General features: G+C 39.3%; 1 protein-coding gene and 1 pseudogene across 2 annotated transcripts; both read left to right on the top strand.

Moving 5' to 3' along the window:
• The first annotated feature begins 243 nt into the window (after positions 1–243).
• Positions 244–35,015, top strand: LOC126059555 (cytochrome P450 2C19-like). 2 transcript variants are annotated; one of them, XM_049855316.1, is made up of 9 exons: positions 244–411; positions 3,057–3,219; positions 3,392–3,541; positions 15,785–15,945; positions 17,066–17,242; positions 19,709–19,850; positions 22,234–22,421; positions 26,663–26,804; positions 34,649–35,015. In XM_049855316.1, the coding sequence occupies exons 1-9, from the start codon at positions 244–246 to the stop codon at positions 34,828–34,830; spliced, it is 1,473 nt and encodes a 490-aa protein (XP_049711273.1). In that variant the 3' UTR covers positions 34,831–35,015. The 2 variants fall into 2 exon arrangements, with proteins under 2 accessions (XP_049711273.1, XP_049711274.1); XM_049855317.1 differs by lacking the exon at positions 17,066–17,242.
• Positions 35,016–43,636: 8,621 nt separating this feature from the next.
• LOC126060001 (cytochrome P450 2C42-like) lies at positions 43,637–68,309 on the top strand (annotated as a pseudogene).
• Positions 68,310–121,896: the final 53,587 nt, after the last annotated feature.

Raw genomic sequence — 121,896 nt, 5'->3', positions numbered from 1 at the left:
ACCCTATGCCTGTTGAATCCAAACCTCCAGGGTGGGGCCTTGTCTTTGGAAAGAAAGACAGCAACGCTAAATGACACTTTATTTTTGTCTCTATCAGTGAGCCAAAGTCTACTCAGAAAGAATTACAGCAAATCTATCTGATTGGTCACTTTATTTGTAAGAATCACAAGTTATGCAATAGGGAGCATATAAAATCTTTGGGTGGGAAGCCCATAGTTGCCTGAGTAAGAAGAGAAGGCTCCAATGGATCCGTTTGTGATTCTGGTGCTCTGTCTGTCCAGTTTGCTTCTCTTTTCACTCTGGAAACAGAGCTATGGGAAAGGGAAGCTCCCGCCTGGCCCCACTCCTCTCCCGATTATTGGAAATATCCTACAGTTAGATATGAGGAACATCAAGAAATCCATGCAAAATGTAAGTATGTTTTATGCTCTTCAGTGGCTCGCAGGGGGTAAAGAAATTAACACCTACTTTAAAGTATAACGTATTCTAGGGTTGCTATGTGTCAGAAACCACTCAATGGCAATGGTTGTGTTTTTTTTTTTTTCTTTTTTAGAAGCAAAGTATTAAAGTAGATCATCTTAAAGCAAAAGAGCCCCCTGTGGATTTTCTTGTTTTTGTTGCTCTTTTTTTTTTTTTTTTTGGTCTGTCATCCTCAGAAATAAAGGAATGAAGTAATGCATTACAGGAGAAGAGAAAAACTTGATTCAGTCCTGGTAGCACAGAATCAAAATAATGAAGGGGCGAAGTGACAAAAGAAAGCAGCAATGCTGCCCTTCATTGTTTCACAGTTGACTGCTGTGATTTTTTGGCTGAAGGTAAATGGTGTTGGAAGTGCTTTGTGATTCGAATGTCCGTTCAGGAGTCATCTACTGTATAAGCTGTGTGTTTTGTTCAGATTAGCCGTGAAAATTAAACTTCTCCTAGGAAGGTGATTATGCCTGGTGTCAAGGGAACAGGGATGGGCTGAGGAGCAGCCTGGGTGAATGAAAGAAAGCGGTGATCAGGGAGGCCCTGGTAGTGACAGCATCCTTTTGGACTCTGCACGGAGTTGCTGTCTGTGACCTGGAAACGCCACAGGATGGAAGAAATGATTCTTCCAGGAGATGCAGCCTGTACTGGCACTACCTCTGTGGTGCCCATTCTCTTTCTGTGTGAACAATACCCACAGGTGTCAGACTGGGTTGGCCTTGGAATCACATGGACTGGTTTTCAAAAATATACATTTCTAGTATTCATCACAGTGCAACTGAATAGAATCCCCATGGGAAGAGGTGTATAAATCAGTCAGCTGGGTAATGGGCCCAAGTTAGGCATTATGGATAAAGTGTTTCCATGGACCAGAAATCAACCAGCAACATTTCAAATTTGGGTCTTCCAACTGGCTGAAAGTGGACAATGCCAGAAAGATGTTTACTTGTGTTTTATTGACCATGCATAGGCATTCGACTCTGTGGATCATAACAAATTACGGATAACATTGTGAAGAAAGGAAATTCCAGAACAATTCATGCTCGTGAGGAACCCGTACGTAGATAAACAGGCTGTCATGTGAACAGAACAAGGGAATAAGACGTGGTTTAAAGTCAAGAAAGGTGTGCGTCAGGGTTATATTTCTTCACTATACTTAGTCAATCTGTATGCTGAGCAAATATTTTGAGAAGCTGGACTGTATGAAGAAGAATGGGACATCAGGATTGGAGTAAGGCTCATTAACAACCTGTGTTATGCAGATGACACAACCTTGCTTGCTGAAAGTGAAGAGGACTTAAAGTACTTACCGATGAAGATCAAAGACCACAGCCTTCGGTATGCATTACACCTCAACAAAAAGAAGATGAAAATCCTGACAAGTGGACCATTAAGCAACATCATGATAAGTGGAGAAAAGATTGAAGTTGTGAAGAATTTCATTCCACTTGGATTCACAATCAACACCCATTGAAGCAGCAGTGAAGAAATCAAAAGTTGCATTGCATTGGGCAAATCTGCTGCAAAAAACCTCTTCAAAATGTTCAAAAGCAAAGATATCACCTTGAAGACTCTGGTGTGCCTGATCCAAGCCATGCTGTTTTCAGTCACCCTATATGCATGCTAAAGCTGGACAATGAATAAGGAAATAGAAGAATTGACACCTTTGAATCGTGGTGTTGGTGAAGAATATCGAATATACCATGGAATGCCAAAAGAATGAGCAAACCTGTCCTGGAAGAAGTGCAACCAGAATGCTTCTTAGAAGCAAGGATGGAGAGGCTATGTCTTGCACACTTAGAACATGTTATGAGGAGGGATCAGCCCCCGGAAAAGGACATTATGCTGGTGAAGCAGAGGGTGGAAAAAAAAGAAAAATTGTCAAGGAGATGGGCTGACACAGTGGCTGCAACAATGGGCTCAAGCGTAACAAGCATCTGCGGATGGCAGGGGACGGGACAGTGTTTCGTTCTGTTGTACACAGGGTAGCTATGAGTTGGAACTGACTCAGTGGCACCTAACCACAACAACAAGTTACGAGCTGAAGTAGCCCTGGTAGCGAAGTTGTTAAGCATTCCTGTGCTAAGCAAAGGTCAGTAGATGGAACCCACCAGCCCCTCCTTAGGAGAAAGACGTGGCAGTCTGCTTTGTAAAAAAATTACAGCCTTGGGAACCTTAAGGGAAAGTTCTGCTCTGTCCTACAGTGTCACTATGAGTCAGAATCTACTTGACTATACCCGGTTTTAATTATTAGCTGGGAGACACTAGAAACAAAATCGAACTTCTCTGAATCTCACTTTTCTTTTCTGTAAAATAGGGGTAAGTAAACCTGCTCATGGTATTCATGTGAGGGTAGCTATAACAATGTGTGGAACAAGTGTTTGTCCCCTCGCCTGGCACATGAGAGATTCCTCAAAAGGCAGCTATAAATTCACCATCATGTCTGTACAAAATTAAAAATATTTGAAATGGATGTGATTCAATAAAATGTCAAGAACATGATGACAATATCCGCCTGAATGATGCACAGCTTATAGATCAAGTAGTGACTTCTTTGCTAATATTTGTTTCCACTTTCCATTTCCCAGCTCTCAAAAGCCTATGGCCCAGTGTTCACTCTGTATATTGGCATGAAGCCCGCAGTGGTGTTGCATGGGTATGAAGCAATTAAGGAAGCCCTGATTGATATGGGAGAAGAGTTTTCGGGAAGAGGTCATTTTCCACTGTCTGAAAGATCTAAGAAAGGATTTGGTAGGTCTTTGTGTCTGTTTGTTGGGCAGAGGTAATGGCGAGTGTGGAAGACTGGAAAACAGAGATTGAAGAGGCGCTCAGGCAGAACTTGGCCCATCGGCGTGGCTGCCTAGGTCAGCATCGTGCTTCTTGCCAAGGATCTCCAAACTAATTTCCGTTCTCCCCCCTGTAGGGGTCGCTTTCAGCAATGGAAAGATGTGGAAGGAGACCAGGCGCTTCTCACTCATGACCCTGCGGAATTTGGGGATGGGGAAGAGGCGCCTTGAGGACCGAGTTCAGGAGGAAGCCAGCTGCCTAGTGGAGGAGTTGAGAAAAACGAAGGGTGGGTGATTTTTTTCGCTCTAACACTGACCTTAACAGAAGACGCTCTTCTTTATGGGGTCTTTGGAAACATTTCAGGGGAGGCCGAATCTTTCCTTGTGGATAGGCACTACCAGCCCATAAGTGGAGGAGGGAGGGTTTGAAGCAGAGAACAAGGGGGCATTTGTACATGCTGTGTGTGTGCATGATTGTGCACACAGAGTGCGTATAAAAGGCTTTGAATCTTTTTGTTCCCTTCTTGTCTTTATGTGAGAAAGTTATCAAGACAGAAGGTTTTAAGTCTCATTTTTTTTAGAGTTAAAAAGCAGTATTTTATGCTGCCGGGATTGTGGGTTACCTATGGCAGATCATTTCACAGGGGAATACTTGTCAGTCATGTGGACACTGTGGCTGTGACCTCATCACACTCTTATGGATCATGAGGCAAGGGTTTTTTGCTTTCATTTCATTGGAGTTTATGTTATGGTCACCCTCACTGACATGCATGAAGGTTTCTGTCAAGGTCACGGCTACAGTTGTGACCAGGTGTGGTGCTGGTCTGTGGTTTTCATCGTGTAAAATAAATAAATAAATAAATAAGAACCAAATCAGCAGCCGTGGAGTAGATTCTGACTCACAACAACCCCACAGGACAGAGCAGAGCTGACCCATTGGGTTTCCCAGGATCAGCGGGTAGTCTTAAACTGCCTGCCTTTGGTCAGCAGCCCAGCTCTTTCCCACTGCGCCACCAGGGCTCCTTTGATTTCCTAGGCGTCTCTTAGTGCCACTCTCATCAACTGTGGTTCCTGTAAACACAGGACTATTTTAAAACTATCAGCATGAATTATTTAATGTTACTCTCTGCTAACTGTATTGATATTCATATTTTAAGAAAATGTATGGTATGGCACATTTCTGTAAAATATAGAAATACCAGTTTGTAAAATTACTTACTAAGTAGATGTCAACTGCTATTAATAACTCTGCTCTAACTTCTCTAATGATGAGTTGGTTCTGTTTGTCTTTACTTATCTCTTTCTACTCCATAACTGGATTTTGGTAAGAAAGTTATTATTTAGCTCCCACTGCCAGCTCTTCTGACCTATAAAATACATATCACTATAAGAGTGGTTTTCAGCTTTGATTCCAAATTACCCTGGATTTTAATACCTTCTTTCAAAAGAACAAAAAGGAAAGACTAAAAATTGTATTTTAGCTTTGAACCCCACACACAATATATACCAAAAGATTCCCAAATATCCCCAGCACCAAGGGAAAATACAACTTTTCTGAAAGCTTAGATCCCTGCAAAGCTTTGGGTTTCAGATGGTACAGTAGAAGCTAGTCGCACAGGCTTCCTGTTATCTGATGTTTTATTTTCCCTTCACAACACTTTTGGTTCAATTTACGCTTAATTACATCTACAGATAGGAGTCTGGGGACTTTTTACGTACAAAATTTACCGTTCATTTGATTAGAATCGCTTCATTTAAAAATCTTCAACCAAAAACTAAAAAAAAATTTCCTTTGCTTGAAATTCTTTTTCTGTAAAATGATGGAATTGACCTAAATGATGGTCAAATTTTAAAATGGACTGTAACAGTTATTCCGTAGATGGTTATGTAGAGCAATATCCCACAAGTCCACAAGAGGGTGAGCCTGGCAAAAAATTCAGTTATGAAGGTGATTGGAGATGAACCCAAAAAACTCATTGAGTAGAGTCAATTTAGATTGACAGAGACACATAGGGTTTCCAAGATTCTCTCTCTCTCTCTCTTTATATGTATATAAATGCCTTTGAATTGTGATGTTGGTGAAGAATATTGACTAGAACATGGGCTGTCAAAAGAACGAACAAATCTGTCTTGGAAGAAATACAACCAGAATGCTCCTTGGAAGCAAGGATGACGAGACTATGTCTCACATACTATCAGGAGGAATCTGTCCCTAGAGATGGAGATCATCCTTGGCAAAGTTGAGGGTCAGAGAAAAAGAAGAAGACCCGCAAGGAAATGGATTAACACAGTGGCTGCAGCAATGGGCTCGTGTATAGCAACAATTGTGAAGATGGTGCAGGACCAGGCAATGTTTCGTTCTGTGGTGCATAGGGTCGCTATAGTCAGAACGAAATGGACGGCAACTAACAACAACATATATATTTAACGTGTTTCTCAAGCAATTCCTTTTTAAAAAAAAATTTTTATTGTGCTTTAAATGAAAGTTTACAAATCAAGTCAGTCTCACACAAAAACTTATATACACCTTTCTACATACTACTAATTGCTCTCCCCCTAATGAGACAGCCCACTCCCTCCTTCCACTCTCTATTTTCGTGTCCATTCCACCAGCTTCTAACCCCCTCTACCGTCTCTTCTCCCCTCCAGGCAGGAGATGCCAACATAGTCCCAAGTGTCCACCTGATCCAAAAAGCTCACTCCTCACCAGCATCCCTCTCCATGACGTTGTCCAGTCCAATCCCTGACTGAAGAGTTGGCTTTGGGAATGGATCCTGTCCTGGGCCAAAGGAAGGACTGGGGGCCATGACCACCAGGGTCCTTCCAGTCTCACTCAGTCAGACCATTGAGTCTGGTCTTTTTACGAGAATTTGGGGTCTGCATCCCACTGCAGTCCTGCTCCCTCAGGGGTTCTCTGTCGTGTTCTCTGTCAGGGCAGTCATTGGTTCTTCTAGCTGGGCACCATCTAGTTCTTCTGGTCTCAGGCTGATGTAGTCTCTGGTTTATGTGGCCCTTTCTGTCTCTTGGGCTCGTAATTACCTTGTGTCCTTGGTGTTCTTCATTCTCCTTTGGTCCAGGTGGGTTGAGACCAATTGATGCACCTTAGATGGCCGCTTGCTAGCATTGAAGACCCCAGAAGCCACTCTCTAAAGTGGGATGCAGAATGTTTTCTTAATAGATTTTATTATGCCAATTGACTTAGATGTCCCCTGAAACCATGGTCCCCAAACCCTGGCCTTTGAATCCTTCAGTTTATTCAGGAAACTTCTTTGCTTTTAATTTAGTCCAGTTGTGCTGACCTTGCACGTACTGTGTGTTGTCTTTCCCTTCACCTAAAGTAGTTCTTATCTCCTATCTAATTAGTGAATACGCCTCCGCCAGCCTCCCTCCCTCCCCACTCTCATAGCCATCAAAGAATATTTTCTTCTCTCTTTAAACTATTTCTCGAGTTCTTATAATAGTGGTCTTATACAATATTTGTCCTTTTGCATCTGACTAATTTCACTCAGCATAATGCCTTCCAGATTCCTCCATGTTATGAAATGTTTCACAGATTCATCACTGTTCTTTATCGATGCATAGTATTCCATTGTGTGAATATACCATAATTTATTTATCCATTCATCTGTCAATGGGCACCTTGGTTGCTTCCATTTTTTGCTATTGTAAACAGTGCTGCAATAAACATGGGTGTGCATATATTTGTTCATGTAAAGGGCTCTTATTTCTCTAGGATATATTCCAAGGAGTGGGATTTCTGAATTATATGGTAGTTCTATTTCTAGCTTTTCAAGGAAGTGCCAAATGGATTTCCAAACTGGTTGTACCATTGTACATTCCCACCAGCAGTGTATAAGTGTTTCAATGTCTCCACAGCCTCTCAAACATCTATTATTTTGTGTTTTTTGGGTTAATGCCAGCCTTGTTGGAGTGAGATGGAATCTCATTGTCGTTTTGGTTTGCATTTCTCTAATGGCTAATGATCGTGAGCATTTCCTCATGTATCTGCTAGTTACCTGAATGTCTTCTTTAGTGAAGTGTCTGTTCATATCTTTTGCCCATTTTTTCATCACGTTATTTGTCTGTTTGTAGTTGAGTTTCTGCAGTATCATGTAGATTTTCGAGATCAGGTGCTGACCGGAAATGTCATAGCTAAAAACTTTTTCCCAGTCTGTAGGTAGTCTATTGGTGAAGTCTTTGAATGAGCACAAGTGTTTGATTTTTAGGAGCTCCCAGTTATCTAGTTTTTCTTCTGCGTTGTTAGTAATGTTTTCTATATTGTTTATGCCATTCCTAAAGTTGTCCCTATTTTTTCTTCCATGGTCTTTATCGTTTCAGATTTTATCTTTAGGTCTTTGATCCATTTTGAGTTAGTTTTAGCGCATGGAGTGAGGTATGGGTCTTGTTTCATTTTTTTATAGGTGGATATCCAGTTATGCCAGCACCATTTGTTAAAAAGACTGTCCTTTCCCCATTTAAATGTTTTGGGGCCTTTGTCAAATATCAACTGCTCTTATGGGGATGGATTTATGTCTGGATTCTCAATTCTGTTCCAATGGTCTATGTATCTGTTTTCATAGCAATACCAGGCTGTTTTGAGTACTGTGGTGGTATAATAGGCTCTAAAATCAGGTAGAGCAAAAGGCCTCCCACTTTATTCCTCTTTTTCACTTCACTTCTCTGGGGTCTCTTTTCCTTCCATATGAGGTTGGTGATTTGTTTCTCCATCTCATTGAAAAATGTCGTTGGAGTTTGGATTGGTATTTCATTTAATGTATAGATCGCTTTTGGTAGGATAGTCATTTTTATAATGTTAAGTCTTCCTATCCATGAGTAAGGTATGTTTTTCCACTTATGTAGGCCTCTTTCGGTTTCTTGCAGAAGCGTTTTGTAGTTTTCTTTGTATAAGTCATTTACATCTCTGGTAAGATTTATTCCGAAGTATTTTATCTTCTTGGGGGCTACTGTGAATGGTATTGATTTGTTGTTTTCCTCTTCGATGTTCTTTGTGTTGGTGTAGAGGAATCCAACTGATTTTTGTATGTTTATCTTGTATCCTGCTGCTCTGCTGAACTCTTCTATTAGTTTCAGTAGTTTTCTGGAGGATTCCTTAGAGTTTTCTGTGTATAAGATCATGTCATCTGTAAATAGAGATAATTTTACTTCTTCCTTGCCAATCTGGATTCCCTTCATTGCTTTGTCTAGCCTAATTGCTCTGGCTAGGACCTCCAGCACAATGTTGAATAAGAGTGGTGATAAAGGGCATCCTTGTCTGGTTCCCGATCTCAAGGAGAATGCTTTCAGGCTCTCTCCATTTAGGATGATGTTGACTGTTGGCTTTGTATAAATGCCCTTTATTATGTTGAGGAACTTTCATTCTATTCCTATTTTGCTGAGAATTTTAATCATGATTGGGTGTTGAACTTTGTCCAATGCCTTTTCTGCATCAATTGATAAAATCATGTGATTCTTATCTTTTGTTTTATGTCTATGATGGATTAGATTACAGTAATTGTTTTTCTAATGTTGAGCTATTCTTGCATACCTGGTATAAATCTCACATGATCATGGTGAATTATTTTTTTGATATGTTGAATTCTATTGGCTAGAATTTTATTGAGGATTTTTGCATCTCGGTTCATGAGGGATATAGGTGTGTAATTTTCTTTTTTTCTGGTGTCTTTACTTGGTTTGGGCACCAGGGATATGGTGGCTTCATTGAATGAGTTTGGGAGTATTCCAACCTTTTGTATGCTCTGAAATACCTTTAGGAATAGTGGTGTCAATTCTTCTCTGAAAGTTTGGTAGAACTCTGCAGTGAAGCCATCCAGTGCAGGGCTTTTGTTTTTGGCTGGGAGTTTTTTGATTACCTTTTCAATCTCTTCTTTTTTTATGGGTCCATTTAGTTGTTCTACCTCTGTTTGTGTTAGTTTAGGTAGGTAGTGTGGTTCTAGAAATTCATCCATTTCTTCTAGGTTTTCAAATTTGTTAGAATATAATTTCTCAGAGTAATCTGATATGATTCTTTTAATTTCAGTTGGGTCTGTTGTAATATCGCCCACCTCATTTCTTATTGGATTTATTTTCTTCCTATCCTGTTTTTCTTTTGTCAGCTTGGCCAGTGGTTTTTCAATTTTGTGAATTTTTTCAAAGAACCAACTTTTGGTCTTGTTAATACTTTCAATTATTTTTCTGTTTCATTTAGTTCTGCTCTCATTTTTATTGTTTTTCTTCTTTTGCCTGAGGGTTTCTTTTGTTGCTTTCTATTTGTTCAAGTTATAGGGATAATTCTTTGATTTCGGCCCTTTCTTCTTTTTGTATATGTGCATTTATTGTTATAAACTGTCCTCTGAGCACTGCTTCCACTGTGTCCCAAAGGTTCTGATAGGAAGTGTTCTCATTCTCATTGGATTCAATGAATTTCTTTATTCCATCCTTAATGTCTTCTATGATTCAGTCTTTTTGAGCACAGTGTTGCTCAGTTTCCAAGGTTTTAATTTCTTTTCCCTGCTTTTTCTGTTATTGATTTCTACTTTCATGGCCTTATGGTCTGAGAAGATGCTTTGTAATATTTCAATGTTTGGGATTCTGCTAAGGCTCCTTTATGACCTAATATGTGGTCTATTCTAGAGAATGTTCCATGTGCACTAGAAAAGAAAGTATAGTTGGTTGCTATTGGGTGGAGTGTTCTGTGTATGTCTATGAGGTCATATTGGTTTATTGTGGCATTTATATCTTCCATGTCTTTATTGAGCTTCTTTCTGGATGTCCTGCCCTTCACTGAAAATGGTGTGTTGAAGTCTCCTACTATTATTGTGGAGTGGTCTATCTCCCTTTTCAATGCTGTTAGAGTTTGTCTCATATATCTTGCAGCCCTGTATTTGGGTGCGTAAATATTTAATTTGGCTATATCTTCTTGGTGTATTGTCCCTTTAATCTTTACACAGTGTTCTTCCTTATCCTTTATGATGGATTTAACTTTAAAGTCTATTTTGTCAGAAATTTATATTGCTGCTCCTGCTCTTTTTTGCTTGATATATTTTTTTCCATCCTTTGAGTTTTAGTTTGTTTTTGTCTCTAATTTTAAGGTGTGTCTCTTGTAGGCAGCATATACATGGATCGTGTTTTTTAATCCATTCTGCCACTCTCTGTCCCTTTATTGGTGCATTTAGGCCATTTACATTCACCATAATTATGGATAGGTATGAATTTAGTGCTATCACTTTGATGTCTTTTTTTGTGTGTTGTTGACAGTTTCTTTTTCCTTTTTAATTGTATGTGCTAAGTAAATTATCTTTATATATTTTCCTTTCCTCCTGTTCATTGTTGTTGATTTTGTTTGTCCTGAGTCTCTATTTTTTTCTGGTATTTTATTTTGGTGAGCAGGATAGTTTGTCTCCTTTGTGGTTAGCTTATTGTTTACCTCTTTTTTCTAAATTTAAACCTAACTTTTATTTCTTTGTATAGCCTTATCTTCCTCTCCGTTTGGAAGATCTATAACTGAATTTCTCAGTCCCTCTTTATTATTTTAATGCTGTCCTCTTTTACATAATAACATCACTGTTACCCTGTTTTGAGCATTTTTTTAATCTTGATTTTTTTTTTTATTATTTCCCTGTCAAGGTTGACTTCTGATTGCTCTACCCAGTGTTGTAGAGTGTTGGGTAGATACCTGATATTATTGATTTTCTAACCAAAGAACTCCCTTTAGTATGCCTTGTGGTTTTGGTTTGGTTTTTACAAATTCCCTAAACTTCTGTTTATCTGGAAATGTCCTAATTTCACCTTCATATTTTTTTATCTGAAACACAGTTTTGCTGCATACTTGATTCTTGGGTGACAATTTTTTTCCTTCAATTTTTAATATAAATCATCCCATTGCCTTCTTGCCTGCATGGTTTCTGCTGAGTGGTCTGAACTTATTGGCTCTCCTTTTTAGATGACTTTTTGTTTATCCCTAGCTGCTCTTAAAAATTCTCTCTTTATCTTTCATTTTGTCAGGTTTGATTATAATATGTCTTGGTGACTTTCTTTTAACATCTACCTTATGTGGCGTTCAATGAGCAGCTTGGATAGATATCTTCTCATCTTTCACGGTATCAGGGAAGTTTTCTGCCAACAAACCTTCAAGAATTCTCCATGAATTTTCTGTTATCCCTCCCTGTTCTGGTACTCCAATCACTCGTAGGTTATTTCTCTTGAGAGAATCCCACATGATTCTTAAGGTTTCTCCTTTTTTTAAATTCTTTCATCTGATTTTTCTTCAAATGTATTAGCGCCAAGTGCTTTATCTTCAAGTTCAAAAGTTTTGCCTTCTGCTTGCTCAAGTCTGCTTCTCTGACTTGCTATTGATTTGTTTAGTCCGGTAATTTTATTATTCATCTTCTGAATTTCTGATTGTTTTCTGTCTAGAGATTTATCCAGCTTATTAAATTTTTCATTATGTTCCTGAATAACCTTTTTAAGATCTTCTGTTGCTTTTTCTGTGTGTTCCTTGGTTTGTTCTGCATATTGCCTGATGTCTTGAAGGGTTCTGTATATTAATCTTTTATAGCCTGCCTCTGGTAATTCCAGGAAGGCACTTTCATCTAGAAGATCCCTTGAATCTTTGTTTTGATAGCTTGTTGAGGAGACCATGGTCTGTTTCTTTATGTGACTTGATACTGACTGTTGTCTCCGAGCCATCTATAAGTTATTGTCTTAGTTTATGCTTGCTTACTGTGTGGTAGCTTGTTGCTTTCTTTTGTTTTGATATGCCCAAAGGGGTTGCTTGAGTGAGCTAGCTTGATTATTTTCACCTTTGGAGCTCTGACTTCCTGTCCCCAGATGGCTAGAGCTGTTATCAGGTATATCAGTCTATGAGTCCATTGACTTTTCTTGTATGAATTCAGCTCAGGTGTCCAGGTCGCTGATCATCAAGTGCGTGGTACAGGCTCTGTCCTACAGACTTAGTGGGGCAGGAGTGAATGGTGTAGGTAGCAGTATCTCGTTGCAGCAGGGGGCTGAGAATCATCCCCCACGTGTCTCTGAGGAAAACATGTCCCTGTTCCCTAGAGTGTACAGGTGGGTTGGTTCTGCAGATAGACCATGGGCACCTAATTTTGGGGGGTTGTAAGGACTGGGAGGTACCAGTTATCCTTGGACTCCTGTTGCTGGTGGCTGCATGACCTGAGTGGAGCCACCAGTCCATAGGTCCCTGATGTGGGTACTGAAAAAAAAAAAAAAACCCCGTTTAATAGGCAAAACAATGTCAAACATCAAACACCCTCCTCTCCACTGCACAGCTGAAATGGTTGTAGTCTGCAAACAAGGGCCTATTCTCCTGAAATAGGCCCACACATGTTCATGCAGTGGGGAAACTTACTCCAAGTCCACGGACTGTTTATGACTGGACAGGAGACGCTTCAGTCCTGAGCTCCCCGTTAGTGGAGCTGGCAAATTATCTTTTCCCCCAATCGCAATTTTATTCGTTCTCCAAGGCTGGGAGGATGGCTTTAGGCGTTTGACAGGGCCTATCTCTGGCCCAGGGAAGTTAGACGCTGAAGTTGGCTTTTGGAGCGGCGGGGGGGGGGGGGAGGGGTAGGAGGGGCACTGTAAAATATACTCAAGTACTTAGCTTTTGGCGAGAGCACCGTTCTTCTCTGGTTCTGGAGGTGTGAGTAGGCTGTGCGGCTTGCTGCTTCTCCCTGAGGAAACTGCAGCAGAATGCTAGTAGCAGCCCGCTGCCGCAGCTCCTGGGAATGGTACCTGAGGGCTCCCCGTGATTCAGATCTGGTAACTCCTCTCTGTTTCTGAACCATCTCTTTCTCCCCCTGCCCCTCAGTTTGATTTCTAAGCTTCCCTTTGATGTTCAGGTCTCTTAGCTTGTCATAAATATACTCATTTCACTTGTTTTTCCAGGTCTTTGTTGTAAATAGAGCTCTCTGGAAACGTCTATTCCACTATCTGGGCTGCTCCTTTCTAAGCATTTTTTTTTTTTTTTTTTTAGTTTTACTGTCCTTTAGGTGAAAGTTTACAGCACAAATTAGCTTTTCGTTCTAAATTTTATGCACAAATTGTTCTGTAACATTGGTTGCAATCCCTGTAATGTGTCAGCACTCTTCCCCTTTCCAACCTGGGTTCTCCTTGTCCACTCATCCAGTTTTCCTATTCCTTTCAGCTCTCCTGTTTTTGATTTTGGCAGGTGTTGCCCATTTGGTCTTATGTACATGATTGAACTAAGGAGCAGCTTCCTCAAGTGTGTTATTGTTTTATACTCTGTCTAATCTTTGGCTGAAAGGTGGACTTGAGGAATGTCTTCAGTTCTAACTTAGCAGGGTTTCCAAGATCTATAGTCTTAGGGGTTCTTCCAGGCACTTTCAGAACAGTAAGTCTCCTCTTTTGTTTTTTTGGAATTCAAATTTTGTTTGATATTTTTCTCCTGCTCTGTCCAGGACCCTCTATTATGATCCCTGTCAGGGCAGTTTGTGGAGGTAGCCTGGCACCATCTAGTTCTTTTTTGGCTGAGGCTGAGGGAGGCTGTGGTTCATGTGGTCCATTAGTCCTTTGGACTATTATATCCCTTGTGTCTTTGGATTTTTTCATTCTCCATTGCTCTGGGTGGAATGTGACCAATATATGTATCTTAGATGGCCACTCACAAGCTTTTAAGACCCCAGATGCTTCTCACCAAAGTAGGATGTAGAACATTATCTTTATGAACTCCATTGTGCCAATCGACATACATGTCCCCTGAGACTGTGATCCCCAAACCTCAGGCCCAGTAAATTGGTCCCTAGAGGTGTTTCTAGGAAGTGTCTATGATTTTACCTTGGTCAAGTTGTGATGACTTTCCCTGTATTGTATGTTGTGTTTCCCTTCACCAAAGTTATCACTTGACTATTATCTACTTTGTGATTTCCCCTCCCCATTGCTCTCCTCCCTCGTAACCATCAAAGATTCTTTTCTTCTGTGTATAAACCTTTTCTTGAGCTTTTAGAAAGTGATCTCATTCAATATTTCTTCTTTTGTGACAGATTCATGCGTATTGTGAGATGTTTTGTGGATTCATCCATGTTCTTTATGTTAGGTAGTATTCCATTGAGTATATCTATTATGATTTGTTTATTCATTTATCTGTAGATGAGTACTTAGGTTGTTTCCATCTTTTTGCTATCGTGAGTAATGCAAGGCTCTATATCTTTATGTGAGCAGGCTGCCCCATCTTTCTCTAGAGGAACAGCTGGTAGATTCAAACCACTGACTTTCTGTTAGGAGCTGAGCACTTAACCACTGTGCCACCAGGGCTCTTGATTGGAGATGATGGATACTACTTTCTAGAGCAGGAAAGAACCCTCTTTTCCCCAACAGAAAGTAAGAAAGTAAAAAAGAAAAAGACTCCATTTATCAATTTACTTTTTTCATTTTTTTTTTTGCCCTACATATCATTTAATTATGAAATGAAAATTTCTCATTTTATTTTTATTAGGGAAACTATCTACTCAGAATGTCCCTTTGTTTGTATTAACCTACCTACTCATACTGTGAGGAAGGTTTTTTTTTTACTTTTGTTCCTTTAAATACCCAAATTGACTTGTAAACACTCTCTTTACTCTTTCCTTCTGCTGGTTCTGTACCTGATTCCTTAACTATTCAGTATATATAAGAAGTGTTTAGGTCCCTATTTTCTCCTTTCCCTTATCAATGCTTAATTGTTGGCAAGCTTTGCAGACATATATGATTCTATCATCATAACTTAGATTATTGTTGTTGATGTTGGCAACCTTATGTATAATAGAATGAACGCTTTCCTAGTGTGTCAGTGCATCTCATTGAGGGTTTTCCTCATTTTTGCTGGTCCTCTACTTTACCTACTATAGGGTTGATATGAGTTAGAATCGACTTGACAGCAATGGGTGTTTTCTATTTTATCAAACATAATGTCTTTATTTAGGGATTGGCCTTTTCTGATGACATGTATAAATTAAGCCAGACAAATCCTCCTCCCTCACAGGAGCATTCTGCTTACATTGCTTCTAAGGCTGATTTGTTCATACTTCTCGCAATCCACGGTATATTCAACATTGCTTGCCAGCACCCCAATTTTAATGCATAAATTCTTCTGTCTCCTTTTTCATTGTTCAGCTTTTGCATGCATTTGAGGTGATTGAAAAGACATGGCTTGGATCAGGTCGACCTCAGTCATTAAAGTGACATCTTTGCAGTTTAGAACTCTAAAGAGGTTTATTATTATTTTTTAGAAAATTGTCTCTTAATTGTTTTTTTCTTTTACCCTCCAAAATTATAGGCATCTTGATTTAGAATGGTGTAATTAAAATGCAAGGGAAGTGAAGGCAGTTTTGGGAACATCATTATTAAGCTAGGAAGTAAGGAAAAGTCAATTCACTTTGAAGAGACTATAGGCATGCATGAATGTGTAAGTGACAAGGGAATTTCTAGGTACATGTTGCTTCAAACTTTCTAAAGTTATTTCAGTGACAGTTTTATATGTATATTTTAATGTTATTTTTTTTATGTTTCCAATTCTTTAGCCTTGCCCTGTGATCCCACTTTCATCACGGGTTGTGCTCCCTGCAATGTGATGTGCTCCGTTATTTTCCAGAATCGTTTTGATTATAATGATCAGAATTTTCTTAATTTGGTTAAAAAATCAACTGAAAACATCAAGATTCTGAGCTCCCCTTGGATTCAGGTGAGGCCAATACCCTTTCTTTGAGAAGTGCAAAATTATGTAATGGACCAAGCTGTGAAATGAAAGTTTGAACACAAAAATCCTGGCCAGAGCTTAGCAACCTGGAGTAAACATCTGGGAAATATAACCAACCTCTTTATTTTACACAGAAGAAATTGAGATCTCAGAATATAGAGCTCTTTTCAATCCCATTGGCTCCCTACACAGTGGTTTTTCTCCTAAACCTCAAAGCCCAGTTTCCATAAAGTACTATGGTTACTGCCCCAAAAGTATGCCTATAGCAGTCATTGGAGATCCAAGGCCCTTGCTGAAAGGCTTCCATTACCAGTAAGGCTTGTCCTTCATTCAATTTGTAGTGACATATTCATCAGAAAACTTGGCAGAAATATTCTAACTTAGCATGTCAAAGAGGGAGAATGTATAGGACAACCGATGTTACTAAGTTTGGTTATGCCTCATCTGGGATCCTAGATGACAAAATGATTGGGGCTTACAGGGTATGAACCATAAACAATCATCACAATTTTACCCTGTGTTTAGCTGGCATATCCTGCACCCTGCCTAGATGACACTCGTGTGCTCTTAGAGAACTCACTTAGCTGCTCTGGTGTACAGGTATCTATCCACAAAATGTTCAGTTGGGTTTCATGGTACCTTCAATCTCCTCCCAGTTCTGAAACCCCAATTCTATTTCTATTTCAGCTTGATAGTAGTCATGAGTAGCTTTGTGGTCTATATCAATCAGGTTGCTTTGACTTCTTTAACCTCCTCTGTCCTCATCAGTAAAGTGTGAATCGTAGTAATTTATGCCATTGGTAACTGAAATTTGTAGAAAAGTATTGATATAAAAAATGAGAGGATTGATATAAAGATTCCTTTTATACTATAGGAATAATATCTGAGTATCAGAAATGATGATCATCATTGATCATCTGGTCACTTTTCTGCCTGGAATCTTTCTATAAGCATAGAGAATTATGTGTAAAGTAAGAAACTCCAGCTCCAGATGGAGACATTTTCATTCATCTTTATAGCTCCAGTTTTAACCAGGTTTCCGCACATCATACCTATATATTATTTAAAAGATTTATATTTAATAAATGATGTTTTTCTCTTGTAGGTCTGTAATGCATTCCCTTTGCTCACTGATTATTTCCCAGGGAGTCATAAGACATATATTAATAATGATGCTAATGTAAAAAGTTATATTTTGGAGAAAGTGAAAGAACACCAAGAAAGCTTGGACATTAACAATCCTCGGGACTTTATTGATTGTTTCCTGATCAAAATGGAACAGGTAAGATGTCAGAGGCCATTCAGTTCTTTATTGCGTTTCCATTTTGTGGTTAATTACATAGTTCTGTACTTACTAGGGATGGTTAAATGTCAGGCAAGAAATTCTTGACAAGCACTTTTAGTACCTAGGTATGCATAGATCTGCATTAAGCATCATAAAAAAAAAAAAAGCATCATAGAAGAAATAAATTGCTAAATAATTAGAGCATATAGACCCTGTTCTTTAGGTACTAATAATCTACTTAAAGAGAAGCAGAATGCACACCTCAGTGAAATGGAATCAATTACAAACAAGATAAAATATAGGAAATACGATGGCAAAAAACAAAGATGCAAGTGATCATTGCCCACCGTGAGAAGGAAAGGCTTGACCTAGGTAAACTTTCTGCATGTCCTGAGGTTTGATGCAGATCTTACAATATTTTCAGTGAAGGACATGAAAGAGCATTACAGATGGGTTGAATGGTGTATTCAGAGGATGAGAGGTTTGTGATGTCAAAGAGATAAAGGAGTTGGAAGAGCAAAGCCTTCATGGAGTGTTCTCAAAGATGAATTTGGACAAATAGGGAATTGGCTGTTGATGTCTTTCAGGGAAATTGTAAACATAAATGCTGGCATGGAAAGATTTCATCTAATCAGGTAGGTAGTCTACGAGTCATGCCAGGATGAAATGCAAATAATTATTAAGGAAATCATTCTGGTACCTGTAAAAAAACTCTGTATGATAAGAATGGAGCTCAAGGACCATCTGGGAGATTTTCCATTTATTTAGACTTGGTCTCAATAAGAGTGTGAACCTTGGAAATGCAGAGGTGTCTGAAATAAAATGAAAGTCGTTCATTATGTCATGTTCTCAGAGATCTAGGAAGAGAATCCGTGAGGCAGTGCCCAGGAAGTCAAAGAAGAAGCAATGTCTTAGAAGAAATGGATCAAATAAAATAGGGAAGTGAAGGATGTTGTATTCGGAAAGGCCTGTGAATTTAATTGAGATTTTGTGCTGGAAGAACCCTATAGAGTGTGGTTTTAGTAGAGAGGGGAGGGTGGGAGAAAAATAACAGGGGATTGTGTGGGAAACTGTAGTCATGAGACAAGACGTCATATTTGAGAAGTTTAGCAAAGAGATAATGATACACATGCCCTTTAGCAGTCATCCTCCATTTTGCCATAACCCTCCCCCATGAATTTTAGGATAAGTTTCCCAATGTCTGCAGAAGACAGGATTTTGGATTTTGATTTTGATAGGAGATCTCCTTAAATCTGTAACTAGGTGTGGGAGTAATGCCATGTTAGCAATAAAAAATGTTAAGATTGATAAACATGAAATGTATTTCCACTTATATAGCATTCTTTAATTTCTCTCAACAAGGTTTGGTGTAATCTATCTTAATTTTGATAGGCTATGCACACATGACCACTTAATCTTTAAATTCACTCGAACAGATGACAGTAGTAATATTGGTTTATAAGTGCTCTGCTCCTTTTTTGGCTTTAGAGCAATTTTGTGTTGATGAGTTAGAAAACAATGAAATTAATGTTGCCAAGGGAGTTGACTTGGTTTGCCTAACATGTACACCCATTGATAGGAGTAAATCAGTCTTAATGGGGTTAATTGTGTGATGTTAGATATGCCACAGGTCACCAGGAGATTTTAAGGTGCCCCATTAAAAAAAATTTTTTTTTTCATTAAAATAATGCTGCTCTAGTGTACTAGTCAGGAAAAGAGTTTTTCTTTAGGTATGTTGATGACTCCTTCAAGTCAATATTTCACGCTTTCCTTTTTGTATTGACTGTTCAGTGTCCCATCATCATCCCCTAGTCCTAAAGCAACCTCACTTGTTTAGAAAAAAAAATTTTTTTTCTTTTTTTATCAATTAAGATTGTGTTTGTTCTTCAATTAAACCAAATTAACAATATGCTTAATCACATAGTGGGTTTGTCTCATATTTACCTCACAAGGAGTCTCATGTTAGGCAGTCCAAGCAAGTACAAGAGCCTAGAAGCATCAAGGAGTCAAGTGTCTTGTGCTTGCCTTCACCAAACTCAATATATAGGCCTTTATCTTCATGTTTCAATCTTCTTGTCCCGAGATAATGTCTGTCCAACATGCACTTGCACATGTGGGTTTTGAATAAGAAGTAGGAAAGAGAAGAAGTTGTATCAGGGGACTTTTGCTCATATCTCATTGGCAAGAAATATGTTGTTTCACCCATATTACTGCTAAAGAAGCTGTGAAATGAAATTATTTTTCAAGTATACGATAAAGGGTTAGAAAATAAAGATTAGGTCAATTCATCTACAACCTCTGCCATGCCATAAAAAAAAAAAAAATACACTAGTTTATTTTAGAAAACTCCACTTTCAGTTTCTAAGTTTGCTTAGCTCTAGGACAACCTGAGTTGTTTTGGATGCATTGTCATTAAATATGCTGGCAAACTAATTTGTCAACATTTTGTCAAATCATTCCTAGGAAAAGCATAATCAACAGTCTGAATACAGTGTTGAAAATTTGTTGAACACAGTACATGATCTGCTTGGAGCAGCGTCACAGACAACAAGCACCACCTTGAGATACGGACTCCTACTTCTGCTAAAGCACCCAGAGGTCACAGGTAAAACCACAGATGGTGGGCAAGATAAAATTCAGAAAGGAAGTTGGCAAGACACAGCTAATGTATTCCATCATGTTTCTCTTAGACAAGGCTCATTATTTAAAGTTCTGTGCCCCCAGGTGCAATTTGTCTAAATTTGATGAAGAGGTAAAAATGGGAGAACTTTGCTCAATAGGGGAGTTTCTTAGTTATCTAGTGCTGCTTTAGCAGAAATACCACAAGTGGATGGCTTTAGAAAACAGAAATTTATTCTCTCACAGTTTAGGAGGCTAGCAGTCTGAATTCGGGGCATCAGCTCCAGGGGAAGTTTTTCTCTCTCTGTCAGCTCTGGAAGAAGGTCCTTGTTATCAAACTTCCCCTTAGTCTAGGGGGCCCCAAGTTCAATGGACATGCTCTGCTCCTAGCTCTCCTTACTTGGTGGTAATGAAGTCCCTATTCTCTCTGTTCATTTCTGTCTTTTATATCTCAAAAGAGATTGGCTCAAAATACAGCCTAATGCTGTAGATTGAGTCCTGCTGCCTCATTAATGTAACTGCCTCTAATACTGCCTCATTAACATCATAAACCAAAACTAAACCCATTGCCATTGTTGAGTGGATTGAGACTCACAGTGACGCTGTAGGACAGAATTGAACTGCCCGGTGGATTCAAATGCCAACCTTTTGGTGAACAGCCATAGCTCTTAACCAGGGTTTCCATTAACATCATTGAGGTTTGGAACAATAACACATGGGATAATCTCATCAGATCACAAAATGGTGGACAACCAGACAATACCGCATATCATGGCCTAGCCAAGCTGACACACATTCTTTTTTTATTAACTTTTATTGAGCTTCAAGTGGACGTTTACAAATCAAGTCAAACTGTCACATATAAGTTTATATACACCTTACTCCGTACTCCCACTTGCTCTCCCCCTAATGAGTCAGCTCTTCCAGTCTCTCCTTTCGTGACAATTTTGCCAGCTTCCAACTCTCTCTATCCTCCCATCCCCCCTCCAGACAGGAGATGCCAACACAGTCTCAAGTGTCCACCTGATACAAATATCTCACTCTTCATCAGCATCTCTCTCCTACCCACTGACCAGTCCCTTTCATGTCTGATGAGTTGTCTTCGGGAATGGTTCCCGTCCTGGGCCAACAGAAGGTTTGGGGACCACGCCCGCCGGGATTCCTCTAGTCTCAGTCAGACCATTAAGTTGACACACATTTTTGAGGAACACAATTCAACCCATTACAGGGAAGGGCACTGAGAGAAGGAAAGGACAGTGTGGGCAGAACTAAACATGATAAAGCTCTGGTGCGGTGTCAGGATTCCATGGGAAGAGAGTTGCAGCAGGAAAATTTCAGGAAGGCTACTGGCCACCAGGCCTAGAAAGCAACCAGTTCCCAGTGGAGTGGGTGGATAAAGCTCATGTGAGGGAAGACCAAGAATGAAGGGGATGTGATCAATTATCTCAGGCTTCTGCACAATTAGGAGATTATTACTAGGAGTTTCAAACTTCTAGATTTTCCAGAGCATCTAGAAGTCATTCTAAATTTGCATCTAAGAAATTAGTAATAAAATAAAGACACACTTTTAAATCAAAGAGTGTACAAAAATGAAATATAAGCATAGGAAAAAAAAATTTTTTTATCACAGCAGGGAACAATATTTATGTAGTCGTAATGATATAAAAAATGAGTATTGATATAACTAAAAATGGTGATATCAATATGATATAGAATGGGGTGGGAAATGTATGTATGAGTGTATGTGCATATGTGTGCATGAGTGTTTGTGCATGTGTGTATGCGTGTACACGCATGTATATGTGTGTTTTGTATGGGGGTGAGTTGAACTTGTAAATCCTTATCTCCCATACCTGGTTGTTGTTGTTGTTAGGTGTTGTCTAGTGGGTTCCAACTCATAGTGATACAATGTACAACAAAATGACACACTACACGATTCTGTGCCATTCTCAGAATCATGGCTCTATTTAAGCCCATTATTGCAGCCACGCTGTCAATTCATCTCGTTGAGGGGTCTCCTCCTTTTCACTGACCCTCTACTTTATCAAGCATAATGTACTTCTCCAGGTCAGGTCCCTCCTCTGAACATCTCCAAAGAAGGTGAGACCATGGGTAACCTTGCTGATATTTGGAATACTGGAGGGATAGCTTCCAGCATCATAGCAACACAAAAGCCACCACAGTACAACAAACTGACAGACGGGTGGTAGTATGTATGCAATTCTCTCCGTCTAGGTGTACTTCTGGGCATATAAGTTACATTTGTAATGATATGGGGACAATTTCATAAGGCTTCATGTAATGCTGAATTTCTATAGCAATTGTGCCAGTTTTCTCCTTTTCATCAGTTCTTACTTTTGTCTTATCAGCTAAAGTCCAGGAAGAGATTGACCACGTGGTTGGCCGAAACCGGAGCCCCTGCATGCAGGACAGGAGCAGCATGCCCTACACGGATGCCGTAGTGCACGAGATCCAGAGATACACTGACCTCCTCCCCATGTCCCTGCCCCGCAGGGTGACCCGTGACATTAAATTCAGGAACTGCCTCATCCCCAAGGTAAGGTTTGTTTCTTCAAGTTCTCTTAAAGTTCCCATATTCACAGTATGATTTCAATCTTCGACAAACTCGGGTTGAGAAAAGTGCAAATATCACAAGTGTTGTATCCAGTTTGGGGCTACATGCTTTATTGCAGGCCTTGAGACCCGGCAGTGTAAGTCTTACAAATTTGTTCTGCTTCTTTAGGATTGCTTAGGTTTCTCCTTCCTGTTTACATGGCCAGATGAATTTTAGTATCAGTTATAGTCAATTTCCCAAAACATTTCACTGGGATTTTAATTAGCGTGACTTTAAATTTGTAGATCAAATTGGAAAGAATTGACATGTTGAATCTCTCAATTCATGAATATGGTATATGCTACCAATCTATTTGGGCGTTCTTTACTTTTCTCAATAATGCTTTGTTTTCAGTGCAGTGGCTTGCACATCTTTTGTTAGCAGCTTTCCAAGGCCTTCTGACACATGGTGCCTACTTGCTCAAGCTACTCCATCCCACTTGAAGCCATCACATATTGCTATTATAATAAATAAAGAGAACTAAAATTTCTGTTTGGGACGGTAGGGCTGTGAGTTTGGTAAGGTTTCAAAAATTAAATCTAGTCCCAGATGATGTGACTATATATAGGAGATTGCAAATAATTCACAAAAAAAAAAAGCTTCAAAAACTAATAAACAAATTCATCAAATTAGCAAGAGTACAAGATCAACTTGCAAAAATCAGTTGTGTTTCTATAAACCAGCAATTAGCCACTAAAACATCTGCTAAGAAGCCAGACACAAAAGGTTACATGTTATGTTATTCATTTATATGGGATTGGGAGAGGGGTAATGGGGATAAACTTAATGGTAGGAGGCTTACCTAGGAGTGAAGGTAATGTTTTGGAATTAGATAGAGGTAGTGTTTGCACAACATTGTGAACGTACTAAATGCCACTGAATTGTTCACTTTAAAATGGTTGATTTATCTTATATGAATTTCAGGCATATAATTATTAAAAACAAACAAATAAACAAATAAAAACAGACAGATAGTAGGTGGGATTTGGGCTTCCTATGGACTGTGATTTGTTGACAACTGATTTAAGACAGCCATACCCAAAAAGCTTTCTGCAATGATGGAAATGTCTTACATCTGTACTGTATAATACAGTAGCCAGTTCCTGAGTACCTGAAATAATTTTATTTATTTTTAATTGGTTTAAATTCAAATATTATTAGCAACGTATGACTAACAAAAAAACAAAAAACCAAACCTGTTGCTGTCAAGTAGATTCTGACTTATAGCGACCCTATAGGACAGAGTACAACTACCCATAGTGTTTCCAAGGAGAACCTGGCATATTCGAACTGCCCACATTTGGTTAGCAGCCACAGCACTTAACCACTATGCCACCAGGGTTTTCGTTATCAGTATTAACTACTGCTAAATAATTACTTCTAAAGATCGTTCGGCTTGTATTTCTTCCAAGACAGATTTGTTGGTTCTTTTGGCAGTCCATGATATATTCAGTATTCTTTGCCAACACCACAATTCAAAGGCACTGATACCTCATTGGTCTTCTTATTCATCATCCATCTTTGGCATGCATATGAGGCAATCAAATACACCATGGCTTGGGTCAGGAGCACCTTAGTCTTCAAGATGAAATCTTTGGGGTGAAGTGTGCCTTAGTCTTCAAGGTGACATCTTTGCTTTTCATGACTTTAAATAGGTCTTTTTGCAGCAGATTTGCCCAATGTCATTTGATTTATTGGCTGCTGTTTCCATGGAAGTTGTCTGTGGATCCAAGTAAAATGAAATCCTTGAGAACGTCAATATTTTCTCTGTTTTTCATGATGTTGCTTATTGGTCCCGTTCTTAGGAGTTCTGTTTTCTTTATGTTTGATGTAATCCATACTGAAGGCTTTGGTCTTTGATCTTCATCAGTAAGTGCTTCAAGTCCTGTTCACTTTCAGCAAGCAAGGTAGTGTCACCTGCATAACACAGGTTGTTACTGAATCTTCTTCCAATCCTGATAACTTGTTTTTCATATTGTCAAGCTTCTAACCTGTAACATACCATTTTCACCTATCAAATTGATGAAGACAAAAGCTGAAAAATGTTGTATTGGTGAGGATATGTGTAGATGAGTACTTGCATACACTGGTGGCTGAATTACTAAATAGTACATCTATTTGGAAGACAATTTGACAATATCTAGTATAATATAAAATTTAATATCTTATAATGTAAGAATTCAAATTCTTGATGTCTACTCCGTGTACAATTGGAGGAGCAGCTAAATAAGTTTCATCATTGCTTGGAATAAAGGAATACTATAAACTATCTGTATATTCATCAAAAGTGAAATGGTTCTTTCATATTGTACAACATGAATAAGGCAGATGTATCTGTGTTCATAATGATGAGAGAAGCTAGACTTTATGAAGAAGAATGCAGCATTGAGATTGGAGGAAGACTGATTAACATCCTGTGATATGCAGATGACACAATCATACTTGCCGAAAGTAATCGTGATGCACTTACTGGTGAAGATCAAAGACTATAGCCTTCAGCCTGAACCTCAGTACAAAAAAAGCAAAAATTCAACTTAAACAATAAGCAATATCATGAGAAATTAAAAAATAAAATGTCAAAGTTGTGATGGATTTCATTTTACTTGGATCTTCAATCAATGCCCACAGAAGCAACAGTCAAGTAATCAAATGATGTTTTACATTGGGCAAATGTGCTGCAAAAGACCTCTTTAAAGTATTGAAAAGCAAAGACGTCACTTTGAGGACTATGGTGTGCCAGGTTTTTGGGGAACCCAATCCATGATATTTTCAGCTGCTTCATATGCATGGAAAAGTTGGGCAATGAATTAAGAAGACTGAAGAAGAATCAACGCCTTTGAATTATGCTGTTGGCTAAGAATATTGAACTATACCATGGACTGCCAAAAGAACGAACAAATCTGTCTTGGAAGATGAACTGCCAGAGTGCTGCTCCTTGGAAGCAAGGATGGCAACACTTCATCTCATGTACTTTGAACATGTTATCAGGAGGGATCAGTCCCGGGAGAAGGATACGATACTCAGTAAGGTAGCGGGTCAGCGAAAAAGAGGAAGACCCTCCATGAGACGGATTGACACTGTGGCAGCAACAATGGGCTCAAACATAGGAAGGATTGTGAGGATGTCACAGGAAGGGGCAGTGTTTCATTCTATTGTACATAGGTTCGCTGTGAGTCAGAACCAACTTGACAGCACCTAACAACAAATAGAATGTATGTGTTTGTATGGGACAATATTCAAATCATTCAATAAATATAAAAATCAAGATGTAGTAGAGTGCTTGACATTCGGGTAAAGGAAAGAGGAAATTGAGAAGTGACATGAATGCGTATGGGTTCATCTGCCTGATTTGCATAAAATATTTTTGGAAGGGCATATTTCTGGAAGGACATATAACTAATTGTGGGAATTACTGTTTCTAGAAAGTCTAAATGGGGTTCTTTTGTTAAATGCAATGAAGTCATAGTTTTGACTACAAGTGCTCTTGTGTCTTGATGTATTCTATTTTTTAATAAAACTCACCCTTTTAAGTAAACTGTTCATTGAGTTTTCACAGTTATGTAACCACCACCACAATTGAGATATAAGACATTTCAATCACCATCCCCCAAAAAACTTCCCTCCTGCTGTTATTGCAACCAGTCCACTCCACCGCCTCCAGTTTTGTCTGTCTGTCCCTGCAGTTTTGCCTTTTCAAGAATGTTATATAATGAAATGTGACATAAATGGAATAATTTATAATCAGTCATAACTCTTTATCTCTGTTTCATTTTTTTTTCAGAATGTAGAATAAAATTCATTATAGGTGAAATACATGACAACTTCCTTATAAACTGATCAATAATATTCTGAGGATAGGAATATATAGGAGTCAGTGAATCATGGACAAATTTTATATACAATATCTAAGACATTCAGAAGGTCTGTCACCTAGATATTCATTACTTCCATTATAGTTGGAGGCTACTTTTGTAATATTATTATTACAGATATAAACCCCCCGAGATATAAACAAAACCATCCTTGTTTACTACTTTATCTATCTGGGTGGAAATGTAACTGTGTTTCTTTGGATGTGTGTTTCCTCATCTATAGATCAAAGACATTAGGCTAAGTGATGTCCAGTATTTTACCAACTCCATGATTTCTGTATAACTAAGTCCAATGATACCTATTCATTCTAGGGCACAACCATATTAACTTCACTGTCTTCTGTGCTCCATGACAACAAAGAATTCCCTAACCCAGAGATGTTTGACCCTGGTCACTTTCTGGATGAACGTGGCAACTTTAAGAAGAGTGATTACTTCATGCCTTTCTCAGCAGGTAATAGAAATTTGTATCCACCTGTAATTTGTGTCCACCAGACACTCGACTCAACGGCAATGGGTTGATGGGTTATCCACCTGTAATTTAGGGAACAGGGTACCTGTAAGAGATCAGTTGAGGCTTGCATGGTGCCTATTTGGGGCTAGTAGAATTGCTGCTTGTATGTGATCTCAAGCACCATTCCCAATGCCATATGCTTTCCTATTCATGAAAAATTCTTAATATTGGGCCAGATTTTTTTAGTGAGTTTTGGGGGATGTGACCCAGTTCTCCCATAGTGAGAAAGTTAGGGAATGAGTTGATTGAATTCTGTCTCCAGATACATCACTGAGCTACCCAATAGCATCTCCTACAGGGTGAAACTCATTTAGATTGCTAGCATCTTTGTGAGCCCCTCACACCATCTCCCCCCTGCCCCAAAGCTGACCTCTAGGGACACAAATATCCATAAACACAGAATGTGCACTCAAGGGCCTCATCTACTCCCTAGATAAGAAAGCAAATGAGTAAACAAACCATTATAATCCAATATGACTAGAGCTGTGAGAGAGGGAACTACAGGCTGCTCAGGGGACAAACTGGGAAAGCCACCAACTTCCTGCTCTCACATACCTCACAATAAGGCATAAAATGGAATAAGCAGCATTCTAGTAATAGCAATGAAATGTGAGCTGCATTACAGGGGCAGGGAACAAAGAAAGAAGAGAGGGCAAGGCATTTTTGAAAAAATTGTAGTAGTGTTTATATATATATTTGTATACATATGACAAAACATTTCCCCTTTTCAACATTTTTAGATGTACAACCAGTGACATTATTACATTTATCACGGCATACAACAGTCACCCGATATCCATTTCCAAATTGTTCTCTCACCCTTATCAGAAGCTCAGTAACCCTGAGCAATGCCTCTTTCTCCTTTGCTCCTTAGTTGTTGTTGTTAGGTGCCGTCGAGTCGGTTCCGACTCATAGCGACCCTATGTACAACAGAACGAAATACTGCCAAGTCCTGCACCATCCTTACAATCATTGCTATGCTCAAGCCCATTTTTGCAGCCACTGTGTCAATCCACCTCATAGGGGCTTTTCCTCTTTTCCACTGCCCCTGTACTTTACCAAGCATGATGTCCTTCTCCACTTCTTCACCAACACCACAGTTCAAAGGCGTCAGTTTCTTCTTGTCTTCCTTATTCATTGTCCAACTTTCACATGCACATGATACATTTGAAAATACCATGGCTTGGGTCAGGCACACCTTAGTCTTCAATGTGACATCTTTTCAACACTTCAAAGAAGTCCTTTGCAGCAGATTTGCCCAATGCAATGTGTCTTTTGATTTCTTGACTGCTGCTTCCATGGGTGTTGATTGTGGATCCAAGTAAAATGAAATCCTTAACAACTTCAATCTTTTCTCCATTTATCATGATGTTGCTTATTGGTCTAGTTGTGAGGATTTTTGTTTTCTTTATGTTGCGATGTCATCCATACTGAAGGCTGTGTGTGATCTTTGATCTTCATCAGTAGGTGATTCAAGTCCTCTTCACTTTCAGCAAGCAAGGTTGTATCACCTGCATAAAGCAGGTTGTTAATGAATCTTCCTCCACTCTTGTTGCCCTGTTGTTCTTCATATAGTCTAGCTTCTCGGATTGTTTGCTCACCATTCACATTCAGTAGGTATGGTGAAAGGATACAACCCTGACACACGCCTTTCCTGACTTTAAACCACTTAATACCCCCCTGTTCTGTCTGGACAATTGCCTCTTGATCTATGTACAGGTTCCTCATGAGTACTATTAAGTGTTCTGGAATTCCCATTCTTTGCACTGTTATTTGTAATTTGTTGTGATCCACACAGTCGAATGCATTCGTATAGTCAATAAAACACAAGTAAACATTCTTCTGGTATTCTCTGCTTTCAGCCAAGATCCACCTGACATCAGCAATGATATCCCTGATTCCATGTCCTCGTCTGAACCCAGCCTTAATTTCTAGCAGTCCCTGTCAATATACTGCTGCAGCCATTTTTGAATGATCTTCAGCAAAATTTTGCTTGCGTGTGATATTAATGATATTGTTCTATCATTTCCACATTCAGTTGGATCAACTTTCTTGGTAATAGGCATAAGTATGGATCTCTTCCAGTCGGTTGGCCAGGAAACTGTCTTCCATATTTCTTGGCATAGACAAGTGAGCACTTCAAGTGCTGCATCCGTTTGTTGAAACATCTCAATTGATATTCCATCAATTTCTGGAGTCTTGTTTTTTGCCAATGCTTTCAGAGCAGCTTGGACTTCTTCCTTCAGTAGCATTGACTCCTGATTATGTGCCACCTCTTGAAATGGTTGAAAGTCGACTAATTCTTTTTGGTAAAGAACTCTGTATTCCCTCCATCTTCTTTTGATGCTTCCTGCGTCCTTTAGTGCTTTCTCCATGGAACCCTTACTATTGCAACTTGAGGCTTGAATTTTTTCTTCACTTCTTTTAGCTTGGGAAATGCCGAGTGTGTTCTTCCCTTTTGATTTTCTATCTCCAGCTTTTTGCACATGTCATTATAAGACTTTACTTTGTCTTCTTGATTCACCGTTTGAAATCTTCTGTTCAGTTCTTTTACTTTTCCTTTCTTCCTTTTGCTTCAGCTGCTCCACCTTCAAGAGGAAGTTTCAGAGTCTCTTCTGACATCCATCCTGGCCTTTTCTTTCTTTCCTGTCTTTTCAATGACCCCTTGCTTTCTTCATGTATGGTGTCCTCGATGTCATTCTACAACTCCTCTGGTCTTTGCTCATTAGTGTTCAAGGTGTCAAATCTATTCTCGAGATGGTCTCTAAGTTCAGCTGGGATATACTGAAGGTTGTATTTTGGCTCTCATGGACTTGCTCTGATTTTCTCCAGTTTCATCTTGAACTTGCATATGAGCAATTGATGGCCTGTTCCACAGTCGGCCCCTGGCCTTGTTCTGACTGATGATATTGAGCTTCTCCTTTGTCTCTTTCCACACATGTAGTTGATTTGACTCCTGTGTGTTGCATCTGGCAAGGTACATGTGTATGGTCACCATTTATGTTGGTGAAAATGGGTATTTGCAATGAAAAAGTCATTGGTCTTGCAAAATTCTGTCATTCAATCTCCAGCATTATTTCTATCACCAAGGCCATATTTCCCAACTACCAATCCTTTTTCTTTGTTTCCAACTTTCCTGTTCCAATCACCAGTAATTATCAATGGATCCTGATTGCACGTTCGATCAATTTCAGACTGCAGAAGCTGATAAAAGTCTTCAATTTCTTCATCTTTGGCTCTAGTGGTTGGTGCGTAAACTTGAAAAATAGTCATATTAACTGGTCTTCTTCTAGGCATATGGATATTATCCTATCACTGACAGTGCTGTACTTCCAGATAGATCTTGAAATGTTCTCTTTGATGATGAACGCAACACTATTCCTCCTCAAGTTGTCGTTCTTGGCATAGTAGACTATATGATTGTCCAGTTCAAAATGGCCAATACCAGTCCATTCAGCTCACCAATGCCTAACATTTATGTGTTCCATTTCATTTTTGATGATTTTCAAATTTCCTAGATTCACACTTTGTACATTCCAGTTTCTGATTATTAATGGATGTTTGCAGCTGTTTCTTCTCAATTTGAGTCGTGCCACATCAGCAAATGAAGGTCTCAAAAGCTTTACTCCATCTATGTCATCATGGTCGACTCTACTTTGAGGAGACAGGTCTTCCCCAGCTGTCTTTTGAGTGCCTTCCAAGCTGGGGGGCTCATCTTCCAACACTGTATCAGACAATGTTCCGCTGCTATTCATAAGGTTTTAACAGGCTAATTCTTTTCAGAAGTAGACTGCCGATCCTTCTTCTTAGTCTGTCTTAGTCTGGAAGCTCAGCTTAAACCTGTCCTCCATGGGTGACCCTGTTGGTATCTGAATACTGGCGGCATAGCTTCCAGCATCACAGCAACAAGCAAGCCCCCACAGTATGACAAACTAACAGTCCCATCTCTAGTAACTACTAATAAACTTTGGTTCTTTTACATTTGCTTATTCTAGATATTTCATGTAAGTGGAATCATGCAATATCCACCCTTTTGTAACTGGTTTATTTCAGTGAGCATAAAGTTGTCAAGTTTCTTCCATGCTGGAGCATGGATGAGGACTTCATTTCTCTTTATGGCAAAGTAATATTCCATTGTCTGTATGCACATTTTGTTGTCTGTTCATCTGTTAATGGTCATTTAGTTTGTTTCTACCTTTTGGCTGTCATGATCAGTGCTGCAGTGAACATTGGTGTACATTTATCTGTTTATGTTTCTGCTTTCAATTCTTTTAGGTGTATGCCTAGGAGTGGTACTGAGTGTAGCTCAGTGAAGTATCTGGAAGCAGAAGGCAATCAACACCTTCTCTAGCTTTCTTACTTTAGAAGAACAAGTGGTAATGTTTTTAGGAACCTCAAACTATTTTTCACAGTTGCTGTACCATTTTACACTCACAATTTTTCCACATCCTTGCCAGCACCTGTTCTTTTCTTTTTCTTTTTATTATTGTAATCTTAGTGGGGGTGAAGTGATATCTTATTGAGGTTTTGATTTGTAGTTTCCTTATGACAAATGACATGAGAATCTTTTCAGGTGCTTCCTGACCATTTGTATTTCATTTTGATGAAATGTCTGTTTATGCCGTTAGTCCATTTGTCTTTTTTTTTTTTTTTTTTTTTTGCATTGTTAGTCTTTTTGTTTCAGGAGGTCTTTATATATTTTGGATATTAAACCATACCAGATACAGAGTCCCCCAAAATGTTTTCCCAGTCTGTAGGTTGTCTTTCACTATGTTGATAAAGCTCTTTGATGAATAAACATTTAAATTTTGATAAAGTCCCATTTATTTATGTTGTCTTTTGTTGTTCATGTTTTTGTTGCCATATCTAAGAACCCATTGTTAAATATTAAATTTCAGAGCATTACTGATATGTTTTCTTGTTAAGAGTTTTATAGTTTTAGTTTTTGCATTTTGGTTCTTGATATATTTTGAGTCCACTTTTTTTTCTTTTTCATTTGGAGGATAGAGTTGTCTCTGCACTGTTTATTAGAGTGACTCTTCTTTTCCTCATGGAATGGACTTAGCATCCTCATAAAAACTCATTTGATCACAGATGTGTGGGTTTCTTTCTAAACTTTTAATTCTATTCCATCAGTGAATATATCTATCATTATATCAGTACCCAACTCTTTTGACCACTGTAGCTCTATGATATGCTTTGATATAAGAAAATGTGAGTCTTCCTACTTTGTTGTGTTTTTAAGAGTGTGTTGGCTAGCAGGGGCCCTGCATAGTTACACATAAATTTGAGGAATGGCTTTCCATCTCTGCAAAGAAGAATGTTGGCATTTGTTGGGTATTGCATTGCATTTATATATTGCTTTGAGTAATATTGACATCTTAACAATAGTAAGATTTCCAGTCTATGAAAATGGAATGCCCGTATATTTATTTAGGTCATCTTTGATTTCTTTCAGTAATGATTTATAGTTTTCAGTGTACAAGTCTTTTACATCTTTGGCTATGTTCATTCCAAGATATTTTATTATTTTAGATGGTATTGCAAATGGACTTGTTTCCTTAATTTCCTTTTCTGAACATTCATTGATGATATATAGAAGCCTGATTGATTTTTGTGTGTTTACCTTTTATCTGGTCACATTGCTGAATTTGTTAGTTTTTGTAACTTTTTTGTGGATTCTTTTGGATTTTCTATATATAAGATCATGACACCAGCAAAAAGGTATAGTTTTACTTCTAATTTCTTGATCTGGTTACCTCTTATTTTCTTTATTTTGCCTAATTGCTCCAGATAGGGCTTCCAATATAAAGTTGAACATGAGCTGTGAGAGTGGGCATCCTTGTTTTGTCCCTGATCTTAAAGGGAATGTTCTCAGACTTTGTCCGTTTCGTATGAGGTTATATGTGGACTTTTCCTAAATGTTCTTTATTACTTGAGGAATAGCCCTCATATTCCTACCTTGTTGAATGTCTTTTTAATCATGAGAGCATGTAGGATTTTCATCAAATACCTTCTCTTCATCAACTGAGATGATCTTTTGTTCTATTAAGGTGCTATAAGGTATTGATAGATTTTCTAATGTAGAGCTACCCTTGCATTCCTAAGATAAAATTTACTTGAATGTGGTGCATAATCCTTTTAATACGTGTTTGGATTAAGTTTGCTAGTATTTTGTTTAAGATATTTTCATCTATAGTCATAAGGGATTTTGCAGTATAGATTTCTTTTCTTGTGTTGTCTTTCCCTGGCTTGATATCAAAGTAGTACCTAGTCTCATAGACTGAGTTCGGAAATGTTCCCTCCTCTTCTATTTTTGAGATAAGTTTAAGAAGCAGTGGAGTTAATTCTTAGAAATGTTTCCTATATTCCTCAGTCAAGCCATCTAGTCTGGGTGTTTTCTTTTTAGGGAGATTTTGATTACTGATTCAGTCTCGTCACTTGTTATGGTTTTGTTGAGGTCTTCCATTTCTTGTTGAGTCAGTATAGGAAGTTTATGTATTTCTAGGACTTTGTGCATTACATGTAGGTTATCTAATTTCTTGGTGTACAATTGAGGGGCAGGCTATTTTCACCTATGTAATTAACCAAAAGGACAGAATAGGACATTCTCTCTATATCAAATATGTTAGAACTGCCAGCCAATTACCTGAGTGGTCAGGGAAACCATGAGAATGTGTCTGCATACCTTACAATGATTCCAGAGCACCCTGATCTTCTTCCAGTCGTGAGGTTCCTTCTTGGATATTGAGATTTCAACACCTCCTGTGTGTCAGTTGAGTTTCTGGTCATGAAATAAACTTCTCTAATTATTTGGCTTTTGATGCCCGCATTGGATCTGGCATGGAAAATACCCAGATGGCAAAGGTCTGTACACTCCCATTAAGCAACTCACGTTTTAGCAGGAATGAAAAATAAATAGTGACAGAATTACAATTCAATGTGATTTTTGCTTCAATGAAAGCAAGACTATGATAAATATGATGTTGAGGAAATCATTCGAGAGCAAGATTCTACTGCCTAAGGGGATCACATTTTAATGAGAAAGTGACGTTTGACCTAGTTGTTGAAGAAAGTGTGATGGAAGTATGTCTTAGAGAAAGAAAAAAGCATGAAATAAATCTAGAAAATGCATGGTGTGGTGGAAATTGACAAAGGATGAGTATGGTGAGAGCTAAGCATGTGGGGTTGAAGACTGGAGGAAAGGTCATGGAAGTCAGACTGGGAACATAATCTGAAGGGCCAATCAACCAGTTTCACCCTTAAGCCTTAAGATAGCTTCGGGAGCCATTTGAAGATGTGAAGTGTGGGAGAAGCATGTTTAGATATGTGCTTTTGAAAGTACATGAGGGAAACATAGTCTTTGACTAAATTTATGCCAGGGGTACAGAGGAAACACAGATGTATGAGCCCCTTCCTCTTACACCTCTCCCTTTAATGTTCTTGGACAAGCAATGTAGGTGGTTTATAGGAAAAGAGTGATGGAAACTTGAAATGTCAAAACAACAAGTACAATCCAGGATACTTAAAAAAGTACTTGGTATAGAGCTCAAAATAAATATTCCTTGAATGAAGGTTTTTGTTAACATAATGTATTATTAGTTAGATAGCAAGTTTGTTCATACCTCTGTCCATCTGTCTATGCAACTATCCTTCCATCCATCCTGCTTTTCCTCCACCCGTGTATATAATTATTCATCAAATAATTACTGCATATTCTGTCAGTACCAGATAAGAAACATAGCGTCCACGGAGTATCTAACCTCTCTGCTTGTTATTTTCAGGAAAACGAATGTGTCTGGGAGAAGGCTTGGCCCGCGTGGAGCTGTTTTTATTCCTGACCACCATTTTACAGAAATTTACCTTGAAGCCTCTGGTTGATCCAAAACATATTGACACCACCCCAGTGACCAATGGCTTGGCCTCTGTGCCACCCTCGTATCAGCTCTGCTTCATTCCTGTCTGAAAAAGCCATACTGTCATACTGCTCCCCTCCTGTACTTGCAAATCCCCTGCACTGGGGCGTCGTTAACTCCTTCCCTTTAGTTTTCTTGAACTCTCCTCTCCATATCCCCTATTCCTTCAAGATCTAATGAATATCCACTGTATTAAGGGGAATTTTTGTGTTTCATGAAATAAATTTATCTCTTGTTCTCCATATTCTGTAATACTTATATTGATCACCATGGCTTAATCTTTCCCTAACTGAATTCTTTCTGTTATCACTCTCAAACATAGCAAAGAATGATTTTTTTTCTGTTGCCATCAAGCTCTTTCTGACTCCTGGTGACCCCATGTGTCAGAGTACAACTGTGCTCCATAGGTGTTTTCTATGGTTGATTTTGAGAAGTAGATCACCAGGCCTTTCTTCTGAGGCTCCTCTGGGTGGATTAGAACTGCCAAACTTTTCTTTAGTATCTGCATCACTAGTGACTCCTCAAGTTGTAAAAAGAGCACTAGTATTTCATGATCAGATGTGTCAGTCAAGATATGCAAAATATTATCCCCGAATATTCCTAATATTTATAGGAGGCAAGATTCTGGATGAACATGTATTTGATACTTTAAAAAATTTGTATGAAACTCATGGGTATAATGAGATTGGGTAGTTGCTCTTAACTGCTTTGAAGGAAATAGAGAAATAAAAGGATTATTTGTGGGCTTCAAATTCCCAGTAGCCATACCCTATAAATGACATAAAAGTTTCTATGTGTTCCCTGAAAAAAAATATGTTTTCTCCTATAGTCACAAGCATAAGGTTTCAGGAAGCAAAACCCAGAGTTTCATACTGTGAGTGGCTAAACTGTAATGCAAGTTGATTTCCCAACCTTGCAGGGTGTCTTCTGTTAAAGTGAGATTATTGATTGGAACCTCCTAGAACCACGACCCTATAGGACAATGGATTGGAAAGGAATACCAAAAACCAAAACCAAACCCAGTGCCGTCAAGTCGATTCCGGCTCATAGTGACCCTATAGGACAGAGTAGAACTGCCCCATAGAGTTTCCAGGGAGCACCTGGTGGATTTGAACTGCTGACCCTTTGGTTAGCAGCTGTAGCACTTAACCACTACGCCACCAGGGTTTCCTGGAAAGGAATAGGATCTTTGAAAATCAGAAGGGAGACATGTAGGCAGACTCTGATGAAGCTGGGGACACTGAAGCCACTAATGTGGCTGCTTTGCCAGTAGAAGTAGTCCTTACACTCCTGTCTGAGGTTTGGTAAATTAACCTTACTTTTCCAAGAGAATCTGTAATGGCCTCCCCTCAGGTATTTTCCCTGCAAGACACTGCTGATTCTTCTCAGAACCCACCCAGACACTCATCTTGTCTTCTGGATTATAACTAGACATAAGTTTCATGAGGCCCAAAAAGATAAGGTACAAAGTATGACCCATAAGTTTGCTATACTCCAAAAAGATGCATGATTATTCCAATTTATACAGACAGAAATCTAGAGAATTTGTGTGGGGATGGATGTTAAGCAGTTGGGTAATGGTAGAAGGAACATAGAGTTGAATCACTGTGAATTTATTGATATGGGTTTACTAAGCAGAGCTTCTAGATTCAATTTCATAGCTCAAAGGGTTAGACCTAGCCTTCCATCCCAAAAGAGCTCAGAGGACATATTTTTCATAGCTTGAGAAATAAATAGGAGAGGAGTCCAAGTATACTTAAAGAGCTCCATGGTTGCTCTACCGTGTAGGTTAGAATTTACAGAGGGAAGTACTGCCACTGAACTGGGAATCTTTAAGTGCAATGGGGATAATTGTATCCCAGGTGACAGGGCCCAAGGGGTGCACTTAATCACCAAAGACAAGGTGTGTGTGTGGTTACCATAATAGACAGAGGAGTGGAAACATTAATCAGAATAGTCTGACTAGTGGAGAACTATGGTTGATTATAGCCTTCATAAGAGAGAAATAGATAAGTGGTGTACTAAAAAAAAAAAAATTTTTTTTTTAAATACTAAATTTTGATGTAGGACTGCACTACACTGTTGATAATTTATACTGTTAATATTTCTCCCAGCCTTTTCCAAAAGTATCTATAGTTTTTAACAGAGTGGCTGTGTGTCAAAGTCAGGATTTTTTAGAGAAACAGACCCAGTACAATAGATAGGTGATCAACAGATATTGTCTTAGTCGTCTAGTGCTGCTCTAACAGAAGTACCACAAGTGAATGGCTTTAACAAAGAGAAATGTATTTCTTCACAGTAACATAGGGTCAAAGTCCAAATTCAGGATATCAAATCCAGGAGAAGGCTTTCTTTCTCTGTCAGCCTTCTCATCAGTCTTCCTCTGGTTGATGAGCTTCCCAGGCACAGGGCCCCCTGGTCCAAAGGACGTGCTCTGCTCCTGGTGCTACTTTCTTGGTGGTATGAAGTCCCCCACTCTCTGCTTGCTTCCCTTTCCTTTTATTTCTTGTAACATAAAAGCTGATGCAGGTCACTCCCATGGGAAACTCCATTTACATTGGATCAGTGATGTGACCTTAGTAAGGGTGTTATAAGCCCACCCTAATCCTCTTTAATATAAAATTACAATCACAAAATAGAGGACAATCACACAGTACTGGAATCATGGCCCAGCCAAACTGATACACACAACTTTTGGGGAATGTAACTCAGTCCATGACAGATATAAATATACGTGTGTAGATAGATTGAGATTCATATCTGGGGAATAAACTCATGTGATTGTGGGGCTGGCAAGTCCAAAATATGTAGGTGAGTCTGGAAAACATGGCAGTCTTGTGTCTCAAAATTGGTAGGTCAGCTGATGGAGGAGCCAGTAGAAGTGGTCTGTTTATCCTCTGGAGCAGAATACTCCCTTGAAAAACCTCCATATTTGATTTCAAGGTCTTCAGCTGATTGGATGAGACCCACAGAGATTATGGGGGCTCATCTGTTATACTTAAGGTCAGTGGGTTTAATCACATGCAAATAGTTCATTATATCTAGACCAGTGTTTGATCAAGCAATTGGACACTATTGGCTAGCCAAGTTGAAGCATAAGCAATCACATTGTGCAGTTCATTTGGGGAAAGAAAATAATAAGACTTTGGGGGATTATTCTACACTGGTTATGTACTTACAATACCAGTTTGGTTCACCAGTAAGAGTAGGGGCTTATGGAGGCCAGGTAATCAGGGAATATGGAAAGGATAGTAGAAAAAAGTTGTTATAAATATAGTTATATCAGAGACAGCACAAATCATTCCTTGTTGAGCTAAGATAAAATCTAATGCAATTCGGTAATTCAATACCACCTTTACTAAGGACTCTAAAGGTTCTTTTGGTGTAGTTATTTCATTAGCAACACAATCAGCAGTTTGGGCCATAGTGACAGATCGATTATGAATGGACATTTCCAATGGCACAATTACGAACCATGGTATACTAGCACATAAGAAAGACTACCCCTATCCTGAATAACCAGCTATGGGATTGTTTGTAAGAACAAGGTCTCTCTTCTTTCTGGATATAAATTCTGAATCACTTTTCCATAGTAAGTTATCACTGTATGAATGGGTGCTCATGGAAACTCCTAATATTCCTAGAGTACATTGGCCTAGCACACTCCAGCCAGCTAAACACATCAAAGCCCAAATATAAGATGAATTATTGTACTTTTTTGCTGCTGTCTTAGTCATCTAGTGCTGCTATAACAGAAGTACCTCAAGTGGATGGCTTTAAGAAACAGAAGTTTATTCTCTCACAGTCTAGTAGGCTAGAAGTCCAAAGTCAGGGCATCAGTTCCAGGGGAAGGCTTTCTCTGTCAGCTTTGGAGGAATGTCCTTGTCATCAATCTTCCCCTGGACTAGGAGCTTCTCCAAACAGGAAACCCAGGTCCAAAGGACGTGCTCTAATCTCGGCACTGCTTTCTTCGTAGTATGAACTCCCTCTCTCTCTGCTGGCTTCTCTCTTTTATATCCCAAAGGAAATTGTCTCAAGACACAATCCAATCTTGCAGGTTGAGTTGTGCCTCGTTAACATAACTGCCGCTTTGTGATCCTTGTCAGAGAAGACAGTGGTGGTAACTGGGCACCACCTAGTTGTGCTGGACTCAGTCTGGTGGAGGCTACGATAGTTGTGGTTCATCAGTCCTTTGAACTAATTTTTCCCTTGTGTCTTTGTTTTTCTACATTCTCCCTTGCTCTAGATGGGGTGAGACTAGTGGAGTATCTAGATGGCCACTCACAAGCTTTTGAGACCCCAGACGTTAAAGCAGATGTTTTAATCAAAGCTTTCTTTTTAGTTATCACCTCTTGACCTCTGGGGATAAGGTAGGATGGATCAGATTTAGAGGCTTTTAGATCTGTACATAACGTTTGTGTCATTAAAGAATAATTAGGAATCTAAGCTTGACAATAACTACAAAGACCTAGAAATCCCCTTAATTGTTTCCTTGCCTCAGGCAAGGGAAAAGCAGCCTTGCCTCTTTTGGGATCCATGGAAATGCCTTCTGTAGAGATTAAATGACCTAGGTATTTGACAGAAGGCTGAGCTATTTCCAGTGTTTCCTTTGAAGCTTCATGTCCACCAAGGGCTAAATGTTTTAACAATCCAATACTGTCTTAACAGAGTAGATTTACTTGGAAGTTGCAAAGGCCACAAGTCTACGTGTAAAATTTGAGAAAAATAACTGGGAGGTTCTATATTCCTCGGGCATGGCATTCCAGGTCAGTTGGTTTTCCTAGGAAAAAGGAAACAGGTATCTACTTTTGGGGTCAAGAGGAATGTTAAAAAATGCACTAATCACAAACCCATTACTATTGAGTCAATTCTGATTCATAGGGACCTTATACGACCAAGTAGAATTGCCTTATAGGGTTTCCAAGGATCAGCTGGATTTGAAATGCTGACCTTTTGGTTAGCAGTTGTAGCTCTTAACCATTGTGTCACCAGAGCTCAAAGGTCTGTAACAGTAAAGCACACTGCTTCTAAGGGAACATTAGAAAGTAACAGGTATGGACTGGAACAATGGGGTAATTAGGAATAACAAAATGGTTTATTGCATGTAGGTCTTGAACAAATCTCCGACGCTTTCTGTGAGGTTTCTTAACAGGGAGGATAAGCGTGTTGCAAGGGCTAGTGTAGGTGACAAATAATCCTTTAGAAAGAAATTCTTGAATAATAGGTGTTATTCCTCCTTTTTTTTTTTTCTGTTTGAGTGGGTATTGGGGGATCTTAATAAAGGGTTAGATACATCTACTAGGATTTTAATAGGTTTAGCAGATAAAGCTTTACTAACGTCTATTGGAAAACCTGGTGGCATAGTGGTTAAGAGTGAAGGCTGCTAGCCAAAAGGTCAGCAGTTCGAGTCCACCAGCTACTCCATGGAAGCCCTATGGGGCAGTTCTACCCTGTCCTGTAGGGTTGCTATGACTCGGAATTGACTTGACAGCAACAAGTTTGGTTTTTTTGGTTTTTATGTGATTTATGGCCCACAAAGTTTCAGAGACTTGAGAAATAAGTTCAGAGGGGAGAAAACGTATTGGAAGAGAATTTTGAAGAGGCATTGTAGGGGCTTGCATATGGCGAATAATCTCTTCCTTTCAAATGTTATTCATTCCTGAGTTTAGATTATTAGGCAAGATTAACAATATTTCCCCCTTTTCATTAAATTGTAAGTGGCAATTCCATTTAGATAAAACATCTCTTCCTAATAAATTAACAAGTGTTTCAGGGCTTAGTAAGATGGGGATGAAAACTTTCCGTTGAACCAAGACAGAATGGTGCAGGTAGAGAATGAAAGAACGTTCTTCTTTATTTGTAACTTCCACTAAAACTGAAATCTTTTTACTCTGGGATGGGCTTTTTGGGCAAGTGAAATTTATCACAGATAAAGCAGTCCCCTAATGAAATAAAAATTTACAAGGTTCTCCATTAGTATATGTAGTTGCTTGTCTTTGAGAGTTTAGAGCTACCATAGAAAAAGTCTCTGTTCTGTCCGGAGAGCCCTTTCGTTCTCAATGAGGTAAAGGAAGTGTGGCTGAGGTGGAAGCCTTCTGTTTATTCTTTAACTTAAAGCATTTGCTTTTCTAGTGAGCAGGGCTTTTATAATAGTTTCAGAAACTACTTCGAGGTCTACTGGAGGGTTTTAAACCATTTTTTTCTGAGTAGACCCATTTAGCTGTTGTAACTGGAGGGCTATTGATTTATTTAATTTGTTAGTTTGAGCAGTTTGCTTTGTTCCTAAAGTCTAAGTAAGCTCATAAACTAAAGCAGTTAATTCCTCAATGGAAGCTGCTTTCCAATCTAAACGATGCTTCTTGACTAATTCTGCATTTTCAGACTTGAGGCCAGAAATCACTGTATTGAAAGTTCCTTTCATTTTCTCATCTGATGGGTTCAGCCCAGGATGTTCTGAGAACTTCTGAAATAATCCGTATCGATAATCATGAACACTTTCATCTCTGTGTTTTGTGCAAGAATGAACTTTCATCCTGGTGATTCTGGAGGAGAAAGGCCTTAAGGATTCCATTTATGCAGCTGGTTGACTTAGTCTTTAACTTCTTTGAGAAGAACATTGGCTTATATCTGAAGCTAAACTCTCTTTTTTTCTTTTTTTCCATTCTGCACATTCTCAGCATAATTTTACTTCCCTAGGACAAATTCACAGACGAATTAATTTATATAAATTAGCCAATCTGGGCTGGTAAGCATTAATAAACCCAGAACCCAGTGCCGTCGAGTCGATTCCAACTCATAGCGACCCTATAGGACAGAGTAGAACTGCCCCATAGAGTTTCCAAGGAGCGCCTGGCGGATTTGAACTGGCGACATCTTGGTTAGCAGTGGTAGCGCTTAACCATTACGCCACCAGGGTTTCCGGTAAGCATTAATAAGGACCCTGAATTGTCTAGTAAATTTATGGGGATCTTCACATCACGAATAAGATCATCTGTCTTAGAATCATGAGTACGATCTCTCTAAAAGAAAGGAAGTGCACGTAGAGTACTTTTAGATGGACAAATAAGCAGAGGAGGATGTAGAGAAGAGGTTGCTGGCAGAAGGAGCTCCTGCGAGGAGTCTAAATACAGCAGTGCTGTGGCTTTCTAATTCTTTATTTTTTTTAGTTAATTCAGAAACCGCATTCTGCAATTCTTTATTCTGTTTAGTCAGTTTAGATAGAGAATTCTGCAACTTCATGGCTTCCAATTGCTAGGCAGAAAAAACATCCCATTACAATTTTTTTTTCTTTTATTCTGGAGTGCCTCTTTTCTAATTACTGCACAAATGATTCAGTTAAGCAAGTTCAAAATTCCATAATTTGGCTATTCATTCAAACTGGACTTAGTAGAATCATGCCAAGTAGACAAAAAGAAGCAAGAGGAAGAACCATAATGCTTATTTATATAATGAGCAGGAGTTTTCAGAGAAAACCCCATCTTGCCCTTGGCATTAGCATTCTCCATACTTCCAGAGGGTGTGTACATTAGCTCTGGAAGCTCTTCAAACAGAGGATCAGAGCTCTCAGCTTCTCAGACCCCGCTAATTTATTTAACAAAAGACTGCCACAGAGTTTGGGAATGCAGCTCTTAAAGTTCTGAGGTCTTTAAACAGTGACCCTGAGGTACCTGAAACAAAGGAACTTATGTTCTGTTCAAAAGACAGAGAGGAGAGAAAAACAAATCCTTCAATAAATGCTGGAGGGCCTGTATGAAAAGTGAGCAGGGCTGGGACCCAAGAGGTGTTTACCTGCCTTAACCCTTGTTATGGCATGAAAAGCAGACAGGCCCAAGAGGTTTTGCTCTGATTTTCTTGCTGCCCTGGATGCTGCAGAGGTAAAATCCATTGAGTTGCTTCATGGTGTTGCTAGTAAATGTCTTAGTGAAGCCCCTGGACCAACACTCCAATTTAATATTAAAAACAATTATAATTTATTGAAGGAATGAAGCATGGGAGAGCTTGTGTTTGGCTGTAATGCTATGCTCTGCTTTCTGGCAAAATGAAGAGATATGTATCAAGTAGAGTGAGTACAGATAACAGTGTCACATCAAGGCAAATGACAGGAAAGGAGGTGAGATTTTCAAGGGTGGCAATTTAACTGCAAAGCTTTCTTTACATTAGTTTCTAGTCTAACACAAATATCTCACTCCTGATACAATTTAACTAAGGCGATATTTCTAAAATGAAAAGTATAGAAAATTTTGACATGAAAGTGTAGTGATCAGAAAGTTTAGTGCTACATCTGAAACTAAAAAAAAAAAAAAAAACCCAAAATCCAAACCGTTGAGGTTGAGTGAATTCCGACTCATAGTGAATTGGAATCTTTGAACACAAAGCTGACCATTAGTTCGGAAATTGCAAATGAACTCTGCTTCCTTAGCTGAGGCGGAGCCCTGGTGGTGCAGTGGATAAGAGCATGGCTGCTAACCAAAAGTTTGGCAGTTTGAATCCACCAGCCAATCCTTGGATACTCTATGGGGCTGTTCTACTCTCTCCAATAGGGTTGCTATGAGTTGGAATCAACTCCGTGACAACAGGTTCGATTTTTTTATTTAACTGAGAGGAAAAGAGATAATGCCTAGGTGCTTGCTGAGGAACTTCTTTAAGGTACTTAAAATAATGTGTCTATCTATAGGCTCTAAGTTTTTTAACAACTCAATGAAGCCTGTTTTTAACACCAGTTGTGGGAACACTCTTGTTACTGAGATTTCGTGAGTTAGAGCCGCCCGCCTGCCGCAAACAGCCAATTCTTGAGACAGGGCTGAGGTGGGTAGCAAGAGCTTTATTGTATATACTCGTATATGGAGACAGAAGGGAATGATCTCCTCCGAAAGCTGTCTGTCTCGAGAAACTGCAGCCCCACTGGGGTTTTATAGGGAAAAGGGGACAAGGGTTTTAGGAACTTGTGAAATGTTCATTCTCTTTCTGCGTGGTTTAGGTGAGCACATCTCAAACAGGTTGATCTTTCCCTGCTATTATCTCATCAGTCCAGGGGGTGACTGGTGCCATCTTGATGAGCATAGTCCTATTTGACAGGCTTAGATTGATATCACTTGTTTTTCAAGGTCCTAGGGGAAACACTGGTTAACATTTAACTTTTAGAGGAGCTAATGCAAAATCATACTAGGAGACAGGGACAGGCTAGGGAAAGGAAAATGTGCAGGTTCTGTTCAAGATATGGCTGAGCAGCCTGTTCCACTCTTAACATAACTAGCATGACTGAGCTTTGTTTTTCAAATGGTAAACTTTAACAAAAGTCAAATGTTATCATGAGAGTAGAAGTAATTTAAGTAAGTTTAATTTGATTATAGAGCTCTTAATTTTAGTTCTGACACTCCCTCCAATTAGACCTACTGGCATCTCAAAATTTGAATGTCCTGTGACGCTAATGCCTTGCAATATGTTTTCTCCTACTCAGAATGGGTGATTGAGAGCTTGACATAACTAATGCCATAATGATGCTCTGAGTAATCTCTAAGCATCTTTTTATTGCACCGGTTGCATTGGTCTCTTCCAAAGGGGAGCAGAGCTCTCTCAGCTCCTGTGGCCTTGGTCTCTCATCTGTTCTTTGTTTTCTTGAGAAATGGCTTTCAGCCTGCAAGAGGGCACCTAGGATGGCTGCCTGGCACTTTTGGTCTGAAACTTCCTTTCTTGCTCCTTATCTCAGTCAGAGTGGACTGGGCAGATCATTTCTGCTAGCCGAGAGATCCTTATGTAAGTTTTTTTCAGCCTGTTACAGCATACAGATTAGAGTCCAGATGTCTGATATGCATATCTTTAGTTTAATAAAGAGTTTCTTCTAGTTGTTTTGTGATGTATAGGACCATCTGTGGGCTATGTGCTTAAAAACATTAGGTAACCCTTGCCAAAATGATATATAAACTCTGATGTAAAAATTGCTCTTTGAGACTCCATAGAGACAGCTTCTGTTGCTGCCGAGCTCCCAGTCATGTCTACATCTCCTGAATAAACATTCTCACTGTTTCTAACTTGGAGTACATTTCATTGGCTTGACTCCTTCGGGGCACGGGCCCCAATCAGGTAACAGTCCTCACACAGTATATACACACACCAAAATAAGTTTTCACTGGCTATTTTTTTTTTTTTTTTGAAAGTAGGTTATTTAGATATATGTTACCTGTCTGTTTTAGTCTGATTGGAGATGAACCCAAAAAAGTCATTGAGTAGGGTTGATTCAGATTCATAGAGACACATACAGTTTCCAAGATTCTCTTTCTTTATATAGATATAGATTCAGATTCATAGAGACACATATAGTTTCCAAGATTCTCTCTCTTTATATATATATAAATATATTTTTACATATATATATATAAAGGCCTTCGAATTGTGGCGTTGGTAAGGAATATTGAACAGAACATGGACTGCCAAAAGAACAAAGAAATCTGTCTTGAAATCCAACCAGAATGCTCCTTAGAAGCAAGGATGGTGAGACTATGTCTCACATACTTTGGACACATTGTCAGAAGGGATCAGTCCCTGAAGAAGGACATCATGCTTGGTAAAGTAGAGGGTCAGAGAAAAAGAGGAAGACCCTCAAGGAGATGGATTGACACAGTGGCTGCAGCAATGGGCTCAAGCATAGCAACAATTGTGAGGATAGTGCAGGACCGGGCAATATTTTCTTCTATTGTGCATAGGGTCGCTATGAGTCAGAACTGAACTGACAGCACCTAACAATAAAAAAACAATAAGAACATATATACAAATGTGTTTCTTAAGCAATTCTTTTAAAAAAAAAAATTACTGTCCTTTAGGTGAAAGCTTATAGCACAGATTAGTTTCTCGTTTAAAATTTTATACACAAATTGTTTTGTGACATTGGTTGCAATCCCTGTAATGTGTCAGCGCTCTTCCACGTTCCATCCCAGGTTCTCCTTGTCCACTCGTCCAGTTTTCCTGTTCCTTTCTACCCTCTTTGTTTTTGGGCAGGTGTTGCCCATTTTGTCTCATATGCGTGATAGAACTAAGGACCAGTTTCTTCAAGTGTGTTATTGTTTGTTTTATAGACCTGTCTAATCTTTGGCTGAAACGTGAACTTGAGAAATGGCTTCAGTTATGAGTTAGCAGGCTGTCCAGGGTCTATAGTCTTAAGGGTTCTTCCAGTCATTTTCAGACCAGTAACTCTGCTCTTTTTTTTTGGAATTCAGATTTTGTTCAATAATTTTCTCCTGCTCTGTCCAGGACCCTCTGTTGTGGTCCCTGTCAGGGCAGTTTGTGGTGGTAGCCTGGCACCATCTACTTCTTCTTTGGCTCAGTCTTGGGGAGGCTGTGGTTCATGTGGTCCATCAGTCCTTTGGACTAATATATTCCTTGTGTCTTTGGATTTTTTCATTCTCCTTTGCTCTGGATGGAATGGGACCAATGTAAGTATCTCAGATGGCCACTCACAAGCTTTTAAGATCCCAGATGCTACTTACCAAAGTAGGATGTGGAACGTTATCTTTATGAACTCTGTTATACCAATTGACATACACGTCCCCTGAGACTATGATCTCCAATGCTCAGACCCAGTAAATTGGTCCCGCAAGGTGCTTGGAATGTTTCCTGGAAGTGTCTATGATTTTAACTTGGTCAAGTTGTGATGACTTCCCCTGTATGGTATGTTGTGTTTCCCTTCACCAGAGTTAACACTTGTCTACTATCTACTTTGTAATTTCCCCTCTCCATTGCTCTCCTACCTTGTAACCATCAAAGATTCTTTTTTTCTGTGTATAAACCTTTTCTTGAGCTTTTAGAAAGTGATCTCACGCAGTGTGTGTTCTTTTGTGACAGATTCATGCATATTGTGAGATGTTTTGTGGATTCATCCATGTTCTTTATGTTAGGTAGTATTCCATTGAGTATATGTATCATGATTTGTTTTTTCATTTATCTGTTGTTGAGTACTTAGATTGTTTCCATCTTTTTGCTATCGTGAATAACGCAAGGCTCTATATCTTTATGCGAGCAGACTGCCACACCTTTTTTTCTCTAGAGGAACAACAGCTGGTGGATTGAAACCACTGACTTTTCTATTAGGAACTGAGCAGTTAACCACTGTGCTACCAAGGCTCCTGATTGGAGATGATGCATACTACTTTATAGAGCAGGAAAGAATCCTCTTTTCCCCAACAGAAAGAAAGAAAGAAAAGTATTCCATTTATTAATTAACTTTCTTCATTTTTTTGCCCTACATATCATTTTAGTATGAAATGAAAATTTCTCGTTTTACTTTTATTAGGCAAACTATCTTCTTAGGACTTCTCTTTGTTGGTATTAACCTACCTACTCATACTGCAAGGAAGGCTTTTTTATTTTTTACATTTGTTCCTTTAAATACCCAAATTTGCCTGTAAATACTCTCTTTAATCTGTCCCTCTGCCCGTTCTATACGTGGTTCCTTTAACTACTCGGTATATATAAGAAGTGTTGAGGTCTCTAACTATTTTCTCCTTTCCCTTATCAATGCTTAATTGTTCGCAGACTTTGCAGACAGATGTGATTCTACCATCATAATTTAGATTATTGTTGTTGATGTTGGCAACCTCATGTATAATAGAATGAACCCTTCTCTAGCGTGTCAGTACATCTCATTGAGGGTTTTCCTCATTTTTGCTAGTTCTGTACTTACCTACTGTAGGGTTGATACGAGTCAGAATCGACTTGACAGCAATGGGTGTTTTCTATTTTATCAAACATAATGTCTTTATTTAGGGATTGGCCTTTTCTGATGACATGTGTAAATTAAGCCAGACAAATCCTCCTCCCTCACAGGAGCATTCTGCTTACATTGCTTCTAAGGCTGATTTGTTCATACTTCTCGCAATCCACGGTATATTCAACATTGCTTGCCAGCACCCCAATTTCAATGCATAAATTCTTCTGTCTTCTTTTGTCATTGTTCAGCTTTTGCATGCATTTGAGGTGATTGAAAAGACATGGCTTGGATCAGGTCGACCTCAGTCATTAAAGTGACATCTTTGCAGTTTAGAACTCTAAAGAGGTTTATTATTATTTTTTAGAAAATGGTCTCTTAAATTTTTTTTTCTTTTACCCTCCAAAATTATAGGCATCTTGATTTAGAATGGTGTAAATAAAATGCAAGGGAAGTGAAGGCAGTTTTGGGAACATCATTATTAAACTAGAGAGTAAAAAAAAAAAAGGGTCAATTCACTCTGAAGAGATTATAGGCATGCATGAATGTGTAAGTGACAAGGGAATTTCTAGGTACATGTTGCTTCAAACTTTCCAAAGTTATTTCAGTGACAGTTTTATATGTATATTTTAATGCTATTTTTTTCACGTGTCCAATTCTTTAGCCTTGCCCTGCGATCCCACTTTCATCACGGGTTGTGCTCCCTACAATGTGATGTGCTCCATTATTTTCCAGAATCGTTTTGATTATAATGATCAGAATTTTCTTAATTTGATAAAAAATCAAATGAAAACATCAAGATTCTGTGCTCCCCATGGATTCAGGTGAGGCCAATACCCTTTCTTTGAGAAGTGCAAAATTATGTAATGGACCAAGCTGTGAAATGAAAGTTTGAACACAAAAATCCTGGCCAGAGCTTAGCAACCTGGAGTAAACATCTGGGAAATATAACCAACCTCTTTATTTTACACAGAAGAAATTGAGATCTCAGAATATAGAGCTCTTTTCAATCCCATTGGCTCCCTACACAGTGGTTTTTCTCCTAAACCTCAAAGCCCAGTTTCCATAAAGTACTATGGTTACTGCCCCAAAAGTATGCCTATAGCAGTCATTGGAGATCCAAGGCCCTTGCTGAAAGGCTTCCATTACCAGTAAGGCTTGTCCTTCATTCAATTTGTAGTGACATATTCATCAGAAAACTTGGCAGAAATATTCTAACTTAGCATGTCAAAGAGGGAGAATGTATAGGACAACTGATGTTACTAAGATAAGTTTGGTTATGCCTCATCTGGGATCCTAGATGACAAAATGATTGGGGTTTACAGGGTATGAACCATAAACAATCATCACAATTTTACCCTGTGTTTAGCTGGCATATCCTGCACCCTGCCTAGATGACACTCGTGTGCTCTTAGAGAACTCACTTAGCTGCTCTGGTGTACAGGTATCTATCCACAAAATGTTCAGTTGGGTTTCATGGTATCTTCAATCTCCTCCCAGTTCTAAAACCCCAATTCTATTTCTATTTCAGCTTGATAGTAGTCATGAGTACCTTTGTGGTCTATATCAACCAGGTTGCTTAGACTTCTTTAACCTCCTCTGTCCTCAACAGTAAAGTGTGAATCATAGTAATTTATGCCATTGGTAAATAAAATTTGTAGAAAAGTATTGATATAAAAAATGAGAGGATTGATATAAAGATTCCTTTTATACTATAGGAATAATATCTGAGTATCAGAAATGATGATCATCATTGATCATCTGGTCACTTTTCTGCCTGGAATCTTTCTATAAGCATAGAGAATTATGTGTAAAGTAAGAAACTCCAGCTCCAGATGGAGACATTTTCATTCATCTTTATAGCTCCAGTTTTAACCAGGTTTCCGCACATCATACCTATATATTATTTAAAAGATTTATATTTAATAAATGATGTTTTTCTCTTGTAGGTCTGTAATGCATTCCCTTTGCTCACTGATTATTTCCCAGGGAGTCATAAGAATTATATTAATAATGATGCTTATGTAAAAAGTTATATTTTGGAGAAAGTGAAAGAACACCAAGAAAGCTTGGACATTAACAATCCTCGGGACTTTATTGATTGTTTCCTGATCAAAATGGAACAGGTAAGATGTCAGAGGCCATTCAGTTCTTTATTGCTTTTGCATTTTGTGGTTAATTGCATAGTTCTGTACTTAAAAGAAAAAACTACTAGGGATGGTTAAATGTCAGGCAAGAAATTCTTGACAAGCACTTTTAGTACCTAGGTATGCATAGATCTGCATTAAGCATCACAGAAGAAATAAATTGTTAAATAATTAGAGCACATAGACCCTGTTCTTTAGGTACTAATAATCTACTTAAAGAGAAGCAGAATGCACACCTCAGTGAAATGGAATCAATTACAAACAAGATAAAATATAGGAAATACGATGGCAAAAAACAAAGATGCAAGTGAACATTGCCTACCGTGAGAAGGAAAGGCTTGACCTAGGTAAACTTTCTGCATGTCCTGAGGTTTGATGCAGATCTTACAATATTTTCAGTGAAGGACATGAAAGAGCATTACAGATGGGTTGAATGGTGTATTCAGAGGATGAGAGGTTTGTGATGTCAAAGAGATAAAGGAGTTGGAAGAGCAAAGCCTTCATGGAGTGTTCCCGAAGATGAATTTGGACAAATAGGGAATTGGCTGTTGATGTCTTTCAGGGAAATTGTAAACATAAATGCTGGCATGGAAAGATTTCATCTAATCAGGTAGGTAGTCTACGAGTCATGCCAGGATGAAATGCAAATAATTATTAAGGAAATCATTCTGGTACCTGTAAAAAAACTCTGTATGATAAGAATGGAGCTCAAGGACCATCTGGGAGATTTTCCATTTATTTAGACTTGGTCTCAATAAGAGTGTGAACCTTGGAAATGCAGAGGTGTCTGAAATAAAATGAAAGTCGTTCATTATGTCATGTTCTCAGAGATCTAGGAAGAGAATCCATGAGGCAGTGCCCAGGAAGTCAAAGAAGAAGCAATGTCTTAGAAGAAATGGATCAAATAAAATAGGGAAGTGAAGGATGTTGTATTCGGAAAGGCCTGTGAATTTAATTGAGATTTTGTGCTGGAAGAACCCTATAGAGTGTGGTTTTAGTAGAGAGGGGAGGGTGGGAGAAAAATAACAGGGGATTGTGTGGGAAACTGTAGTCATGAGACAAGACGTCATATTTGACAAGTTTAGCAAAGAGATAATGATTTTTTTGCTGAATTTTAATAACGATAAGGACATGCTGAAAATCTGTGTAAGAAGAGTAATATAGATTCCATAAAGATACGTGCTAAGCTACAATGTTCTCATTGAAATGGGGAGAGGTAGAATTCAGAACACTCTGAAAAGAGCTAACTCTGATAGAGAGTCCTTCCCCTGAGGCCATCATTACTCCATTCAGCCACCTTTTTTTGGCACTGGGCAGAAAAATAGTAGCCCAAAATGGGAGGGAGTGAAATACTGAAGGAAGTAATATTCAAAGAATTATCCCTGAATTTGACCCAGACCACTCAAATCATGTGTTCCAGATGAAATGCAGTGAAGGAGATGGAGGGGTTTAAAGAAACTGGTAGAGAGAAGAAGCAAATAACTTCCCCTGTCAGCCTTTGCTGCTGCTCACCACCAAACCACCACCACTGTCGTCGAGTCGATTCCGACTCATAGCGACCCTACAGGACAAAGTAGAACTGCCCCGTAGAGTTTCCAAGGAGCGCCTGGTGGATTTGAACTGCTGACTTCTTGGTTAGCAGCCATAACACTTAACCACTACGCCACCAGGGTTTCCTTTGCTGCTGCTAGGGCAATGATTTTTCTCCTTTCTTGTGGTCCAGTTATTTTGAGAATCTGATTCAAGGTGTGGACACTTTCTCAGAAGTGTGCACATGAGTTGCACCTGAATGATTTTTACCAATGCACCTACACGAGATCCAGTATTTTGCTTGCGTTTATAGGGGATCCTTAATCATCTGAAGCATCTGCAGTTATCCCAGGTTACGGAGGCTCTGAGCTCTCTGGCATTTCAATTACAAGGGAGCCATGAGTTGAAGCTGACTCTGTGGTAACTAACAACATCAATTACCTCAATGTGATATTTAAAAAGAGTATTATTTTTCTGGGCCTTACTCCTGTATTAAGAACCTGGATTAATTTTTTTGTTAAACTTAAATTGAGATCTAATTCCCAAGGCACAAAATTCACTCATATAAAGTATATAATTCAATGGTTTTTAGTTTATTCAGTGTTGTGTAGCCATAACTACCATCAATTTCAGAACATTTTCATCGACCTGAAGGATACCACATGCCCTTTAGCAGTCATCCTCCATTTTGCCATAACCCTCCCCCGTGAATTTTAGGATAAGTTTCCCAATGTCTGCAGAAGACAGGATTTTGGATTTTGATTTTGATAGGAGATCTCCTTAAATCTGTAACTAGGTGTGGGAGTAATGCCACGTTAGCAATAAAAAGTGTTAAGATTGATAAACATGAAATGTATTTCCACTTATATAGCGTTCTTTAATTTCTTTCAACAAGGTTTGGTGTAATCTATCTTAATTTTGATAGGCTATGCACACATGACCACTTAATCTTTAAATTCACTCGAACAGATGACAGTAGTAATATTGGTTTATAAGTGCTCTGCTCCTTTTTTGGCTTTAGAGCAATTTTGTGTTGATGAGTTAGAAAACAATGAAATTAATGTTGCCAAGGGAGTTGACTTGGTTTGCCTAACATGTACACCCATTGATAGGAGTAAATCAGTCTTAATGGGGTTAATTGTGTGATGTTAGATATGCCACAGGTCACCAGGAGATTTTAAGGTGCCTCATTAAAAAAAATTTTTTTTTCATTAAAATAATGCTGCTCTCGTGTACTAGTTAGGAAAAGAGTTTTTCTTTAGGTATGTTGATGACTCCTTCAAGTCAATATTTCACGCTTTCCTTTTTGTATTGACTGTTCAGTGTCCCATCATCATCTCCTAGTCCTAAAGCAACCTCACTTGTTTAGAAAAAAAAAATTTTTTTTTTTTTATCAATTAAGATTGTGTTTGTTCTTCAATTAAACCAAATTAACAATACGCTTAATCACATAGTGGGTTTGTCTCATATTTACCTCACAAGGAGTCTCATGTTAGGCAGTCCAAGCAAGTACAAGAGCCTAGAAGCATCAAGGAGTCAAGTGTCTTGTGCTTGCCTTCACCAAACTCAATATATAGGCCTTTATCTTCATGCTTCAATCTTCTTGTCCCGAGATAATGTCTGTCCAACATGCACTTGCACATGTGGGTTTTGAATAAGAAGTAGGAAAGAGAAGAAGTTGTATCAGGGGACTTTTGCTCATATCTCATTGGCAAGAAATATGTTGTTTCACCCATATTACTGCTATAGAAGCTGTGAAATGAAATTATTTTTCAAGTATATGATAAAGGGTTAGAAAATAAAGATTAGGTCAATTCATCTACAACCTCTGCCATGCCATAAAAAAAATATATATACACTAGTTTATTTTAGAAAACTCTACTTTCAGTTTCTAAGTTTGCTTAGCTCTAGAACAACCTGAGTTGTTTTGGATGCATTGTCATTAAATATGCTGGCAAACTAATTTGTCAACATTTTGTCAAATCATTCCTAGGAAAAGCATAATCAACAGTCTGAATACAGTGCTGAAAATTTGTTGAACACAGTACATGATCTGCTTGGAGCAGCGTCACAGACAACAAGCACCACCTTGAGATACAGACTCCTGCTTCTGCTAAAGCACCCAGAGGTCACAGGTAAAACCACAGATGGTGGGCAAGATAAAATTCAGAAAGGAAGTTGGCAAGACACAGCTAATGTATTCCATCATGTTTCTCTTAGACAAGGCTCATTATTTAAAGTTCTGTGCCCCCAGGTGCAATTTGTCTAAATTTGATGAAGAGGTAAAAATGGGAGAACTTTGCTCAATAGGGGAGTTTCTTAGTTATCTAGTGCTGCTTTAGCAGAAATACCACAAGTGGATGGCTTTAGAAAACAGAAATTTATTCTCTCACAGTTTAGGAGGCTAGCAGTCTGAATTCGGGGCATCAGCTCCAGGGGAAGTTTTTCTCTCTCTGTCAGCTCTGGAAGAAGGTCCTTGTTATCAAACTTCCCCTTAGTCTAGGGGGCCCCAAGTTCAATGGACACGCTCTGCTCCTAGCTCTCCTTACTTGGTGGTAATGAAGTCCCTATTCTCTCTGTTCATTTCTGTCTTTTATATCTCAAAAGAGATTGGCTCAAAATACAGCCTAATGCTGTAGATTGAGTCCTGCTGCCTCATTAATGTAACTGCCTCTAATACTGCCTCATTAACATCATAAACCAAAACTAAACCCATTGCCATTGTTGAGTGGATTGAGACTCACAGTGACGCTGTAGGACAGAATTGAACTGCCCGGTGGATTCAAATGCCAACCTTTTGGTGAACAGCCATAGCTCTTAACCAGGGTTTCCATTAACATCATTGAGGTTTGGAACAATAACACATGGGATAATCTCATCAGATCACAAAATGGTGGACAACCAGACAATACCGCATATCATGGCCTAGCCAAGCTGACACACATTCTTTTTTTATTAACTTTTATTGAGCTTCAAGTGGACGTTTACAAATCAAGTCAAACTGTCACATATAAGTTTATATACACCTTACTCCGTACTCCCACTTGCTCTCCCCCTAATGAGTCAGCTCTTCCAGTCTCTCCTTTCGTGACAATTTTGCCAGCTTCCAACTCTCTCTATCCTCCCATCCCCCCTCCAGACAGGAGATGCCAACACAGTCTCAAGTGTCCACCTGATACAAATATCTCACTCTTCATCAGCATCTCTCTCCTACCCACTGACCAGTCCCTTTCATGTCTGATGAGTTGTCTTCGGGAATGGTTCCCGTCCTGGGCCAACAGAAGGTTTGGGGACCACGCCCGCCGGGATTCCTCTAGTCTCAGTCAGACCATTAAGTTGACACACATTTTTGAGGAACACAATTCAACCCATTACAGGGAAGGGCACTGAGAGAAGGAAAGGACAGTGTGGGCAGAACTAAACATGATAAAGCTCTGGTGCGGTGTCAGGATTCCATGGGAAGAGAGTTGCAGCAGGAAAATTTCAGGAAGGCTACTGGCCACCAGGCCTAGAAAGCAACCAGTTCCCAGTGGAGTGGGTGGATAAAGCTCATGTGAGGGAAGACCAAGAATGAAGGGGATGTGATCAATTATCTCAGGCTTCTGCACAATTAGGAGATTATTACTAGGAGTTTCAAACTTCTAGATTTTCCAGAGCATCTAGAAGTCATTCTAAATTTGCATCTAAGAAATTAGTAATAAAATAAAGACACACTTTTAAATCAAAGAGTGTACAAAAATGAAATATAAGCATAGGAAAAAAAAATTTTTTTATCACAGCAGGGAACAATATTTATGTAGTCGTAATGATATAAAAAATGAGTATTGATATAACTAAAAATGGTGATATCAATATGATATAGAATGGGGTGGGAAATGTATGTATGAGTGTATGTGCATATGTGTGCATGAGTGTTTGTGCATGTGTGTATGCGTGTACACGCATGTATATGTGTGTTTTGTATGGGGGTGAGTTGAACTTGTAAATCCTTATCTCCCATACCTGGTTGTTGTTGTTGTTAGGTGTTGTCTAGTGGGTTCCAACTCATAGTGATACAATGTACAACAAAATGACACACTACACGATTCTGTGCCATTCTCAGAATCATGGCTCTATTTAAGCCCATTATTGCAGCCACGCTGTCAATTCATCTCGTTGAGGGGTCTCCTCCTTTTCACTGACCCTCTACTTTATCAAGCATAATGTACTTCTCCAGGTCAGGTCCCTCCTCTGAACATCTCCAAAGAAGGTGAGACCATGGGTAACCTTGCTGATATTTGGAATACTGGAGGGATAGCTTCCAGCATCATAGCAACACAAAAGCCACCACAGTACAACAAACTGACAGACGGGTGGTAGTATGTATGCAATTCTCTCCGTCTAGGTGTACTTCTGGGCATATAAGTTACATTTGTAATGATATGGGGACAATTTCATAAGGCTTCATGTAATGCTGAATTTCTATAGCAATTGTGCCAGTTTTCTCCTTTTCATCAGTTCTTACTTTTGTCTTATCAGCTAAAGTCCAGGAAGAGATTGACCACGTGGTTGGCCGAAACCGGAGCCCCTGCATGCAGGACAGGAGCAGCATGCCCTACACGGATGCCGTAGTGCACGAGATCCAGAGATACACTGACCTCCTCCCCATGTCCCTGCCCCGCAGGGTGACCCGTGACATTAAATTCAGGAACTGCCTCATCCCCAAGGTAAGGTTTGTTTCTTCAAGTTCTCTTAAAGTTCCCATATTCACAGTATGATTTCAATCTTCGACAAACTCGGGTTGAGAAAAGTGCAAATATCACAAGTGTTGTATCCAGTTTGGGGCTACATGCTTTATTGCAGGCCTTGAGACCCGGCAGTGTAAGTCTTACAAATTTGTTCTGCTTCTTTAGGATTGCTTAGGTTTCTCCTTCCTGTTTACATGGCCAGATGAATTTTAGTATCAGTTATAGTCAATTTCCCAAAACATTTCACTGGGATTTTAATTAGCGTGACTTTAAATTTGTAGATCAAATTGGAAAGAATTGACATGTTGAATCTCTCAATTCATGAATATGGTATATGCTACCAATCTATTTGGGCGTTCTTTACTTTTCTCAATAATGCTTTGTTTTCAGTGCAGTGGCTTGCACATCTTTTGTTAGCAGCTTTCCAAGGCCTTCTGACACATGGTGCCTACTTGCTCAAGCTACTCCATCCCACTTGAAGCCATCACATATTGCTATTATAATAAATAAAGAGAACTAAAATTTCTGTTTGGGACGGTAGGGCTGTGAGTTTGGTAAGGTTTCAAAAATTAAATCTAGTCCCAGATGATGTGACTATATATAGGAGATTGCAAATAATTCACAAAAAAAAAAGCTTCAAAAGCTAATAAACAAATTCATCAAATTAGCAAGAGTACAAGATCAACTTGCAAAAATCAGTTGTGTTTCTATAAACCAGCAATTAGCCACTAAAACATCTGCTAAGAAGCCAGACACAAAAGGTCACATGTTATGTTATTCATTTATAGGGGATTGGGAGAGGGGTAATGGGGATAAACTTAATGGTAGGAGGCTTACCTAGGAGTGAAGGTAATGTTTTGGAATTAGATAGAGGTAGTGTTTGCACAACATTGTGAACGTACTAAATGCCACTGAATTGTTCACTTTAAAATGGTTGATTTATCTTATATGAATTTCAGGCATATAATTATTAAAAACAAACAGATAGTAGGTGGGATTTGGGCTTCCTATGGACTGTGATTCGTTGACAACTGGTTTAAGACAGCCTTACCCAAAAAGCTTTCTGCAATGATGGAAATGTCTTACATCTGTACTGTATAATACAGTAGCCAGTTCCTGAGTACCTGAAATATGACTAATGCAACTAAGGAACTAAGGTTTTAATTTTATTTATTTTTAGTTGGTTTAAATTCAAACATTATTAGCAATGTATGACTAACCAAAAAACAAAAAACCAAACCTGTTGCTGTCAAGTAGATTCTGACTTATAGCGACCCTATAGGACAGAGTAGAACTACCCATAGAGTTTCCAAGGAGAGCCTGGCATATTCGAACTGCCCACATTTGGTTAGCAGCCACAGCACTTAACCGCTATGCCACTAGGGTTTTCGTTATCAGTATTAACTACTGCTAAATAATTGCTTCTAAAGATCGCTCTGCTCGTATTTCTTCCAAGACAGATTTGTTGGTTCTTTTGGCAGTCCATGATATATTCAGTATTCTTTGCCAACACCACAATTCAAAGGCATTGATAGTTCATTGGTCTTATTCATCATCCAGCTTTGGCATGCATATGAGGCAATTGAATACACCATGGCTTGGGTCAGGAGCACCTTAGTCTTCAAGACGGAATCTTTGGGGTCAGGTGTGCCTTAGTCTTCAAGGTGACATCTTTGCTTTTCATGACTTTAAATAGGTCTTTTTGCAGCAGATTTGCCCAATGTCATTTGATTTATTGGCTGCTGCTTCCATGGATGTTGACTGTGGATCCAAGTAAAATGAAATCCTTGAGAACGTCAATATTTTCTCTGTTTTTCATGATGTTGCTTATTGGTCCCATTCTTAGGAGTTCTGTTTTCTTTATGTTTGATGTAATCCATACTGAAGGCTTTGGTCTTTGATCTTCATCAGTAAGTGCTTCAAGTCCTGTTCACTTTCAGCAAGCAAGGTAGTGTCACCTGCATAACACAGGTTGTTACTGAATCTTCTTCCAATCCTGATAACTTGTTTTTCATATTGTCAAGCTTCTAACCTGTAACATACTATTTTCACCTATCAAATTGATGAAGACAAAAGCTGAAAAATGTTGTATTGGTGAGGATATGTGTAGATGAGTACTTGCATACACTGGTGGCTGAATTACTAAATAGTACATCTATTTGGAAGACAATTTGACAATATCTAGTATAATATAAAATTTAATATCTTATAATGTAAGAATTCAAATTCTTGATGTCTACTCCATGTACAATTGGAGGAGCAGCTAAATAAGTTTCATCATTGCTTGGAATAAAGGAATACTATAAACTATCTGTATATTCATCAAAAGTGAAATGGTTCTTTCATATTGTACAACATGAATAAGGCAGATGTATCTGTGTTCATAATGATCAGAGAAGCTAGACTTTATGAAGAAGAATGCAGCATTGAGATTGGAGGGAGGCTCATTAACAATCTGCGATATGCAGATGATGCAACCATACTTGCTGAAAGTGAAGAAAACTTACTGATGAAGATCAAGGACTACAGCCTTCAGTCTGAACCTCAGTATAAGGAAAACAAAAATAAACCTGACCAAAAAGCAATATCATGATAAATAAAGAAAATATCAAAGTTGTGATGGATTTCATTTTACTTGGATCTATAATCAATGTCCATGGAAGCAACAGACAAGTAATCAAATGATGTATTACATTCAGCAAATGTGCTGCAAAAGACCACTTTAAAGTGTTGAAAAGCAAAGATGTCACTTTGAGGACTAAGGTTCGCCTAAACCAAGCTGTAATATTTTCAGTTGCCTTTTTTCATATGCATGCAAAAGTTGGGCAATGAGTTAGGAATACTGAAAAAGAATCAATGCCTTTGAATTATGCTGTCGGCTAAGAATATTGAACTATACCATGGACTGCCAAAGAACGAACAAATCTGTCTTGGAGGAAGTACTGCCAGAGTGCTCCTTGGAAGCAAGGATGGTGACACTTCATCTCATGTACTTTGGACATGTTATCAGGAGGGGTCAGTCCCTGGAGAAGGACACGATACTCAGTAGGGTCAGCGAAAAAGAGGAAGGCCCTTCATGAAATGGATTGATACAGTGGCAGCAATAATGGACTCAAACATAGCAAGGATTGTATGGATGTCACAGGAAGGGGCAGCATTTCATTCTGTTGTACATAGGTTGACTGTGGGTCAGAACCGCCTTGACAGCACCTAACAACAAAGAGAACGTATGTGTTTGTATGGGACAATATTCAAATCATTTAATAAATATAAAAATCAAGAGCAGTAGAGTGCTTGACATTTGGGTAAAGAAAAGAGGAAATTGAGAAGTGACATAAATGTGTATAGGTTCATCTGCCTGATGTGCATAAAATATTTTTGGAAGCATGCATTTCTGGAAGGACATATAACTAATTGGTGGGAATTGTTTCTAGAAAGTCTAACTGGGGTTCTTTGGTTAGATGCAATGAGGTATTAGATTTGATTATATGTGTTTTTGTGTCTTGATGTATTATAATTTTTAATCAAGATATAAACTATGTAAAACAAGACTCACCCTTTTAAGTAAACTGTTCAATGGGTTTCACAGTTCAGTAACACCACCACAATCAAGATATAAACTATTTCAATCACCATCCCCCCCAAAACTTCCCTTCTGCTCCTATTGCAACCAGTCCACTCCATCGCCTCCAGTGTTGTCCATCTGTCCCTGCAGATTTGCCTTTTCAAGAATGGTATATAATGAAATGTGACATAAATGGAATAATTTATAGTCCGTCATAACTGTTTATCTCTGGGGTTTTTTTTTTTTCAGAATGTAGAATAAAATTCAATATAGGTGAAATACATGACAACTTCCTTATAAACTGATCAATAATATGCCGAGGATAAGAACATAAAGGGGTCAATGAGTCATGGACAAAATTCATATACAATATCTAAGATATTGAGATGGTCTGTCACCCAGATATTCATTACTTCCATTATTATTTGAGGCCACTTTTGTAATGTTATTACTCCTAGATATAAACAAAACCATCCCTGTTTATTACTTTATCTATCTGGGTGGAAATGTAACTGTGTTTCTTTGGATGTGTGTTTCCTCAGCTATAGATCAAAGACATTAGACTAAGTGATGCCCAACATTTCCACCAACTCCATGATTTCTATATAACTAAGTTCAATGATACCTATTCTTTCTAGGGCATGACCATATCAACATCACTGTCTTCTCTGCCGCAAGACAACAAAGAATTCCCTAACCCAGAGAAGTTTGACCCTGGTCACTTTCTGGATGAAAGTGGCAACTTTAAGAAGAGCGACCACTTCATGGCTTTCTCAGCAGGTAATAGAAATTTGTATCTACCTGTAATTTAGGGAACAGGGTACCTGTAAGAGATCAGTTGAGGCTTGCATGGCACCTACTTGGGGCTAGTAGAATTGCTGCTTGTATGTGATCTTGAGCACCATTCCCAATGCCATATGCTTTCCTACTCATGAAAAATTCTTAATATTGGGCCAGAGTAGTGAGTTTTTGGGGATGTGACCCAGTTCTCCCAAAATGAGAAAGTTAGGGAATGAGTTGATTGAATTCTGTCTCCAGATACATCACTGAGCTACCCAATAGCATCTCCTACAGGGTGAAACTCATTTAGATTGCTAGCACCTTTCTTAAGAAATGTATCTAATGCCACAACTTTATTGTTTTCTGTGTGAGCCATTCACATACCCCTCACCCCCCAAGGCTGAGGTCTAGGTATACAAATATCCATAAACACAGAGTGTGCACTTAAGGGCCTCACTCACTCCCTAGTTAAGAAAACAAATGAGTAAATAGATCATTATTATCCAATATGACTAGAGCTATGAGAGAGGAAATCACAGGCTGCTCAGGGGACAAAATGGGGACCAACTTCCTGCTCTTGCATATCTCACAATAAGGCATAAAATGGAATTAACAGCATTCTAATAATAGCAATGAAATGTGAGCTGCCTCACAGGGGCAGGGAGCAAAGAAAGAAGAGAGGGCAAGGCATTTTTTAAAAAATCATAGTACTGTATATACATATGTACATATATATGTATATGATAAAACATTTCCCATTTCAACATTTTTAGATGTACGACCAGTGACATTATTACATTTATCATGTCATACAACAGTCACCCAATATCCATTTCCAAATTGTTCTCTCACCCTTAACAGAAGCTCAGTACCCCTAATCAATGACTCTTTCACCTTAGCTCCTATCTCCGTTGTTATTGTTGTTAGGTGCCGTTGAATTGGTTCCAACTCATAGCAACCCTATGCACCATAGTACGAAACACTGCTGGGTCCTGCTCCATCCTTACAATCATTGTTATGCTTGAGCCCATTGTTGCAGCCACTGTGTCAGTCCACCTCATAGAGGGTCTTCCTCTCTCCCACTGCCCCTGTACTTTACCAAGCAAGATGTCCTTCTACATGTGCTGATCCCTCCTGACAACATGTCCAGAGTATGTAAGATGCAATCTTGCCATCCTTTCTTCTAAGGAGCATTCTGGCTGTACTTCTTCCAAGACAGACTTTTTCGTTCTTTTGGCAGTCCATGGTATATTCAATATTCTTTGCCAACACCACAGTTCAAAGGCGTCAGTTTCTTCTTCTGTCTTCCTTATTCATTGTCCAGCTTTCACACGCATATGGTACAATTGAAAATACCATGGCTTGGGTCAGGGACACCTTACTCTTCAAGGTGACATCTTTCCTTTTCAACGCATTGCCCAATGCAATGTGTCTTTTGATTTCTTGACTGCTGCTTCCATGGGTGTTGATTTTGGATCCAGGTAAAATGAAATCCGTGACAACTTCAATCTTTTCTCCGTTTCTCATGTTGTTGCTTACTGGTCCAGTTGTGAGGATTTTTATTTTCTTTATGTTATGATGTAATCCATACTGAAGGCTGTGATCTTCGATCTTTATCAGTAAGTCACTTTCAGCAAGAAAGGTTGTATCATCTCTATAACTTAGGTTGTTAATGAGTCTTCCTTCACTCCCGATGCCCGGTTCTTCTTCACATAGTCCAGTTTCTGGGATTATTTGCTCAGCATTCAGATTGAATAGCTATGGTGAAAGGATACAACCCTGACACACGCCTTTCCTGACTTTAAACCACTTAGTATCCCCTTGTTCTGTCTGGACAGCTGCCTCTCATGTTCCTCATAAGCACAATTCAGCATTCTGGAATTCCCATTCTTCGCAATGTTATTTGTAATTTGTTATGATCCACACAGTCAAATGCCTTTGTATAGTCAATAAAACACAGGTAGACATTCTTCTGGTATTCTCTGCTTTCAGCCAGGATCCATCTGACATCAGCAATGATGTCCCTGAGTCCACACCCTCTTCTGAATCCAGCCTGAGTTTCTGACAGTTCCCTGTCGATATACTGCTGCAGCCATTTTTGAATGACCTTCAGCAAAATTTTCCGTGCCTGTGATATTAATGATATTGTTCTATAATGTCCACATTCGGTTGGATCACCTCTCTTGGGAATAGGCTTAAGTATGGATCTCTTCCAGTCGGTTGACCAGGAAGCTGTCTTCCATATTTCTTGGCATAGATTAGTGAGCCCTTCCAGTGCTGCATCTGTTTGTTGAAACATCTCAATCGATATTCTGTCAATTTCTGGAGCCTTGTTTTTTGTCAATAGCATCAGTGTAGCCTGGACTTCTACCTTCAGTAGCATCGAGTCCTGATCATATGCTACCTCTTGAAATGTTTGAACAGAAACTAATTCTTTTTGTTGTAATGACTCTATATTCCTTCCATCTTCTTTTGATACTTCCTGTATCGTTTAGTGTTTTCCCTGTAGAATCCTTCACTATTGCAACTTGAGGCTTGCATTTTTTCTTCAGTTCTTCCAGCTTGGGAAATGCAGAGTGTGTTCTTCCCTTTTGATTTTCTATCTCCAGCTCTTGGCACATGTCATTATAATACTTTTTCTTCTCGAGCCAGGATTCTAAATCTTCTGTTCAGTTCTTTTACTATTCGTTTCTTCCTTTTGCTTTAGCTGCTTGATGTTCAAAGGCAGGTTTCAGAGTCTCTTCTGACACCCATCCTGGTTTTTTCTTTCTCTCCTGTCTTTTCAATGACCTCTTGCTTTCTTTACGTATGATGTCCTTGATGTCATTCTGCAAGTCGTCTGGTCTTCGGTCATAAGAGTTCAAGCCGTCAAATCTATTTTTGAGATGGTCTCTAAATTCAGGTAGGATATACTGAAGGTCGTATTTTGGCTCTCATGGACTTGCTCTGATTTTCTTCAGTTTCATCCTGAACTTGCTTATGAGCAATTGATGGTCTCTTCAACATTCACCCCTGGCCTTGTTCTGGCTAATGATATTTAGCTTTTCCATTGTCTCTTTCCACAGATGTAGTCGATTTGACTCCTGTGTGTTCCATCTGGAGAGGTACATGTGTATGGTTGCCATTTATGTTGGTGAAAAAAAGTATTTGCAATGAAAAAGTCGTTGGTCTTGCAAAATTGTATGATTCAATCTCCAGCATTGTTTCTATCACCAAGGCCGTAGTTCCCAACTATCAATCCTTCTTCTTTGTTTCCAACTTTCACATTCCAATCACCAGTAATTATCAATGCATCCTGATTGCATGTTCAATCAGTTTCAGACTGCAGAAGCTGATAAAACCTTAAATTTCTTCATCTTTGGCTTCAGTGGTTGGTGCAAACTTGAATAATAGTCATATTAACTGGTCTTCTTCTAGGCATATGGATATTATCCTATCACTGACAGTGCTGTACTTCCAGATAGATCTTGAAATGTTCTCTTTGATGATGAACGCAACACTATTCTTCTTCAAGTTGTCATTCTTGGCATAGTAGACTATATGATTGTCCAATTCAAAATGGCCAATACCAGTCCATTTCGGCTCACTAATGCCTAACATTTATGTGTTCCATTTCATTTTTGATGATTTCCAAATTTCCTAGATTCATACTTTGTACATTCCAGGTTCTGATTATTAATGGATGTTTGCAGCTGTTTCTTCTCAATTCGAGTCATGTCACATCAGCAATGAGGATGCCAAAAGCTTTACTCCATCCATGTCCTTAAGGTCGACACTTCTTTGAAGAGGCAGCTCTTCCCCAGCTGTCTTTTGAGTGCCTCCCAACCTGGGGGCCTCATCTTCCAGCACTGTTTCAGACAATGTTCTGCTGCTATTCATAAGGTTTTCACTGGCTAATCTTTTCAGAAGTAGATTGCCAGGTCCTTCTTCCTAGTCTGTCTTAGTCTGGAAGCTCAGCTGAAACCTGTCCTCCATGGGTGAGCCTGTTGCTATCTGAATACTGGCAGCGTAGCTTCCAGCATCACAGCAACACACAACCCCTGCACTACAACGAACTGACAGTCACAACTCTAGTAACTACTAATAAACTTTGGTTCTTTTACATTTGCCTATTCTAGATATTTCATTTAAGTGGAATCATGCAATATCCACCCTTTTTTGACTGGCTTCTTTCAGTGAGCAAAATGTTTTCTCTGGCTTCTTCCATGTTGGAGCATGGATCAGGACTTCATTTCTCCTTATGGCAAAGTAATATTCCATTGTCTGTATTCACATTTTGTTATCTGTTCATCTGTTGATGGTCAGTTAGTTTGTTTCTACCTTTTGGCTATCATGATCAGTGCTGCAATGAACTTTGGTGTACGTTTATTTGTTTATGTTTCTGCTTTCAATTCTTTTAGGTATATACCTAGGAGTGGTACTGATTGGAGCTCAGTGAAGTATCTGGAAGCAGAAGGCAATCAACCCCTTTTCTAGCTTTCTTACTTTAGAAGAACAAGTGGTAATGTTTTTAGGAACCTCAAACTATTTTTCACAGTTGCTGTACCATTTTACACTCACAATTTTTCCACATCTTTGCCAGCACCTGTTCTTTTCTTTTTATTTTTATTATTGTAATCTTAGTGTGGGTGAAGTGATATCTTATTGTGGTTTTGATTTGTAGTTTCCTTATAACAAATGACATGAGAATCTTTTCAGGTGCTTCCTGACCATTTGTATTTCATTTTGGTGAAATGTCTGTTCATGCTGTTAGTCCATTTTTCTTTTTTTTTGATTGTGTTGTTTGTCTTTTTGTTTCAGGAGGTCTTTATATATTTTGGATATTAAACCATACCAGATATAGAGTCCCCCAAAATGTTTTCCCAATCTGTAGGTTGTCTTTTCACTATGTTGATGAAGCTCTTTGATGAATAAACATTTAAATTTTGATAAAGTCCCATTTACTTACGTTGTCTTTTGTTGTTTATGTTTTTGTTGCCATATCTAAGAACCCATTGTTAAATATTAAATTTCAGAGCATTACTGATATGTTTTCTTGTTAAGAGTTTTATAGTTTTAGTTTTTGCATTTTGGTTCTTGATATATTTTGAGTCCACTTTTTTTTCTTTTTCATTTGGAGTGATACAGTTGTCTCTGCACTGTTTATTAGAGTGACTCTTCTTTTCCTCATGGAATGGACTTAGCATCCTCATAAAAACTCAGTTGATCACAGATGTGTGGGTTTCTTTCTAAACTTTTAATTCTATTTCATCAGTGAATATATCTATCATTATATCAGTACCCAACTCTTTTGATCACTGTAGCTTTATGATATGCTTTGATATTAGAAAATGTGAGTCTTCCTACTTTGTTGTGTTTTAAGAGTGTGTTGGCTATCAGGGGCCCTGCATAGTTACACATAAATTTGAGGACTGGCTTTCCATTTCTGCAAAAAAGAACGTTGGGATTTGGTAGGTGTTATGTTGCATTTATGTATTGCTTTGAGTAATATTGACATCTTAACAATAGTAAGATTTCCAATCTATGAAAAGGGAATGCCCATATATTTATTTAGGTCATCTTTGATTTCTTTCAGTAATGATTTATAGTTTTCAGTGTACAAGTCTTTTACATCTTTGGCTATATTCATTCCAAGATATTTTATTATTTTAGATGGTACTGCAAATGGACTTGTTTCCTTAATTTCCTTTTCTGAATATTCATTGATGATATATAGAAGCCTGATTGATTTTTGTGTGTTTACCTTTTATTCAGTCACGTTGCTGAATTTGTTAGTTCTAGTAACTTTTTTGTGGATTCTTTTGGATTTTCTATATGTAAGATCATGACACCAGCAAAAAGGTATAGTTTTACTTCTAATTTCTTGATCTGGATACCTCTTATTTTCTTTTTTTTGCCTAATTGCTCCGGATAGGGCTTCCAGGATAAAGTTGAACATGAGCTGTGAGAGTGGGCATTCTTGTTTTGTCCCTGATCTTAAAGGGAATGTTCTCAGACTTTCTCCATTTTGTATGAGGTTATATGTGGACTTTTCCTAAATGTTCTTTATTACTTGAGGAATAGCCCTCATATTCCTACCTTGTTGAATGTTTTTTTAATCATGAGAGGATGTTGGATTTTCATCTAATACCTTTTCTTCATCAACTGAGATGATCTTTTGTTCTATTAAGGTGCTATAAGGTATTGATAGATTTTCTAATGTAGAGCTACCCTTGCATTCCTAAGATAAAATCTACTTGAACGTGGTGCATAATCCTTTTAATATGTGTTTGGATTAGGTTTGCTAGTATTTTGTTTAAGATATTTTCATCTATAGTCATAAGGACTTTTGCAGTATAGATTTCTTTTCTTGTGCTGTCTTTGCCTGACTTGATATCAAAGTAGTACCTAGTCTCATAGATTGAGTTCGGAAATGTTCCCTCCTCTTCTATTTTTGAGATAAGTTTAAGAAGCAGTGGAGTTAATTCTTAGAAATGTTTCCTATATTCCTCAGTCAAGCCATCTAGTCTGGGTGTTTTCTTTTTAGGGAGATTTTGATTACTGATTCAGTCTCGTCACTTGTTATGGTTTTGTTGAGGTCTTCCATTTCTTGTTGAGTCAGTATAGGAAGTTTATGTATTTCTAGGACTTTGTGCATTACATGTAGGTTATCTAATTTCTTGGTGTACAATTGAGGGGCAGGCTATTTTCACCTATGTAATTAACCAAAAGGACAGAATAGGACATTCTCTCTATATCAAATATGTTAGAACTGCCAGCCAATTACCTGAGGGGTCAGGGAAACCATGAGAATGTGTCTGCATACCTTACAATGATTCCAGAGCACCCTGATCTTCTTCCAGTCGTGAGGTTCCTTCTTGGATATCGAGATTTCAACACCTCCTGTGTGTCAGTTGAGTTTCTGGTCATGAAATAAACTTCTCTAATTATTTGGCTTTTGATGCCCGCATTGGATCTGGCATGGAAAATACCCAGATGGCAAAGGTCTGTACACTCCCATTAAGCAACTCACGTTTTAGCAGGAATGAAGAATAAATAGTGACAGAATTACAATTCAATGTGATTTTTGCTTCAATGAAAGCAAGACTATGATAAATATGATGCTGAGGAAATCATTCGAGAGCAAGATTCTACTGCCTAAGGGGATCACATTTTAATGAGAAAGTGACATTTGACCTAGTTGTTGAAGAAAGTGTGATGGAAGTATGTCTTAGGGAAAGAAAAAGCATGAAAGAGATCTAGAAACTGCATGGTGTGGTGGAAATTGACAAAGGATGAGTATGGTGAGAGCTAAGCATGTGGGGTTGAAGACTGGAGGAAAGGTCATGGAAGTCAGACTGGGAACATAATCTGAAGGGCCAATCAACCAGTTTCACCCTTAAGCCTTAAGATAGCTTCGGGGAGCCATTTGAAGATGTGAAGTGTGGGAGAAGCATGTTTAGACATGTGCTTTTGAAAGTACATGAGGGAAACATAGTCTTTGACTAAATTTATGCCAGGGGTACAGAGGGAACACAGATATATGAGCCCCCTCCTCTTACACCCCTCCCTTTAATGTTCTTGGACAAGCAATGTAGGTGGTTTATAGGAAAAGAGTGATGGAAAGTTGAAATGTCAAAACAACAAGTGCAATCCGGGATACTTAAAAAAGTTCTCAGTACAGAGCTCAAAATAAATATTTCTTGAATGAAGGTTTTTGTTAACATAATGTATTATTAGTTGGATAGTAAGTTTGTTCATACCTCTGTCCATCTGTCTATGCAACTATCCTTCCATCCATCCTGCTTTTCCTCCACCCGTGTATATAATTATTCATCAAATAATTACTGCATATTCTGTCAGTACCAGATAAGAAACATAGTGTCCAAGGAGTATCTAACCTCTGTGCTTGTTATTTTCAGGAAAACGAATTTGTCTGGGAGAAGGCTTGGCCCGCATGGAGCTGTTTTTATTCCTGACCACCATTTTACAGAAATTTACCTTGAAGCCTCTGGTTGACCCAAAACACATTGACACCACCCCAGTGGCCAAGGGCTTTGCCTCTGTGCCACCCTCCTATCAGCTCTGCTTCATTCCTGTCTGAAAAAGCCATACTGTCATACTGCTTCTCTCCTGTACTTGCAAATCCCCTCCATTGGGGCGTCGTTAACTCCTTCCATTAGTTTTCTTGAACTTTCCTCTCCATATCCCCTATTCCTTCAAGATCTAGTGAAAATCCACTCTATTAAGGGGAGTTTTTGTGTTTCATGAAATAAATTTATCGCTTATTTCCATACTTTGTGAAACTTTTTTTGATTACCATGCCTTAATCCTTCCCTAACTGAATTATTACTGTTATCACTGTGAAATAGAGCAAAGAATGATTTTTTTTTTCGTGTTTCCATCAATTTCCAACTTATGGTGACCCCAGGTGTGTCAGAGTAAAGCTGTGCTCCATAAGGTTTCAATGGTTGATTTTCAGAAGTGGATCACCAGGCCTTTTTTCTGAGTCTCCTCTGGGTGTATTAGAACTGCCAAACTTTTCATTAGTATCTGGGTGCTTAACTGCATCACCAGGGACTCCTCAAGTTGTAGAAAGGACACTATTATTTCATGATCAAATGTGTCAGTCAAGATATGCAAAATATTATCACTGAATATCCCTAACACTTATAGAAGGCAAGATTTTCGATGAATATGTATTTGATACCTTACAAAAATTTGTGTGAAACTCAAAAGTATAATGAGATTGGGTGGTTGCTCTTAATTGCTGTGGAAGAAGTGGAGAAATAAAAGGATTATCTGTGGGCTTCAAATTCCCAGTAGCAGTATCCCATAAATGACATAAAAGTTTCTATGTGTTCCCTGACAAAAATAACTTTTCTCCTATAGTCACAAAGGTAAGGTTTCAGAAAACAAAACCCAGAGATTCATACTGTGAGTGGCTGAATTATAATTCATATTGATTTCCCAACCTTGCAGGGTGTCTTCTGTTAAAGTGAGATTACTGAAGGGAAAGGAATGGGATCTTGAAAATTGGAAGGGAGACATGTAGGCAGACCCTGATGAAGCTGGGGACATTGAAGCCACTGATGTGGCTTCTTTGCCTGTAGAAGCAGCCCTTACACTCTTGTCTGAGGTTTAATAAATTAACCCTACTTTTCCAGGAGAACCTGTAAAGGCCACCCCTCAGGTAGTTTCCCTGCAAGACACTGCTAATTCTTCTCAGAACCCACCCAGACACTCATCTTGTCTTCTGGATTGTAACTAGATTCAAGTCCCATCAGGCCCAAAAAGATGAAGTACAAAGTATGACCCATAAGTTTGCTATACTCCAAAAAGATGCATGATTATTCTAATCTATACAGACAGAAATCTAGAGAATTTGTTTGAGAATGGATATTAAGTATGTGAGATAGTGGTGGAAGGAACATAAAGTTGAATCACTGTGAATTTATTGATGTGGGTCCACTAAGCAAAGATTCTAGATTCAATTTCGTAGCTCAAGGGGTTAGACCTGCCCATTGTATCCTTGAAGATCTCTATGGTTGCTCTTCTACGTAGGTCAGAATTTACAGTGGGAAGTACTGCTACTGAACTGGAATCCTTAAGTGCAGCGGAGATAATTTTATCCCTGGTGGCAGGGCCCAAGGGCTATACTTAATCACCAAAGACAAGGTGTGTGTGGTTACCGTAATGGACAGAGGAGGGAAAACATTAATCAGAGTAGTCTGACTAGTGGAGAACTATGGTTGATTATAGTCTTCATAAAAGAGAAATAGATAAGTGGTGTACTAAATACTTAATTTTTATAAGTGGAAGACCTCCAGGTCAAGTGAAGCGAAATCTGTTTTGAATCACTAAAAGTGAAAGTCATGACCCTTCAATCATTACTTAGACTTGATCCAATTTATACAACCAGAATGCCTTGAATGAATGGAAGTCTGGGTCCTTTGAGGTAAGACTGCACTACACTGCTAATAATTTATACTGTTAATATTTCTCCCAGCCGTTTCCAAAAGTATCTACAGCTTTCAACAGAGTGGCTGTGTGTCAATGTCAGGATTTTTTAGAGAAACCGACCCAATAAAACTGATAGATTTTCAATAGATATTGTTTTAGTCATCTAGTGCTGCTATAACAGAAATAGCACAAGTGAATGGCTTTAACAAAGAGAAATGTATTACTTCACAGTAAAGTAGGCTATAAGTCCAAATTCAGGGTGTCAACTACAGGGGAAGACTCTTTCTCTGTCGGCCTTCTCATAGTCTTCCCCTGGTTGAGGAGCGTCCCAGGCACTGGGACCCCGGGTCCAAAGGATGCACTCTGCTCCTGGTGCTACTTTCCTGGTGGTATGAAGTCCCCCAATCTGCTTGCTTCCCTTTCCTTTTATCTCTTGTAATATAAAAGGCGATGCAGGTAACACCCCAGGGAAATTCCCTTTACATTGGATCAGTGATGTGACCTTAGTAAGGGTGTTACAATCTTACCCTAATCCTCTTTAACATAAAATTACAATCACAAAATAGAGGACAACCACACAATCCTGGGAATCATGGCCCAGCCAAATAAACACACACAATTTTGCGGGAACATAGTTCAGTCCATGACAGATAGAACTATACATGTGTAGATAGATAGAGATTGATCGATATTTGAGGAATAAACTCAAGTGAATGTGGGGCTGACAAGTCCAAAATATATAAGTGAGTCTGGAAAATATGGCAGTCTTGTGTCTCAAAATTGGTAGGTCAGCTGATGGATGAGACAGTGGAATTCTGGTAAGTTGTCCGTTTATCTTCTGGAGCAGAATATTCCCTTGGAAAAGCCTCCATATTTGATTTCAAGGTCTTCAACTGATTGGATGAGACCCACCAAGTTTATGGGGGCTCATCTGTTATACTTAAGGTCAACTGATTCAATCACATGTAAATAGTTTATTACAACTAGACTAGTGCTTGACCAAACAACTGGACACTATTGTCTAGCCAAGTTGAAGCATAAATCATCACATTGAGCATTTGGGAACAGAAAATAATAAGACTTTGTGGGATTACTCCACACTGGTTATGTCCTCACAATAATTACAGAGAACCCAAAAACTGCTATGGTTCACCAGTAACAGTAGGGGCTTACGGAGGCCAGGTAATCAGGGAATATAGAAGGATAGTAGAAGAAAGTTGTTATATAGTTATATCAGGGACGGTACAAATCATTCCTTGCTGAGCTAAAATAAAACCTAACACAATTTAGTAATAATTCAATACCACCTTTGCTAAGGACTCTAAAGATTCTTTTTGGGTAGTTATTTCATTAGCAACAAAATCAGTAATTTGGTCCATAGTGGCAGATCAACTATGAATGGACATTTCTAATTGCACAATTGCAAACCATGGTAAAGAAACAGGTAAGAAAGACTATCCCTATCCTGAATAACCAGGTATGGTATTGTGTGTAAGGACAAGGTCTCTCTTCTTTCTGGATATAAATTCTGAATCACTTTTCCATAGTAAATTATCACTGTATGAATGGGTGCTCATGGAAACTCCTAATATTCCTAGAGTACATTGGCCTAGCACACTCCAGCCAGCTAAACACATCAAAGCCCAAATATAAGATGAATTATTGTACTTTTTTGCTGCTGTCTTAGTCATCTAGTGCTGCTACAACAGAAATACCTCAAGTGGATGGCTTTAAGAAACAGAAGTTTATTCTCTCACAGTCTAGTAGGCTAGAAGTCCAAAAGCAGGGCATCAGTTTCAGGGGAAGGCTTTCTCTGTCAGCTTTGGAGGAATGTCCTTGTCATAGATCTTCCCCTGGACTAGGAGCTTCTCCAAGCAGGAAACCCAGGTCCAAAGGACGTGCTCTGATCCCGGTGCTGCTTTCTTCGTGGTATGACGTTCCCTTGCCTCTCTGCTGGCTTCTCTCTTTTATATCCTAAAAGAAATTGGCTCAAGTCACATTCCAATCTTGTAGATTGAGTCTTGCCTCATTAGCATAACTGCTGCCTTGTGATCCCTGTCAGAGGAGTCAGTGGTGGTAGCTGGGCACCATCTAGGTGTGTTGGACTCAGTCTGGTGGAGGCTATAGTAGTTGTGGTCCATTAGTCCTTTGAACTAATCTTTCCCTTCTGTCTTTGGTTTTCTACATTCTCCCTTGCTCCAGACAGGGTGAGACCAGCGGACTATCTTAGATGGCCACTCACAAGCTTTTGAGACCCCAGACGTTAAAGCAGATGTTTTAATCAAAGCCTCTTTTTAGTTATCACCTCTTGACCTTTGGGGATAAGATAGAATGGATCAGATTTAGAGGCTTTTAGGTGTTTTCATAACGTTTGTGTCATTAAAGAATAATTAGGAATCTAAGCTTGACAATAACTACAAAGACCTAGAAATCCCCTTAGTTGTTTCCTTGTCTTAGGCAAGGGAAAAGCAGCATTGCCTCTTTTCTTTTGGGATCAATAGAAATGCCTTCTGTGGAGATTAAATGACCTAGGTATTTGACAGAAGGCTGAGCTAATTCCAATGTTTCCTTTGAAAGTTTATGTCCACCAAGGGCTAAATCCTTTAACAATTCAATACTAACAGAGTAGATTTATTTGGAAGTTGCAAAGGCCGCAAGTCTACATGCAAAATTTGAGAAAAATAGCTGGGAGGTTCTATATTCCTCAGACATGGCGTTCCAAGTTAGTTGTGGAAACAGATATCTAATTTGGGGGTCAAGAGGAATGTTAAAAAATGCACTAATAGCAAACCCATTACTGTTGAGTCAATTCTGACTCATAGCGACTCTACAGGACCAAGTAGAATTGCCTTATAGGGTTTCCAAGGATTGGGTGGCAGATTTGAACTGCCGACCTTTTGGTTAGCAGCTGTAGCTCTTAACCATTGTGTCACCAGAGCTCAAAGTTCTGTAACAGTAAAGCACACTGCTTCTAAGGGAACATTTGAAAGTAGCAGGTATGGACTGGGAACAATGGGGTACTTAGGAATAACAAAATGGTTTATTGCATGTAGGTCTTGAATAAATCTCCAACGCCTTCTATGAGGTTTCTTTATAGGAAGGATAAGGGTGTTGCAAGGGCTAGTGTAGGTGACAAATAATCCTTTAGAAAGTAATTCTTGAATAATAAGTTTTATTCCTTCTTTTGCTTTCTGTTTCAGTGGGTATTGGGGGATCTTAAATAAACAGTTAGATATGTCCACTAGGATTTTAATAGATTCAGCAGATAAAACTTTACTAACATCTTTTGGAAAATCTGGTGGCGTAGTGGTTGAGAGTGATGGCTGCTAACCAAAATGTCAGCAGTTTGAGTCTACCAGCTACTCCTTGGAAACCCTATGGGGCAGTTCTACTCTGTACTATAGGGTCACTGTGAGTCAGAATTGACTCGATGGCAACGGTTCATTTTTTTTCTTTTTAATGCAATTATGGCCCACAAAGTTTCAGGGGGTTGAGAAATAACTTCAAGGGGGAGAGGATGTATTTGAACAGAATTTTGAAGAGGCATTGTAAGGGCTCGCATACGGCAAATAACCTCTTCCTTCTGAATGCTATTCATTCCTGAGTTTTGATTATCAGGCAAGATTAATAATATTTCCCTCTCTTCATTAAATTGTAGATGGCAATTCTATTTAGATAAAACTCCTTTTCTTAATAAATTAACAAGTGTTTCAGGGGTCAGTAGGACAGGGATGAAAATTTTCTGTAGAGCCAAGACGGAATGGTACAGGTTGAGCATGAAAGAATGTTGTTCTTTATTTGTAACTCCCACTAAAACAGAAATCTTTTTACTCTGGGGCCGGACTTTTTTGGGCCAGGAGACTTTATCACAGATAAAGCAGTCCCCAATCAAATAAAAATTTACGAGGTTCTCCATTGATATATGTAGTTGCTTGTCTTTGAGAGTTTAGAGCTACCATAGAAAAAGTTTCTGTTTTGTACTGGGAGCCTTTTCATTTTCAATCAGGTGAAGGAAGTGTGGCTAAGGTAGAAACCTTCTGTTTATTCCTTAAGGTAAAGCATTTGCTTTTCTAGTGACCAGGGCCTTTATAATAGTTTCAGAAACTAGTTTTAGGTCTATTGGAGGGTTTAAAACCATTTTTTTCTGTGTAGGCCCTTTTAGCTGTTGTAACTGGAGGGCTATTAATTTATTTAATCTGTTAGTTTGAACAGTTTGCTTTGTTCCTGATGAAGCAGAGAAAATACATTTTCTGTAGTGTTTTAGTATTAAAATAAGAGAGAATATAGTTTCTAGTTTAGCTGTATAAGCTGCGATTAAAATCTTTAGTCTTTAAAAACATCGATTATTTGCTCTGGAATCTGTCTCACGATTGTTCCATTGTAGAAAAACAAATTTAAAAAAACAAATTACATTGCAGAAAAACAAGGTAATCAAGATTTTTGCTGTTGATTAAACCGTGTTTCTCTCTGAGGTGACAAAAACAATGAGTGATACCATCAGCACCCGAGATAATTGAGCAAAACCCAGACCCATCCAGTGACCGAAACCAGGTTGGGTAAAGAGGCCTGCAAGACGTCAACAATAAGTCACTTCGTCATTATTCCCCCCTCAAAGAAGAATCAACATTCCTGGGAATTTCTAAACCCTGACCCTCTCCCTATAAAACCCTTTTGTAGCCCTTTGGGGCAGACAGAATCCGGCGGAAACTTTACCCACTCTGTCTCTTGAACAGTGTTCAATAAAGCCCCCTTGCTGCTTGCCTCCTCCTATCTCACTATTGGCTTGCAGCAGGCCACTCCAGTCCCAATTTGATGTAACAAATTCTGGGGCCTAACGTGGGGCACTTTGCCACTTGAGACAGGGTGGCCGGGTGGGGCGCAGACAAGCCAATTAACCCTTAAGCGGCCGCTGGAGGTTTTTTTTTTTTTTAACCTCAGAAGGGTAACATTAAAAAAACATTGCCGGGTCCTTATTCTCTCCACGGCACCACCGGTCCCTAAACACGCAGAAACAAGGTGAGCAGGGCGCATGATTGGCTAAGGAAAAACCCCTGGGGTGAGTCCGCGAATCCTCTCCCTGTTGAGCTCAGGGCCAGGGCAGATAGAGCAAACCCAGAGGGGGCTTAGACTCGGTTTCTGAAGCGAGTGCTGATTTGGATGACTGACCCTGTGAGTAGGTTCCCATAAGGGGCTCTTGGTGGCTCCAGAGTTTTGGTTTTGGTTTTTTGGGTGTGTGAATGAGGCTGTCAAGATTACCTCTGTCATTCTAAGGATTGTCTGGGAGGTTGAGGCAGCTGAGGCTGTCAAGATTGCCTCTGTCATTCTAGGGATTGTCTGGGAGGTTGAGATTGCCAACAGTGAATGTGAGGCCAGCCGAGTAGTTAGTACATATGTGTATGCATGTATATATATGTGTGAATGTGGGAACTTCGCTTGAACTTGACTGACGGAGAGTGTCCAACTGAGGCACACGAGGTACTGCTCCGTCTCCGTCTCCATGTCAGCACCTATCTGGACCCCTTGCTGGAGGGAGGGGCTCTGGGTCTGGCTGCGGCTCCTCCTCCTCCCTATGGTGGCGGTGATGCTGCTGCTGGAGGACGACAGGGTCGGAGGAGGAGAAAGCACACTTCCCCGCCGGGGCCAGAACCAGACTCTAGTACTAGTCCATGGAGGGGAGCAAAAATGGGAGACATAGAGTAGACGGACGGTATCTGTATAAGACCTGTTCCCAAATGCGTGAATACTTTTGTCCCGGTTTTCGGAGCATGACGACTGGTTTCATAAATTTTCAGTAACATATCAAGCTCAGGTATTGTTGAAAAAATGTCTAAGTGAGAATTGGTGACCAAAAAAAATCGTTTTCAGGGGCACCGACGGTGCTAATGGTATCACTCTTTGTTTTTGTCACCTCAGAGAGAAACACGGTTTAATCAACAGCAAAAATCTTGATTACCTTGTTTTTCTACAATGTAATTTGTTTTTTTTAATTTGTTTTTCTACAATGGAACAATCGTGAGACAGATTCCAGAGCAAATAATCGATGTTTTTAAAGACTAAAGATTTTAATCGCAGCTTATGCAGCTAAACTAGAAACTATATTCTCTCTTATTTTAATACTAAAACACTACAGAAAATGTATTTTCTCTGCTTCATCAGGAACAAAGCAAACTGTTCAAACTAACAGATTAAATAAATTAATAGCCCTCCAGTTACAACAGCTAAAAGGGCCTACACAGAAAAAAATGGTTTTAAACCCTCCAATAGACCTAAAACTAGTTTCTGAAACTATTATAAAGGCCCTGGTCACTAGAAAAGCAAATGCTTTACCTTAAGGGATAAACAGAAGGTTTCCACCTTAGCCACACTTCCTTCACCTGATTGAGAATGAAAAGGCTCCCAGGACGGTAGAGACGCGGCTTCAGGTATGGTTTCCCCTTCTCCTACGGACAGGGTACAGTTTTCAGTGAGGGAGCCCCCAAACACCAGGCAGGGCAATATCCCCTTGGAGAGGCACCAGCAGGGGTGGATGAAGCAGGCCATTCCCGGAGGCCAACACTGGTATATACTCTGTTTTCCACCCCTGACTTACATAATTGGAAAAATCACATCCGTTTATAAAGCCTTAGAAGGAGAAGAAAGGGAACCTTTAGTATGGACTAAAAAATGTCAGCAAGCCTTTGAAAAAATTAAATATGAGTTGATGATGCCCCAGCGTTGGGACTGCCTGATTTACAAAAGCCTTTTGAACTATTTGTGCATGAGAGGAAGGGGACTGCTGTGGGAGTTCTGACTCAGACTTTGGGCCCAGCCCAGCACCCTGTGGTATACTTCTCAAAGCAATTGGACACTGTGGCTAAGGAATGGCCACCGTGTTTACAGACGGCGGCTGCAACCTGCAACTTGCTCCTAAAAGCTGAAAAGTTCACACTTGGCCAAAAGGTGACTGTAAATACCCCACATGCAGTTCTTCCTCTCTTAGAACAAAAAGGGGGTTCTGGCTTATATCAGGCTGCATGGGATGGTATCAAGCCATCCTATTAGATAACCCTAATGTTGTTTTAAAAGCTGTCTCCTCCCTGAACCCCGCTACCTTGCTGCCAATATCCGAGGACCCGCCAATACACGACTGTGTAGAGGTCATTGAAGAAGTCTATTCAAGTAGGCCTGACCTGTCTGATGTAGCACTGCAGGATTCTGACGTTGAAATATTCACAGATGGAAGTAGCTTCACGCACAAAGGACATCGAGCAGCAGGATATGCAGTGGTAACCCTGACAAATATCTTGGAGGCTGCCCCCTTGCCTAAGGGAACTTCAGCCCAGAAAGCTGAGCTCATAGCTCTCAGTCGGGCTCTCCATCCGGGAAAAGGGAAGCGAGTGACCTTTTACACGGACAGCAGGTACGCTCATTTAGTTTTACATTCCCACGGGGCCTTATGGAAGGAGAGAGGACTCCTGACAGCTGCTAATAAAGAAATAAAAAATGTGCCTGAGATCCTTGAGCTTTTAGAAGCTGTTCACGATCCCGTTCAGGTGGCAGTGGTATATTGTCCAGGGCATCAAAAGGGGCAACGCTTTGTGGCCATTGGAAATTGAAAAGCTGACATAGAAGCAAAAAGGGCTGCCTTACAAGAAAGGAGAAAGGCTGGACAACAATTAGCACTGATCCCCCATTTAAACCTCACTGAATTCCCCAAGCCAACATATACTCCCCAAGGCTTAGATAGAGCAAAAGAGTAGGGGTTTCAGTCTTCATCAGCCTCTAGTTGGCTGGCTAATTCTGAAGGAAAAATATTGTTACCGGAAGACCAAGTGTACAACATAATATCAACTCTACATGAAAGCACGCACTATGGAAGAGATGCAAGTCTCGCATGGATTCAACAAATAGTTGCGGGACCAAAAATTCTTAAGACAGTGCTTGAGGTCACTAAAAAAATGTCCATTATGTGCTAAAAACAATCCAAAGGCAGTACCCCACCCATCAGAGCCAGGAATCCAGCACCGAGGAACGAACATGGGAGAAGATTGGCAAGTAAATTTTACGGTGATGCCTTGAGCACCTGGAAACTTCAGAGCGACAATGAGGGAGCCTTTGTGGCCAGGTAAATCAAAACTTAGTGAGGTCTTAGACATCCTCTGGAAACTGCACTTAGCATGGAGACCAAAATCTACTGGAAAGACTGAAAAGATGAACCATACTTTGAAAAAGACTCTTGCTAAACTTTGCCAAGAAACCCACTCCACTTGTTACAGGTATTACCAATTGCCCTGCTTAGGATTCCGTTGCCCCCTCGAAGTGGACTTAAGTCCTTATGAACTTATATATGGGAGACTATTCCTGAAACTACTCCTAATGGTACTTATAACTCCTAAGGATCGGACCCAATCTCTCTTCTCAACTTCTATCATGATGGAGGTGGGGAAAGTTGACCTCCTTAAATTCCCTGGTAGAAGTGGTCTTAGACAACAGAATTACATTGGACTTCCTTTTGTCAGAATCAGGGGGTGTTTACACCATAAGACTTGTTGTACCTGAATTAACACTTTGGGGGAAGTGGACATCAGATTAAAAGCAATCCACGAAGTTGCTGAATGGACAAATCCCATAGCACGGCCCAGTGGACAGTGTGATTAGATCTCGAATCTACTCCCATCTGTAAGATCTTGATTAGTCCCTACTGTCACCTTGGGAATTGTAATTTTAATGGTGTGTATTTGTGTTTTCTAAAAATGTGTGCCAAAGGAACTGAGACCACCTTAAAGGCAAGAAATATATTTGCCCTAATTGGCCGAGGGAATTCTCCAGTCAACCAAGGGGATGCTCACCGTCTGATTCAATTAGACACTATTGCCTTTTATGCTAACTCTACTTCTAACACCCACCCTAAATAAACATTCCCTGACTTCGTGCTCCTCTTCAGCAGGAAGCAGCCAGATTGAGTGGTGCCCCATTTCCCAAGACTGAGAAGCCTTCCAAAAAAGGGAGGATTGAAGTAGAGAAAATACATTTTCTGTAGTGTTTTAGTATTAAGATAAGAGAGAGTATATTTTCTAGTTTAGCTGTATAAGCTGTGATTAAAATCTTTAGTCTTTTAAAATGTCGATTATTTGCTCTGGAATCTGTCTCACGATTGTTCCATTGTAGAAAAACAAATTACATTGTAGAAAAACAAGGTAATCAAGATTTTTGCTGTTGATTAAACTATGTTTCTCTCTGAGGTGACAAAAACAATGAGTGATACCATTAGCACCCAAGATAATTGAGCAAAACCCAGACCCATCCAGTGACCGAAACCAGGATGTCGTAAAGAGGCCTGCAAGACGTCAACAATAAGTCACATCATCATTATGCCCCCCTCATTTTTTTTTTTTTTAAAGAAGAATCAATATTCCTGGGAATCTCTAAACCCTGGCACTCTCCCTATAAAACCCTTTTGTAGCCCTCTTGGGGCAGACAGAATCTGGGGTAAACTTTGCCCCCTCTGTCTCTTGAACATGGTGTTCAATAAAGCCCTCTTGCTGCTTACCTCCTCCTGTCTCACTATTGGCTTGCGGCAGGCGACTTGAATCTGCAATTTGCGGTTAACACTGAAGTCTAAGTAAGCTCATAAACTAAAGCAGTTAATTCCTCAGTGGAAGCTGCTTTCCAGTCTAAATGATGTCTCTTGACTAATTTTGAAATTTCAGGCTTGAGGCCAGAAATCACTGTATTGAAAGTTCCTTTCATTCTCTCATCTGATGGGTTCGGCCCAGGATGTTCTGAGAACTTCTAAAATAATCTGTATTGATAATCACGAACACTTTCACCTCTGCATTTTGTACAAGTATGGACTTTTTTCCTGATTATTTTGGGGGAGAAAGCCCTTAAGGATTCCATTTACGCAGCTCATTGGCTTAGCTTTTAACTTCTTGGAGAAGGACATTGGCTTATAACTGAAGCTAAACTGTTTCCGTTTTTTTGTTTTGTTTTGTTTTGTTTTTCCATTCAGCACATTCAAACCATAATTTTACTACCCTATTTTTTTATGGGATAGTTCTACTATGTCCTATAGGGTCGCTATGAGTCAGAATCTACTCGACAGCACTGGGTTTAGGACCAGTTAGCATATGAATTAATTTATATAAATCAGCCAGTCTGGGCTGGTTAAGCATTAATAAGGACCCTGAATGCTTTACTAAATTTATGGGGATCTTCACATCATGAATAAGATCTTCTGTCTTAGAATCAGGAGTACATTGTCTCCAAAAGAAAGGAAGCACAGGTAGAGAATTTTTAGATGGACAGACAGGCAGAGGAGAACATAGAGAAGAGGTTGTTGGCAGAAGGAGCTGCCGTGAGGAGTGTAAATACAGCAGTCCTCTGGCTTTCTAATTCTTTATTTTTTTAAGTTAATTCAGAAATGGTATTCTACTATTCTTCATTCTGTTCCGTGAATTTAGATAGAGAATTCTGCAACTTTATGGCTTCCAACTGCTAGTCAGAAAAAAATGTTCCATTATAATTTTTTTTATCCTGGAGTTCCTCTCTTCTAATTATCGCACAGATGATTCAAATAAGCAAGTTCAAAAATTCCATCATTTGGCCATTCATTCAAACTGCACTTAGTATAATCATGCCAAATAGACAAAAAGAAGCAAGAGGAAGAACCATAATGCCTATTTATACAATGAGCAGGAGTTTTAGCATTGTCCATATTTCCAGAAAAAAAAAAAAGCTGTGCAAGTTAGCTCTGGAAGCTCTTCAAACAGAAGATCAGAGCTCTCAGCTTCTCAGACCCAGCTAATTTCTATAACAAAAGAGTGCCGTAGGGCTTGGGAATGCAGCTTCTTAAAGTTCTGAGGTCTTTAAACAGTGACCCTGACGTACCTGAAACAAAGGAACTTATGTTCTGTTCAAAAGACAGAGAACAGAGAAAAACAAATCCTTCAATAAATGTTGGGGGGCCTGTATGAAAAGTGAGCAGAGCTGGCACCCAAGAGGTGTTTACCTGCCTCAACTCTTGTTATGCCATGAAAAGCAGACAGGCCCAAGAGGTCTTGCTCTGATTTTCTTGCTGCCCTGGATGCTGCAGAGGCAAAATCCTTTGAGTTCCCTCATGGTGTTGCTAGTAAATGTCTTAGTGAAGCCCCTGGACCAACACTCCAATTCAATATTAAAAACAATTATAATTTATTGAAGGAATGAAGCATGGGAGAGCTTGTGTTTGGCTGTAATAGTATGGTTTGCTTTCCGGCAAAACAAAGAGATGTCTAACGGGTAGAGTAAGTACAGATAACAGTTTCACATCAAGGCATATGACAGGAAAGGAGGTAGGATTTACATGGGTGGCAATTAACTGCAAAACTTTCTTTACATCAGTTTCTAGTCTAACACAAATGTCTCATTCCTGTACAATTTAACTAAGGCAAGATTTCTAAAATGAAAAGTATAGAAAATTTTGACATGAAAGTGTAGTGATATGAAAGTTTAGCAAAATATTTGAAACTAAAAAATCCCAGAAAAACCAAACCCATTGAGGTCAAGTCAATTCCCACTCATAGTGAATTGGAACCTTTGAATACAGAAATGACCATTAGTTAGGAAAATGCAAATGAGCTCTGCTTCCTTAGGTGAGGTTGATCCCTGGTGGTGCAGTGGTGAAGAGCATGGCTGCTAACCAAAAGGCTGGCAGTTCGAATCTACCAGCTGCTCCTTGGAAACACTGTGGGGCAGTTCTACTCTGCCCTATAGGGTCGCTATGAGTTGGAATCAACTCCATGACAACAGGTTTGGTTTTTTTATTTAACTGAGAGAAAAAGAGATAATGCCTAGGTGCTTGCTGAGGAACTTCTTTAAGGTAGTTAAAAAAAAATGTGTTTATCTATAGGCTGTAATTTATTTTCACAACTCAGTGAAGCTTTTTTTAACACCGGTTGTGGGAAGGAACACTGTTGTTACGGAAATTTTATGAGTTAGAGCCGCCTGCCGCAAACAGCCAATTCTTGAGACAGGGCTGAGGTGGGTAGCAAGAGCTGTATTGTATATACCGGTATATGGAGACAGAAGGGAATGATCTCCTCCGAAAGCTGTCTGCCTCGAGAAACTGAAGCCCCGCTGGGGTTTTATAGGGAAAAGGGGACATGGGTTTTAGGAACTTGCGGGATGTCCATTCACTTTTTCTGTGGTTTATGTGATCACGTTTCAAACATGTTGATCTTTCCCTCCATTATCCCATCAGCCCAGGCTGTGACTGGCACCATCTTGATGAGCATAGTCGTTTAACAGGATTAGATTGATATCACTTGCTTTTCCAAGGTCCTAGGGGAAACACTGGTTAACACTTAATTTTTAGAGGAGTTGTAGGGGAAAAAAAATCACAAAGTTTAGTAAAGCAAAAAGTTTTATTTGGCATATATTCAAATGGACAGAAGTGGGAAGAGGACAAGCATGCTGCCAGAGCTAATGTCTGCTGGCATCCGAGGCAGGCTACAGAATCATCAGTATATATTAACATCACAAAAATGGGTGAAAGCTTCACCTTTTCCCAGATTGGCTAGAAACTGTGGTCTTATACTTTGAATTGCCTTCCTTAACAATCATTGGCATAGGTTTCAGTAACCTGACAGTCAGGAGGGTCTTCCTTGGTCCAACAAACTTCTATTCACTAAATGTTAGTAGAAAAAGATAAGGGTGAAAAAAGCCTTTTGTGTCCTGTTTGATTGGCTTTAGGTGAAAAGTTCCCTAAAAATATTTTTTCTTCCCTGAAAGATAATTTCTAAGATTGTCCCATCTATTGTCATTATCTCAGGGCCCAGTTGGTGTGTCCTTGTGAGTCTTTGTGGGCCCAGCTTCAGCTGGGTTGCATTCTCTTTGCTCAAGGACAGGCAATAATAATTCCAATATTATTTTCTAAATCAGAGTTAACAGTAAAATCATACTTGGAGGCAGGGACAGGCTAGGGAAAGGAAAAATGTGCAGGTTCTGTTCAAGATATGGCTGAGCAGCCTGTTCCACTCTTAACATAACTAGCATGACTGAGCTTTGTTTTCCAAATGGTAAGTTTTAACAGAAGTCAAATGTTATCAAGAGAGTAGAAGTAATTTAAGTAAGTTTGATTATAGAGTACTTAATTTTAGTTCTGAAATTCCCCCCAATTAGACCCACTGGCACCTCAAAATTGAAAATGTCCTGTGACCCTAATACCTTGCGACATGTTTTTTCCTGTTCAAAATGGGTGATTGAGAGCTTGACGTAATTAACGCCATAATGATGCTCTAAGTAATCTCTAAGCATTTTTTTATTGCAAAAGCTACACTGGTCTCTTCCAAAGGGGTGTGGAGCTCTCAGCTCCTGTGGCCTTGGTCTTGCTTCTCTTCTTTTTTCTCTCTAGAAATGGTGTTTAGCCTGCAAGAGGGCAGCTAGGAAGGCTGCCTAGCGCCTTTGATCTGCAGCTTTCTTTCTTGCTCCTTATCTCAGTCAGACTTGGCAGGCCAGTTCCATCCACGAGCCAAGAGATTTTTTTTTAATAATTTTTATTGTGCTTTTTAAGTGAAAGTTTACAAATCAAGTCAGTCTCTCACACAAAAACCCATATACACCTTGCTACACACTCTCAATTACTCTCCCCCTAATTTTTTTTAATGAGACAGCCCACTCTCTCCCTTTTCTCTTTCTTTTCATGTCCATTTTGCCAGCTTCTAACCCCCTCCACACTCTTATCTCCCCTCCAGGCAGGAAATGCCAACATAGTCTCAAGTGTCCACCTGACCCAAGAAGCTCACTCCTCACCAGCATCCCTCTCCAACCCATTGTCCAGTCCAATCCATGTCTGAAGAGTTGGCTTTGGGAATGGTTCCTGTCCTGGGCCAACAGAAGGTCTGGGGGCCATGACCACCGGGGTCCTTCTAGTCTCAGTCAGACCATTAAGTCTGGTGTTTTTATGAGAATTTGGGGTCTGCATCCCACTGCTCTCCTGCTCCCTCAAGGCTTCTCTGTTGTGTTCCCAGGCAGGGCAGTCATCAGTTGTAGCCGGGCACCATCTAGCTCTTCTGGTCTCAGGATGATGTAGTCTCTGGTTCATGTGGCCCTTTCTGTCTCTTGGGCTCGTAATCCCCTTGTATCCTTAGTGTTCTTCATTCTCCTTTGATCCAGGTGGGTTAGACCAATTGATGCATCTTAGATGGCTGCTTGCTAGCGTTTAAGACCTCAGATACCACTCTTCAAAGTGGGATGCAGAATGTTTTCTTAATAGATTTTATTATGCCAATTGACTTAGATGTCTCCTGAAACCATGGTCCCCGGAACCGTGCCCCTGGTACGCTGGCCTTCGAAGCATTGAGTTTATTCAGGAAACTTCTTTGTCTTTTGGTTTAGTCCAATTGTGCTGACCTCCCCTGTATTGTGTGCTGTCTTTCCCTTCACCTAAAGTAGTTCTTATCTACTATCTAATTAGTGAATGCCTGTCTTCCACCCTCCTTACCGCCCCTCTCTCGTAACCACGAAAGAATGTTTTCTTCTCAGTTTAAACTATTTCTCAAGTTCTTATAATAGTGGACTTATACAATATTTGTCCTTTTGCAACTAATTTCACTCAGCATAATGATTTCCAGGTTCCCACACGTTATGCAATGTTTCACAGATTCCTCACTGTTCTTTATCCATGCGTAATATTCCATCGTGTGAATATACCATAATTTATTTCTCCATTCATCGGTCGATGGGCACCTTGGTTGCTTCCATCTTTTTGCTATTGTAAACAGTGCTGCAGTAAACATGGGTGTGCATATATCTGTTTGTGTAAAGGCTCTTATTTTTCTAGGATATATTCCAAGGAGTGGGATTGCTGGATCTTATGGTAGTTCTATTTCTAGCTTTTAAAGGAACAGCCAAATTGACTTCCAAAGCGGTTGTACCATTTGACATTCCCACCAGAAGTGTAGAAGTGTTCCAATCTCTCCACAGCCTCTCCAACATTTATTATTTTGTGTTTTTTGGATTAATGCCAGCCTTGTTGGAGTGAGATGAAATCTCATTGTAGTTTTGATCTGCATTTCTCTAATGGCTAAGGACTGTGAACATTTCCTCATATATCTGTTAGCTACCTGAATGTCTTGTTTAGTGAAGTGTCTATTCATATCTTTTGCCCATTTTTTAGTTGGGTTATTTGTCTTTTTGTAGTTGAGTTTTTGCAGTATCATGTAGATTTTAGAGATCAAGTGCTGATCAGAAATATCATAGCTAAAAACTTTTTCCCAGTCTGTAGGTAGTCTTTTTACTCTTTTGGTGAAGTCTTTGGATGAGCATAGGTATTTGATTTTTAGGAGCTCTCAGTTATCTAGTTTTTCTTCTGCATTCTTAATAATGATTTGTATACTCTTTATGCCATGTATTAGGGCTCCTAATGTTGTCCCTATTTTTTCTTCCATGTTCTTTATCGTTTTAGATTTTATATTTAGGTCTTTGATCCATTTTGAGTTAGTTTTTGTGCATGGAGTGAGGTATGGGTCTTGTTTCATTTTTTTTGCAGATGGATATCCAGTTATGCCAGCACCATTTGTTAAAAAGACTGCCTTTTCCCCATTTAACTGTTTTGAGGCCCTTGTCAAATATCAGCTGCTCATATGTGGATGGATTTTGTGTCTGGATTCTCAGTTCTGTTCCATTGGTCCATGTATCTGTTGTCGTACCAGTACCAGGCTGTTTTGACTACAGTGGCGGTATAATAGGTTCTAAAATCAGATAAAGTAAGGCCTCCCACTTTGTTCTTCTTTTTCAATAATGCCTTATTTATCCGGGACCTCTTTCTCTTCAATATGAAGTTGGTGATTTGTTTCTTCATCTCATATCAGAATTGCATTAAATGTATAAATCGCTTTTGGTAGAATAGACATTTTTACAATGTTAAGTCTTCCTATCCACAAGCAAGGTATATTTTTCCACTTATGTAAGTCTCTTTTAGCTTCTTGCAGAAGTGTATTGTAGTTTTCTTTGTATAAGTCTTTTACATCTCTGGTAAGATTTATTCCTAAGTATTTTATCTTCTTGGGGGCTACTGTAAATGGCATTAATTTGGTGATTTCCTCTTCGATGCTCTTTTTGTTGGTGTAGAGAAATCCAACTGATTTTTGTATGTTTATCTTGTATCCCTATAATCTGCTGAACTCTTCTAGTAGTTTCAGTAGTTTTCTGGAGGATTCCTTAGGGTTTTCTGTGTATAAGATCATATCATGTACAAATAGAGATACTTTTATTTCTTCCTTGCCAATCTGGATGCACTTTATTTCTTTATCTAGCCTAATTGCTCTGGCTAGGACTTCCAGCACAATGTTGAATAAGAGTGGTGATAAAGGGCATCCTTGTCTGGTTACCGATCTCAATGGGAATGTTTTCAGGCTCTCCCCATTTAGGGTGGTGTTGGCTTTTGGCTTTGTATAAATGCCCTTTATTATGTTGGGGAATTTTCCTTTTATTCCTATTTTGCTGAGAGTTTTTATCATGAATGCATTTTGAACTTTGTCAAATGCCTTTTCTGCATCAATTGATAAAATCATGTGATTCTTGTCTTTTATTTATGTGGTGGATTACATTAATTGTTTTTCTAATGTTGAACCATCTCTGCATACCTGGTATGAATCCCACTTGGTCATGGTGATTTACTTTTTCTGATATGTTGTTGAATTCTTTGGCTAGAATTTTGCTGAAGATTTTTGCATCTACATTAATGAGGGATATAGGTCTATAATTTTCTTTTCTTGTGCTGTCTTTACCTGGTTTTGGTATCAGGGATATGGTGGCTTCATAGAATGAGTTTGATAGTATTCCATCCTTTTTTATGCTCTGAGATACCTTAAATAGTAGTGGTGTTAACTCTTCTCTGAAAGTTTGGTAGAACTCTGCAGTTAAGCTTTCCGGACCAGGGCTTTTTTTGTTAGGAGTTTTTTGATTACCTTTTCAATCTCTTCTTTTGTTATGGGTCTATTTAGTTGTTGTATTTCTGTTTGTGTTAGTTTAAGTAGGTAGTGTGTTTCTAGGAATTCATCCATTTCCTCTAGGTTTCCAAATTTGTTTCAGTATAGTTTTTCATACTAATCTGATCTGATTCTTTTAATTTCAGTTGGGTCTGTTGTAATATCACCCATCTCATTTCTTATTAGGGTTATTTGCTTCCTCTCTTGTTTTTCTTTTGTCACTTTGGCCAGTGGTTTATCAATTCTGTCGATTTTTTTCAAAAAACCAGTTTTGGGTCTTGTTAATTCTTTCAATTGTTTGTCTGTTTTCTCTTTCATTTAGTTCAGCTCTAATTTTTATTATTTGTTTTCTTCTGGTACCTGTGGGTTTCTTTTGTTGGTCTCTTTCTATTTGTTCGAGTTGTAGGGATAATTCTTTGATTTCGGCCCTTTCTTCTTTTTGGATGTGTGCATTTATTGACATAAACTGCCCGCTGAGCACCACTTTTGCTGTGTCCCAAAGGTTCTGATAGGAAGTGCTTTCATTCTCATTGGATTCTCTGAATTTCTTTATTCCATCCTTAATGTCTTCTATAATCCAGTCTTTTTTGAGCAGGGTATTGTTCAATTTCCAAGTGTTTGATTTCTTTTCCCTGCTTTTCCTGTTATTGATTTCCACTTTTATGGCCTTATGGTCAGAGAAGATGCTTTGTAATATTTCAATGTTTCGGATTCTGCCAAGGCTTGCATTATGTCCTAATATGTGGTCTATCCTAGAGAATGTTCCATGTGCACTAGAAAAGAAAGTATACTTGGTTGCTGTTGGGTGGAGTGTCTACGTACGTCTATGAGGTCAAGTTGGTTGATTGTGGCATTTAGATCTTCTGTGTCTTTATTTAGCTTCTTTCTGGATGTCCCGTCCTTCACCGAAAGTGTTGTGTTGAAGTATCGTACTATTATTGTGGAGCTGTCTATCTCACTTTTCTATGCCAAAAGAGTTTGTTTTATGTATCTTGCAGCCCTGTCATTGAGTGCATAAATATTTAATATGGTTATATCTTCTTGGTGTATTGTCCCTTTAATCATTATATAGTGTCCTTCCTTATCCTTTATGATGGATTTAACTTTAAAGTCTGTTTTGTCAGAAATTAATATTGCCACTCCTGCTCTTTTTTGATTGTTGTTTGCTTGATATATTTTTTTCCGTCCTTTGAGTTTTAGTTTGTGTCTCTGAGTCTAAGGTGTGTCTCTTGTAGGCAGCATATAGACGGATCTTGTTTTTTAATCCATTCTGCCACTCTCTGTCTCTTTATTGGTGCATTTAGTCCATTGACATTCAGGGTAATTATGGATAGGAATGAATTTAGTGCTATCATTTTGATGCCTTTTTTTGTGTGTTGACAGTTTCTTTTTCCCACTTGATTTTATGTGCTTAGTAGATTTTCTTTATATATTGTCCTTCCCTCATATTTGTTGTTGTTGATTTTGTTTCTGGTGAGTCTCTATTTTTCCCTTGTGTTTTATTTTGATGAGTAGGATAGTTTGTCTCCTTTGTGGTTACCTTCTTATTTACCCCTATTGTTCTAAATTTAAAACTAACATATTTCTTTTTATTGCCGTATCTTCCTCTCCATATGGAAGGTGTATGATTACATTTTTTACTCTCTCTTTATTATTTTAATATTGTCTTCTTTTATATAATAATATTGCCGTTACCCACTGTTGGGCTTTTTTTTTTTTAAATCTTTCTTTGTTTCTTTGGATTTCCCTGTCTGGGTTTACTTCTGGTTGCTCTGCCCAGTGTTCTAGTCTTGGGTTGGTACCTTATATTATTGATTTTCTAACCAAAGAACTCCCTTTAGTATTTCTTGTAGTTTTGGTTTGGTTTTTATGAATTCCCTCAACTTGTGCTTATCTGGAAATGTCTTAATTTCACCTTGATATTTAAGAGACAGTTTTGATGGATATATGATTCTTGGCAGGCAATTTTTTTCCTTCAATTTTTTAAATATGTCATCCCATTGCCTTCTTGCCTGCATGGTTTCTGCCGAATAGTCTGAGCTTATTCTTGTTGGCTCTCCTTTGTAGGTGACTTTTCATTTATCCCTCACTGCTCTTACAATTCCCTCTTTATCTTTGGTTTGGGGAAGCTTGATTATAATACGTCTGGTGACTTTCTTTTAAGATTTACCTTATGTGGAGTTTGATGAGCATCTTGGATAGGTATCTTCTCATCTTTCACCATATCAGGGAAGTTTTCTGCCAACAAATCTTCAACAATTTTCTGTGCGTTTTCTGTTATCCCTCCCTGTTCTGGTACTCCAATCACTCGTAGGTTATTTCTCTCGATAGAGTCCTACATGATTCTTAAGGTTTCTTCATTTTTTTAATTCTTTCATCTGATTTTTCTTTAAATATGTTAGTGCCAAGTGATTTATTGTCGAGTTCCAAAATTCTAGCTTCTACTTGCTCAATTCTGCTCCTCCTACTTTCTATTCAGTTGTCTAATTCTGTAATTTTATTGTTAATCTTCTGAATTTCTGATTGCTGTCTGTCTAAGGATTTTTCCAGCTTATTAAACTTTTCATTATGTTCCTGAATAGTCTTTCTAATTTCTTCAGTTGCTTTATCTGTGTATTCCTTGGCTTGTTCTGTGTATTGCCTCGTTTCCTTCCTGATGTCTTGAAGGGCTCTGTATATTAAACTTTTGTATTCTGCATCTGGTAATTTCAGGAATGCACTTTCATGTAGAAGATCCCTAAATTCTTTGTTTTGATAGCCTGTTGAGGTGTTCATGGTCTATTTCTTTATGTGACTTGATATTGACTGTTGTCTCCCAGCCACCTATAAGTTATTGTATTAGTTTATGCTTGCTTACTGTGTTGTAGCTGCTTGCTTTGTTTTGTTTTGGTATACCCCTATGGGCTGGTTGAGTGAGCTAGCTTGAATATTTTCACCTTTGGAGCTCTGATGTCCAGTCCCCAGCTGGCTAGATCTGCTATCAGGTATATCAGTCTAGGAGTCCATTCCGTTTTCTTGTATGAATTCAGGTCAGGTGTCAAGGCAGCTGATATCAAGTGTGTGGTACAGGCTCTGTCCTACAATGTTAGAGGGGCAGGGGTGATTGGCATATATACTGGTATCTGATTGCAGCAGGGGATCATGCTCTGAACAAGGCAAGGGGCTGAGAACCAACCCCCAAGTGTCTCTGAGGAAAATGCGTCTTGTTCCCTAGAGCGTGCTGGTGGGTGAGTTGGGCAGAGGGACCATGGGCACCCAAAGTTTTTAGTTGTAAGGACTGGGAGGTACCAATTATCTTTGGACCCCTGTTGTGGTTGGCTGGGTGACCTGAGTGGAGCTACCCATCCTTAGGTCCCTGATGTGAGGGCCTTGTTTAATAGGCAAAGCAATGTCAAACATCAAACACCCACCTCTCCACCGCACAGCTGAAATGGTTGCAGTTTGCCAACCAGGGTCTGTTCTCCCAAAATAGGCCCACACAGGTCCATGCAGAAGGGAAAGGTGCTCAAGGTCCATGGAATGTTTATGCCTGGACAGGAGCCACTTCTGTCCTGAGCTCCCTTGGTTAATGGAGCTAGCAAATTATCTTTTCCCCCGTTGCAATTTTTTTCCTTCCCCAAGTCCAGGAGGATGGCTCTAGGTGCTCGCCAGGATCTATCTCAGGCCCAGGGATTCAGCCACTGAAGCCGGCTTGGGAGTGAGGGGGCACAGTAAAATATCCGCAAGTACTTAGCTTTTGCCGAGAGCCCTGTTCTCCTAGGGTTCCGGAGATGTGAGTAGGCTGTGTGGCTGGCTGCTTCCCCCTGAGGAAACTGAGGCCAAATGCTTGTACCAGCCCACCGCTGCCACTGCTGCCGCTCTGGGAATGGTGCCTGAGGGCTCCCCGCGATTCAGGTCCAGTAACTCCTCTCCACTTCTGAATAGACTCTTCCTCCCCCTGCCCCTCAGTTCATTGCCTAAGCTTGCCTTTGATGCTCAGGGCTCCCAGCTTGTCACATATATACTCGTTTCACTTGTTTTTTCGAGTCTTTGTTGTAAAGAGGGCTCAATGGAAGCATCTGTCTACTCCTCCATCTTGGCTCCACCTCTAGCCAAGAGATTCTTGTGTAAATTTTTTTCAGCCTGTTACAAACATACAGATTAGAGTCCAGATGTCTGGCATGCATATCTTTAGTTTAATAAAGAGTTTCTTGTAGTTGTTTTGTGATGTATAGGACCATCTGTGGGCTATGTACTTAAAAACATTAGGTAGCCCTTGCCAAAATGATATATAAGCTCTGATGTAAAAATTGCTCTTTGGGACTCCATAGAGGCAGGCTGTGTTGCTGCTCGGTTCCCAGTGATGTATACATCTCCTGAATAAACTTTCTCACTCTTTCTGACTTGGAGTACATTTCATTGGCTTTACTGCTTCAGGGCATGGACCCCAATGGGGTAACAGTGCTCACACAATAAATACACACACCAAAATAAGTTTTTACTGGCTATTTTTTTTTTTTCAGAAATAGATTATTTAGATATATGTTGTCCTTCTGAATGCTCAGCAGAAACCTCTCCACCATGGGTAACCTTGCTGGTATTTGAAATACCCATGGATAGCTTACAGCCTCACAGCAACATGCAAGCCACCACAGCTGGACAAACTGACAGATACTTGAAAACCTTATGGATAGCATTAAAAGTGTCTGATAATAGTGCTGGAAGCTGACCCCTAAGGTTGGAAGGCATTCAGAATATAACCTGGGGAGACCTGCCTTCTGAAAGTAGAGTCGGACTTAATTACTGGCTGGAGAAAAGCTTTTGGGACCTTCATTTACTGATGTGGCAAGTCATAAAATGACAAGAAAGAGCTGCAAACACACACTAGTAAATGGAACATGAAATGTATGAAGTACGAATCAAGGAAAATTGAAAGTCATTGAAAATGAAATGGAATACTTGAAGGCATTAATGAACTGAAATGCACTGCCATTAACCATTCTGAATTGGATAATCATTTTGTCTGCTATGCTGGAAATGACAAATTGAAGAGAAAACATGTCCCATTCATCGTTAAAAAGAACATTTTAAGATCTATCCTGAAATGCAGTGTTGTCAGTGACAGGATAACATCCATATGTCTACAAGGAAGATCAGTTAATACGACTATTTTTTAAATTCACACTCTAGCCACTAATGCCAAAGATAACTAAATTGGAAATTCCTTAAATGTTGCTTAAAAAAAAAAAATTATCACAGGATGCTTATGAAAATACCTCACTGAGGGAGGGCAAGGTTGTCAAACAAACATAGAGAGTGCACCTTATTTGCGTAAAAATACAGTATATACTTGGCCCTTGCTGGATGGAATCCAAAGGAATCGGATCAACTACATCTGTGGAAAGAGATGACCAAGAAGCTCAATATCATCATTCAGAACAAGAGCAGGAGTAATCCGTGTAACAACCCATCAAGTGCTCATATGGAAGTTCGAGTTGAAGCTGAAGAAAATTAAAACAAGTCCAGGAGAACCAAAGTATAACCTTGACTATATCCTACCTGAATTTAGAGATCATCTCAAGGATAGATTTGACACATTGAACACTAATCATTGAAGATCAGACGAGTTGTGGGATGACATCAAAGACATCATATATGAAGAAAGGAAAAGATCATTAAAAAGACAAGGAAGAAAAAAAGACCAAAATGGAGGTCCTAAGAGACTCTGAAACTTGCTCTTGAAAGAAGAGTAGCTAAAGGAAATGATGAACTAAAAAAGTTGAACAGAAGATTTCAGAGAATGGTTCGAGAAGACTGTGTAAGTTATTACGATGAAATGTGTAGAAGCTTGGGATAGAAAACCAAAAGGATAGAAAACACTCCACATTTTTCAAGCTGAAAGAACTGAAGAAAAAAATTCAAGCCTTGAGTTGCAATATTGAAGACTTTTATGGGCAAAATATTGAACAACGCAGGAAACATCAAAAGGAGACAGAAGGAATACACAGAGTCACTGCACCAAAAAAAATTGATTGACACTCCCCATTTCAGGAAGTAGCATAGGATCAAGAACTGATGGTGCTGAAGGAAGAAGTCCAAGCAGCAATAAGGCATTAGGGAAAAACAAGGCTTAGGGAATTGATGGAATTCCAATTGAAATATTTCAGCAAACAAATGCAACACTGGAAGTGTTCACTGTCTGTCAAGACTTTGGAAGAGAGTTACCTGGAAAAACAAATTGGAAGAGAACAATATAATAACCTTTCCAAAGAAAGGAGTCCAACAGAATGCAGAAATGATCCAATAATATCATCAATATCACAGGTAAACATCTTTATGGTATTCCCTATTTTCAGCCACGATTCATCTGATATCAACAATGGTATCCCTTTTTCCAGTCCAGCTTGAATTTCTGGCAGTTCCCTGTTGGTGCACTGCACTGACTGCTTTTGAATGATCTTCAACAAAATTTTACTTGTGTGTGATATCAGTGATATTGTTCTATAATTTCCATAATCTTTTGGATCACTTTTCTTTGGAATGGGTACAAATATGGATCTCTTCCAGTCAGTTGACCAGATAGCAGTCTTCCAAGCTTCTTGGCATAGACAGTGGGTTCTTCCAGCACTGCACCCATTTGTTGAAACAACTCAATTGTTATTCCATGAATTCCTGGAGACTTGGTCTGTTCCACAGTTAGCCCCTGGCTTTGTTCTGACTCATGATATTGAGTTTTTCTTCCATCATGTCGTTTCACAGATGTAGTTAATTTGATTCCTCTGCATTCCATCCACCTAAGTCCATGTGTATAGCTGCTGTTTATGTTGTTATAAAAAGGTAATTGGGAGGCGGGGCCAAGATGTCGGACTAGGTGGACGCTACCGCGGATCCCTCTTGCAACAAACACTCGGAAAAACAAGTGAATCAATCACATACATAACAATCTATGAACTCTGAACAACAAACACAGATTTAGAGACGGAGAACGAACAAATACGGGGAGACAGTGATTGTTTTCAGAGCCAGGAGCCAGCGTACCAGTCAGGTGACCTTCAAAGCCCGATTGGGGCAGAGCCCAGGGGGGCAGATGGCAGAGACAAGGCACCCAGCCCTAGCCACCGAACTCATCCCAGGAGGGAGCCCAGCCGGTTGGCGCAGGATGCGTGGCAGCGCAGTCGGTGGGAGAAGTCCCTGGGAGGCAGTGACTGGTCTTGGAGCGGGGAGAACAGCGTCCCAGCCGGGGAGCCGTCCCGCCGGGATTTTGGCGGGGAGCGGGCTTGGCGCAAAAGCGGAGACCAGCTTCATTCCCCTGAATTGACCCCGGGGGGGGCCCCAGCCGTTCGCGCGGGCGGCGCCCAGTCAGTTTGCGCAAGCGGCACAACGCGCCGGAGGGAGAAGTCCCCGGGAGGCAGTGACTGGTCTTGGAGCGGGGAGAGCAGCGTCCCAGCCGGGGAGCCGTCCCACCGGGATTTTGGCGGGTGCGGGCGGGGCGTGAGCGCGAGGTGCAGCTCCGTCCCCCTGAATTGACCCTGGGGCGGTCCCAGCCAGTTCGCGCGGGCCCAGCCGGTTTGCGCAGACGGTGTGGCAGTGCAGCCGGTGGAGGAAGTCCCCAGGAGGCAGTGGCTGGTCTTGGAGCGGGGAGAGTGGTGTCCCAGCTGGGACGCGCAGTCGCGGCTCAGGCGCGGAGAGCTGCTCCATTCACCTCAGTTGACCCCGGGGGGGTAGCCCACCCAGTTCGCGGGAGCGGCGCGCGACGCGGCTGGCAGGACCGGGAGTCCCCGGGAGGCAGCGACTGATTTTGGAGTCAGGAGTGCTCCGTCCCAGTAGGGGAGCCTTAACCTTGGGGATGGGGCTGACAGCGGAGGATCTGACTGTGACGCCAGCAGGCCAGACCCCCCGGGGGGCAATCTCCACACAGCCAGTACATATAGGCAATGCGCCCCATGGAAATCTCAGATATAAGAGTCATTCCAAGTAAGAAAAACAACTCTGGCTATATTCTGCGGTGCTATACTCCTAGCTCTCTGATCCCTCCCCCACCCTCCCCAGGCGGCTCCATTAACATCCCAATAGCCTGAGCCAGAGGGAGAACTCTGATAGGGATCTGACTGCATTTTTTTTTAGCGGATTTTCTGGAAAAACTAGTTTCCCAGTGATGGCTCGGAGACAGCAGTCCATATCAAACCACATAAAGAAGCAGACCATGACAGCTTCTCCAACCCCCCAAACAAAAGAATCAAAATCTTTCCCAAATGAAGATACAATTCTGGAATTATCAGATACAGAATATAAAAACCTAATTTACAGAATGCTTAAAGACATCACAAATGAAATTAGGCTAACTGCAGAAAAAGCCAAGGAACACACTGATAAAACTGTTGAAGAACTCAAAAAGATTATTCAAGAACATAGTGGAAAAATTAATAAGTTGCAAGAATCCATAGAGAGACAGCATGTAGAAATCCAAAAGATTAACAATTAAATTACAGAATTAAACAACGCAATAGGAAGTCAGAGGAGCAGACTCAAGCAATTAGAATGTAGACTGGGACATCTGGAGGACCAGGGAATCAACACCAACATAGCTGAAAAAAACTCAGATAAAAGAATGAAAAAAAATGAAGAAACCCTAAGAATCATGTGGGACTCTATCAAGAAGGATAACTTGCAAGTGATTGGAGTCCCAGAACAGGGAGGGGGGACAGAAAACACAGAGAAAATAGTTGAAGAACTCCTGACACAAAACTTCCCTGACATCATGAAAGATGAAAGAATATCTATCCAAGATGCTCATCGAACCCCATTTAAGATTGATCCAAAAAGAAAAACACCAAGACATGTTATCATCAAACTTGCCAAATCCAAAGACAAACAGAAAATTTTAAAAGCAGCCAGGGAGAAAAGAAAGGTTTCCTTCAAGGGAGAATCAATAAGAATAAGTTCAGACTACTCAGCAGAAACCATGCAGGCAAGAAGGGAATGGGACGATGTATACAGAGCACTGAAGGAGAAAAACTGCCAACCAAGGATCATATATCCAGCAAAACTCTCTCTGAAATATGAAGGAGAAATTAAGATATTTACAGATAAACACAAGTTTAGAGAATTCGCAAAAACCAAACCAAGGCTACAAGAAATGCTAAAGGAGATTGTTTGGTCAGATGACCAATAATATCAGGTACCAGCACAATACAAGGTCACAAAACAGAACGTCCTGATATCAACTCAAATAGGGAAAGCACAAAAACAAACATATTAAGATTAATTCTAAAAAATAAATAAATAAATAAAATAATACACATAACAGGGAATCATGGAAGTCAATAGGTAAAAGATCACAATAATCAAAAAGAGGGACTAAATGTAGGAGGCATTGAACTGCCAGATGGAGAGTGATACAGGCGATATAGAACGATACAAGTCAGGTTTTTACTTAGAAAAATAAAAAAAAAAAAAAAATAGGGGTAAATAATAAGGTAACCACAAAAAGGAATATCAACTCCATAACTCAAAAAAAAAAAGCCAAGAAAAACGTAACGACTCAACTAACATAAAGTTAAACATTATGAAAATGAGGATCTCACAATTTACTAAGAAAAACGTCTCAGCACAAAAAAGTGTGTGGAAAAATGAAATGGCCAACAACACACATGAAAAGGCATCAAAATGACAGCACTAAAAATTTATTTATCTATAATTATGCTGAATGTAAATGGACTAAATGCACCAATAAAGAGACAGAGAGTCTCGGACTGGATAAAGAAACACGATCCATCTATATGCTGCCTACAAGAGACACACCTTAGACTTAGAGACACAAACAAACTAAAACTCAAAGGATGGAAAAAAATATATCAAGCAAACAATAAGCAAAAAAGAAGAGGAGTAGCAATATTAATTTCTGACAAAATAGACTTTAGACTTAAATCCACCACAAAGGATATAGAAGGACAATATATAATGATAAAAGGGACAATTGATCAGATAGACATAACCATATTAAATATTTATGCACCCAATGACAGGGCTGCAAGATACAGAAATCAAATTTTAACAGAGCTGAAAAGTGAGATAGACACCTCCACATTTATAGTAGGAGACTTCAACACACCACTTTCGGAGAAGGACAGGACATCCAGTAAGAAGCTCAATAGAGACACGGAAGATCTACTTACAACAATCAACCAACTTGACCTCATTGACTTATACAGAACTCTCCACCCAACTGCTATAAAATGTACTTTTTTTTTCTAGTGCACATGGAACATTCTCTACAATAGACCACATATTAGGTCATAAAACAAATCTTTGCAGAGTCCAAAACATCGAAATATTACAAAGCATCTTCTCAGACCACAAGGCAATAAAACTAGAAATCAATAACAGAAAAACTAGGGAAAAGAAATCAAATACTTGGAAACTGAACAATACCCTCCTGAAAAAAGACTGGGTTATAGAAGACGTCAAGGAGGGAATAAGGAAATTCATAGAATGCAACGAGAATGAAAATACTTCCTATCAAAACCTCTGGGACACAGCAAAAGCAGTGCTCAGGGGCCAATTTATATCGATAAATGCACACATACAAAAAGAAGAAAGAGCCAAAATCAGAGAACTGTCCCGACAACTTGAACAAATAGAAAGTGAGCAACAAAAGAACCCTTCAGGCACCAGAAGAAAACAAATAATAAAAATTAGAGCTGAACTAAATGAATTAGAGAACAGAAAAACAATTGAAAGAATTAACAAAGCCAAAAGCTGGTTCTTTGAAAAAATTAACAAAATTGATAAACCATTGGCTAGACTGACTAAAGAAATACAGGAAAGGAAACAAATAACCCGAATAAGAAATGAGAAGGGCCACATCACAACAGACCCAACTGAAATTAAAAGAATCATTTCAGATTACTACGAAAAATTGTACTCTAACAAATTTGAAAACCTAGAAGAAATGGATAAATTCTTGGAAAAACACTACCTACCTAAACTAACACATTCAGAAGTAGAACAACTAAATAGACCCATAACAAAAAAAGACATTGAAACGGTAATCAAAAAACTTCCAACAAAAAAAGTCCTGGCCCGGACGGCTTCACTGCAGAGTTCTACCAAACCTTCAGAGAAGACTTAACACCACTACTACTGAAGGTATTTCAAAGCATAGAAAAAGACGGAATACTACCCAACTCATTCTATGAAGCTACCATCTCCCTGATACCAAAACCAGGTAAAGACATTACAAAAAAAGAAAATTATAGACCTATATCCCTCATGAACATAGATGCAAAAATCCTCAACAAAATTCTAGCCAATAGAATCCAACAACACATCAAAAAATAATTCACCCTGATCAAGTGGGATTTATACCAGGTATGCAAGGCTGGTTTAATATCAGAAAAACCATTAATGTAATCCATCACATAAATAAAACAAAAGATAAAAACCACATGATCTTATCAATTGATGCAGAAAAGGCATTTGACAAAGTTCAACACCCATTTATGATAAAAACTCTCACCAAAATAGGAACTGAAGGAAAATTCCTCAACATAATAAAGGGCATCTCTGCAAAAAAAAATTTTTTTTTTTTTTTCTGCAAAGCCAACAGCCAATATCACTCTAAATGGAGAGAACCTGAAAGCATTTCCCTTGAGAACGGGAACCAGGCAAGGAGGCCCTTTATCACCGCTCTTATTCAACATCGTACTTGAAGTCCTAGCCAGGGCAATTAGGCTAGACAAAGAAATAAAGCGTATCTGGATTGGCAAGGAGGAAGTAAAGCTATCACTATTTGCAGATGACATGATCGTATACACAGAAAACCCTAAGGAATCCTCCAGAAAACTACTGAAACTAATAGAAGAGTTTGGCAGAGTCTCAGGTTATAAAATAAACATACAAAAATCACTTGGATTCCTCTACATCAACAAAAAGAACACCGAAGAAGAAATAACCAAATCAATACCATTCACAGTAGCCCCCAAGAAGATAAAATACTTAGGAATAAATCTTACCAAGGATGCAAAAGACCTATACAAAGAAAACGACAAAGCTCTACAACAAGAAATTCAAAAGGACATACTTAAGTGGAAAAACATACCCTGCTCATGGATAGGAAGACTTAACATAGTAAAAATGTCTATTCTACCAAAAGCCATCTATACATATAACGCACTTCCAATCCAAATTCCAATGTCATATTTTAAGGGGATAGAGAAACAAATCACCAATTTCATATGGAAGGGAAAGAACCCCCAGATAAGCAAAGCATTACTGAAAAGGAAGAAGAAAGTGGGAGGCCTCACTCTACCTGATTTCAGAAGCTATTATACAGCCACAGTAGTCAAAACAGCCTGGTACTGGTACAACAACAGGCACATAGGCCAACGGAACAGAATTGAGAATCCAGATATAAATCCATCCATGTAAGAGCAGCTGATATTTGACAAAGGACCAGTGTCAGTTAACTGGGGAAAAGATAGTCTTTTCAACAAATGGTGCTGGCATAACTGGATATCCATTTGCAAAAGAATGAAACAGGACCCATACCTCACACCATGCACAAAAACTAACTCCAAGTGGATCAAAGACCTAAACATAAAGACTAAAACGATAAAGATCATGAAAGAAAAAATAGGGACAACCCTAGGAGCCCTAATACAGGGCATAAACAGAATACAAAACATTACCAAAAATGATGAAGAGAAACCAGATAACTGGGAGCTCCTAAAAATCAAACACCTATGCTCATCTAAAGACTTCACCAAAAGAGTAAAAAGACCACCTACAGACTGGGAAAGAATTTTCAGCTATGACATCTCCGACCAGCGCCTGATCTCTAAAATCTACATGATTCTGTCAAAACTCAACCACAAAAAGACAAACAAACCAATCAAGAAGTGGGCAAAGGATATGAACACACATTTCACTAAAGAAGATATTCAGGCAGCCAACAGATACGTGAGAAAATGCTCCCAATCATTAGCCATTAGAGAAATGCAAATTAAAACTACGATGAGATTCCATCTCACACCAACTAGGCTGGCATTAATCCAAAAAACACAAAATAATAAATGTTGGAGAGGCTGCGGAGAGATTGGAACTCTCATACACTGCTGGTGGGAATGTAAAATGGTACAACCACTTTGGAAATCCATCTGGCGTTATCTTAAACAGTTAGAAATAGAACTACCATACAACCCAGAAATCCCACTCCTCGGAATATACCCTAGAGATACAAGAGCCTTCACACAAACAGATATATGCACACCCATGTTTATTGCAGCTCTGTTTACAATAGCAAAAAGCTGGAAGCAACCAAGATGTCCGTCAACGGATGAATGGGTAAATAAATTGTGGTATATTCACACAATGGAATACTACGCGTCGATAAAGAACAGTGACAAATCTCTGAAACATTTCATAACATGGAGGAATCTGGAAGGCATTATGCTGAGCGAAATGAGTCAGAGGCAAAAGGACATATATTGTATAAGACCACTATTATAAGATCTTGAGAAATAGAAAAAACTGAGAAGAACACATACTTTTGTGGTTACGAAGCGGGGAGGGAGCGAGGGAGGGAGAGGGTTTTTTATTGATCAATCAGTAGATAAGAACTGCTTTGGATGAAGGGAAAGACAACACTCAATACAAGGAAGGTCAGCCCAATTGGACTGGACTAAAAGCAAAGAGGTTTCCGGGATAAAATGAATGCTTCAAAGGTCAGCGGAGCAGGGGCGGGGGTCTGGGGAACATGGTTTGAGGGGACTTCTAAGTCAATTGGCAAAATAATTCTATTATGAAAACATTCTGCATCCCACTGTGAAATGTGGCGTCTGGGGTCCTAAATGCTAACAAGCGGCCATCTAAGAGGCATCAATTGGTCTCAACCCACCTGGAGCAAAGGAGAATGAAGAACATCAAGGTCATACGACAACTAAGAACCCAAGAGACAGAAAGGGCCACATGAACCAGAGACCTACACCATCCTGAGACCAGAAGAACTAGTTGGTGCCCGGCCACAATCGATGACTGCCCTGTCAGGGAGCACAACAGAGAACTCCTGAGAGATCAGGAGATCAGTGGGATGCAGACCCCAAATTCTCATAAAAAGACCATACTTAATGGTCTGACTGTGACTAGAGGAATCCCGGCGGCAATGCTCCCCAGACCTTCTGTTGGCACAGGACAGGAACCATCCCCGAAGACAACTCATCAGACAGGAAAGGGACTGGTCAGCGGGGGGGGAGAGAGATGCTGATGAAGAGTGAACTAATTAAATCAGGTGGACACTTGAGAGTGTGTTGGCAACTCTAGACTGGAGGGGGATGGGAAGATAGAGGGAGAGGGAAGATGGCAAAATTGGCATGAAACGAGAGACTGAAAGGGCTGACTCAATAGGGGGAGAGCAAGTGGGAGAAGGGAGTAAGATGTATGTAAACTTACATGTGACAGACTGATTGGATTTGTAAATGTTCACTTGAAGCTTAATAAAAGGTAATTAAAAAAAAAAAAGGTAATTGGAATGAAGTTGTTGGTCTTGCAAAATTCTATCATGATTTCAGGTCTCATTTCTATCACCAAGGCCGTATTTTCCAACTACGTATCCTTCTTCCTTGTTTCCAACTTTTGCATTCCAATCACCAGAACTATTAATGCATCTTGATGGCATGTTTGATCAATTACATACTGCAAAATTTGGTAAAGTCTTCAGTTTCTTCATCTTTGGCCGTAGTGGTTGATGTTTTAATTTGAATAATAGTCATATTAACTGGTCTTCCTTGTTGGCATACGGATATTCTTCTATCACTGACAGCGTTGTATATCAGGATAGAGCTTGAAATGTTCTTTTTGACAATGAACTTGACAGCCTTCTTCTTCAATTTGTCATTCCCGGCATAGTAGACTGTACAATTGTCTGATTCAAAATAGCCAGTACCAGTTTCATTTCAGCTCACTAAATAGGGTATCCATCTTCAAATGTTCCATTTCATTTTCAACAATTTCCCTTTTTCCTAAATGCATACTTCATACATTCCACATTTTTATTATTAACAGATATTTGCAGCTGTTTCTTCTAATTTTGAATCATACCACATCAGCAAATGATGGTCCCAAAAGCTTGACTCCATCCACATCATTAAGGTTGACTCTACCCCAAGAAGGCAGTTCTTCACCAAGTGTGAGTGCCTCCCAACCTGAGGGGCTCATCTTCCAGCACTATACCAGGTATTGTTCTGCTGCTATTCCTAGGGTGTTCACTGGCCAATTTTTTCAAAAGGAGAATAACAAGTCCTTCTTTCTAGTCTGTCATTGTCTATATGTGTATATACATATATATGTATATATACAGAAAGCTGTCACACATTTTAGTGCATATACATATGTTTATGTGTGTGTATATAATATGTATATGTGTATCTGTACCTATAGTTATACACAAACACGTATACATACATGTGCACATATATGCATATACATTGTTGTTGTTGTTGTCGTTAGGAGCTGTCCAGTTGGTCAAAACTCATATTAGGAGCAGTCCAGTTGGTCAAAACTCATAACGACCCAATGTACATCAGAACGAAACACTGCCTGGCCTTGGGTCATCCTCAAAATCATTGTTATCCCTTAGCCCATTGTCGTGGCCACTTTGTTAATCCATCTTGTTGAGGGTCTTCCTCTTTTTGATGAGCTTCTGCTGTAACAAACATGATGTCCTTCTCCAGGGGCTGATCCCTCCTGATGACATGTCTGAAGTATGTGAGACCTAGTCTCACCATCTTTGCTTTGCATTCTGGTTGTTATTTCTTCCAAGACAAATTTTGTTCATTCATTTGGCAGTCCATGGTATATTCAGTATTTTTGCCAACACCACATTTCAAAGGCATCGATTATATGTACTGTTAGTCCCCGAATTAAGACAGGGTTCCTTTCCAGTGACTGAATGAAAAATTTGTTCCAATGTAAATTGAGTACGTCATTTTTTTTTTTATTCCCTTTTATTATCAGTATCTTTATAAATCTGGAAGCATTTTGGCTGGTGAATCATAAAATTGAACATCTGCGAATGAACATCTGAGAATGATAATATCATCCAATTATGCACTGCCACATATTACTAATGATAAAATGTACAACCCCCCCCAAAAAAAACAAAACATGAATGGTCATTAGTGCAGTTTTCCATAAGTAGAATATGTCATAAGTTGGCGAATACCTGTATATACATACGCACTTTGATGGTTAAGATTTTGTGTCAACTTGGCTGTGCCATGATTCTCAGTGTTTATATATGATTACTCCCATGACTGAATCTGCTGTGACTAGCTAATCAGTTGAAAGGGAGTTTCCTTGGAGGTGTGGCCTGCAACAAAATATAAGCAGAGGTCTGGCTTCTTTGCTGTCTCTGGATCCTGTGCTGCCTCCTGTTCACCTGACCTACAGCTCTTGGGACTTGAGCTATCAACTTATCTGCAGATCTTGGAGTTTGAGGATCTTCATAGCCTGAAAGCGTGAACCCGCTCTCCAATCTGGCAATTTTGGGCTCGCCAGCCCCTGCTGCTATTTGAATTGAGAGAAGTCTCTATCTTGATACAAGGACTTGGGAGGATTCAGCCTCTACAATCATGAGAACCATTTCCTTGATATGATTTCTCTCTCTATATATATTTATATGCTTTACTGGTTTTGCATCTCTAGAGAACCCAGCCTAAGACACACACGTACACATATAAACATGATACATATATATAATATATATAAATATATATTAGTGTGTATATATAAATACATATATAAATATATATTATATTATATTTATATATTATATAGTGTGTATATATAAATACATATATATTAGTGTATATATATAAATACATATATGTATTTATACATGTATACATGCAATAATTTTTTCCCTCTTTTATTCCATTTTCATATAACATAAGTTGTATTAATAATAGTTAACTTTACCTCTTAACCAAAACCAAACCAAACCCAGTGCTGTCGAGTCGATTCTGACTCATAGTGACCCTACAGGACAGGGTAGAACTGCCCCACAGAGTTTCCAAGGAGCGCCTGGTGGATTTGAACTGCTGACTCTTTCGTTAGCAGCCATAGCACTTAACCACTACTCCACCAGGGTTTCCACTTTATATCTTAGTTTTTAAATAACAAGATACCAAGGGGAAGAGGGTACAACATCCAAGGAATTGGTGTCCTTTTTTAGTGAAATGGTTGGAGCCCTGATGGCACAGTGGTTAAGAGCTACAGCTGCTCATGACAAGGCTGGAAGTTCAAATCCACCAGCTGAAACTTGGAAACCCTATGGTGCAGTTCTAATTTGTCCTATATGTTCACTCTGAGTCAGAATCGACTCGACAGCAATGGGTTTGTTTGTCTGTTTGTTTTTGGTTTCTAGTGAAATGGTTGGTAGCATAGGGGTTAAGAGCTATGACTGCTAACCAAGAGGTCAGCAGTTCAAATCCACCCAGCAGTCCTTGGAAACTCTGTGGGGCCCTAGAGGGTTTCTATGAGTCAGAATCAGCTGAAGAGTAACAGGTTTGGCTTAGTTTAGTGAAATGGTTAGTGAGTTTTCTGATGTAGGCAGGATAGTTGTACAGTGTTAGACAGAAGTATGACTTTGCTACTTTCTTTATTTGGAGATTGTTGTTTTTGTTAGCAGCCATCAAGTCAACTCCGACTCATGGTGACCACATGCTCAACAGAACAAAACGCTGTCTGGTTCTCTGTCATCCTCACAATTGTCAGCATGTTCAAGTCCATCACTGTGGCCACTGTGCCAATTTATCTATCTCACCAGGGGTCTCCTTAATGCTCCTTGGCCTCTCTTTACAAAACATGATGTTCCCCTCCAAAATTATTCTCTCCAGATGATGTGTCCAAAGCAAGCAAGTCAAACTATGTTCTCTTGTGATCCATAAGGTTCTCTTTGGTTAATTTTTGGAAGTAGCTCAGCAGCTTTTTCTTCCCTAGTCTGTCTTATTATGGGAGCTCTGCCAAACCCTGTCCACCCTGGGTGGCCCTGCTTGTATTTCAAAAACTGCTGGCATGCTTCAAGCATCATAACAACATGAAAGCCCCCAGAGTATGACAAAGTGATAGATGGGAGGTAGATTTAGAGATTAAGTATGGCCTAAAGACAGGTGTATTGTTGCCAAGTTGACATGGGGTGGGCTATGACGGTTAATTTTATATGTCAGCTTGGCTAGGCTACACTTGTATAACCAAACAAAACCCATTGCTGCTAAGTCAATTCTGACTCATAGGAACCCTATAGGACAGAGTAGAACTGCCTCATAGGATTTCCAAGGGACAGCTGGTGGATTTTAAACTGCCAATCTTTTGCTTAGCTGTTTTGAATGCTTAACCACTGTACCACCAGGGCTCCTGGCCAGGCTATAGGGCCCAATTATTTAATCAAACCCTAATCTGAGTGTTGTGAAGGTATTTGTAGTTGTGGCTAACATTTTTAGTTTACTTTAAGTAAAGAGATTGCTCTTGATATTATGGCTGAGACTCATCCAATCAGTTGAAGGTCTTAAGAGCAAAAGCTGAGGTTTCCCAGAGAAGAAGTGATTTGACATCAGACTGAAACATCAAGTCCTGACTGAGCTTCCATCCTGTTCACATGCCCTCCAGATTTTCAACTTGCAAGCTCCTCCCTACCACCATAATTGCCCATCTTGGTAGACTACAAAGAATACACTTCAACAAGAGCAAGTAAATGGAGGCACTTGATACAGTAAAGTGGCTGCTTTAGGATTTGAGGCTCTACTCCATCTTGCCTTTCCTCTGCTATATACTAACCCCTCACCTACTTTTTAAGACCTGTAACTAAGTAACCAAAAAAAAAAAAAAAACTTCTCTGTGGTTAAACTGGAAGAATGTTGATAAAGTGTTTCCCAGGGGCTGTCAAAACCCTCCCAGCCAGATGGCCTCAAGAAATATTTCTTCCTTGATAAGCATGTAAAAACAATGTCTCAGAAAAAGGCCTTGGTGCTGACATTTATCTGAATCTTCCAGGCAACCACTCACAAGAAATGTTTTTCTTGAGCAAGCTGTTTCTAAGGAACTCTGTAACGCTCCCAATAAGCCAGCCTCATGCTCAGCTAAGTTTGTAAACCGCAATTGCAATAGCGCGCTTTAGGTTCTTTGTTCACGCCCTTTAAAAATTCTTTGCAGCTTCGCCATTTTGGGAGTGTTTGTTTCACTCTGTAAGATGAGACGTTTCCCTGGTCAGATTGCTTCTGAATGTTCAATAAATCCCTTTGCTTTAACTTCAACAGAGTATACATTTATGCTCTTTGACACGCTTTTCAGCACCACTATGAGAAATAAATTTATAAGGGAGCCACAGTATCTTTGAAGAGCTCTGTCATTCTTCTCAGCACTTGAGAAGTTACAGCAGGAGCTGTTGCAACTGGACTGGAACCCTTAAATATAATGGGGATAATTGAATCCTAAGTGGCAGGGGTCAATTTCTCACAATGAACCACCAAAAACAAGGTGGGCATGCATGGTTACTATAATGGACAGTAGAGTCAAAGCAGTAATAAGAATAGTCTGACTAGCAGAGATCATGGGCTTACAGAAGTGAGGGAGGCAAAGACTGTGAAGGACACAGAGGAGAATCTGTTGGTTGTGGGCATCCAGGAAGGGGAGGACTCAGTGCTCAGAATCTCAAGACTCCCCCTGACATCTCTCCATAACAAGGTAACTTCCTGGAGCTTGAGAGAGGAGGAACCCACAGGCAATCTTTAGAAATAGTTGATGGTTCTGGTGTTGTTGAATTCACTGCAAAGAGACTGTCCCAGCGAGAGGCCTCAGCATCTTAAAGAATCCTGTGGTGTCCTTGATATCATCAGTATGTCCTGAAAGAGCCTAGTTTACACAAAGCTTGCTAAGAGCAAAACAGCCACTCCCTGTGAAACTTTCAGAACAATAACCACAAGAGGCAAATTTTCAAGTATTAACCCTTGCACCAGAACCTTGAGCCCAAAGATCAGAAAAGGGCTCATTAACATAATAAAAACACTCCCCTAGGTGGAGACTTAACAGGATAATGAGACATGCTAACATTATAATGAGATTAGGATTGTATTGTGCTTAGAAGGTATGTTTGAAAATGTAGAAATCCCCATAGTTGTATCATTTTTTAAGAACTTCCCCCTTCCTCAGAGAATAAAAAGCTAACCTGTTAACCCAAGACAGGCACAATTAGTGAACTACATTCCTGTCTGCCTCAGCTTGTGCACATGCTCTGAATAAATCCTTTTTCCTTCTGGTGTCATCTTTATTGGGGAAAGTTGTGTCAGGTCTGAACCCAGAACTTGAGGTGGGTAAAAATTTTGGGCAACCTAGATGGAACATTTTGATTTGCCTGGTTCCTAATAGTGCCTTTGACCAAAAGGAGCTGACTACCCATCCCAATGCACACAGAAAGATGGTGAAGATTCCCTAGGTGAGTAAGAGATAAATTTGGTCATGACAGAGAAGGGATGTAGAGAAGGTAACACTTAGCCTGTGAAACTCCTGTTGTTCACTAAGCAAAGATGTTCTTACTGTGGAGAAACAGGTAATCAACAAGTATTCTGGAATGTAGTCTTCTGGATTGTATACTTAAAAATTGGCCTCACTTTGGGAGCAATCCCATGAAGGGGTCCAAAATGAAGGTCCTGTGTAATATGCCCTGGCCACAGTACAAAATGGGAGTTGGAGAAACCTGGCTAGAAAGAATCCTTAAATTATAACACTATACTGCAATTAGACTTATTTGGTACAAGACAGGGGAAGTAGAATGAAGCTTTTATGATATTTTGGCAAAACAAGAGTTTACAGAAACAGTGTGAAGTTATGGTGGCAAAAGAAATGAAACCAAAAATTTTAGATCCTGGCACCAAGGAGGAACTGACTTTTGTCCCCGGACCTCTGAGGCTGCCACCACCACCTTATGTCCAACTATAAACCCTCCATCTGCTCCAGGAGTGGGCTTGGGTACCAAGGTTCTATCCCTGCTGCACACCCAGAATAGTACTCCATTAGGTCCAGGGATTGTAGCAGGCCAGCGGGATTTTTCCATTCGAGACAATTTCCCCAACCAGGAAAAGGAGAAACTGTAGGATGAGAAACTCAAGTTCCCCAACCAGGAAAAGGAGAAACTGTAGGATGAGAAACTCCAATGGTATGGGTTCACCGCCCCTTTACTACCACGGATCTAACTAATTGGAAAAATAACTTGCCTACTCACAGGGAAGATCCCAAGACCCCCACACATGCTGCTCTAATTAGTGAATAATCCTTTCCCTCCCCCCCCCACCCTTTTAACCATCAAAGAATGTTTCCTTCTGTGTTTAAACCTTTTCTTGCATCCTTATAATAGTGGTCTCAAAAAATATTTGTCCTTTTGCGACTAATTTTGATACAGATAGGGTTAACTGTGCCAGTGGCTGAACAAAAGAGCTTTTAAAAGATTATTATCTAGAAGTGGGGTAAACAAGAACCACACCCTATTGTGAGACACATAGAGTTAACTGTGCTGGTGGAAAAAAAGAGCTTTTAAAAAGATTACCATCTAGAAGTTGGGTAAACAGGAACCCACCCTGTCAACATGAGATAGGTTTGGGGCAGTCCATGAATTACTATCTACTTCTTAGTATCTTTCTAGTCCCCTCCTCCTTTACAGGCTTCCTATACGCAGAGGAGTGGAGAGTGACTGCTGTTCGACCTCGGAAGATGGCGATGTAGTGCTGAAGATCAAGTGCGCGTGCGCTATATCCCATAATAGGTGATGCCAAGGCCTGCAAGAGGACCCCATCTTGAATATCAGCCGGTTCCATCTTTGATTCCAGATACACATGCAACCTAATTAACATACATCACCATTCTGAGAAGTACCCGCCCCTTGAAAGAAGCCCACTAAATACTCATTACTCTATTTTCTCCACTGAACCCATATAAGGCCTAGCCTTGCTTCCCTTTTCGAGTCAGTCTTTTGGAAAGGCTTAGATCCCTCCTGACTCCTTTTGCTTGACTCAAGCAAAATAAGCTTGCTGAAAATAAAGTTTGTCTTTTGCGTGTATTCTTACCCAAAAGACAAGGACCCTTTGCGTCAGACTGGCAATTGTTAACAATTTCGATCAGCATAATGCCTTCCAGGTTCCTCCATGTTATGAGATGTTTCATGGATCCATCATTGTTCTTTATCATTGCATAATATTCCATTGTGTGAATACATATAACCTTGGTTGTTTCCATCTTCTTGCTATTATAAACAGTGCTGCAGTGGACATGGGTGTGAATATATCTATTTGTGTGAGAGCTCTTATTTCTCTAGGATATATTCCAAGGAGTGGGATTGCTGGATCCTATGGTACTTTTAAGGAAGCACCAAATCAATTTCTAGAGTTGTTATACCATTTTACATTCCACCAGCAGTGTATAAGTGTCCCATCTCTCCATAGCCTTTGCAACATTTAATATTACATGTTTTTTGGATTAATGCCAGCCCTGTGGGGGTAACATGGTCTCACATTGTGGTTGTGATTGGCATTTCTGTAATGGCGAATGATAATGAGCATTTCCTCATGTATCTGTTGCCCGCCTGAATGTCTTCTTTGGTGAAGTGCCTGTTCATATACTTTGCCCATTTTTTAATTGGGTTATTTGTCTTTTTGTTGTTATGGTTTTGCAGTATCTTATAGATTTTAGAGATTAGACACTGACAGGATTTGTGGCTGCCAAATGTTTTTTCACATTCTGTGGGTTGTCTTTGTACTTTTCTGGTGAAGTGTTTGCATGAGCATAAGTGTTTGAGTTTTAGGAGCTCCCAGTTATATAGTTTCTCCGCTGGTGTTTCTGTATTGTTAGTAATGTTTTGTATACTGTTTATGTGATGTGTTAGGACTCCTAGGGTTCTCTCTGTTTTTTCTTCCATGATCTTTATCATTTTAGATTTTATATTTAGGTCTTTGATCCATTTTGAGTTAGTTTTTGTGCATGGTATGAAGTATGGGTCTTTTTTCATTTTTTTTGCAGATGGATATCCAGTTATGCCAGCACCATTTGTTAAAGAGACTGTCCTTTCCCCATTTAATGGACTTTGGGCCTTTGTCAAATATCAGCTGCTCATAGGTGGGTGAATTTGCATCTGAATTCTCAATTCTGTTCCATTGCTCTATACCTGTTGTTGTAACAGTATGAGGCTCTTTTGAGTGCTGTGGCAGTATAAACCAAAAAACCAAATCCCTTGCCATCAAGTTGACTCCAACTCGTAGCAACCATATAGGACATAGTGGAACTGCCCCATAGAGTTTCCAAGGAGCACCTGGTAGATCTGAGCTGCCCACCATTTGGTTTGCAGCTGTAGGACTTAACCACTATGCCACCAGAGTTTCCTGTGAGGCCTCCCACATTATTCTTTTTCAGTAATGCTTTACTTATCCGGGGCCTCTACTCTTTCCATATGAAGTTGTTGATTTGTTTCTCCATCTCATTAAATAATGCTGTTGGAATTTGAATTGGGATCGCATTGTATTTATAGATGGCTTTGGGTAGAAGAGGCATTTTCAAAACGTTGAATCTTCCTATCCATGAGCAAGGTATGTTTTTCCATTTATGTACGTCTCTTTTGGTTTCTTCCAGTAGTGTCTTGTAGTTTGATTTGTATAGATCTTTTACGTCTCTGGTTAGATTTATTCCTAAGTATTTTATCTTCTTGGGGGCTATTGTAATGGTATGTTTATCTTGTATCCTGATACTTTGCTGAATTCTTCTATTAGTTCCAGTAGTTTTCTTGTGGATTCTTTAGGGTTTTCTGTATATAAGGTCATGTCATTTGTAAATAGAGATGCTTTACTTCTTCCTTACCAATTTGGATGCCCTTTATTTTTCTTCTAGCCTAATTGCTCTGGCTGGAAGCTCTAGCACAATGTTGAATAAGAATGGTGATAAAAGGCATCCTTGTCTGGTTCCCGTTCTCAAGGGGAATGCTTTCAGACTCTGTCCATTTAGGATGATGCTGGCAGTTGGCTTCCTAAAAATGCCCTTCATTATGTTCAGGAATTTCCCTTCTATTCCTATTTTGCTGAGAGTTTTCATCATGAATGGGTGTTGGACTTTTTCAAATGTCTTTTCTGCATCAGTTGATAAGATTGTGTGGTTCTTGTCTTTTGATTTATTTATGTGATGGATTACACTGATTGTTTTTCTAATGTTGAACTATCCTTGCACACCTGGAATGAATCCCACTTGGTCATGGTAAATTATTTTTGATATGTTTTTTAATTCTATTGGCTAGAATGTTATTGAGTTTTGCATCTAAGTTTGTGGGGAATATTGGTCTGTACTTTTCTTTTTTTGTGCTATCTTTCTCCGGTTTTGGTATCAGGCTTATGCTGGCTTCATAGAATGAGTTTTGGAGTATTCCATCCTTCTCCATGCTCTGAAATACCTTTAGTAGTAGTGGTGTTAACTGTTCTCTGAAAGTTTGGTAGAGTTCTCCAGTGAAGCCATCAGGGCCAGGGCTTTTTTTATGCTGGGAGTTTTTTAATTACCTTTTCAATCTCTTCTATTGTTATGGGTTTATTTAGTTATTCTACTTCTGTTTGTGTTAGTTTAGGGAGCAGTGCGTTTCTAGAAATTTGTCCATTTTCTCTAGGTTTCCAAATTTTTTAGAGAACAATTTTTCATAATATTTGATTATGATTCTTTTAATTTCAGTTCGGTCTGTTGTGATTTCACCCATCCTATTCCTTATGTGGGTTATTTGCTTCCTTTACTGTTTTTCTTTTGTCAGTTTGGCCAATGGTTTATTGATTTTGTTGATCTTTTCAAAGAAGCAACTTTTGTATACTTAACTCTTTCAATTGTTTTTCAGTTTTCTATTTCATTTAGTTCTGCTCTAATTTTTATTATTTGTTTTCCTCTGGTGCCTGAGGGTTTCTTTTTGTTGCTCTCTTTCTCTTTGTTCAAGTTGTAGGGATAATTCTTTGATTTTGGCCCTTTCTTCTTTTTCTGTGTGTGTTTATTGATACAAATTGACCACTGAGCACTGCTTTTGCTGTGTCCCAAAAGTTCTGATAGGAAGTGTTTTCATTCTCATTGGATTCTATGAATTTCTTAATTCCATCCTTAATGTCTTCTATAATCCAGTCTTTTTTGAGCAGACTATTGTTCAGTTTCCAAGAGTTTGATTTCTTTTCCCTGCTTTTTCTGTCATTGATTTCTACTTTTATGGCCTTATGGAGCTGTCTATCTCACTTTTCAATGCTGATAGAGTTTGTTTTATGTATCTTACAGCCCTGTCATTGGGTGCATAAATATTTAATATGGTTATATCCTCTTCGTATATTGTCCCTTTAATCATTATGTAGTGTCCTTCCTCATCCTTTATGATGGATTTAACTTTATAGTCTATTTTGTCAGAAATTAATATTGCCGCTCCTGCTCTTTTTTGATTGTTGTTTGCTTTATGCATTTTTTTCCATCCTTTGAGTTTTAGTTTGTTTGTGTCTCTGAGTCAAAGGTGTATCTCTTGTAGGCAGCATATAGATGGATCGTGTTTTTTAATCCATTCTGACACTCTCTGTCTCTATCCGTGCATTTAGTCCGTTTACTTTCAGCATAATTATGGATAGGTATGAATTTAGTGCTGTCATTTGATGTCTTTTTTTGTGTGCTGTTGATAGTTTCTTTTTCCCACTTAATTTTATGTGCTGAGTAGATTATCTTTCTATATTGTCTTTTCCTCATATTTGTTGTTGTTGATTTTGTTTCTGCTGAGTCTCTTTTTTTTTTTTTTTTGTATTTTATTTTGATGTATAGGGTAGTTTGTCTCCTTTGTGGTTATCTTATTATTTACCCCTATTTTTCTACATTTAAACCTAACTTTTATTTCTTTGTATTGCCTTGTCTTCCTCTCCATTTGGAAAATCTAGGACTACATTTCTTAGTCCCTCTTTATTGTTTTAATGTAGTCTTCTTTTACATAATAACATCACTGTTTCCCTGCTTTGAGCTTTTTTTATCTTGATTTATTTTTGTGATTTCCCTGTTTGGTTTGACTTCTGACTGCTCCGTCCTGTGTTCTAGTCTCGGGTTGATACCTGATATTATTGATTTTCTAACCAAAGAACTCCCTTTAGTATTTCTTGTAGCTTTAGTTTGGTTTTTACAAATTCCCTAAACTTCTGTTTATCTGGAAATGTCCTAATTTCACCTTCATATTTGAGAGACAGTTTGGCTGGATATATGATTCTTGGCTGGCAATTTTTTTCCTTCAATTTTTTATATAAGTCATTCCAGTGCCTTCTTGCCTGCTTGTTTTCTGCCGAGTAGTCCAGCCTTATTCTTATTGACTCTCCTTTGTAGGTGACTTTTCATTTATCCTTTCTGTTCTTAAAATTTTCTCTTTATCTTTGGTTTTGGCAAGTTTGATTGTAATATGTCTTGGAGACTTCTTTTAAAATCTACCTTAAGCAGAGTTGGATGAACATCTTGGATAGATATCTTCTCATCTTTCACAATATCAGGGAAGTTTTCTGCCAACAAATTCTTCAACAATTCTCTCTGCATTTTCTGTTATCCCTCCCTGTTTTGGTAATCTAATCACTTGTAGGTTATTTCTTTTGCTAGAGTCCCACATGATTCTTAAGATTTCTTCATTTTTTTTTTTTTGGAATTCTTTTATCTGATTTTTCTTCAAATATATTGATGCGAAGTGCTTGATCTTCAAGTTCAGAAATTTTGCCTTCCACTTGCTCATTTCTGCTTTTCTGACTTTCTATTGAGTTGTCTACTTCTGTAATTTTATTGTTAATCTTCTGAACTTCTGATTGCTGTCTGTGTATGGATTTTTCCAGCTTATTAAGTTTTTCATTATGTTCCTGAATAATCTTTTTAATTTCTTCAACTGCTTTATCTGTGTGTTCTTTGACTTGTTCTGCATATTGCTTGATTTTCTTCCTGATGTCTTGAAGGTTCTGTATATTAATCTTTTGTTTTCTGCCTCCGGTAATTCTAGGAAGGCACCTTCATCTAGAAGATCCCTGGATTCTTTGTTTTGAGAGATTATTGAGGCAATCATGGTCTGTTTCTTTATGTGACTTGATATTGACTGTTGTCTCCGAGCCATCTATAAGTTATTGTATTAGTTTATTTTGTTTGCTTACTGTGTCATAGCTACTTGCTTTGTTTTGTTTTGATATGCCCAAATGGGTTGCTTGAGTGAGCTAGCTTGATTATTTTTGCCTTTGGAGCTCTGATGTCCTGTCCATAGATGGCTAGAGCTGTTATCAGGTATATCCATCTAGGAGTCCATTCGCTTTTCTTATATGAATTCAGCTCAGGTGTCCAGGTAGTTGACCATCAAGTGTGTGGTATAGGCTGTGTCCTACAGTCTTAGAAGGGCAGGGGTGATTGGTGTAGGTACCGGTACCTGGTTACAGCAGGGTGTCATGCTTTGAACAAGGCAGTGGGCTGAGAATCATCCTACAAGTGTCTCTGAGGAAAGCATGTCCCTGTTCCCTACAGCATACAGGTGGGTGGGTTCTGTAGACAGACCATGGGCACCCAATGTTTTTGGCTGTAAGGTCTGGGAGGTACCAGTTATCCTTGGAACCCTGTCGTGGGTGGCTGGGTGACCTGAGTGGAGCCACAAGTCCTTAGGCCCTTGATGTGGTCAGGTGAGGACCCTGTTTAATAGGCAAAGCAGTGTCAAACATCAAACACATGCCTGTACACCACACAGCTAAAACAGTTGCAGTCTGCCAAAAGTGCCTATTCTCCTGAAACAGGCCCACACAGTTCCATGCAAAGGGGAAAGGTATTCAAAGTCCACGGTCCATTTATGCCTGAATAGGAGCTGCTTCTGTCCTGAGCTCCCCTGGTTACTGGAGCTGGGAAATTATCTTTTCCCCCAATTGCAAAAGATTCCTTCTCCACAGCCTGGAGGATGGCTCTAGGTGCTCAACAGGGCCTATCTTAGGCCCGGGGAAGTCAGCCACTGAAGCCATCCTGGGAGTGGCGGGGGGTGGTGGTAAAATATACACTAGTACTTAGCTTTTGCCGAGAGAGCCACTCTTCTCTGGTTCCAGAGGTTTGAGTAGGCTAGGTTGCTGGCTGCTTCTCACTGAGGAAACTGCAGCCAAACGCTAGTGCCAGCCTGCTGCAGCTGCTCCCGGGAATGGTGTCTGAGGGCTCCTGATGACTCAAGTCCGGTAACTCCTCTCTGCTTCTGAACTGTCTCTTCCTACCCCTGCCTCTCAGTTCGTTTTCTAACCTTGCCTTTGATGTTCAGGGCTCCTAGCTTGTCATAAATACACTCGTTTCACTTGTTTTTTCAGGTCTTTGTTGTTTTTTCACCAGAAGCATCTGTCTATTCCACCATCTTGGCCTTGCCTCCTGTCATGCTAAGTTTATTCTTGAGTTAGCTGTAGTGTAAGAGGTAGTCCTCCACATGGGCCTCAGACGATCTCTCAAATCTCAGTTCTGCCACATATGAGCCATGTGATACTGGAAGGCTGTTCTCCCAGTGTCGTCCTTTCCATTTGAAATATAAAAAATAATTCTCTGTCTCCCTGGTATGAGGAGGTGGTGATTTTTAATGGTAAAGGTATGCACAAATACATATTAATTACTGGATATGTGTTTGGTCATTCAAGATACATGAGTTATGCTAAGTATTGTATTTTATGTTTAGATAGGGGAGTAAGTAAAATACACTGAAATAGTTCAAAAGTCTTCCATCTTCAAGATTTTTCAAGATCAAAGTCTTCTAATATTTCTAAAAGCAATGCAGAACATTTTTATACACAAGGCATAGAACACTCTGACTCCTTCTAAGACATAAATTTCCAGCTTGTCATTTGAGAATCCAGAGTGCTGTGCAATACTTTATATCAAACTATTCACTTCAATAGTTCTCAATCCTAGCTGCACATTGGAACCACAAGTGGTGTTTTGTTGCATGTTTTCTTTAACCAGGACTTGGGCTCAACCCCGGATCTGTTAAATCAGAATCTCCAAGGTGGGGCCTTGTCCTTGGAAAGAAAGAGAGCAAGATTAAATGTCACTTTATTTTTTTCTTTCTCAGTAGGACAAAGTTCACCCAGAAGGATAATAGCAAATCTATCTGATTGGTCACTTTTATTTATCAGAATCATGAGTTACACAGCAAGGAGTATTTAAAATCTTTGAATTGGAAGCCATAGTTGCCTGAGTAGGAAAAGAAGGCTTCAGTGGATACAATTGTGGTCCTGGTGCTCTGTCTCTTCAGTTTGATTCTCTTTTCACTCTGGACACACAGCTATGGGAAAGGGAAGCTCCCACCTGGCCTAACTACTCTTCCAATTATTGGAAATATCCTACAGTTAGTTGTGAGGAACATCAAGAATTCCATACACAATGTAAGTATGTTTTTCTCTCTCCAGTGGCTTGCAGGGGGTAAGCATATTAACCCCTACTTGTAAATATAATGTATTGCTAGAAACAAGGTATTAAAGTAGAACGTCTTAAAGCAAAATTGTTCCTGGGGATTTTGTTGTTTCTGTTGCTTTTTTTTCTCTGTCATCCTTAGAAATAAAGGAATGAAGTAATGCATTTTGGGAGAAGAGAAAAATTTGGTTCAGTCATTGTAACACAGAATCAAAATGATGTAGCAGTGAAGTTGCAAAAGACAGGAGCAATGCTGCCCTTCTTTGTGTCCGAGTCCTTTGCTGTGATTTTTTGGCTGAAAGTAAATGGTGTTGAAAGTGATTTGTGATTAGAATGTTCATTCAGGAGTCACCTAAGGTATAAACCATGTGTTTTCTTCAGATTAGCCATAAAAATTGAACTTTTCTTAAGAAGGTGATTACACCTGATGAAGGGAACAGGGATGGACTAAGGACCAGCCTGGGTCAATGAAAGAAAGCAGTTACCAGGGAGGCCCTGGTAGTGACAGCATCCTTTTAGATCCTACACAAAGCTGCTGTCTGTGGCCTGGGAATGCTGCATAATGGAAGAAATGGCTCTTCCATGAGATGCTGCCTGTTTTGGCACTGCCTCTATGTACCCATTCTCTTTCTCTGTGAGCAATTCCCACAGATTTCAAACTCGGCTGGGCTTGGAATTATATGAACCAATTTTTAAAAATATAGATTTCTAGTGTGCATCACAATGCTACTGAATAGAATCACCATGGGAAGGAGTTTACAAATCAATCACCTGGATATTGGTTCGAAGGTACGTGTTGGGGATAAAATGTCCAGCTATCAGGAATTGACCAAGCAAATGTTCAAATTTGGGTCTTCTGATTATTAACTGAAGGAGTCCTGTGGCAGAATAGTTAAGCACTTGGGTGCTAACCTAAAGGTCAGCAATTGGAACCCACCAACCTCTCCGTGGGAGAAAGACATGGCAGTTGGCTTTGTAAAGATCATAGCCTTGGAAACTCTATGAGGCAGCTCTGTTCTGTCCTATAGTGTCACTATGAATTGGAATCTACTTGACTGCAATAGGTTTTAATTATTAGCTGAGAGATACTAGAAACAAAAAACTCTGAATCTCATTTTCCTTTTCTGTAAAATAAGGTAAGTAAATCTGCTCATGGAGTTCACATGAGGTTAGCTGTAATGATGTGTGAAACGAGTGTCTGTTTCACTGCCTGGTACATCAGAGATTCCCTTAAACAGCAGCTATAAAATCACCACCATGTTTATATAAAATTAAAAATATTTGAAATTGGATGTAGTATAATAAGAACATCAAGAATATGATGACAGTGTCAGTTTTAATGATGCACAGCATATAAATCAAACAGTGGCTTCTTTTGCTAATTTTACACCCATTTCTCCTTTCCCAGTTCTCAAAATCCTATGGCTCTGTATTCAGTCTGTATTTTGGCATGAAACCCATAGTGGTATTGCATGGGCATGAAGCAATTAAAAAAGCCCTGATTGATCTGGGAAAAGAGTTTTCTGGAAGAGTATGATTTCCAATAATTGAAAAAGCTACTAAAGAATTTGGTAGACATTCACGTTGGTTTGTTGGGAACGGGTAATGGTGACTGGGGTAGGTTGGAAAAGAAAGATCAAAGACTTGCCCAGGCAACATGTGGGCCATCCTGCCTAGGTCAGCGCACAATGCCTTGCCAAGAATCTCCTGCCTAATGTCTCTTCTCCCTCCTGGTAAGAGTAGCTTTCAGCAATGGGAAGTCATGGAAGGATATGCGGCGCTTCTCCCTCATGACCCTGAGGAATTTTGGAATGGGCAAGAGGAGCATTGAGGACCGAGTTCAGGAGGAAGCCTGCTGCCTAGTGGGGGAGTTGAGGAAAACCAAGGGTGGGTGATTCTTTACTCAGTAAAGCTGGCCTTAACACATGGCTCTCTTCTCTATTGGGGTCCTTGGAAACATTTCAGGGGAGGCCGTCTTTCCTTGAGTGTGGGTTTGAAGCAGAGAACGTGGGGGTGCTTGTGTGTCTGTGCTGCATGTGTGGGCACATGATTTGTACACAGTGTGGTTATAAAAGGCTCTTTTAATCTTTGTTTTCTTCAAATGCAAGTTATCAGATAGAAGGTTTTGAGTCTCATTTTCTTAAAGTTAAAAAGCAATGTTTTGCTCTGTCATAATTTTGGGTTACCTACCTCAGAACATTTCACTGGTGAATACTTCTCAAGTGGACACTGTGACTATGACTTTGTCACACCCCTATGGACCATGAAGCAAGAGTTTTGTACTTCCACATCATTGGATTCTATATTATGGTCAGCCTCACTGACATATCTGAGGGTTTCTGCCAAGGCCCAGGCTTGCAGTTCTCACAAGACATGATGCTCCTGTATGGTTTTCATTGCCTAAAAAAAAAAACCAGTTTCCGTGGAACAGGTTCTAACTCATAGGGACCCCAAAGGACAGAGTAGAACGGCCCCATAGGGTTTCCTAGGAGTGGATGATGGACTCAAACAGCCAAGCTTTTTGTTAACAACTCAGTTCTTAACAACTGCCACCATACCTAAAATAGCGCCATAGCTCTTAACTACTACACCACTAGGGTTTCCAGGGCTCCTTTAATTGCCCAGGCATCTGTTAGTGCAGCTGTCATCAACTCTGTCTCCCTGTAAACACAGGACTATTTTAAAACTATCTACATGAAATACTTAATGTCACTGTCTACTAACTGTATTGATTTTTGTGTTTTAAGGAAATGTATGGTATGGCACAATTCTGCAAAATACACAAATACCAGTTTATAAAATTGTTTACTTAAGTAGATTTAGAGTATTATTAATAACTTTTTGCTCTATCTTCTCTAATGATAAGTTGGCTCTGTTTGTCTTTGCTTATCTTTTTCTGTCTCATAATTGGATTTTAGGTAAGAGCATTTATGTTAATTATTTACCCCTCGCTGCCAGCTCTTCTAACCTATAAAAGACATGTCACAATAAGAGTGGTTTTCAGCTTTGATTCCAAACTATCCTGAATTTTAATCCTTGCTTTTAAATGAAGGGAAAGATTGAACACTGCAGATGATATAAGATAAGCTAGTTCCACAAACTTCCTATTATTTGATGCTTCCGTATTCTTTCACAACACTTTTGTTTCAATTACCATGTGGTACATCTGTAGATATGAATTTGTATAAAATCCAGTGTTAATTTGATTAGAATAGTTTCATTTTACAAATCATCAACCAAAAACTAAAAAACATTTCCTCTGCTTTAAATTCTTTTTCTGTAAAATAATGGAATTGACCTAAATGATGGCCAAATTTTAAAATTTACTGTAAAATAGTTATTCTGTAGATTTTTATCAAAAGCAATATCCCACAAGTGCACAAGAAAGTGAGCCTAGCAAAAAATTCAATTATGGGTCTGATTAGAGATGAATCCAAAAAAGTCATTGCTGTAGATCTGATTCTGATTTATAGAGACACATAGGCTTTCCAAGGCTCTCTTTGTAGGTATATATAAACCCAAAACCAAACCCAGTGCCGTCGAGTTGGTTCTAACTCATAGCGACCCTACAGGACAGAGTAGAACTGCCCCATAGAGTTTACAAGGAGCACCTGGTGGATTCAAACTGCCGACTCTTTGGTTAGCAGCTGTAGCACTTAACCACTATGCCACCAGGGTTGTATATATATATATATATATATATGTGTGTGTGTGTGTGTGTATACACATATTGTCGTTGCTGTTAGGTACCATCAAGTTGATTCCAACTGATAGTAACCCTATGTACAACAGAACGAAGCACTGCCCAGTCCTGTGCCATACTCACAATTGCTGTTATGCTTGAGCCCATTGTTGCAGCCACTGTGTCAATCCATCTTCTTGAGGGTCTTCTTCTTTTTTGCTGACCCTCTTCTATACCAAGCATCATGTTCTTCAGCAACTAATCCCTCCTGATAACATGTCCAAAGTATGTGATACATAGTTTCACCATCCTTGCTTCTAAGGAGCATGCTGGTTGTACTTCTTCCAAGACAGATTTGTTCGTTCTTTTGGCAGTCCATGGTATATTCAATATTCTTCACCAGTACCACAATTCAAAGACGTCAACTCTTCAGTCTTCCTTATTCATTGTCCAGCTTTCACATGCATATGAGGTGAGTGAAAACATCATTGCTTGGGTCAGGCGCACCTTAGTCTTCAAGGTAACGTCTTTGCTTTTCAACACTTTAAAAAGATCTTTTGCAGCAGATTTGCCCAATGCGATGAGTCTTTTGATTTCTTGACTGCTGCTTCCATGGGTGTTGCTTGTGGATCCAAATAAAATGAAATCCTTGACAACTTCAATCTTTTCTTCATTTATCATGGTGTTGCTTATTGGTCCAGTTGTGAAGGTATTTGTTTTCTTTATGTTGAGGTGTAACCCATACTGAAGGCTATTACAGCCTTCGATCTTCATCAGTAAGTGTGTCAAGTCCTCTTCATTTTTACCAAGCCAGGTCATTTCATCAGCATAACATAGGTTGTTAATGAGTCTTCCTCCAGTTTTGAGGCCCTGTTTTTCTTCATAGAGTCTAGCTTCTTGGGTTATTGCTCAGCATAGGTTGAATACGTATGGTGAAAGGATACAACTGTGACACACACCGTTCCTGACTTTAAACCATGCAGTATCTCCTTATTCTGTTTCAACGACTGCCTCTTGATCTATGTACTAGTTTCTCATGAGCACAATTAAGTGTTCTGGAATTCCCATTCACCTCGATGTTATCCATAATTTGCTATGATTCACAGAGTCGAATGCCTTTGTACAGTCAATAAAACACTGGTGAGCATCTTTCTGGTAGTCTCTGCTTTCAGCCAGGATCCATGTGACATCAGCAATATCAATGGTTCCACGTCCTCATCTGAATCTGGCTTGAATTCCTGGCAGTTCCCTGTGGATATAATGCTGCAGCTGCTTTTGAATGATTTTCACCAAACTTTGCTTCTGTGTGATATTAATGATATTGCTGGATAATTTCTGAATTTGGTTGGATCACCTTTCTTGGGAAAGGCATAAATATATATCTCTTCCTGTCATTTGACCAGGTAGCTGTTGTCCAAATTTCTTGGCATAGATAAGTGAGCACTTACAGCATTGCATTAATTTGTTGAGACATCTGAATTGATAGTCCCTCAATTCCTGGAGCCTTGTTTTCACCAGTGCCTTCAGTACAGCTTGGACCTCTTCCTTCAGTATCTTCAGTCCCTGATCATAAGCTACCTCAAGAAATGGTTGAATGTCAACCAATTCTTTTTGGTATAGTGACTCTGTATTCTTTCCATCTTCTTTTGGTGCTTCCTGTGGCA

Source organism: Elephas maximus, chromosome 16 (genome assembly GCF_024166365.1).
Source record: "Elephas maximus indicus isolate mEleMax1 chromosome 16, mEleMax1 primary haplotype, whole genome shotgun sequence".
Taxonomy (NCBI): Eukaryota; Metazoa; Chordata; class Mammalia; order Proboscidea; family Elephantidae; genus Elephas; species Elephas maximus.
This window is presented reverse-complemented; position numbering and strand designations above follow the sequence as displayed.

What these genes read in the sequence shown, in the direction of transcription:
- LOC126059555 (XM_049855316.1), top strand. Translation starts at nt 244, where the DNA reads ATGGATCCGTTTGTGATTCTGGTGCTCTGTCTGTCCAGTTTGCTTCTC. An exon ending in TCAAGAAATCCATGCAAAAT is followed by an intron (nt 412 to 3,056) that starts GTAAGTATGTTT and finishes TCCATTTCCCAG; the next exon opens with CTCTCAAAAGCCTATGGCCC. An exon ending in GGAGTTGAGAAAAACGAAGG is followed by an intron (nt 3,542 to 15,784) that starts GTGGGTGATTTT and finishes CCAATTCTTTAG; the next exon opens with CCTTGCCCTGTGATCCCACT.